At 38.4% G+C, this 121,134-nt stretch overlaps 3 protein-coding genes across 6 annotated transcripts; all 3 read left to right on the top strand.

The window, feature by feature from the left end:
• The first annotated feature begins 7,067 nt into the window (after window positions 1-7,067).
• Window positions 7,068-12,100, top strand: LOC104589777 (uncharacterized). 3 transcript variants are annotated; one of them, XM_088889282.1, is made up of 6 exons: window positions 7,068-7,406; window positions 7,572-7,689; window positions 8,051-8,168; window positions 8,273-8,330; window positions 8,458-8,663; window positions 11,443-12,100. In XM_088889282.1, the coding sequence occupies exons 3-6, from the start codon at window positions 8,105-8,107 to the stop codon at window positions 11,475-11,477; spliced, it is 363 nt and encodes a 120-aa protein (XP_088745408.1). In that variant the 5' UTR covers window positions 7,068-7,406; window positions 7,572-7,689; window positions 8,051-8,104; the 3' UTR covers window positions 11,478-12,100. The 3 variants fall into 3 exon arrangements, with proteins under 3 accessions (XP_088745408.1, XP_010246524.1, XP_010246515.1); XM_010248222.3 differs by having other exon boundaries at window positions 7,068-7,689; XM_010248213.3 differs by having other exon boundaries at window positions 7,068-7,693.
• Window positions 12,101-17,273: 5,173 nt separating this feature from the next.
• On the top strand, window positions 17,274-95,356 carry LOC104589769 (alpha/beta-Hydrolases superfamily protein). 2 transcript variants are annotated; one of them, XM_010248206.3, is made up of 13 exons: window positions 17,274-17,799; window positions 18,161-18,268; window positions 18,356-18,429; window positions 18,527-18,598; window positions 18,684-18,712; window positions 26,710-26,760; window positions 29,565-29,615; window positions 43,977-44,036; window positions 44,110-44,192; window positions 67,640-67,787; window positions 92,323-92,373; window positions 93,865-93,969; window positions 94,734-95,356. In XM_010248206.3, exons 1-13 carry the CDS (start codon window positions 17,750-17,752, stop codon window positions 94,878-94,880), a joined length of 1,029 nt encoding a protein of 342 aa, XP_010246508.1. In that variant the 5' UTR covers window positions 17,274-17,749; the 3' UTR covers window positions 94,881-95,356. The 2 variants fall into 2 exon arrangements, with proteins under 2 accessions (XP_010246508.1, XP_088745888.1); XM_088889762.1 differs by lacking the exon at window positions 43,977-44,036 and having other exon boundaries at window positions 17,335-17,799; window positions 94,734-95,301.
• Window positions 95,357-98,074: 2,718 nt separating this feature from the next.
• On the top strand, window positions 98,075-99,006 carry LOC104589762 (uncharacterized). Its single transcript, XM_010248194.3, has one exon. The coding sequence runs from the start codon at window positions 98,304-98,306 to the stop codon at window positions 98,868-98,870; it is 567 nt and encodes a 188-aa protein (XP_010246496.1). The 5' UTR covers window positions 98,075-98,303; the 3' UTR covers window positions 98,871-99,006.
• The last annotated feature ends 22,128 nt before the right edge of the window (window positions 99,007-121,134 follow it).

The following is a 121,134-nucleotide window of genomic DNA, read 5'->3' as shown; positions in this document are numbered from 1 at the left end:
ATTCAATGCATTCAACTCTCTCTCATTAAATCCAACATTTAAGGTATTAACTTGCATTCACCTTCACTGAATCATATATTTAGGGCATTTTTGTTTATTCTCATCATTAAATTCTACTAATTAAATTCATATATAATAAATTAATAATTTCAATAACACAAAAACTTATACTTAAAATATACATTGAAAAAAAAGTGTTTTCATCTAGATGGTGGTAAGAAATTAAATCATTTTGGGTCAAGTGGGACAATCTATGTTGTCACGATTAAATAATAGAATTTAAAAATAGATAAAATACAAAAAATATAGAAATTAACAAATGGGAAAAATTTTAACATTATATATTTGAAATATTAAACAAGAATAAGTATGATAAATAAGAAATTATTTTATTAATGATGGAAATGGAATGTAAAATTTAAAATTAATTGGAAATAAAACTATTTTCCTTTTTTCACTCATTAAATCTCATATCTAAGGTATATTCTCTCATTAAATTCTATATTTAAGATATATTTTTCTCATCATTAAATTCTACTAATTAAATCCATAACATTAATTTTAATAGTATAAAAATAAATATTAAAAAAAAGAATTTAAAAACAAAACCATTTTATTCCCTCCCAGTGGTGTGGGTAAGCAATTTTACCATATGGGGTCAAATAGGTTAATATATATTATCATAATTAAATAAATTAAATATATAATACAAATAAAAATAAAAAGAATTGGGCATATCTCTAATATTGCATATCCAATATACTAAACAAAGACAAGTATGAAATGTAAGAAATGTTCTTATTAATGTGGAAAATAGAATGCCAAATTTAAAATCAACCTATAAATGAAATGATGCCATAGTCAAATAGTAAAATTTTTAAAAATAAAAAAAAAAGAATCACAAAAATTAAAAAATAAAGAAACGTTTGGGCACATATCTAATGTTATATATTTATAAAAATAAAAAATTGGGTCCATATCTAATATTGTATATTCATTATATTGAACAAAAATAAGTATTATACATAAGAAATAATTTTATCAGTGATGAAAATGTAATACAAAATTTAATATCAACATAGAAATCAAACTATTTTTCATTTTGAGTGGTGGGTTAGTAGTTTTGATCAAATGGATTAGTCAATGATATGATAGCTAAATAGTAAATCTTTAAAAAAAAGTACAAGTAATCAAAAGAATATATATTAATTATGTCAAACAAAAATTAAGTATGATAAGTATAAATTATTTTTATAATGTATATGGAATATACTACTTAAAACTAATCCAAAAACAAAAGGTATTTTCTTATTTAGATGGTGGGTCAATGGTCCAACTTTTCAAAGAAACTCATGATGTCATAATTGAATAATAAATATTTAAAAATGATTAAACACAAAAAATGAAAAAGTGTAGAATTTTGTCGAAAATATTTGGAAACATTTCTAATGTTCTATATTCATCATATTAAATAAGCATAATTGTTAAAATAAAAAATATTTTTTATTTATGATAGAAATGGAATAGAAAGAGTTAATAATCATAATCATAATCATAATAATAATAATAATAATAATAATAATAATAATAATAATAATAAAATAATAATAATAATAAATAATAACAATAACAATAACAATAACAATAACAATAACAATAACAATAACAATAACAATAACAATAACAATAACAATAACAATAACAATTAACAATAACAATAACAATAACAATAACAATAACAAAAATAATAATAAGTGTTATTATAATTTAAATTTCCCATGTGCAATGCATGTGCACATTTACAACAAGCATTTAAGTTTAGTTTTAATCATATTGTTACTTTTGTTAATTTTCAATTATTACTAGTAGAATAAGATAAACAGATAGATATTAAGGCACATATGGTAATGGCTTAACTGAATTGCTTTTTAGTGAATAAGCAATTTCAATGCAAGTTTCGCCTAAAAGATAAATTAATAAATAGTTCAATTTAGTGGAAATTATCATCAAGTTGTTGAATAGCATTTTAATTGTTAGGTTGAGTAATACACCTTTACATTAAATATTTCATTATCTAACTATTTTATGCACCAAAATACAAAGCAATAAGTAGTTCAGTTCAGCCACTTCAGTCACTATCAAAGGGCCCCATGTGGTTAGAATTCACTGTCTAGATTTTTTTAGGTCTATGCTGAGGTGGATGGAACATGAAGGCTCCTTTGCCTAATAATTTTTGAGTTATTATCTAAATCATTCTTTCTCTTTTATCCATTTCTCTTTAAATTATTTTAACTTTTCAAAACCAAAAAAGATCCCCAGTAGAGAATTTTTGTTAGCTCACACTTTTCTTTCCATCAGGCAATCATAAGTAACCATTAACAGAAGTTGTCTAGTTAGGGCATATTAATTGTTTTTAATGATCAAATTTACTAATATCCTCTTTTAAATGAACCCTTAAAAAAAGAAAATAAATAAAATATACAAATAATATTTCTTATTTCATCCTCCAATCTAATATGGTGTTTGGTTTTGAGGCTATTTATTTGAAAAGTAGAGCCAATTCATCTCTGCCACATAGGTATTTATTCCAAAATGCTATTTAATAAAACGTTTATTAGATAAATGTTTGTCTTAATTTGTGGGAGCCAACTGTTTGAGAAAATGCCGTCATTTTTAATATTTCCCCTAAGACCTAGCCATTTATTTAAATCTCAACTTATGTGATGTCGATGCTTAAAAGAGTCTAATGTCACCTAATGGTCAAATAATAATAATAAACATTTATCATTTTTTATACAAAAGATTTCTTCAATAAATGACTACACTACCAATCAACCCCCCAATATATCAAATCCATATTTTTTTTTATAAATCAAAAAAATTGTGTTACACAAGATAAAGATAACTTGTCCCAAAAATCACAAAAGCAAATAAAAGTAAGAGGCGGTGGCACTCCTGAAACACTAGGGGTGTTCACGGGTTGGGTCGGGTCAGTTTGAGTCATTTTCATCAACCGACCCGACCTAGTCGATTTACTTATTGACTAAACTGAAACCGACTGACCCTGAAGCAAAACCGACCCAAACATGAAAAGTCGGTTTATCAGTTTAGTCGGTTTATATATATATATATGTATATTTTAAACTAAAATATCTATTTATATTTAAGTTTGTTTATTTTTAGTTTTTATGCAAAATTAAAATATATGTTTAAATCAATTAGTTTTTTATGCAAAACTGATTTTTTTGTCAATATATATTTAAATTTATACAAAACCAAATTAAATATTGTACCATTGTATTATATTTGTATTGGTTTTACGTTTTTAAACCATTTTTTTAAAATTCAAACAAACACAAATAAAATATATCAACCTTTAACATATAGGGTAAGGACTAATTAATAATTACTTAAACAGTTAAATATATGGGATTAGTTTGGTTCAATTTGGTTTCGATTTTCATGAAACTAAACCGAATTGTTGGTTTATTTTTTCATACAAAAACGAAACCGATTGGTGGCTTTAAAAAACCGACCAACTCGGATTGGGTCGGGCCGGTTTGGTCGATTTGACATTTAATTAACGCGATCACCCCTATGAAGCACTCAACAAAAATCCATTGAGAACATGTAGAATCCCAAGCCCCCTTTTTTTTTTGTCTGAAAATCTCAAGCCCATTTGGACTAAAAGATAAAACCCCAAGTCTCATGAGGAGCGATTACAAAAAGGAAATCTCAAATGGAGGGCTAGTATAGCAGCTTTTGTCATGGCACATAAACAAACTCAAATGAATGGGTAATATAGTAAATCTTCAAAGAAAAGCCGTTCATCTACCAAATCACGGCACATGAAACGTTGATAGATGACTAAAATATACACGTGGGCTACAGATGTATTCTTTGTAAGTGCAATGCAATTGGATTGAGTGAAGCAAATATCCAAGCTCGAATCAGGATGTATCCCAACAATGGACATTGGTCAACAAAATAAGTAAAGGAAACTACCTAGTTCCCATATCGTGCACTCCACAAGGTGACGGTCAAGAGAGCAAATCAGCCCCCACAAGATTGTTCCTCCACAACGTCCCACAGTACATCCCTGCCGTGTATTGTAAACACCTCCCGATCCGCTGTGGGACGTCGTGGGGGACAATCTGGTGGGGGTTGATTTGAATTCGACAATCAATGATATATTGATTGAAGCTTATAATATAAACATAATACCGAAATCCGAGATACCCTTTTTCTCGTTTTTTTTTAGTTTGCACGGTTGGTGGATAGCTAGGGTTATTATTCACAAATTTTTTAAACAAGGTGGGCACATTTCCTGTGAAAAAAAATATAATAACAAGAGATACTCTATTTCTAATGATAAAACTAAAAATGTATTAGGGGTAGTTTCGTCTTTTAAAATCAGACAATTTGACCCATAAATGGTGGATAAGGGTCTTCTTCTTAATAAAGAAATAGGATTTTCACAAATTAATACCATTGAGATGGTAAATCCATGCTGTTGCAGACAATCAGACGTGGTTGTTAAAAGATTCCAGCATTGGTGGTGGTTAAGGGGGAACCATGCTGTTGCCGACACTACCTGCCAGACAGTGGTTGGGCTGGTTGGGCTCTGATCCAACCCTATTTGCCCAACTTCAAAACAAGTAACGTTGCGTTTGGGTCATTGGGTTGGGTTGAAAAATGTCAACCGACTTAAAATATTATGTTATTGTATTTTGTTTTTTTTTTATTAAAATATGGTTATTTTTGAATTTGGTGGCAAAAGCCATAATATGAACTACTACTTTTAAATATATTTTATTCTCTCTTATTAAGTCCTAATTTAGTTAAGGCATTAATTCTTATTTCCTCTCACTTTTTCTTGCCCTTACTTTTGAATTTGGTGTGATATAGAAGGATAGAAAATATAATTTGAACCCCTACTTCTACATCATTTAGTTTTCTCTCATTCCTATAGTCAAGTAGTTAACTCCTATTCTTTTTCCTTATATACCTTTGAGGCTTTTTCCTCACTAATAAATTCTATTAATTAAATTTATATCTAATAATTTTAATAACACAAAAGTTATATGTTTAAACCTTGCGTATAGCCCCACTTTCCTCCGTCTATGAATTCTACAAATCTTGTGTATATTCCCTCCACTTCAAAAAAAAAAAAAAATCTTGAAAGCATTCATTGTTGTAGGTAGGCCAATAAGTGTCTATAATGCACTCTACAAAATAATGTCTGATGTTGCGCGATCTGGTGCTCCCTGTTGGTGGATAATTCAGATGCTAGGTTGGTGAGATTGCTTGATTGAGCTGCAAATAAATAATTAGGGCACTCTTATGCTTAAATTAGCGAAGAGAGTTTGTAAGTTGGAAAGCAAGAGAGCTAGTGTGACTAGGATGCCTTTATATAGGTGCAGGTTGTCGTGGGCTTCACGCTGCATGCTCGAGATCACTGGGGGTACATGGCTCATCGGCCCACCTTGCTCAGAAGCGGTTTCCACGTAAAGCGATAGAGCTCACTCATCTGGTTGCCTTCGAAACAGGTAGGGCAGGGGGTCAACTCCACCGATGGGGTGATGTGATTCTGGAGGATTCAAAGATGATAGCCCACTTGTGATAGGGGTCGGCTACAACATCCTATAGGTCGCCAATTGTGCTTTAGCTAGGTCGGCAGAGAGAGGTCACCCCTCATGTCGAGGTCCCTAGCTCAATCCTGCAATGGGTGACTTGATCCTGTGAAGGCTGACCTAGTCCTACGATGGCCGACCTGGCTTTGGGCCGAGGTGCCTACAGACCAGACATTGTCTATGTGGTGTTGAGGTGTTAAGCAACATTTAGGATCACCATGTGTCTCAATGTCAATGGAGGGCCAAATTTCCCCTCATCAATGTCCAAATGTTTAGTTCCCAAAATGCAAAAAAGAACATGGTGGATTATGCTAAAAATTGATATGCCTAGCACTTATGATAGGATGAGAAGGGATTTTATTATTCATATGTACAAGGGATGGGATTTCATGAGAAGTGGTGTCAAATGATCGAATTTTGTTTAGAAACACCAACATTCTCTATTAAACTAAATGGCACCTCAAAGGGTTATTTCCAAGTGCAAAATGGGCTTAGACAAGGGGACCATTGTCCTCTTATCTATTCCTCATTGGAATGCATGCCCTCTCAAGCATATTTTATAAGGCTGAATAGAAGAAGGAATTGTAGGGTTTCAACTTTCAAATTATGTAGGGAAGGAACTCCAATCACACATCTTCTTTTTACAGATATAGTCATGTGTAAAGTTGAACCAAATCAAATAAGAAAAGTCAAGGAGACTTTGAAACAATTTGATGACCTATCTGGAGAAAAAATAAACCTTGCCAAATCAGGTGCCCAATTTAGTAAGTGTGTCCTTTGAAGAAAGAAAAAGTTTATGCTCCACATGTTGCAAATAAAACAATTGAAGAGTTAAGAAATATACTTAGGAGCCTACTTATGTTTTCAAGGCAAAATTTTTGTTCCACATCAGGAACTAATTGACAAAATAAACTCAAAGTTTGGCCTCTTGGAAAGCAAAACTCTTATCTCATGCTGGGAAAACTACACTTGTAAAATCAGTTGTACAAGCTATTCCCACCTATGCCATGTCCACCTCCTTTCTCTCAACCAATATAGTGAGCCAAATAGAAAAGAAAACTCAAAGAAAATTTTGGTGGGAGGGATTGACACATGGTGCCTCACACCGACTTCACAGGCACATCCCACTTTGATTGTGAGGCACCCTGTGTGAGGAGCAGATTCCAATTCCATGGAGTTTAATGAAGTCGTGTTTACAAAACAAGTTTGGAGATTGCTTATGAAAACAAGTGGTCTCTGGTCTCAAGTTATTAAAGAGATAAATAAAAATTGAATCCTTGTTTCACCTAAGGCCATGTTTGTTCATTTTTCGTGAAGTAAAGGGGGGAAAGTTTGAATTATGTGGGACTCACGGCAAATTTAATTTTCCCGGGTAAACGGTACCCTTGTGACACTCGGGTAAATTGGTTTCCCGAGTGGAGGAGGAGGGTAAGTAGACAAAAAAAGAAAATCTAAAAATTGCCCCCCAGAACATATAAGGTTGAGAGTGTCTCTTCGACTTTTTCCCAGAAATCACCTCTTGGCTCTGCGTTTCTCCTCTCGCACCTCTAGGTTCTGCGTTTCTCCTCCTCCACTCCGTTCTGCTTCTCCAAAAATCACCGCTGCGTTTCTCCTCTTCCACTCCATCATCTTGCTGCTGTTGATTCTCTCAGTTGCTACTCAGCTCGATCTAGTCATTGTTCCTGCTCCATCGTTGATTTTCCTCCATTCTTGCTGCTTCATCCTCCTCCACTCTGTTGCTGGCACTATTGATCCTCTAGAATGCTATTTTGGGTTTGAGATTTAATCTATTTTTCATTTCCGGAAATTCTTTTTTTTTGTGTTTGTTTCTAATGCCTGTTCTTTCCGGAAATTCTTCTCTAAGATCTTTTTGAGTTCTTATTCTTCGAGTTTATTCTCCAAGTAAGGAATTAGATTTGGGTGTTTCATTGGTTTTAGGTGCTAAGGATCTCCCAGTTATCGCCAGAACAGCGGGGAGATTCGTCGGCAAAGCAATTGGGTATATTCAATTGGCTTGTGGACAGTTCGAAAATGTTTTGCAACAGTCTCAAGATAGGCAGGTATTTCTTCTCTGATCTTTTTCCATTTCTGGGTTGAACCCTCTTCCTTCCAAACAAGTGAAATTATTTGTTTGTATCTCTTATAATGCACAGTTATATTGAACTCTTTAAACTAATTTGGATTGATATTAGAAGAAATAATGTAATCCAATTTCTCATAATTAATGGTTCTTTATTTAATATTTACCTGGCTTGTACTTTATGTCTCTCAATTTCATTACTCTGCCACTGTCCTGGTTTTGGCATTGCACTATCTATCTAGTTCAGATAAGAAAGCTCTAAGATCATTTTGGATCTGATCATATTTCTCGGTACTAAGGAGATGTTGATTCTAAATTATGTTTTCTTGACATTCAGGTGCACAAAGAACATCAAGAAGCAATTCGTCATGAAATACGGAGCATATCCGTCATGAATCCTAGTCCAATGACTCGTAGGCTGATGGATAATCCAGAGACATCACCTTCTAGTAATGGTATTATAAAATGTTTTTTCCCTTGTCTTTTTCTTCTTATATGTATTTTATTGCATTGTTTCCTTTTATGAGTTTTGAATTGGCTATATTTTCTTTGGTGCTAGGCATTAGTGTGCTTGAGAAGCTTGATGAGAAGACAACTCAACTAATGCCATCCAAAAGGTTCTGCTTATCATATTGGAGTTTTTTTCAATGAATGCTTATCAAACTTATGATTATCATTGAAACTAGGATTTTGCAAGTGTTTTTTCCCAAGTATCTTGATGTATTTATCTACATCCTTCACTAGGACTATACTTCAACAACTTCAAGGTTCAGCTGATTTGCACAGTCAAGCCACTACATATGCAAGATTGGCTGAATCTAGAGCTTTGAAGGCCAAGATGAAGGTTGGTTCATTGAAAGACAATAGAAATCTAGAGGAGCTTAATGATGAAGCTTTCACTGTTCTTCCTGTTTCTGCAGAAAGCACAAGGTTACTGCCAGATCGCAAGGGTAATGGTCCATCAAGTTTCATTTAATAGTCAAGCCTATTAGTTACTCCACGTTACTCCCAAGGTGTAGAAAATTCAAATGGACATTGCAAAATCCCTCTTAAAGAACACAAATTTCCCTAACAGAGGACCATCGCCACTTTTGCTACCACTGATCCTTGTGACCCAAAATAAACTTCAACAACCCCCACCCAATACCCAACTAGTGATGCTTGGACATGGACACAAGAGTTGGAACTCAATATCAGTAATCTGACTTGGAAAGATGAAAAATGGATTCACAGACACACCTAAAATTGGAAATTTCTCTTAAAAAATTGTCTTGTGAATTCTATCATCATATACTTATAGAAGTTTTCATAAGTAAATTAAAGTTTATTTTTGTTACCTACAGATATTCTATAAGAAAAGATGGAACCGACTGTGTATATTAGATGTTCATTTATGTTAACTAAACAAGGAGAAAGAAGAAAAGCATTTGTATAAGTGTTCTCCCACCCATTAGAATCTATGGTGTCAGTATTTGACTTGAGTCCAACATAGACACTTCATCTGTTTAAGAGAGTCCATCTAACACTGTACTCAGCCACTTCCAAAACTAACATAATCTCTGCTTGTGAGACCGTCTTCCCCTATGACCCATTCCTTTTCCCCTTTGTCTTGTTGGTAACCTTCAAAACCCCCTTTTGTTTTCTACTCTTGTCTTATTTTCTTTGTTGAACCATTGATAACATCTAGTGGATCATATTCTACTCTTTCCTCAGTATTCCCTAAAAGTTTCTTCCTTACCTAAAGGTCCCAAACCAGTACTGTTCAAAGCCATCAGACCAACTTCCCAAGGCTCCAGCCAAGCATCATTATGCCCCCTCTATAATTTAAAATCCATTTCTCTCCATTACTATAATATGCTTGGACAAGATGAAGTTGTTGTGGTGGGAAAGAACCTACCCTGAACCCAGAAACCTATTCTAATAAGACTCAAACATCACGCTTTGCCCATTTTCTCAGTGCCTTCGATGTTTGAAACCAAATTTCTTATCTGAAGGTTTTCTTCATCTTCTTTCCCTTCTTCTTTGGAACTGCCCCAAAAACTCCCAGCTTTAATCTAGCAAAAACTTTTGAAACTTGCACTGTTCGATTAGTTTTCTGCCCCTCTTTACTGCATTAGGAATTCTCTCCTTGGTTAAAAAAGCGTCCCTATCTGCGTTGATCCTTTCTAATTCAAAAATCGCATTCTTTACTATTATGACTCCATTTGTTTCACTGTGAAGTACAAAAGATCTTCCAATCTGTAAAATTTCAGTTAACATTTGGCTTTTGTATGATCAAAACCTTGTTTTATGTCCCTTATACATAGAAATGAATACAACCTCAACTACTCAACTCAACTAAGCCTTGCCCCATCTATATGGTATCAACTACATGATGCCCGTTCTGTCATTCCATGCTGTTTAGTAACATATTCATTGTTAAATTATGAACCTTCATCCTCAGACCATTTCTCACCAGTTCAACCTATATACTTTTTGGCCTACCCTTAGCTCATCTAAGCCCTTCAACTTGCAATAGATCATATCTCCTCACTGATGAACTTGTGCATATTTTGAGGATAACCTCTTCTTTTATGTTTAGGCTTGGATTATGTAGATATAATAATTTGTTATCCTTTTTGTCCAACAATGGCTTCCATGTACATGAAATGAAATGTGCTATTCAACTAGGTAAAATATCTGAACTCTTTTCTATTCACAAAAAATCTAGGTAATTCAAGGTCCACTGTGGAATTGTGTAGCATATGTATTAATTACAAATCAAAAGATTCAAAATCTGTGTGCAACACTCTATCTAGTTGGCTGGCTTCTTGGCCTTTTTTTTGTTGGGAGGGGGAGGGGTGGTTAGGACAAGTTGGCTTTCGAGAAAATGGATTAATGGATAGCTGATGGTTTAATTTATTGTTGGCCATACCTTTATCTTTCGATTATTCTCTTTAAAATGAAAGCTTGGCTTATAGAAGTTCATGGCTGCCCTTAGTTCATTGCAACTTCATTCTAATATTTATTATTGACTACCCAAAATAAGTTCTAATCTTTATTATTGATTCCAGAGCCCAACATTAATATAGTACAACATGAATGATGTGATTTCTGTCGTGCAATCAGTTACAGAGACCCATGGAATTTAGGGTTGGAGAAGTAGTTAATATTAATCACATGGGTATGTTCAATCATATTCACATAATACAGCATATGCTGTACTTTGTATATGCATGTATGGTTTTTGTCATGCAAAGCTTTCTATAATCTATTATATGTGAAACATAATAAATTTTTTCTATTGCTTTTGATTCATTTCTTGTTCAAAGACATTAGTTCTGTTTATATGATTTGTTCTATTAATTGGGATTTGTCTAGTTATATCTTCTTATTTTAGATGGAATATTCTCAACAGTTTTTGACATAGGGTGCAAATTAGGTTGCCAGATTTATACCTGACTCGGTCACTCAGGTTCAGACCCATTCAAAATTTAACAAATGCTCAACCCACTTGACCCAAGTTACACCCCAATTAGTATGTTTTTTGTATTTCATTCCAAAAATGAAAGAAAGAAACCACAAATCCAATATTGATATATTTACCTTGTATATACCATGTTCTGGTTGAAGCAATTGAAAATTCTAAATTTGATTGCATCTAAGTTCTGAAGTGATTTGGCCTTCAAAAAAAAAAAATTTCTGAAGTGATTTGTACTAACAAGTTCTTCCTAACGTGCTTTATGCTAGGTGGGAATGTTACAGCGCTTCAAGACTTTGAGTGATGCTGTTAAAGCCTCTTGCTAGGTGGCATATCTCACCTGCAAGTAATTTGATAGTCACCTTGTTATGCATGGGAAAGCTCATAGGGAAAGAGAGAGGAGTTACATGAGTTAGAGTCAATGAGAATGGTGATATGGAAGCAAAAGTTGAACCTAGTAGCCGATTAGCTCAACTCTCTTTTTTATTACAAGGATGAATTTTTGTTTCTTAGAAGCTTGGTTGTCAAATGTTTCTTACAAGGATGAATAATCAGGGCACTTTTTTGGTTGTCAAGTGTTTTAGGCTCTTTTTTGGTTGCTGTTTGTGGACCCTGTAGAGCTATTTCAGGCTCTTTTATCTTCACAGTTTGATGATGGTTCAAGGAAGCTGTTTGATCAAGAAGTCCAGAAGCTCCCTTAGTCTTAGTTTCAGTTTTAGTTTTTTCTGTTTTGGTTGTTTTCTTTGTGCTTGTTTTCTTCTCTTAATCTAAAAAAAAAAAAGAAAAAACTGGAATGTATTTCCGTTTTGAAAGTAGAGGGCAATGAGTGCCTTTTTCAAGAAGACTATTTTGTATATCTCTTGAGACGGTTGTAGTTTATCAGCTTTGGAAATTAAATAGTTGCTCGTGAAACCAAAGTGAAATCAATTTTTTTGCTTCTTATTTATTAATTTATATTTTGAAAGTACCATTCTTTACTTCTAATACTTCTATGGGTAGTTTGGTATTTGATGACTAAGACAAAAATTTTGCAGTTGCAATATAAGATCCCCTTCTTAATGGTTGATGCAATGAAAGGGTAAAATTGAAAAGAAATGAAAAAAATAACAACTTACCCAGGAAAATGGGTGTTGCAAAAGAACATGAGAAAGTAAGGGATTTCATTTACCTGGATAAATCAAACAAAAAACGAAGATGGGTAAGTGCATTTACCCAAGTAAATGTGTTTTCGAAAAAAGAAGATGGCCTAAAAACGAAACCGTATGCATGATTCCATTTGGTGGAAGAATGTGGTGAAGATAATGGAACAAATAAAAGGCTGCCTACTCTGGCAAGTGAAGGATGGTAGCTGATGGAGGATGATTTGACCTGACCTACTGAGACGATGACATGTGGATTTGACTCAGCATGAGCAACAACTCAGTATCATGGCCTGACCACAACTAAGTAACGAGCCTGTAGAGCAGCTCGTTACGTCATAGTTCGCTATAGGGGGAGCTCGCAACAACACGAGCTCCAGGTCCCCCGAGCTATTGGAAAGGGAATACTCCAAGATTGTTTTAGCTCGCGAGCTAGGGAAACCAGTTCGCTCTAGCACCTGGGCAGAAGAACTGCCCCGAAGACCGACCTTGATGAGGGTCACCTCGAAATACCCCTAAGAGCTTGCTACAAAAGTAGCTCGCAGCGTGACAGGGTAGCTTGTGACTAAGCAACGTGACGCTCTCAAGAAGCTTCTATCTGACAAGACCGTACTCGTCAGACTGCACCACGTCTCTCGACTGACGGCGCAGTCCCTGCCCATTTGACAGTTTGCACCCACATCTCTCGACAGATGGTGGCGTGCCTGTCCCTTCAAGACGTGTCACTCATCCAAGCGGGTAGTACATTGTAACGATCACCTGCACAGCCCTGGTAGGTAACGGCTGCGACAAGAGCCTAGTGGCGGTTACGCCCGATTTGACAAGAACACCCCTATAAAAGCCCTTTAATCAAAAGGGAGAGGACATTCTCTCGAATTAGATCTGAACTTGAATTCTTACTTGTTCACGAGCTAATCTTGAGACACAGTGATCCAACGCGACCTACACTCTTAGCCTTTTATACTCTTTTCTTCCTCCCCAGTGTTCTAACTTAAGCTTCGGAGTATTCTCGCCGGGCAAATCCCTCGGGAATCCTTCACCTTCGTCTTCTCAGGTGTCGTCCGTTGCCAGCAAGGAGCCAGTCAGCAGGCAGCTAGGAGTGCCCGAATTGTGCTGCATCATTTGGCGTCGTCTGTGGGAAATGCTTCTAAAAGCCTTCCTCTAAGCTTTCACAGTTTCTCTTCTAAAAAAAAGCTCAGCATTCATGGCTTCTTCCAGCAATGCCAGACGTGGCACCAGCCAGAACGCTTCTGGGGAGAAGCCCCAGTTTCCTACTGTCTGTATTGGGGCTAAATGGTGTAAGTGGATAATGGGTTGTGTCCGGAATTGTCATTACTTAGTGCTAGTGAATGGGACAATGGTAGATTTCTTTCCAGCCAGTAGGGGTATAAGACAAGGAGACCCCCTTTCTCCTTTCTTGTTCATTCTAATTGTGGAGGTTTTAGAGAAATTGATTCACAGAGCAGATTCTAGGGGGCTCATTAGAGGTTGGAGAGTTGGGAGGGCAGAAACCCCTCTTACTCACCTGCAGTTTGCTGACGACACGATTCTGTTTTGTGAAGACGGTAATGTGAGCTTTATTAGGAATTTGAAGTCGGTGATACAACTGTTTGAGCAAATATCCAACTTGAAAGTTAACCTTGGGAAAAGTTGTGTTGTGGGGGTGAATGTGGAGGAGGGAGAGATCAGGGAGAGTGCTAAAGTATTGGGGTGTGAAGTCTCGGGTTGGCCTTTGAACTACTTAGGGTTACCTTTAGGGGATAATCCCATGAGAGAGAGCTTTTGGAACCCGGTGGTGAAAATGTTCGAAAAATGATTGGTGTCATGGAAAAAGAACTACCTCTTTCTTGGTGGGAGAATTATTCTTATTAAGGCCACGTTTGCTAATTTACCTATCTTTTTCCTGTCGGTGTTTAAAATCCCGGTGAAAGTTGCTAATAGATTGGAGAAGTTAATGAGGGATTTCCTATGAGAACCGGGAGAGGAAAAGATGGATCATAGAGTGAGCTGGGAGATAGTTTGTAGGAGTAAGACATGTGGTGGCTTGGGGCTTGGGAATGTTAGGAGAAGGAATATGACTCTGTTGGGAAAGTGGTTGTGGAGATTCCTCTTGGAGAAGGAGAAGGAGAAGCTTTGGGCTAGAATAGTGGCAAGTCTTCATGGGCTGGAGCACAATGGATGGGATGCTGGAATCAGAGTTAGGACCACAAGCAATTCTCCTTGGAAAGCCATTCATGACCTGCTACCAGTTTTCTCCCCTAATATCAGGTATGATTTGAATTCCGGTAACTCCATAAAATTTTGGGAACAAACCTGGGTGGGGAATGCCCTTCTAAAGGATAAGTTTCCTTCTTTGTATGCTCTTTCTAATTTGAAAAATGAGTCAATCTCGTCCTTCACCACCCCGTCCTCTTCCACTTCTCTTCCACTTCTGGGATTGGGTGGAACTTGGGTCTAAGAAGGGATTTGAGGGACTCAGACTTTGACAATATTTTGAGCCTTATTGCACTTCTTGATAACGTTGTCTTAGACCCTACTAGAGCGGATTTTAGAATTTGGACACCTACCCCCAACGACATCTTTTCTTGTGCTTATTTCTTCAAAGTCTTAAGTCATCCCACCAGTCCTACCTTCCCCCTTTTCCTATTGATGAGGTTTGATGTAGAGCAATACCTCCTAGGGTTGGTAGTTTTTGTTGGGAAGCCTATCTGGAAAGAATCAACACTGGTGATCTATTCCAAAAGAAGAGACCCGATACTTGTTTGTCACCTTAGTGGTGTGTTATTTGTAAAGCGGATGGGGAGACTGGTTTTCACTTACTAGTGTTTTGCCATTTTGTGAGGTCAATTTGGGAATGGGCTTTGTCCCTATTTGGATGTAGTTGGAATCCTCCATCAGACTTGCAGGGCCCTTTTTCCCCTTCTTTTTTCAGGTGGCGGATAAAAAGGGGAAGGACAATGTGGAGAGGACTAAGGGCTGCAGTATGTTGGACACTTTGGGAAGAAAAAAACTCCAGGATATTTTCAAAAGCTCAGAGAGGAGTAGCAGATTTGAGGGCTATCATTCATATTAGGGCGGTACAGTGGCTGAAATCTTTAGAGCTTTTCACAGATTACACTGTGGATGACATGCTGAGGAAGTGGGGTGAAATTGCAAATTGCACACAGACCAAGTCAGTAATGAGTGTGGCTTGGACCCCTCCACCTGGTGGATTCGTGAAACTAAACTTTGATGGGTGTAGCAAGGGAAATCCGAGACAATCGGGGATTGGGGGTGTTTTTAGGGATGAAAATTGGGTCATTTCTGCCATGTTCTCAGGCCCAATTGGAGTGGGTGACTCCCTTAGAGCTAAGATATTTGCAATTATGGAAGAAGTCCAAAAAGCTAAGGAGTTGAACATCAGGAAACTCTTAATTGAAGGGGATTCAGAGGTGGTGATAGGGTGGCTGATTAAAGATCACAGTGGCTTATGGAAGTACAATAATGAGAGGAGGAAATTCAAGTGGCTGGTGCAGGAGATGAAAGTTAAGATATGTTGGATTAAAAGATCGGCTAATTCCCTAGCTGACGGTTTAGCTAAACAAGGGGCAGAAAGGGATTCACTGTTTTGGGCTAAGCTGTAACTATAGTGTGTTTTCTTTCTTTTTTTTCCTTTTCTTGAGGTTCTTTGTTGCTCTTGGAAGATAAGCATGTTTGTTTTCATATTGTAAATCTTCTATTGATGAATTAATGAAAGTGTTATTGATCAAAAAAAAAAAAAAAGGAAGAGGAGGGTTTGAAGGTTGTAGTGTCGACGGCGACAATGATGGTGATGGCGGCAACAATAGCGGTGATGGTGAAAAACGGGAGTAGATATGAGATTTCTCAGTTTGATCTCACTCTTTCTCTCTCGCAGATCTGTCATCTAAAGTCTAAAGTCTAAACTTCTCTTCCATATCTCTAAATGTAAGATCTCTCTCTCTCTCACACATTTTTCTCAGAATTTCATTAGAACTCAGATCTAAGAGTCTTTGGATCGAACGGTTTCACTATATTATTGAAGGAACTAACCATTACTTTTGCAAAAGGTAGAAGAATTCTTACCACATCTGTTACCCAATCTAAAATGGTCTCTGATCGAGGGACTGAAGAAAGGCTAAAAGTGTACACATCAACTCAATGTTTTTTTTTTTTTTTTTGTGATTCGATATGATTGTAAGACAAGGAAGGTTGGTGGGAAACAAAATATTATATATATGTATGTATAAATATTATTCAGTTGTTTTAAATATTATATATATGTATGTATGTGGATTTAGCCATTGCCTTAAATATTATATATATGTATATATATATATAATTAATCATATAAATAGGAAGACTAATACTGCTGCCAATGCCCTCGCTTACAATGCTTGCAATTATAATGTTATATCTAGTAGGGACCTTAGCTAATACTTATTTCGCTTTTTGTAAAGCAAATCTTTATGGTTTCGTGTTTGCCCCCACTAAACACGGGCACGGGGACGAACTGGAAATTTGGTGGGGAATAGGAACATTTTGTGGATGGGGATGGAAAAGCTCTATCCACTGAATTCACATTAACACCTCACATGCACATCTCACATGTATTGGGAACATCTTTCATAATTGCCATTAAGATTTCCAATACACGATTGGGATATACTGTAGGTTGGGATTGTTGTTAGAGGGTATGTGGAATTTAATCAATTTGAGAAATTTATTTAACCATTTTTTTCTTACCTATTGTATATCGTATATGAAGATAGAAGATTCCAAAATAACGGTTCATGTAAAAAACTAAACCTTCGCATATGTAAGGTGTAACCTATCCACATAACATTACAGCTAGACCTGTTCACGGGCGGTTTCAATTTTACACTGTCTTAAGTTTGGAGTTATACATGGGGAACATTTCATCTTCTTATATATTATTATTATGCACAGAGATGCTCCAATGCACTGAGGTAGTGTTTTGTGGGTAGGCGTAGATAGAAGTGTTCAATACAACTGAGTCTCAGACGAGGCCTACAGTGAGCATTGGTGTGTTCAAATGTGATAGATTGTTCAGCCGGGTGTGTATAATTTTGTCCCCAGCCCATTCGCACTTGTTATATGGGTAGACCGGTAGAGAAGTGGGAACAACGTTTGTGTAGCGGATTCGGAGTGACCTGATGGTCTCCTAATCTACAATGCACTGGTGTGTTCAAATGTGATAGGTTGTTCAGCCAGGTGTGTATAATTTTGTCTCCAGCCCATTCGCAGTTATTATAGGTGGACCGGTAGAGAAGTGGGAACAATGTTTGTGTAGCGGATTCGGAGTGACCTGATGGTCTCCTAATCTACACTGCCAATCCCTAAACCTTTTTGTTGGTTGGTGGGCCGTTCTAGAAGGCAGTTATGAATCAAGTCAAAATACATCCATCCGTCTGACCTTATGCTAGTGGTGTCTCGCTTGCTCTCGTCCTCGATCTCCTGCAGTTCCAGGTAAGCCCACAAAATAAAAACTCGTCTTCGTTTCAGAGATAAATCCCAGTTGCGTTACCCGATTTTCTGGTTTCTCGTTTCTCGATTTAAGTTCAAGCAATATCTCCTTTACTCCTTTCTCTCTCTGATGTCTGTGCCCATCATTTGATTTGGAGAATGAGTAGAAGATGTTGGTTAGAGAAATGGGTATTTTAATTTTGAGTAGAATTTCAAGCCTAATCTTCATAAACTTGCATGGAAATTCGATTAGGAGTATTACAATCTGCATTGTTGCCACGAAGTAGGCACAAACAATGCTGAGTTGAATTTTTGATTCTGCTCATTACTGATTTCTCTTATCATCTTTGAATTATGTTGGAAGTTTAAGGACAAAGTATAGGCTAAAGAGTATAAGTAGTCAGATGGGTAGTGAGAATTTACTTCCAGAAAAGAGAAAACAAGCCACTCTTCGTCTGTGCAATGTGTCCAGGTGTGTCTAATTTTCACTTTGTATATTAATGCACTCAGTGAACTACTGAATACTGATGGATCTATAATTATATATATATTTTTGCAGTCATATGACTGAATTACTTGAGTTGCGAGCGGAAGATCCTTTGATCAACATTTTGCTTATCCCAGGAAATCCAGGTCCTGCGGTAAACTTGTGCAGAAATGTGTATATGTATCTGTGGATGATAACTTGCCTTTAAATTTCTGTCTCTCAGTTGTTGAATGGTTATTACAGGTATTATATCTTTTTACAAGGACTTCGTGGAAGCAGTTTATGAGCTTCTTGGAGGAAAGGCATCAATAACAGGCAAGAAATGGAGCAATCTATTGGGTACTAATTGGAGCTGTGATTTCTATATACTAACCACTCACGCCTATGTTTTCATGTTCAGCAATTGGGCATATATCTCAAACAAGAAAGGTGCTTATACATTGCTGTTAACCTGAGGTTAATTAAAGTAGTGCAATGATTTACTAGTGATTTGGACATAAGATATCTTATGTGCTTGTGCATCTGTGAGACTGTGACATTGTGCAAGGATGCATCTGATCATTAGTTTAACTTTAAACTACAACGTGTAGGATTAGCTACCATTTTGATGGCTGGGTATCTGATTATGAAATCTGAATAATGTATTATGGTTTCCAGCTATGATGCCCAGATATGGATGTTGTCGTGTACATTTTGTTTGGGAGAGAAAGTAAAGTATAATTTCATTGAAAAACCAAAACAAGTATAACAAGCTGTTATACAAAAAACGGGGGATATTGTCGTTTACATGGATATGGGAAATGGGGATATGACTCCATTTCTTAAGATTCCTAACATGGACACAGGATTAAGTGTCTTGTTTAATATGCTTATAGAATGCTTTTATGTCTAGTTTTGAAGCTAAGTGTAATTTCTCAATGCTTATATCTTGTTAAATTTAATTTAACTTCTAACCAATATAGATTTTTTATAGTATGATTTGTTAAAATATTCCAATTTACATATTTTAAAATGATTGATGTTATAATACGAGTAAAAAAAGTTGATAAAAATCAATAAAACAGTATTTGATGCTATAAAGTTTACTCAGTGCCTCTTTAGTATCTGAAACTAGTATGCCGGCCATGTGCTAGTATCTGGGTATCATGGGTTGCAAGTCCCTGGGCTACCTTGAATTCCTCCAATTTATACCTCAATAAGATTGATAATTGGGCTTGGTCTGGGTAGGATGTTTCTTCACACAAGAAGACTCTGGTCCGCCAAACTATTTTCTCCTAAACAAAGACTTTTTAATAATTTATAATTTTATACCTTCTTGAAATTCTGGTTAGGCACTGTGATTCACCTAATCTTTATTGGTTGAGTTAGAAAAATAGAAAAAAAGGAGGACTCAGAAAAGATAGTGGAAACTGAAGTCCGAGTAAGCAAATTGTTGGGGCTATCTGTTTTAGGAGTGGAAGATTTTTCAAGAAAAATGTTTTGGGATTTAGAGTAGAAGTTTCTAATGAGTGAGGAAAGTTCCAATTTGGAATTTTTGATTAGTAGAGAGCTATTATTAGGTTTGTGCATGGATGGTGTAGGTAGCAAGCTTTGGGTCCTTTGAGGGGTTGGGTTTTGACAGCAAGAGTGTCATGATGTTTAAGGGCTTAGAAAAAGGAAAGATTAATGCTTTAGTTTGGGCTGCAGTATTGGACAGATGTTTTTGACCAAGGATAACTTGGTTTAGGAGGGGGGCACAGCTTCCTGACTTGAATTGTAATTTGTGTGGACAGATGACGGAAGATGTTGACCACCTTTTCGTTCACTGTCTGTTTGTCTCTTGGATTTGGTGTCACTTCCTTGAAGCTGTGGGAGTGGGTTCGACCATGCCTAGATCGGTCAAGAGATTTTGTGGTGCTGGAGCCTCCCAGGTTTGAGTAAAAGAGGGAAGTGGTTTGGCACTCCATTCCAGTGGCTGTGGTTGGGGCAGTGTGGGCAGAGAGAAACAGAAGGCAGTTTAGAAATTCTAGAAAGGAAAGAGTGTGAGCAGTTTAGAAACGATGGTATAGGGAGCAAGGTTTGGGTCCTTTTGTGGGGTTTGAGTTTTGACAGCACAAGTGTCATGATGTTTAAGGTCTAAGAAAAAGGAAAGAGTTTTATCATATGTATTCAAAAGGGTTTGAAGGGTTGTGGTGTTATGGGTTTTAAGTTCTTATCCCTTGTTGTGGGTGATATATTGTCTCCTTTTTTTTGTACCTTCTCTTGTTTCAATATAATTTTCCTTTTTATTTATTATCAAAAAATATTGTATTCCATTTTTGTTAGTAAAAATTTTTAGTCAACATATTCATGTTTGGTGACTTGTTTGAGTTGTATTTTTTTTGGATATCATTTTTCTGTATGCTCCATAGAAACACACACATAGATGTGCATGCATGTGTGATTTTAAATTTGACTGAAACTTCTCCATTTCATTGGTATCTAACAGAAATCCTTCTTGTACATCCTGTTACACGCTCTTCCTTAAAAATCTTTTTATTCCTCTCTTTCCATATTTCCTAGAAGACTGCAAAAGGAATACAGCTCCAAAAAATTTTAGCGTTTTTGCTTCTTTGTAAGTTAGGCCAGCATGCAAAGATTTCACTTGGTGAACCCAATGACCAAATGTCTTTGTCGAAGAGATGGAAGTAGAAGCCCAAAATAAAGAAAGAGAACTTGCAGCCATGGAAAAGGTGAAACACCTCGTCTTTCAACTGACAGAGAGCACAGCTGCTTGCTAGATGAGTACCTCTCTGTATGATATGATTTTGCATCAGGATGCTGTCTAAAGACACCAGCCAAGCAAAAGCATTTACTCTTGGAGGGACTGGGTTTTCCCAAACACCTTTGATCTCTGACCTTTCTATCTGATTTCTCACAAGAGCTTTGTAGAAGGATTTCACTGTAAATCTTCCATTTCTGCACTCTTTCCACCACCTCTCATCGGGCCCTTCAACATTGATCTCTGCTTCTTGTAATCTTGACAGAAACTGTATGCATTCTTCCACCTTTCTATCCAGCAAAGGCCTCCTGAACTTTGGAGCCCAAACCGCCAAACCCTGCCTGATTTATAACATTGTGCTATGACAATGTTCTTTTCACTTAGATTATAAAGTCTTGGACATATCTCACTGAGTTTCCCAACTCCCAACCAATCATCCTCCCAAAACCTAATGGGGTTACCCAAACCCATCCTCCATCTTATCAAGTTGACCATCAAATAATGAAATTTCATAATGCCCTTCCAAACCCCCACACCATAAGATGAAACCACCTCCCTCGAATCCCACCCAAAGTTAATAACCCCAAATTTGCTCTCCACTACCCTTCTCTCTCAGACTCAAATCTCCACCCCCTCTTTCCCAATAATGCCTTGTTCATCACCCTCACCTTTCTAATGCCCAACTGCCCATCCTTATTTACCCTGCAAACCCAGTCCCATTTAACAAGATGGAACTTTTTAACTTCTGAATTGAAATTCCATAAAAAACTCCTTCTGAATCCTCTCAATCTCATCTGCAACTATAGCTGGAACCTTGATAATTGAAAGATAATAAATAGGTGGATTGGAAAGCACACACTATAAGGCTAATTCTTCCTCCCAAAGATAAAATACCTCCCTTTTCCACCTTTCTAGCTTCTGATCTATACTATCTATCATTGGTTTCCAGGTTGAGAAAGTTGAAGCTTTTGTGCCAATGGGAAGTCCCAGATAAGTAAATGGAAATTCTCCCACCAAACAGCCTAGTGTCTTTGCACATTCTTCAAGGCATATATTGGATATGTTCCCCACTCCTATCATCACACTTTTCTTCAAATTGATTTTCAATCAAGCTAGAAATTCAAAACCCTTTCAATATTGCCCTTAGATTCAGAACTGCTCCACTAAAGCATCCATGAAAACCAAAGTGTCAGCGGCATACTGTAGATGTATGATTTTCAGGTCCCCTCTTCCCATCTTAAAACCCGAAAGCATACCTGCTTCCACTCCTCTCCCAAAGAATAACCCCAACACCTCAACCACCAAAACAAACACCATTGGTGACTGTGGATCTCCCTGTCTTATCCCACTTGTAGATGTGAATTATTCTGTAGAGACCCCATTAACCAACACTGAGAAAGAGACTGAAGACACGCATGCAAAAATCCAGCTCCTCCACTTCTCCCCAAAACCCATCCTTGTAAGCACTTTGTCAGAAAACCCCACTCAACATGATCATATGCCTTCTCCATATCAATTTAACAAACCACTCCTTCCACCTCACTTTTAATTCTAGAATCAATACACTCACTTGCAATCAGTATCCCGTCCAAAATTTGTCTGCCTTATACAAAATCCATTTGCATAGGACCCACCACCAAATGCGGCACCTTCATCAGCCTTGTCAATAAAACCTTCACAATTATTTTGTAAGGGCTTGAAATTGGACTTATTGGTCTAAAATTTCACTCTACACGCCTCGAGGAATGAAAAAAAAACAAAAAAAAAAACATTGGCTTAATTTAATATGCTTCATGTTTTCTAAAACCATCAAAACAATGGATTCAAAACTAACAAAGAGTCATGAACCATGTCCAAGTATTCAGTTACATAGAAACTGAAACTAATCCATGGAACCAAAATGAAACAACACAACAGAACCCATCAAATAGTAATCGAACAAGCAATACAACACACTAATAAACAACAATCAGGAGAAAAAAAAACCCTAAACAGATCTGAGACGAGCACATTGGGAAATACCACATAACTGGAACAAATCCATGGGAAAAACTCCACATCTGGAACAACACATGTCCCTGTCCAGATCTGGAGTGCCAATGTTAAACCAGAGGACAATAGTAGCAGATCTGGAACACAGGTCTTGTGTTTCAGCTCGTCGGCGAGGAAAAACTAGTCCAGCTGACCATGTTGGAGGGGCGATTCAATGGGTTGTGGAAGGAGAAGAAATCAACAAAATGAGATAAAAATGATACCAAAATAGAAGCAAAACGCGAGAGGATTTTGGATCTGTACTTATCGTTGCACGAAACTGCCAGAAACGTCGCCGGAGAACTAACTGTTGGAGGGTGGATAGTCAGAAGATGAAGACCCGAGTCTGGTGCTCTGACAGGCTCAATGAAATTTTCCAACTTGAAACCCAATATTTTCTCTTCTCAGCGAGGTCTCACTGTTTTGGTGCGACTCCACGGTTTAACTATTGAGAACCCGTGTCCCTCTCATTTCTTAGTGTTTCTTGCAAAACAAACACTAGAAAGATGGAATATTCCACCAAAATGCTTCCCATCCCTTCCCTTTCTCGGAAACCAAACACACCATTAGATGATTTGGTTTCCTTCTTCTTCCTCCTCTTCTCAACATCCAACTTTATATCTTTTTTTTTTTTTTTGAGAAAATTTAACCAGAATTTATTAAGAAAAAGAGGGGGAACAAGGGGAGATATACAAAGCAGGGGGAGAACCCCTACAAGTTACAAAGGAGGTAGCTTGTCGCTATACAAATGCTCCAAGTACACACCAAATTTATCTAGGCCATCTGCAGTATGATTGTGTTCCCTAGGAATCCAAACTAAATTAACATTCAAACAATCCAAAGAATCCCAAGCTTCAGTCAGATAATGATTCAGTCTCCAAGGGCCCCCCTCTTTGTCTCTTTACCATTTTATCGTATTTTCTGAATCACCTGCAATGATCAAATTCTTAATTCCCGAATTTTTTATTATCCTGATTCCGGTGAGAGCAGCCATCACTTCATCCTTTGTGGAGTCAGCCCAGCCGATTGGACCACTAAAAGTCCAGCATTGCCCCTTCCGTCCCTTACTGTACCTCCAATACCAGCAAGACCAGGATTACCTAAGGCACAACCGTCAAAATTAAGGGTTATCACTCCTTCACTGATGGGTACGGGATGCCTCAAGGATGTTTTCTGGGGATGAGGGAGAAACAGAAAGGGGTGAACATCTCTGATAAGATCACTGAAAGTCCTTTGAACAGAGCTGAATTCACCATCCAAAGAAGGATGCAAAGGTAGGTAATATCTGAGATTAATTCATTTATCAAAAAAAAAAAATCTGAGATTAATTCCTCCAAGGTTCTGCTTTTATTGTCAAAGAGGCAATTGTTTCTTTCACCCCAAACACCCCACAACACTGCATGTAGCACTGATTGCCAAAGGACTTTACCCCTTTTGCTTAGCCCTGTTCCTTGCCATTGATTCATTGTGTCCATAATGTGTTTTGGAAAAGCCCAGCTATAACCTGCCACTTTTAAGAAGTGGGACCATATCCTTTGGGTGAAATTGTAGTGAAGAAGGATGTGATCTACAGATTCACCCTCGCTGAGGCATAAAATACAAACATGAGGAGATATGGAGCGTCTTCCCGAAAGTTTTTTCTGTAGGAGATCACAAGTATTAACTTTCTGGAGACAAGCTTCCCAAACAAGAAGCAAATTCTTGAAGGGATGTGGCTACACCAGATTTTCTTCAAAGCTTTTAATTTCTGAAGAAGCCTGAAACCAGTCCACCCCTCTACTTTGCAGTCTTCCTCTCCCCTGTTATCACTCTTTGTCTTCTCTCCCTCCCACCTCCTTCCTGTTCCTTTCTCTAATTCTTCCAACATCATTGTTCTTACCCCACAAGTTGGATCCTCACCTTCAATCACTATGCTGACTTCATAAACTTCTCCGGGAAAGGACAAGTCCAACTTCACAGGTATAGTTTTCACATTCTCTGTCTCCACTAAGATTCTTGCAAAGCGGAGGTCATCCCATCTCTTGTTTTGAAAATCATACATTTAAACTTTCCACAGGCTTCTCTGATGGCTTTGAAAGTTTGGATGCACCATGCATGTAATGGTATCCCAAAAACATTAATCCAAATAAAACTTCTCCCTTCAGTATTCCTCACTTGCCCCACCATGGATACCATTTCCCCAACCTCAGTTCTAGGTATCTATATTTTCCTATCTCTTCTCCCTTTAGAATTTCTTCTATCTCTTCTTTTCTTTTGAACATAAATAAAAATAACCCAGCATACAACTTTCTAACCCACTAGAAACCTTTTCCTCCATTCAAACCACGCCCCTGCTTCCACATCTTTTTGGTTCGGGTCTGAATCGAGGAATCTCTTGACTAAGCAAGTTTCAAGCATGGCTAATCTACTTCTGATCTTTCCTACATCCTTCATGACACCCCTGACACCGCCATTCGGAAGAGGTGATGGAGACAACTTTTGCTTCACAACCACCCCCTGCTTAGAATGAACTAGATTGGCTATAACATATTCCAATCACACCTCATTTTGAAGGATATTTGATTTGGTTACGTAAAATAATATTAAGCTCTTTATTATTTGTCAATGTCCACTTCTGCTAGAAAGTTAAAGGATAAAGTAAAATGTTAGGGAATGACGAAAGGTGATTATTCTCTAGGTAGATTTGGTTGCTTAACTTGTATGCTATATTCCTATCTATTTACCCAGTTTCATTACCCATATACCTTGTCTATTTAAGTCTCTTTATCTACTCTCAAATAACAGCATTATCAAAAGTTAGTGACCATCCTAGATCCTTAAAGTCTTATATGCAGCTGTTGAAATGATGGGTCCAATTTAATAGCTGGTTGGTTTAATGCTAATGCTACAGATGCCTTATCCATTAAAGGTTATACTACAGGTCCCCAATCTAATATCTGGTAAGTTAATGTGAGATAGTTTGCTCATCGGAGCACCCTTTGTTTGCTTACATGTGTTGTCAGCTTAGGGGCTGTTAGGTAACAGATGAAGTGGTTGAACTGAAAAGCTTAGTGTTTTGTCTTTTAAAGAATTAGTTTTTATGGGGTTTTGGTCTCCTACATGGATGAAGCTGTAGTTGGGCAGATTTCTATACCCTTGAATACTTTATTGTTTAGTTCTTTTATCCACTAAAAGACAAAGCAATAAGTCATTCAGTTCAGCAATTTCAGCTGTTATCAAACAGCCCTTAGTCACACTATGTGCTAGTGAAATGTGGTTATCTTTAGGCATTATTAGGTCTGAAGAGTATGTGGAGATTTATGGCTTTGATCGTTGAGGTTTCTGGTTTCTTTCAAGAAAAGTTAGTGCTATTCTTGAAGGATACTTTTATGGATTATTTATAATGCACATTTGCACATAATCTTGCCTTTTGCAATAATTGGCTTAGGTGAAAATATGTACTTGTCCAAGAATACATGGATGTTTTCCCCTTGTTTTCCCCCATTGTTCTTTCTTCTTCTCCTAGTTCTAACTTCTCATCATTTATATTCAGATTTAGAAAAAAAGAGTATCTTTTCCTTTTGGTCTTTTCTATGCCTTGTTATCACTTTTTTTATTTCATTTAAATACATTACATCCATATCTTTCTAATATAAAGTTTTTCTCTACTTGCCAGAATTGGGAGGGTGGAAGGTTGTTCTCATTAAATGAGCAAATCAATCACAAGGTATTCTTTATTTTGGGTAATGAACAAAAGTGAGAAAATATAACCATACTTGGACATACAATGGTGGACTTTGGCATATTGTTGTCTAGGAAGGAAAGAGAGAACCTCACTTGCATTTAAATATATGAACTTTTTGTTCATCCTCTTTTATTACTTCTGGGACATACTCTCCTGTTGCTTAGGTAGTAATGTTTTTATTTATCTATGTATTGTATTGGGCATGGATTCATCTCTTTGTTAGGTAGATTTTAAGAATGTACTTCTGTATTGAGATTTGCTTATCCAGTGTGTATGGAGCAATTTCTATGGTTTGCTTAGAGGGAGCCCAAGGAAGATGCTCACACTCAGGGGATTGTTATTCCATGAAGTAATATCCATGTGCTTGGCTCAAAGGATTGGTTATTTTCTTGGGGCATAAATCTTGTCCTCTATAGCCTTCTTACACTCAGGTATAGACATGACCTCTACATAGTTATGAGGGACAAGTAGAACACATGTTAAAGGCAAAGCTACTAAAAGATAGGGCTGTCAGTGGGTCGGGCCCAGGTGGAACTGGAATCAACCTGACAAGAACTACTAAGGACTCGGAACTGAACAAGCAGGTTCTAGGGCAGATTTATGTGATCTGATACCATGAAGTTATTTTGCCCTAGGCTGGTATAAGAAGATGAGAAGTGAAGAAGAGAGGTGCAGCAACTTGGTTCTGTCTACCCTAACGTACTATTTAAACAAGAGATTACAAATGATGCACAAAACTGCCCCCCCTCCCCATTAGTAGGTAGAAATCCTAGGACCATTAAGCCCCAAATAAGAAGAAATAACAGAGAAAATGAACATTACAGCCCAACCCAAATTACGTATGTGACACAACAGTAGGATACATAGTCAAAAACCCACAAAGGAAAAGGAGATATACTAGGGTAAAGAGGATTAGGGCCCATTTGGTTGATATCCCAGAGCCCATTTCTGTCTCATTCTTGCCAAGATTAGGCAAGAATGGGCCAAGATGATGTTTGATATAGCTATCTATTTAATGGAATAGGCTTGTTTTCTTGTTATTAATTTGATGAAAAAAAGATATAGTTATCTATTCAGTTTCTATCCAGTAAAGGGCAAGAATTTAAGCCCATTTCTTGCCCAAGTGTGGCATGCCCCAAAGTCCTGCACTTGGGCAAGAGCTGGTTTCATTATTGGAAGAAATGTGGTGACATGTCCCTCATATTTGGGAATAATGTTTTAAAACGTGGAGGCGTGATGCGAGGCGTTCCACTACCCAGAGGCGTGAGGCGTAGTTCAGAACGCAAGAGGCGTAAGCCTCCTTAAGAGGAGGGGGGTTAGGAGGAGGATGAAGAGGAAGGGGGGGACCTCATTTCTTTCTTTATTTTTAATAAAAATCTTTTATATTAAGAAGAATAAAGATGCATAACATTAGTTGAAAGGGGGGGGTCTTGTCGAAGCGGAGGGGGGGGTCTGGGGGGCGAAGCCCCCCAACCGAAGGGGCAGGGGGCAAACCACTTTCTTTCCCCTTATCTTTTCTTCCCTTCCCTTTCCTTTTCTTTTCTTTCCTTTTCTCTCTTTTTTTTTTCTTCTCTTTCTTTTTCTTTCCCTTCCCTTCCCTTCCATTTCTTTTCCTTTTCTTTTTCTTCCTTTTTCTTTTTTTTTTTTGTCTTTTTATATAAGATGTGCATGAGGCGCATGAGGCATATTTCTCTAGCACGCCTCATGAAAAAAGTGCACGAGGCATACACCTCAGAGGTGTCAGCTCCTCTGGCATATGCCTCAGAGCGTTTTGGGAGTGCCTCGCTTGGAGGCACGCCTCCCACGCCTTTTAAATTGGGAATGCCTATTCAGTCTAATAAAGAGGAAACATTGGATAGCAGATCTCCATCTCCATGTGGGACCCACTGGTTATTTTTATAAAAATTTCTCATGTATGCTCAAATTTGAAAGAAATGTGGTGACATGCCCCACATATGTGGGGCCAACCAAATCTTTTATAAAAATTTCTCATATGTGATCAAATTTGGAAGAAATGTGGTGACATGTCTCACATATGCGGAGCCCACAGATTCTTATGTAGGGCCCACCAATTATGTTCAAATTTTGAACCAAATGCATTTCTCAAAATTTTTTTATTCTAATAAGAATTTTTGTTTCTTGTTAAATTGAACCAAACAACATTTTTTATTTCTTCCAAACTGTTTTGTTCCATCCTATTTCTTGTTAGAATCAAATTCTGTTTCCAGTAAGAAATGACAGGGCATGGCAGAACTTGGCAATGAACCAAACAGGCCCTTAGAAGAGGACTTGAAGTGTAGTACCCTGGATAGCATATGGTTGATAAGGAATGCAGCATGTAATACACCTTACTCCTAGCAACAAACTTAAGTTACTTGCATCAAGAGTCCATTCTGTTGAGGGGTGTATGTACAAGGTATTTGATGAGTTACCTCTTTTTCATGAGAAAGGAGTTTAGGCTTCTCTCAAAGCACTCTCATACATTATTTGAGCAGAAAACATTCACTTTTCCACCTAATTGAGTAGCATTCACTTGGTAAAACTGTTGAATAATATGAAGGGAATGCTAATGATGTAGTTTATGTAAAAAGTGTCATCCATGCTATTTAATTAGAAGTCACTAATCACTTTATTGAAATATAAATGGGGCATGATTTACTGTTTATGTTTTTCCTCATATTTCTTATATTTTATCTTCTCATTGAGGATCCTAAGTTAATAAGTTTGTGTTCAATTGATTTACTTTATATTTAGTGCAAATTATAAGCTAAATCTCAACATTGCAGGTTGACTTCATCAAGAATGAGCTTCAATACGCGGAAATTCCTCTATTATTGGTAGGAATATTTCTGTTTACTGCAATTTTCTTATGGTATTTGGTATGACTTTTCTCATTGTTCCTTATTCCAACTGCTATGCTAGAATATTTTGATATTTATCAACTTGGATAGCTCTTGAGTGTGAGCATGTATGCTGTAGTGGAGAAAGTCTTTGGAGTATTTGTTTGGTTGCCTCCAATGTTCAAAGTATCAAGATGCTTGAGTTTGACAATTTACAGATAGACACATTAACATCATCATTACTACTTCAATGCATTAAACCAACCTCTACCTCCAAGCATTTCACATATTGGTGACCCTGAAAACTGATATGTATTTTTTTGACAAGTAAAATCAAAATTCCTTGAAAAAATAAAAAGTACATCCCAGATAGGTATTAAGACAACACCTAACAACAGAAACAGAACAAAAAGAGATCCAATCTAAATCTCCATCACATGTATTTGAAACCCCACCACCTCCAAAATCTATCTTCTAGAAATTTCTCCCAGAGGATGAGACACCACCTTCAATGAACAAGGCCAACACTATAGCAGATTGCCTATGACCCACCTATAATGCCCAGCTTCCACTCCTTGTCTTCAGAGGTTCTTCAATTCCATATTACCATCACTCTTCTACCATCTCGAAAATCTACTAACTAATACATATCATACGATATGCTTGGATCATGGTTCACAATATCGGTGATATATCTCCAAAATATCACCATTTGCTAGGCAGCAATACAAAATTTCCTGAGAATCTTTTGTTTCTCAAATATCCTTGATATTTTGCCAACATGTCAGCGATATTTCAGATTTGATTGATAGACTAGATATTTAAAATTTTAGAATATTATTAAAAATTTTCAATATTTCATTAAAACCATCATATTTTTTTAAACATATTTTCCTAAAAGAACCAATGGGGAATTGGTGATTAGATAATTGGCTTACTACTTTTGATATGATTCACTTGCTAAGTCACTATAATTCAAAAGAAAAAGAAAAAATGCATATACTTCCAAATTGTATTCTCAATCTAATCAATATATAATAAGAATAAAGACAAAAGTTAAAATGGCAAATAATTGACATATATAAAGAAGAGAAGATGGTTAAAGACCAAAAGGGAGACACAGAAAGATACCTATTAGAGTCTCTTAATTTTTCCTATTTGATTTATATATTCTTTGCTATGGCTTTGATCCTTAAATGTGCAATTATATTTCTTCTAATGATCTCTTGAAGGTTTATTAACTAATTCTATGTTTCTAGAAAACTTTATTGAATTTTTTAGATTTTTTTGAAGGTAAAAATAAAATTTTATTAAAAGAAAGAGTAGAAAGCCTTATGTGCTGATTCGGCCAAGCTTCTTGTGAAAGGAAAAGGAGAAAGTTGGGGGTTTCAGCAATAGACAGAGGAAAGGGAAGAAAAGGAGAAGAAGGTCAACTAGGATAGTGATACATAACCCTAGTCGCCAGCCCCTCATTCTATTTATAATTAACTTAAATATGAGATATTACAAAGATGCCCTTAGTAGGGCGGCAACTCAAACTAAGTACTTACAATTCTTTTAAAAATAAAAACTAATGGGCCCAAGGCCCAACAACTTCTTAATTTAAAAGAAAACAAACTAAACATAAATCGGCCCACTTAACACTCCCCCTCAAGTTGGGAATAGATGTCACACATTCCCAACTTGCGTAGATCATGTTCCAGCTTATTCTTCGCAACACCTTTTGTGAGAACATCAGCAAGCTGCAGATCATGTTCCAACTAGGATAGTGATACATAACCCTAGTCGCCAGCCCCTCATTCTATTTATAATTAACTTAAATATGAGATATTACAAAGATGCCCTTAGTAGGGCGGCAACTCAAACTAAGTACTTACAATTCTTTTAAAAATAAAAACTAATGGGCCCAAGGCCCAACAACTTCTTAATTTAAAAGAAAACAAACTAAACATAAATCGGCCCACTTAACACTCCCCCTCAAGTTGGGAATAGATGCCACACATTCCCAATTTGCGTAGATCATGTTCCAGCTTATTCTTCGCAACACCTTTTGTGAGAACATCAGCAAGCTGCAGATCAGAAGAAATGTATGGAAGACAAACTTCTCCAGAAGTTACCCTTTCTCTGATAAAATGTCTATCTACTTCAATGTGCTTAGTTCGGTCATGCTGGACTGGATTATGGGCAATATTGATTGCTGCCTAGTTATCGCAGTATAGCATCATAGGTTCTTCTGCCTGTACACCGATTTCTTCTAATAGAGAACGGATCCAGAGAAGTTCTGAAACTCCATGTGCCATGGCCCTATATTCCGCTTCTGCACTTGATCTTGCCACAACTGTTTGTTTTTTACTCTTCCATGAGACTAGGTTACCCCCAACTAGGGTGCACACTCCTGAAGTTGATCTTCTGTCATCAAGGCATCCTGCCCAATCTGCATCTGTATAGGTTTCTAGCTTCAGCTGTCCATGATCAGTAAACAATATGCCTCTGCCTGGATGTCCCTTCAAATAAGCAAGGATCCTGTCAACTGCCTTCCAGTGCTGGTCTCGTGGAGCATGCATGTATTGACTCACTACACTTACTGCATAAGAGATGTCCGGTCTTGTCATACACAAGTATAGTAGCCGACCCATAAGTCTTTGGTATCTCTCAAGGTCCTTTACTGGTTCACCTTCTGATGCACTGATTCTATGGTTCTGATTAATGGGGGTGCTAGCTGCCTTTGTTTCAAGCTTCCCTGTCTCTTGGAGAAGGTCCAAGACATACTAAGAAGTATCTTAGTTCTCCAAGATCCTTAATTTCAAATTCTTTATGCAAACCTCTTTAGACTATCAATCTCACTCAGATCGTTCCCAGTGACAACAATGTCATCCACATAAACAATTAGGATTGACACCAAAGATCCCTTTCGCTTCACAAACAAGGTGTGATCAGAATGAGTTTATGCGTAGCTAAAAACAATCAGGGCTTTTCTGAATCTGTCAAACCATGCTCTGGGAGATTGTTTGAAGCCATATAGTGACTTCTTCAGCTTGCATACCTTTCCCTTTTCAGCATTATCATAAAAACCATCTAGAAGATCCATATACACCTCTTCTTGCAGATCCCCATTTAGGAAAGCATTCTTTACATCCAGTTGAAACAAGGGCCAAGAGTATGAGGCAGCAAGAGAAAGGAGTATCCGAACAGAGGTCATCTTTGCAACTGGCGCAAATGTCTCTAGATAATTAATGCCATAGGTCTGTGTGTACCTTTTTGCAACAAGTCTTGCCTTGTACCTCTCTATACTTCTATCTGCCTTATACTTTACTGTGTAAACCCATCTGCATCCAACTGTCTCCTTGCCTTCTGGTAGGTCCACAATCTCCCATGTCTGATTCTTAATCAAAGCCTCCATCTCTTCCTGCATAGCTGTCTTCCACTCAGGTTTGGAGAGAGCCTCACTAACACCCTTGGGTATAGACACTGAATCAAGAGAAGAGAGAAAAGCACGGTAGGAAGGAGAAAGTCCACTGTAGGATAGGTACTGTGAGATACAATGAGCAGTGCACTTTCTCTTCCCTTTTCTAAGAGCAATAGGGAGATCAAGGTTATTTGTAACAGTGTCAGTAGGATCAATGGGAACTGAAATAGTAGTGGGATCAAGAGGAATACCTGAATCCGTATAAGCCGAATCTGGAGTCTCCAAGGGATCGACAGGAAGTGGTGTGAGTTCTGTTGTAGTGGAATCAACCGCCTTATGGAGTCTCTGCCGTGAGTAATGCTGTGAAATGGAAAGCAAAGGAGGTGGCAAGGTGGGTGACATCGGGTGGTTGTCAAGCATAGGAGTAGACACAGTGACTGGAACTGGGAGAGGGATAGACTGCTGACTTACTTCCTCAAAACATTCCTTTTGAGAAGGATCCTTTCAGAAGTAGTACGTAGATTCAGAAAAGGTAACATCCATAGTAACATACCGGTTCCCAGAGACTGGATCATAGCAGCGGTACCCTTTCTGATTCTTTGCATATCCAAGGAAAACACATTTCTTTGCCTTGGGATCAAGTTTCGAACAGTAAGGGCCAAGAATATGCGCAAAGCAGACACATCCAAACACCCTTAGAGGAATATGAAACATCTCCCCCTGAGGAAAAAGAAGGCTGAATGGAGTGCTGAATCCGAGTACACGAGAAGGCACCCTGTTAATCAGATATATTGCCATGAGAACTGCATCACCCCAAAAACGAACCGGAACTGTGGCTGTGATCATCATGCTTCTTGCCGTCTCAACGATGTGTCTGTTCTTCCTCTCTGCAACACCATTCTGCTGTGGACTATAGGAGCAACTGCTCTGATGGACAACACCATACTCCAACAGATATGAGGTAAGATGTCTCTCAAAATATTCCCTAGCATTGTCAGATCTGAACATCTTTATTCTCGTCCCAAATTGTGTTAGTACCATTTGGTGGAATTGCCTCACCAAGGATGGTACTTCATCGCGTGATTTCATCAGGTAAATCCAGGAATATCGAGAGAAATCATCCACAAATAGGAGAAAATAGCGATAGCCGCCCATAGAGGGAACATGATAAGGACCCCACACATCCGAATGAATAACATCAAAGGGAGAAGAACATAACATCTTTTATTACTAGGTTTAAAAGAGTGTCTACAATGCTTTCCAAGTTCACAACCCTCACACTTCAAACTTGACAAACTCAAACAGTTTTGGAAACAAACAACTCAAAGAAGAAAAGGATAAATGACCCAAACGGTTGTGCCAAAGCATAATCTGACCCACAGATTTTGTCTCACTGTCTCTACAAACATGATGGCTTTGGTGAAGAGGAGGAGCATCCAGGAGGTAGATTCCATTCACTTCACGACCACTCCCAATCGTCCTCTTTGAATCCAGATCGTGCAAAATACAGCGTCCAGGAGAAAAAATTACTGAGTAGTTCAGATTTTTAGTCAAACTACTAACAGATAACAAATTAGTGCTCAATCTAGGAACATGGAGGACATATGGTAAACAAATAGAATCATTAATCTTGACAGATCCCTTCCCAGCAATAGTAACATGGGATCCATCAGCTGTGGAGACCCTATCTCTACCAGAACAGAGCTGATAAGAGGAGAAAATAGTGGAACAATGGGTCATATGTTCTGAGGCTCCAGAGTCTATAATCCAATGAGACCTCTCCTTACCTGAAGCAGAAACATAGTTTGCAGTGACATGTGAACTACCTGTGTGGGCAAAGGAGGTAGAGTGAGCTCCACCTATGCTACCTGTACCTTGTTGTCCGCCTACGGCTGAACTGGAACTAGCTGTATCCCTCTGATTCAGAAGTAACCCAAACCTCTCAAGCTCGGCCCTTACTGCAACACCTGCAACGGACTCCAAAGTATCTCTTGTATGCTTAGGCTCCACTTGTGCTACCGGAGTATCACCAGTAACTGCCATGTGCGCATTTCCTTTCTTATTCTTCAATCTGGTCGGCACAAGATGTGGGTGAAGCTTTCAACAAGTATCTCTTGTATGCTTAGGCTTCTTACAGTAGTCATAGACCAAGTCCCTTTTGTCTTCCTTTTTGTTTTCATTGCCATTCTGTTTAGATTTCACAACACTTACCATAGCAGACTGATCAGAACTGAGATTTTTCATCATTACATCCCTCCTGCACTCCTCTCTTGACACAAAGGCATATGCTTGGGAGAGAGTGACACTGTCCCTAGAAAGAAGATGCTGTCGTGCAATGTCATACTCAGGGTTAAGGCCAACAAGGAATTCAAACACCCTATACTTCTCTAAATGTCTTTGATAGGTAGCTGCATCCTTGGTGGTTTCCCAAGCAAAGGTCTCTAGATGGTTGATCTCCTGCCAAGGGTCTTAAGGACTGAAAAATAGGCTGCAACAGATCTATCTCCCTGCCTTGTGGCAATAATTTGATTTCTTAGTTAATAAGCCCTAGCAACATTCTCCCTTTGTGAATAGGTTTCTGCAACCCCATCCCATATCTCCTTAGTAGTGTTTGCCCATAAAAAAAATTTACTTATATGTGGCAACATAGAATTACACAACCATGTCATTACCATATAATTTTCCTACACCCATCGAGAGTTGCCAGTTTCGGGTTTCACCTCTTCACCAATAATATACCCCAATTTTTCACAAGCCCCAATGGCCATCTTTGCAGATTGGGACCATTCCAAGTAGTTTGTACCATCCAACTTAATTGTAGTAATGGTCCCAGCTCCAAAGGGGTCTCCAACACCTCCTCCCACTGGTCCCATTTCATTCCCGGGCTTATATTCAACTCTGTGTCCCTCCATGTTTCTCAAAAGAAGTACAGAAAACAACCAAAAAATGCAGCAAGAACAAACAAAATACCTTCTAGAACCAACGACACTCCTTTGGTGTCCTGGACTTTCTTCCCACGAAAGATTCATTTTCTGTGGGATGTGAGAAGAGAGAGAAAAAGCAACCGCCCTCTCTGGAAGCCTCCAAACCACATGGAACTTGAATCGCCCCTTACAAAAAACCCAAAGGAACCCTAAAAAATTAGGGCGCCACTACCTAGGTCAAAATTGAAGAGTCCAACAAAACTGGGCTTACCTGAGAGCTTTGATCAGCCTCTTAAATCTCCATGCAGTCGGCCGATCTAGGGCTGCAGGAGTGAATCTCTTCAAGAACCTTCAACCTGCTCTGATACCAAGTAGAAAGCCTTATGTGCTGATTTGGCCAAGCTTCTTGTGAAAGGAAAAGGAGAAAGTTGGGGGTTTCAGCAATAAACAGAGGAAAGGGAAGAAAAGGAGAAGAAGGTCAACTAGGATAGTGATACATAACCCTAGCCGCCAGCCCCTCATTCTATTTATAATTAACTTAAATATGAGATATTACAAAGATGCCCTTAGTAGGGCGGCAACTCAAACTAAGTACTTACAAATCTTTTAAAAATAAAAACTAATGGGCCCAAGGCCCAACAACTTCTTAATTTAAAAGAAAACAAACTAAACATAAGTCGGCCCATTCAACAGAAAGAAAACATACTACCTGATAGGTGATAAGGTATCACTACATACAACCTGATAGGTGATAAGGTATCACCACATACATCAACAAAAAAACTACAAAAAGCATTCAACATAATTTTTCCACATTACAAAATTGAAACCTCAGAACTTCCCCAAGCTTATCCCCATGATTCTCCCTTGTGATTTGTCCAAATTCTGGTAATATTAACACCCAATTTGCAACAGATTTGCTGACAGCCTCCACAATTTTATCCAAACTCTGCAATTTATCTTAAAAAAGTCTTCTGTTTCTTTCCTTCTATACATTCAAGCAGATTGCAAATGGAATGCAGCTCCAAATCACCTTTGCTTTCTTGCTTCCTCTTATCTTTGGCCACGAAGAAAAGATCTCAGCAGTAGAAGCTGGATGAAAGTATCTTACTCTGAACATGGCAGCAAACAACCTCCACAAGAAGCCAGAGATCTTGCATGAGAAAAATAAATGGCTAACATTTTCTTCTTGCTCTTTGCACAGGAAGCACAAATTAGCCATATTGAAACCCCTAGATTTAAGATGATCCACAGTCAAGATACTATCCATGGCCACAAGCCACGCAAATGCTTCAACCCTGGGAGGGACTGGATTTCCCCACACACCAACAGCATGACTTGAATATGAAAGATCCCTACAAAGAGAAATATAACAAGACTTTGCAGTAAACTTCCCATTTGAGCATTCCTTCCACCATAGTTCATCCCTTGACTGGACTGAACTTTCACCTCCTCCAATTTCTCCAATACTGTAATACATTCTTCAACCTCTCTATCCAACAAAGGTCTTCTGAAGTTTGGGCACCAAACCAGTTGATGCCCCCTCCTTTCATAACAATGACTGACAGATACTTAAGATTCAGCCAGCCTATACAGCCTTGGACATAGCTTGCTCAATTTGCCTACCCCACCTCAATCATCATCCCAAAATCTGTTTCTTGCTCTATCTCCTACTAAAAAGCTTGTCATATTTTTGAATTCCTCGCTGAACTTCATGGTCCCTTTCCATATACTCACCCCATAAGAAGCCCTCACCTCCCTTGACTCCCACCCAAACCTCACCACCCCATATTTCCCCACCACCACCCTTCTCCAAAGTGAATTTTCCTCCCTCCTCAAACCAAGCCTCCATAACCACTTCCCCACCAAATCCTTTATTGAAAACCTTCGTTCTTCTAAACCCCAAACCTCCCCTCTCCTATGGCCTGCATACTTTCACCCAATTTACCAGGTGAAACTTCTTACCCCCTCCTTCCCCTCCCACACCCTTCCATAAGAAATCCCTCTGAAGCTTCTCCACTCTTTCAGCCACCCGTGATGGCATCTTCAGTAAGGACATGTAATAAGTTGGTAAGTTTGAGAGAACACTTCTAATTATAGTTATTCTTCCACTAAATAAAGATATTTAGCTTTCCAACCATTCAATCTTTTTTCAATCCTCTTCACAATTGGATTCTAAACCACACTTGAGTTTGAAGCTCCTCCGATCAGAAGCCCCAGATAAGTAAATGGAAGCACCCCCATTCTTCATTCAAAGGCTTCAGCACATTCTACTAATACTTTCCTTCCACCTTCCCCAATTCCAATCATCACACTCTTGGACAGATTCACCTTAGATCTGTTAACAGTTCAAAGTTGGCCAGAATTTCTCTCAAATTTAAAACCTGCTCGACTGAGGCATCTAGGAAATCAAAGTATCATCTACATACTGCACATGAGAGGTACAAGGACCATCTCTACCCACCTTGAAACCTTCTATCAGACACAACTCAACACTTTTCTCCAACAGCATATTCAGCATCTCCATAACCAATACAAAAGCATGGGAGAAATTGGATTTCCCTGTCTCAACCCCCTTGAAGCTTGAAAAATTTCGTAGAAGAATTGAGAAGAAAACTGATACACAAGCAAACATCCAGCTTCTCCACTTCTCTCCAGATCCCGTTAACCTTTGAATTTCTTCTAAAAATCCCCATTCTACATGGTCATAGGCCTTCTCAATGTCTATCTTACAAATCAAACCTGCTCTTTCACTCCTCAGCCTAGGATCAATACATTCATTTGCCACTAGAACTCCATTCAAAATCTGTCTACATTCCACAAAAGCCATCTGGGTTTCTCCCACTACCTCATGCAGCACTTTTTCTGAGCCTCTTTGATAATACCTTGGCTGATAATTTGTAAGGACTACTGATTAAGCTTATTGGTCTGAAATTCTTCAACTCCATAGCATCCTCCTCCTCTGAAACCTGAGATGAAAAAGTGGCATTAGCCATTTTCTCCAACCTTCTCTCCCTATGGAACTCCTTAAACATCAGGTCAAACCAAGGTTTCAGAAACCAACCCGGAAATGGAACCGTTCTAAGTACCGGTTTCCGGGTCAGCGGTTCGACCATCTGGGTCAAACGGTCCGGACGGTTTGTATATTAGGGTTAGGCAAATATTTTATATGAAAGAACTGGAGTGGAGAAGAGATGTCGGCTGAGAAAGAAAAAAGAAAGAAGAAAAAGAAAGTAAGAAAGGAAGGAAGGAGAAAGGAAAAAAAGAAAAGAAGAGAAAGGAAAGGAAGGAGGAGGGAAGAAGAACGAAGAGGGGGAGGATGGTTCGATGTCACCGACGACGACAATGGTGAAGTGGCGGCAACAGTAGATCTGAATTCTCAGATCTGAGATCTGAGATCTGAGATCTGAGTTCTCAGATTTGAGATCTGAGATCTGAGATCTGAGTTCTCGGATCTCAGATCCGAGATTCTCTGCAGTCTGCAACTTCTTCTTCTTCTCTCTCTCTCTTCTTCTTCCACAGATCTCAGACACGAAACACGAACTCAGATCTGAGTTCGTGTGTTTCTCTCCTGCATCTTTATACTGTGAACCGCTGTCCGGGTCAAATGAGTTGACGGTCGCCCGCCCAGGTCAGCGGTTTTCTAACAAAATCAATGGTTTTTGACCCAAGAACGGGTTAGGGGTGAAACGGAACCGGTTGCTTGGACGTTTTCCGGGCCGAACGGTTCGACCATCCGGGTCAACAACGGTTCAAAAACATTGGGTCAAACTCTCCTTTCAATATATTCCAACAAGCCTTAATTAATAAAAGAAAAATTAAAGCCATCTGGACCTGGGGCCTTATCCCCACTTATATGTTTTAAAGCCTCCTTAATTTCCTCCTTAAATCCTTTTTTGTTGGGAGAAAAGCCATCTACAACCTTATTTATGAAAATTGGCATATTTGTGGAGATTCTAAGACTGATGTATAGTTTTATTATAGTCCCTTTTGTACTTGTAATCTATACTCCATTCGGATACAGTTTCAAGATCATTTAGAGTTTTGATCAACCCAAGATAACCTTTTTTTCTCTAAGAAAGATGCCTATCTGGTGAGTTCTTTTTATTTTATTTTATTTTTGATTTCTTCCAATCAGCTGTTTTTTTTCAGTTTTGTATTCTAATGTGTGTGTTGCCCAGGCCTACTTTAGATATTCCATTGATTAGTTTGAAGATTTACTTCGGTTTAGAAGGCTTTGATCCCTTCTCTAGTTTGGCAGGACTTTGATCTTCCATATTTGGACCGGCAGTCCTAAAACCTAGTTGTTTGGATTACTATTTTCGAGAATTGCATTTTATTTGGTTATTGTTCTGGACTAGAACTTGTTAACCTAGATAACCTAGATGGCTGATAAGGTTGATGTCATACCTGTGAAGTTTGATGGAACTAACTACAATATGTGCAAGTTCCATTTTGATTTCTTTGTTGAGGGAAAGGGTCTGTTATTTGAATGGCACAATTACTAAGCCAGATGAAGCTAAATCAAAGGCATTTTACCAATGGAAACTTGATAATGAAAAATTGGTTTCTTGGATTGTAAGTTCCATCGAAACTCATATTTCTGTACCCATGAGAAGGATGAGAACTGCTTTTGATATGTATGCTTATTTGAAGGTTTGTTACCAGTCTAACTTGTCTAGGCAGTGCCAAGTTGAATATGAAATATTTGCATATTGTCAAGGAGATAGGAAAATACGGGAATATTATGCCGGATTTCTGGATTTGTGGACTGAATACGAGCTAGTACATATTGACCCTTCCAATCCTCATGAATATCTCGTGTATCTTTAGAAACACTTTGAGAAACATAAGGTGAATCAGTTTCTTATGAGACGTACACCTGAATATGAGATAATCAGGTCTAACATCTCGAGCCGGGGAATCCTTCCAGACTTGGATTCAGTGATGGGGGAACTCCTAAGAGAGGAGACCCAACTTTTAATTGCTATGGGAATTGAAGGGAAATTGACAGATTCTGGGGCTGATACAACTTTTGTTGCACATGGGAATAGGAAGCCAGCCACTAAGGACTTTTCAAAAATTCAATGTTTTGAGTGCAAAGGGTTTGTTCACATTGATTCTTATTGCAAGAAGAAAAATATGTGCACTTACTATAAACAACTTGGTCAGATTATTCCTAATTGTCTTGTTCGACCAGCTAAGGGTGCTGAAAAGAAGAATCAGCCACATGCATATCAAGTTATTGAGGGCTAAACTTTTAACATGACTATTACCAAGAGTGATTCCTCTGTTAAAGGTGAATCATCTGTATCTATGGATGAAGAAAAGATTTGAAAATTAGTACCCTCTGCTTTTTTTGCTATTTGCTTGTCTAGTAAGTCCTTTTGCTTATTGTTCTTCAGCCTCACATGGTTGGAATATTGATTCTAGTGCCACCAATCATATGACCAGATCCTATCCCAATCGCCCAATTCACCTTACAGAAACCCATGATAAATACATAGTTATTGCTAATGGTAAAAGCTAAGCATCACTGGTAGTAATGACCTTTCTTTGAAACTTTCACCCACTATGTCCTTCCCTCTTTCAAAGACCTTCCTCCTTGTTCCTAATCTTACTACCATTTTAATTTCTGTTTGCCAACTTGTTGATGAAGGAAATGCTCTCACTTTTCTCATAATGGTTGTTTAATCAAAGACTGACACACTGGAAAGGTGAAAGGGAAGGAGTGTTTCCCAGAGCATTAGAATCAACTCTTCTGTGCTGACGCCTGAAAAAACATGGAGCAGCATATAAGGGAGTAGACGAGGGTACAAGAGCTAGCAATGGGATAAACGGAGTAAGGACGGGAGGAGGAACATGACACTCAAGGATAGGATGCTCATCCCCAAAATACTCCCCCTAAGAAGCAGCATGTGAGAAGAAAGGAGTGGACTTGGAGAAGGTAACATACCTAATCCTTAACACTAGATCATAGTAACAACACCCCTTCTAGTTTTGAGCATACCCAAGGAAAACACACTTCTTGGCTTTAGGATCAAGTTTAGAACAGTAAGGACCAAGACACCAAGTATGTGAACAAAACAAGTACATATTGGGACATTCCTTAAACCATTCCCCCTTCTTAGATTACATCATTTTATAATTTTGCCCAAAATAGAAGAGGCCTGCTATCTCCTTGTTTTGCAAGCACATCTTCCATCCCATTAGCAGTCCTCCTTACCCAACTGAAAGCTGCGTTGTATCTTTTTGCTAGAGCATCAATTTCCCTAAAAGCTTGTTTGTATTTCCAAGGGAATGAATTGACTTTCTTTGTCCAAGCAATGACTAATTGTGGATCTCCTTCAATTTCCAGTTCCCTGATTTCAAGTTGTGCAGCAAGTCAGCTTGAAGCCTTGAACTGAATCTCCAAAGCCAATTGGACCTGAATACAAGGCCACTACCTCTCCTAGGTTATTTCTGAATACACCCGCTATGCCAGCTCTTCCTGGGTTGCCCATTGAGCTGCCATCAAATCAAAGTTCAATTTCAAACTATTTGATGTAGGACAAGCTCAGTTCTAGTCCTTAGAGAATGTTGAATGGTCTTCTTGATCAGAGTTTTATGGCTGTTGATGGCTGTAATGGATTCTTGAAGGAGTAAAAGAGAAAATAGCGAGAGAAAGAAGAGAGAAAATACCTGGAATCACTCACAGGGTGCCTAGAATCACTCTAGGGCATGGGAATCACTCACCATAGCTAGCATAAGCTGACGAATACCCAATATAATTCATTGGCTTTGTATAAAACGTCCATACATATTTATGGACTCTAAACTCATAATAATCCTAGGAGTCAAACTGTTAGCCTCATAATAGTCTTAGGAGTCAAAACTGTTAGACTCAATAATTCTAGTAGGACTCAAACTAAGCTGTCATATCCTATTTCAATTCAAAGAAGACTGAAAGAACTCTAACCCTACTTATGCAATGACTAAAATTTTAAACATAAACAAATTATAACTAGACAAATTAAACCCTATCAATGGGCCCCACAGAAAATATCCATGGTCTTTACCTAGTGTGCTGTCCTAACTGTTATGACTTCAGATAGTTCCTCCTTAGATTTACTCTTCTCACTGAAGATTCTTTAATTTCTTTCTTCCCAAATGGTCCATACCACCGCTGCTCTTACCGTCCACAAAATCCTTCCTCTCTTTTTCTGTTGCCTCAGGAAATTGGAGTTGAATAACTCTACCACATCTTGCGGGGGAGTCCATCTGCAACCAAAAGGAGAGCAAACAAATTCCCAAATACAAGATACAAAGGAACAAGAGAGCAATAAATGAGGGAGAGTCTCACCACTCTCCTTGCACAGGAAACACATATGAGGATATAGGCACCTATTTGGCCTTTTTTATAGCAAGTCGCAGGTATTGATCTTTCCAAGAAACACTTCCCAGCAAAGAGCTTGTACTTTAGGAGGGATAGGTTTGCACCTGATTTCTTTTATCAGGCAGTTTACCCCCTAGGTTTAGTTAGGATAAGAATGTTAAAGAAAGAAGCACACATGAAACAACCATCAGGCAAAGGAGTCCAAACTCTAATATCTGAAACATTTTGGTCCAAAAAGACATTTTCCAGTATTGTAAGTAGGAGAATTAGGGACTCACATTCGCCTCCTCTCTTGATATTTATACTTAACTAGAAATGATACGATGATAATACAGCCCTTAATAGGGCGGCTATAACTAAAGGGACCACACTTAAAGAAATAAAAGAACAAGCTACTAATGGGCTTAGGCTTGAGAACCAAACAATTAACACAACAATAAAAGGAAATAAGAAACTGGGCCCATAAACCTCTCTGCCCATTAACAGAACTGTCAACAATACTTATTGGTTATAGGTTTATGTATTTTCTTGTCTAAATATCTTAGCAACATTTAAATGTCTTGGTAATCCTTAGTCATATTGTTACATATTTACTGTATAAAAGTTTTGGTAACTTTTTTTTCCTTATTATATTCTGTTCTCTCTATTTGAAGGTTAGCCACTCTATTGGTTCATACATCTCTCTTGAAATTTTTAGGAGACTTCCAGAGCAGGTATTACTAATTTGAAATGACAACATTGTTGTTATGTTTATAGCTTTAGTAAACTTTGCTTTCATGTTTGCAGGTTAAATATTGTATAGGGCTGTATCCATTTTTATCTTTGAACAAGGAATCTGCAAAGCAGTCTCTGATAGGGAAGATTGTAGTGTATGTTCCTTTCTTCTATATGAGTAATGGTTTTCACTCTTTTTCCTTTATCGATAAATGGTCTCCTTTTTCAACCTAATACAATATGTTTTTTCTTAGTTTGGTATACCAGTATACCTATATGGCTTTCTTCAACCTAGAAGAAAAATAGCCTTTTGAGAAGAAAGGACTGTTTAGAAAGTTGCAAAAATTCAAAAGAAAGTAGCAGAAATCAGAGTTCAAGAGGAGAGAAGAAGAAGAAGAAGGTGGCGACAACTTGGGTTCAGAGAGAGAGATTTTCGAACATAATCTCTTCTCTTACTTCCTTAATTCTATTTCATTAAGTTAAACTTTAGTAATTTACAAAGAAGCTCCTAGTTGGGCAGAAAATAAAAAAGACATAACATAAGAAAGAATAAAGCCCAGATTAAGGCCCTTTACAACAAAGAACATAAAAGATAAAAAAGGATAAACAACCTATGGGCCATTCTTCTCTACACTCGCCCTCAAGCTGAGCATAGATGTCAATCATGCCAAGCTTTCCAGTATCATGCTGAAGTTTGGCCTTGGGAATGCCCTTGGTGAGGAAATCAGCTAACTGTCCTTCAGAGGTGATGAAAGGTAGACACACTTCTCCAGAAGCCACTCTTTCTCGAATGAAGTGTCTGTCAACTTCAATATGCTTAGTTCTGTCATGTTGCACTAGGTTGTGAGCAATGTTGATGGTGACCTGATTATCACAGTATAACATCATTGGCTTATCATGCTCAATACCCAGTTCCTCCATCAAGGATCTAAGCCACAATAGTTCAGAAACTCCATGAGCCATGGCTTTGTGTTCTGCTTCGGCTGAAGATCGAGCAACAACTGATTGTTTCTTGCTTCTCCAAGAGACAATATTACCTGCCACCAAGCTACAATACCCAGAGGTAGATCTTCTGCCATCAATGTTTCCAGCCTAGTCAGCATCTGTGTAGGCTTCAAGTTTCATATGGCCATGCTTAGCAAATAGAATTCCCTTTCCAGGGGAGCCCTTCAAATAACACAGAATCCGCCCTACTGCTGCCATGTGAGTATCCCTGGGAGCATGCATGAACTGACTGATGCAACTGACAGCATATGCAATGTCTGGCCAAGTCATGCATAGATAAAGAAGTTTTCCAAGTAGTCTCTAGAAGACTCCCTTATCTTCTAACAATATTCCATCTGAAGCAGAGAGTTTATGGCTCATATCGAAAGGAGTAGCAACTGGTCTAGCACCCCTCTTCCCTGTTTCAAAGAGCAAATCAAGAACATACTTTCTTTGAGAGATAAGGATCCCATCCTTGGATCTAGCAACTTTTATACCAAGAAAGTATCTCAATTCCCCTAGATCTTTGATCTCAAACTCTGTATGAAGGAAAGATTTGAGATCATTAATCCCTGAGACATCATTACCAGTCACAACAATATTATCAACATACACAATCAGGTAAACGACCAAGGATCCTCTCCTCTTCACAAAGAGGGTATGATTAGACTGTGTCTGTACATAGCCAAAACTAACAAGGGCAGCCCTAAACCTTTCAAACCATGCTCTAGGGGACTGTTTGAGTCCATAAAGAGATTTCTTCAGCCTGCAGACCTTTCCTTTCATATCTGTTTCATACATCCCTGGAGTAAGAGACATACAGACCTCCTCATGTAACTCTCCATTCAGAAATGCATTCTTTACATCCAGTTGATAAAGTGGCCAGTCAGAGTGTGCAACCAAAGATAGTAGAACTCTCATAGAAATCATCTTGGCAATAGGGGCAAAGGTCTCCAGATAATCAATCCCATATGTCTGTGTATAGCCTTTTGCAACCAACCTAGCCTTGTACCTTTCAATGGTGCCATCAACGTGATATTTGATAGTAAAAACCCACTTACAACCTAATGGATCATTCCCTTCAGGCAAATCAACCACTTCCCAAGTGTCATTCTTGTGCAGGGCATCAATTTCTGTTCTCATAGCATTCCTCCATTTTGGAATAGTAAGAGCTTTTGACACAGACCTGGGAATTGGGTTAGAAGCAACAGAAGAAAGGTAGGCACAATATGAAGGAGAGAGCAAACTATAAGAAAGGTGTTTAGAAATGCAATGTGCAGTACACTTCCTTTTTCCTTTCCTAATAGCAATGGGGATATCAAGGTCTAGGAAGGATGGCTCCAAAGGGGCTATAACAGTACCTATTGTCTCATCTGTAACTGGAAGTGCATGAAGCTCATGTGTTGGAGGGGAAACAATCTGCTCATTTCTGGTTCTCTGCCATTGGTACAACCTGGGATTAAAAAGAGGCCGAGGAGGTAAAGGAGGAGGAATAGGAACACTTGAATGAGAGTGAAGTGATTGATCCTCCCTTGACTCATTTGAAGGAGGAAGAGACTCAACAAAAGACTCAACTGGGACAGGAAGAGGTAGAGCAAACACCTGTGACAAATCCTCCCCCTTTGGACAATGTTTCTCTAGGGAAGAACCATAAAAGGAAGAAATCTCATCAAAGGTGACATCCATTGAGACATATCGAGTGCCAGTCTTCGGATCAAAACAACAGTAACCCTTTTGTGTGGGGGAATAACCAAGGAAGATACATTTGTGGGATTTTGGTTCAAATTTATGTCTCTGGACACTTGGGATATGTACATAACAAGTGCAACCAAAGACACGAAGAGGAATAGGAAAAAGATCATTGTCCGGATGAAGAAGACTGAAGGGAGACTTAAACCCTAAAACCCTGGATGGCATACGGTTTATAAGGTAGGTAGCAGTGAGAACAACATCACCCCAAAATTTTGTAGGGACATGTGAGGCAAATAGAGTACTTCTTGCAACTTCAACAATATGTCTATTTTTTCTTTTAGCAACTCCATTCTATTATGGGGTCCTAACACAGGAGCTTTGATGAATAACCCCTAAATCAGTGAAATAGAAGGTCAGATTTTTCTCAAAATATTCTTTTGCATTGTCGGATCTGAAAAATTTAATTATGGTATCAAACTGGGTTAGGACAAATTCATGGAATTGCCTCACAAGTTTGGGAACTTCATCATGGGACTTCATAAAAATATCCAAGTGAATCGAGAAAAGTCATCAATGAACAAGATAAATTATTTGTAGCCACTCATAGAAGGTAAGTGGTAAGGCCCTCACACATCAGAGTGCACAATATTAAAAGGAGAAGAAGATCTTTTATTACTCAGAGGATAACTGTTTCTATAGTGTTTTGACAGTTCACAAGACTCACAATGAAGACTGGACAAACTAATTCCCTTAAACAGTTTTGGGAATAAATGACTTAATGCAGAAAAAGAAAGATGACCCAAACAAAAATGACATAACATGACTCGACTGATGGACTCTGTAGAAGTAGACCTAAAAGCAACTTTTCCAGGTTGTTCATGGCACTGTCCTGGAGTATCCAACAGATATATTCCATTCGCCTCACGGCCACTCCCAATCACCTTCTGAGACTCCAAATCCTAAAAAACACAGTGGGAAGGGAAGAAGGTTACACAACAGTTTAATGACTTAGTTAAGGCTATTTACAGATAACGAGTTTGTATTTAGTCTGGGTACATGAAGAGTAGAAGGAAGAACCAAGGAGTCTGTAGCCTTGATGGTTCCCTTGCCGGAAATAGGGGCAAGAGAGCCATTGGCTAGGGTGATTTTGTCACATCTAGGAAGTAAATCATATGAAACAAACAAAGTAGAAAGGCTGGTCATATGATCAGAAGCACCAAAATCAATAATCCAAGAGATCCTACGATTACCTGAAATGGTTGTATGATTGGCAGAAACCCGTATACCTGAATGAGCAAATGTGGAAGAGGTTGAATTTCTTGGAGTGTTGGAAGAAGAGGTCACACCCTCTAGGTGACTGATCATCCTCCCAAACTTCTCATATTCTGCCTTCATAGTTGCTAACTGCTCACTATTCGTCATCTCTTTAGTTTGGTATCTATCACTATCTGGACCAACAACAACATTGGCATTCCCTGCCTTTATATTATCAAACTTCTTCTAAAACCGAAGTGGTAGGAGCTCAGGATGCAATTTACAACACTTGTCTTTAGTGTGTTTTGGCTTTTTACAGTACTCACAGATAATCTCTTTCTTCCCTGAGCTACTTGGAGTCCCTGCAACCCCCTTAGGTTTCACTCCCATATTAGCAAAGTGATCATTTAGACCAGTCCCTTGGCCCTGGACAAGTCTTCTGCTTTCTTCACTACTTACCAAGGCATATGCTTGAGACAGTGAGACACTATCCTTGGATAAAATATTTTGCTTTGTAATGTCGTATTCTGGATTTAACCCTGTCAAGAACTCAAACACCCTGTTTCTCTCAACCAGTTTTCTGTAGGTCTCAGTATCCTTAGTGGTGTCCCAGGCTACAACTTCTGTTAAATCTATTTCTTGCCATAAAGACTTCAATGTTGAGAAGTATACAACTAATGGTTTCTCCCCCTGTCTCAAATTCTTCACATCACTTCTCAACTTGTAAACCTTGGCTACATTTAATTTTTGGGAATATGTTTCAGCAACACTATCCCAAATTTCCTTTGCTGAATTCATTCACAAATAGTGTTGACTAATCTGTGGTTGCATTAAGTTCACAAGCCATCCAATAACAATATAATTTTCTTGCATCCACTTTTCATATGATGGATCATCTTCCAGAGGAGCCTTTTTGCTCCTGGAGATAAAACCCCATTTGCCTCTACTACAAATATGAATTTTTACTGATTGTGACCCAAGCCAGATAATTAGTTCCATCTAGCTTGACTGTGGTCACAGCCAGTAGAGAGTCTACAGAGGCTCTCGGAACTTGTCCTGATTCAGCAACATGCTTGTTTTCAAAGTCTGAGGAGTTCATCTTCTTAAATACTTCAAAAAAGACTTCAAACAATTTCGAATAACAACAAATGAAGATAGAACAAAAATTGTGTTGTGAGCCAACCTCTATGCAGCTGTACCGATAACCTGCATCACACCCGAAAGCTGGGAGAAACAAAGAAAACTCAGCCGCTCCTTGTAGACTCACAGAACACCAATCCACTTGATTCGATCTTCAAGAAGAAGAATGAGTAGGCCTTCAGCCATTGAGCACCCATGTCAAACTTCCTATGGGGCCCACAATTAGATTTCTCTAGAAAATTAGGGTTTTGGGCAACACACTTGAATCTGTCAAGAGGATGACAAAACCAGTCCCCTTCTCTCCAGAAACCACTAACAATTGGGCTGAAATAGGTTTCTTTAACTATTCATTCTCCATACACACTGTGTCTGGGAAAAAAAGGTGAAAAAAAGGGAAAAAAACGAGCCTGCTCTGATACCAAGAAGAAAAACAGCCTTTTGAGAAGAAATGACTGTTTAGAAAGTTGCAAAAATTCAAAAGAAAGTAGCAGAAATCAGAGTTCAAGAGGAGAGAAGAAGGAGAAGAAGGTGGCGACAACTTGGGTTCATAATCTCTTCTCTTACTTCCTTAATTCTATTTCATTAAGTTAAACTTTAGTAATATACAGAGAAGCCCCTAGTTGGGCAGAAAATTAAAAAGACAACATAAGAAAGAATAAAGCCCAGATTAAGGCCCATTATTGCAAAGAACATAAAAGATAAAAAAGGATAAACAGCCTATGGGCCATTCGGCCCATCTTCTCTACAAACCTAATACAAGTTCTTTTGGATTTTTTAATATGGTAGTCAACCAGGCCCCATGATCATTTCTATTAAAAGGGTCTTAAATCCTTGGTACCTCTGACAATAATCTCTCCTTTTCTAGATTTCTATTCTCTCTATATGTTAGACAAGTTATAAGCAGGTGGGAAGACTATCTTTATAGGAAGAAAAGTAATACTTTGATCTAGCCACTTCAATTCCCAAGGAACACTTTAGATGCCCTGAATCCTTGGCTTAGAACTTCTCCTGTAAGAATTGCTTCAATTCACCAACACCTAGTGTATCACTTTCTGTAATAATAATGTCATTACAATATAATGCTAAGAGAATTTTACCTAAGGGAGAATCCCTATTGAATATAGAATGATCAACTGCATTGACACATAGCTTTCAAGGCCTCTAGGCGATTTTGGCCGACACTGTGGTGCCTTCTTAGAAATCATCCATTTAGATGTATGTGGTCCATTAAATGTGAAAACTAATAGAGCAATGGTGTTATGGACACACCGCCCGGCAACGTGCACCACGCACCGCCTGGCAGCACGCAACACGCACCGCCCGACATCGCGCAGCACGCACCGCCCGGCAGCGCGCAACACGCACTGCACGGCAGCAGCACGCACCGCACGGCAGCAGCACGCACTGCACGACAGCAGCACACACCTCACGACAGCAGCACTGCGAGACGCACGCACCGCCCTACAGCAGTAGTAGGGCGGGGCCCACATGATATCTCATCAGGGTGGGCCCACACTTATCTTACCACATCAGCTCTGCCCGCCAACTCGTTGCCAGCTACACCATTCCTCATCCCTTATCCTTATCCTTATCTTATCTTAAGTAAGAGTTATGTTACCTATAGGAGTAGGTAATTAGGAGTTTGAGTTTAATTAGGAATTTCCTTCTGTAATCTCCTATTTAAAGAGCCACGAATTGAAATAAAGGGATTTGGTTTCCCAGTCAAGAAAGAGAGTGAGGAGAGTTCGGGTGGTCTCTTGGACAAATCACCCATTAGGAGAGTTCGGGTGATCTCTTGGACAAATCACCCACACAATTGCCACAATAGGGTCTGTACGCAAGGGCAAGGGCAAGGGCAAGGGCAAGGGAAGACAAGAGTCTCTCCCGGTGGACCGACCCGTGACGAGATCCTACGCGCGGGCCCATAACATTCTGGGCCCGTGGCAGAATACCAACGCCAGTTCCAAACCCTTCTCGCCAGAGCAACCTCGGTTCGCGCAGATCAGCAAGTCGACATGTTCACCGCGGGGCTAGCAGAACCCCTAAGGGTGGACATGGAGGTGCAACACCCTCCCAACCTGGTCACAACCATGAACCTAGCACGCGCCTTCGAACGCAAACTACAGCTCAACCACGGGACCGTCAGTATAGGGCGGCCTCCATCAGCATGGGCATCCTCGGAACCAGTCGGAGTGACTCCATACTCAGCAGCCAACCAAGAACGGAAGCCACAGACAAGCACCAATCCCAGATCGGCATCCGGTGCAGGGAGCAGCGTCGTTACACCCCCTATTAAGCACTTGTCCAGGGCTGAGATGGCAAAACGCAGGGCGAGGGGGCAATGTTTTAATTGCGATGAACTCTACTCAGCAGGGCATAGGTGCAAGAGACTTTTCTGTCTCCTGGTGAAACAAGAGGAAGATGAGGATGAACCCCCTCCATGGGAACCCGATCCAGGAGGGCAAAGCCATCTAGGATTCCTTTGATGGTGTTTTCGACACTCAATTCGAGCTTGAGGACAAGCTTGTAGTCCAGGAGGGGTGTGATATTATGGACACACCGCCCGGCAGCGTGCAGCACGCACAATAGCATGCACCGCCCGGCAAACGCACCGCACGGCAGCAGCACTAGGCAGCAGCACGCACCGCACGACAGCAGCATGCACCTCACGGCAGCAGCACTACGAGACGCGCGCACCGCCTGACAGCAGCAGTAGGGCGGGGCCCACATGACAGATCATCAGGGCGGGCCCACACTTATCTTACAAAATCAGCTCTGCCCGCCAACTCGCCGCCAGCTACACCATTCCTCATCCCTTATCCTTATCCTTATCTTAAGTAAGAGTTATGTTACCATTAGGAGTAGGTAATTAGGAGTTTGAGTTCAAGTTGGAGTTTGAGTTTAATTAGGAATTTCCTTCTGTAATCTCCTATTTAAGGAGCCACGAATTGAAATAAAGGGATTCAATTTCCCAGTCACGAAAGAGAGTGAGGAGAGTTCGGGTGGTCTCTTGGACAAATCACCCATTAGGAGAGTTCGGGTGATCTCTTGGACAAATCACCCACACGATTGCCACAATAGGGTTTGTACGCAAGGGCAAGGGCAAGGGAAGACAGGAGTCTCTCCCGGTGAACCGACCCATGATGAGATCCTACGCGCGGGCCCATAACAAATGGTGTATTTTATGAATAATTCAGCCATTTTAGGCATGGTTACTTTTATTTAATTAAAAAGAAATCTGAAGTCCTAGAGAAACTTAAAGAGTACAAAATTAGAAGTCAAAACTTAATTATGAAAAAAATAAGATTCTAAGAAGTGATAGAGGAGGATGAGAAAAGGCAAGAAAAAAGGAAGAAAAAGGAGGGAGATAAGTAAAAAGAGAGAGAGAGGTCTTGTACAAAAGAAAGCAAAAGGAGAGAGAGAAAAGGGGTCTTGAGGAAGAAGATACGAACCAACCTCTTCTCCCCCATTGACCTGAACTGATATTCATTGTATTAGAAATTTTAAAGTTACAAAAATGCCCCTGTTAAGTGATTCTTAACAGGGGAAATACAAGGTTATATTGAAAGACAAATATACCCCTCATGGGCATACATTTCAACACTCCCCCTCGAGTGGGAGCATATATATTATAAAGCTCCAGCTTGTTAAAAATATAATCCATTCTAGTACGACACAAGCTCTTGGTAAACAAATATGCTATCTGATCTTCAACTTGACATAAGGAGTAACAATCTCACCATTTGTCACCTTTTCTCTTACAAATTGACAATCAACTTCTAAATGCTTGGTCCTCTCATGAAAGACTGGATTGGAAACAGTATGAATAGCAGCTTGATTACAGCAAAACAACTTGACAGGTTCCCCTATCGGAATGCCTATGCTCTATACTCACAAGTATAGATGTTTCAGCCTTATCAACTCACAAGTGGTATGGGCCATTGCTCTATACTCAGCCTTAACACTACTGGAAATTGCACTCTGCACTCTGCTTTTTATATTTGCACACAAAAAGGTACATTACCTTGTAGTAGACCTCCTATCCATTGTGGAACCTGTGCATTCTGCATTAGAATATCCTTCTAGGGCTAGCTCTCCCCCTTTCTTGTACACCTTTCAGATATCTCAACACTCTTAGAACACCTTCCCAGTGGGTGATTGTGGGATTCTGCATGAACAGACTCAAAACTCCGACACTGAAGGAAATATCAAGATGGGTGATTGTAAGATAGACCAATTTTCCAACTAATCTTCTGTACCGTACAGGATGGCTGAATGGCCCCCCTTGACTATTAGCTATTTTCACATTAGGATCCATAGGGGTCTCAAATGGTTTAGCCCCTAGTAGACCCATCTCATCCAACAAATCCAAGAAATACTTCAAGGATCCTAAATCCTTGGTTTGGAAGTATTGTTGCAAAAACTGTTTTAAATCATTAATCCCACCAACATCACTGCTAATAATGACTATGTCATCAACATACACCGTCAAGACGATCTTCCCAGATGTAGTATCCCTACTGAAAATGGAATTATCAACTCTACACTACTTGGAGACCAAACTCCTGCACTACATTGTTGAATCTACCAAACCATGCCTGTGGTGACTGCTTTAGCCCATAAATGGCCTTGTGTAACTTACAAACCTTTCCAGCCTCCCCTTGAGCAACATATCCAGGAGGTTGCTCCATGTACACCTCCTCCTGAAGGTTACCATTAAGAAAAGCATTCTTGACATTAAGTTAGTACAAGGGCCAGTCAAAGTTGATGGCAAGAGAAATAATAACTAGCACAGATGACAACTTAGCCGCTGGGGAGAAAGTCTTAGTGTAATCAACACTGTAAGTCTAGGTATAGCCTTGGCTACCAAGCAAGCTTTAAGCCTCTCAATGCTACCATCTTCTTTGTGTTTGATTGTATACACCCATCAACAACCAACTGCTTGTTTGCTAGGAGGTAAGAGGGTAAGGTCCCATGTGTGGTTAGACTGGAGAGCATGAAATTCATCATCTATTGCTTTCTTCAAATTAGGTATGGCAAAGGCTTCTGGAACAAACCTAGGAACAAAGGTAGAAGACAAAAGAGACACATTTCTGGTAGGCAACAGATAAGTGAACAAGAGAGCAATAACGAGAGATGGGGTGGTCAGTACAAGCATGCTTACCTTACGTAATGCAATGGGAAGATCAAGTTCAGATGCTGGTGGAAGGTCGGAAGTTAGAGTTTGAGCTGGCATAGAATTTGATGTAAGCTCCCAAGTATGTCTAATGTACTACACTATGAATTGATGGTCGAATAGGCTCTTTGAGAGTGGGAAGGGGAATAAACACATCATAGAGGCAGACGAGAGAGGAATAGAGGGAGAGGGTTCCCGTCCAGAAAAATAAGGAAGACTCTCAAAGAAGGTGACATCAAAAGGGAACATGATAGAAAACGGAGAATCACCAGCAATGACAAATGTAGGCATGCAATTAATCAAGAAGCATGAAGTGAGAACATCACTCCGGTAGGTTTTAGGAACAAACATTTAGAGTAATAATGCATGAGCTGTCTCAATAATGTGTAATTTCTTTTGTTCCGATACACCATTTTGCTGTGGAGTGTTGGAACATGATGATTGATGTATAATACCATGAGTGTCAAAATAAGCTTGAAATGAACTATGAAAGTACTCTTTTGCATTCCAACATTAATACAAACACTAAACTGATTGCGAATTCCAGCATGAAAGGAAAGAAAAAGAGATAAACAATTCTGAATGTTCTTTCATTAAATATGTCCATGTCATTCATGAATGATCATCAATAAAGGTTAGAAAATATCGAAATCCATTGTGCGATGACACATGACTAGGACCCCAAACATCTGAGTGAACAAGATCAAAAGGACTTATGACTCTATTATCTTCCTGGGGAACAAAAGTAACTCTGTGATATGATTCACAATCCAATTGAGACACTGATGCCAAATTAGGAACTAACTTCTTCGAAATATGAAGTGAAGGATGACCCAAACGGAAACGCCACTGGTGAGGAGTAAAGGATGAGTGAAGAGCTCTTGGCGGGCCATTAACATCTAGGTAGTATAGTCCTCCAACTTCACGACGTCCACTAATCATCTTCCTCGTCGTAAGATCTTGAAAAACACAATAGGAAGGAAAGAAAGTGACTGAACAGTTTAATGACTTTGTGAATTTACTTACAGACAAGAGAGTAAAAGGAAACTTTAGAATGTAAAAGGCAAGGTTAGGACTAATATCAGATCCAAGGGAAATATTACCAGTACCATTAATAGGAGAAGAAATGCCATTAGCTAGGGTAGTGGAAGGAGGAGTCAAGGACTCAAAAAGATCCGAAGATCTAGTCATATGATCTGAAGCTCTAGAATCAATTGTCCATGGTGAATGGCTAGAATTGGAAACTAAGCAAGCTGTACCTGACTTAGCAAGAGTGGCAGTGGATTTGGAAGGCACAGAATAAGCTAGACAAAGTCTCTCATATCCCTCACGAGTGATGGAAACCAATTCATTACTCTTACCAACTCCTGTGGCAGACAACTCACCAGTTGAGTCATTAATTCCATAATCATCCTCAACCATGACATGATTGGTCCATGAAGATGGTGGACCATGCAAGTCATAACAGAAAGATACAGTGTGTCCCTCATGACTACAATGTCTGCACTCTCTAACTGTACCACGGCCACCACTGTTTCTTCCACTATTTCTTCCTTCCTTACTTCCACCACAACCACCCCTAAAACTGCAGTTGGCACCTCTAATTGCACTTCTTCCCCCAACACCTCTGCCACTACCACCTTTGCTCGCTACTAAAGGAAACCTCTCTAAAGTAGTGGAATGATCATTATGGGTTGACATATCCTCTGGATATGAGAAAACACCTCTGTTACAAGAAAGCTAGCTTCAAGCTTGGTTTTGATCCTCCCATATTTTGAGCAAAGTTAACAGTGCAGATTTGGTGGAAGATTTCTTTGAAATTCTTGAGATTCAACCTTGAAATGTAAACTTGTTTCTTAGTGGTTAATGGTGTGGTGTGTTATCTTGATACCCAATCAGATTGTACTTCTCTTTTTTATTTTAATAAATTTCTTCTCTACTACTTCCCAAGATTTGAGCCCTCACAGGTTCAAACTCAGACCTCAATCCTGACAAGAATCTGGCAACATCTAAATGCTCCTGTTTAGCTTGTTGTATTCAAATCAGGGGAAAGAGGTTGATAAGCATTCAACTTGTTCCATAGACCTTTTATGGTAGCATAATATTCTTCGACACTTTTATCACCCTGTTGAAGAGAGACGTAATCCTAGTAAAGTAGGTAAATCCTTGTTACATTGTCCTGCCCTGAATACAACTGTTGGACTTGCTCCTAGATTTCCTTAGTGGTTTCCAAAAACATTACGTTGACACTAATATTGTTTTCCATACTATTCTATAAGGCATTCATAATCTGAGCATTTTCTTGCACCCAGTCATTGTACCCTTCAGACTCACTCTTGGGTTGATCTTCCTTGACATATTTCAACTTCCCTCTTGCAATTAAGGAAAGTTCCACAGATTAACCCATGGTACATAATTAGTACCAATTAGCTTGACAGTAGTTAACTGGGTGTTCATAAAGTCCGATTGCACTATTATACAAGACTTGGAGTTGCTATTGGAAGCAGCAATAAGTAGAATGAGACACCAACCAGCCAGGAAAAACAACTACACACACCAACCACAAGACGAAACACTCACTACAGAAATTTTAAGACCAACAAGGTTAATACAGTACCTTGCTACAGTGTTTTCAGCCCTAGAATCCAACAGAAGGCTCACACAAATACTTGCACGGTCCCAAAAAGCTCCACACACCATAGACAATAAATTTCCACACCACACCACAACACATCAAACTACACACCACAAATTGTCAAGAAAAAAAAAGGCTGCACTTAGTAAACATACCTGTACTCACGTCTAGGGCTGCAACAAAGAAGTGTTTAGTACACCATCACCAGCACCTTAAACTGACCAACTTAAGGCATTAAAGCCTCTTTTCCTAAGGGGCGACCAGTCCTTTTAGCTCCTTATCTCGAAGTGAGAGAGTTCTCAACTTCTAGGGCGCAAAAACAAGGTGTGAATAGTGACAGTCGAGTTCACAGCTCTGATACCATGTCACAGCACGAGAAAAGGCAAGAAAAAGGAGGGAGAAAAGGGATCTTGAGGAAGAAGATATGAACCGGCCTCTTCTCCCCCTTCGACCTGAACAGATGCTCTTCCTCTCCTAAAATGTACGTTAAACCCTTTCTCATCAAGGAGGGGTACGTACATATAGTAACTTACGTATAATCTTAGGGCATACACCACATTAGTGAAAGTAAGAGTAGTATCATTGTCAATCACATTTTAAACATTCCCACAACAAGTATATCACAATAAGAGTTATTTCTCATAAATTTTGTGTTCTCCAGCTCTAATTTCTTTCATCTTAGTAAATACTTCTCTTTTCTTGCAAATATATTAAGAACCAGAATCAATATACTGGTAGTAGAAATCTGCTGAATTAAAAAATATAAAAGAAAAGTAGTTTCTTGAAGAGAGAAGGAAGAGAGAAGGAGAAGAAGAGAAGAAGAGAAGTTGGAAAGAAAAGAGAGCAATAATTTGGCCGCCCCCTTCACTTATTATTTATACTAAAATAATAGAACAGTACAAAGACAACTATGCCTTTATAGGGTGGCAAAACATAAAACAACATATATAACACTCAAAAACATAATAAAATTTGGACTCACATAACTACTGTGGTCCCCACCTCCTATCTAACAACTAACATAAAACATCTACTCAGAAAAACATCATAAAAGTAATTAATCTTCAACACTCCCCGTCAAGTTGGGAGTAAATGCCACACATTCCCAACTTGCGTAGATCATGCTCAAGTTTGTTCTTTTCCACCCCTTTAGTGAGAACATCAGCCAGCTGCAACTCTGAAGAGACATAAGGCAAACAAACTTCTCCAGTTGTTACCTTTTCTCTTATAAAGTGTCTATCAACTTCAATGTGTTTTGTCCTATCATGTTGAATTGGATTGTGGGCAATATTGATTGCAGCCTGATTGTCACAGTATAACATCATAGGTTCCTCTTCTTTCACCCCAATCTCACTCAAAAGAGATCTAACCCAAAGAAGTTCTGAGACACCATGAGCCATGGATCTATACTCAGCCTCTGCACTTGACCTTGCCACAACCGCTTACTTCTTACTCTTCCAGGAGATCAAGTTTCCACCTACAAAGGTACACACTCCAGATGTAGACCTCCTGTCATCTAAGCATCCTGCCCAATCTGCATTTGTATAGGATTCTAGCTTCAGATTCTCATGATTTGAGAAAAGAATGCCTCTGCTAGGGTGCTTTTTCAGATATGCAAGTATTCTCTCAATAATTTCCCAGTGCTGAACCCGAGGTGCATGCATGTATTGACTCACAACACTGATAGCATAAGAAATATCTGGTCATGCCATACACAAATACAACAGTCGGCCCACCATTCTTTGATATCTCCCCACATCCTTTACCAACTTACCTTCCACACCATTAATTCTGTGATTTGGATCAATAGGAGTGTCTGCTGGTGTGGTCCCCAGCTTTCCAGTCTCTCGTAGTAGGTCAAGTACATACTTTCTCTGTGAAATGAACATCCCATGCTTGGATCTTGCAACTTCAATCCCTAAGAAGTATTTGAGCTCACCAAGATCTTTGATCTCAAATTCTTGCTGCAATGATTTTTTGAGATCATCAATCTCCTCTAGATCATTTCCTGTTACCACTATATCATCCATATACACAATCAGAATTGACACTGAAGCATCTCTCCTCTTCACAAAGAGTCTGTGATCAGACTGTGTGTGTGTGTGTGTATCCAAAACGGATGAGTGCTCCTCTGAACCTGTCAAACCAAGCCCTATGTGACTTTCAGTCCATACAAAGATTTTCTTAGTCTGCACACCTTTCCTTTACAACATTTTCATAAAAGCCTGTTGGAATGTCCATATATACCTCCTCCTGTAAATCACCATTGAGGAAAGCATTTTTGACATCAAGTTGAAACAAGGGCCATGAATAGGTGGCTGTTAGAGATAAAAGGATACGAACTGAACTCATCTTAGCAACTTTTGCAAAGCTTTCCAGATAATCAACACCATAGGTCTGAGTATACCCTTTTGCTACCAACCTTGCCTTGTACCTCTTTATCTTGCCATCGACCTTATACTTCATTGTGAATACCCATCTGCATCTGACTGTCTCCTTGTCTGGAGGGAGATAAACTATTTCCCAAGTTTGGTTTTTGATCAATGCATCAATCTTATCTTACATGGCTGTTTTCCATTCAAAGTTTGGAGAGAGCCTCAGTAACATTCTTGGGTATAGACACAGAATCCATGGAAGAAAGAAAAGCACGGTAGGACTAACAGAGAGTGGTGTGGGTTGAGGATGTGTGGAGTCAACCATCATCTACCAGCGCTGATATTTCTATGAGGCTGCCCGTAGTGGCTCAGATAAAAACTGGAGGTGCAGGTGCTGGTTGAACTGATGTAGATGCTGGCTGAACTGATGGAGGCACCACAGAAACAGGAAGAGGAACAAATTGTGTGTTTTCCTCCCCAAAACTCTCCCCCTGAGGAGAACCACTCGAGAAGAAGAATGTGGATTCAAAGAAGGTAACATCCATAGTGACAAATCTGCTCCTCGACACTGGGTCGCAACAGCAATACCCCTTTTGGTTTTGAGCATACCTAAGAAAAACACATTTCTTGGCCTTGGGATCCAATTTCTTGCGATGAGGGCCAAGAATGTGAACAAAAGAAACACAACCAAAAACCCTCAGAGGTATATGAAATATCTTTCCATTTGGAAAAAGAAGGCTAAATGGCACCTTAAACCCCAAAGTTCGTGAAGGAACACGGTTAATCAAATGCACGACTGTAAGAACTGCATCTCCCCAGAACTGCACAGGAACTAAAGCACACACCATAAGACTCCTTGCCACCTCCACAATGTGTCTGTTTTTCCTCTCAGCAATTCCATTCTGTTGTGGTGTATATGCACAACTGCTCTGATGAACTACACCATGTTCTAAGAGATACGTGGTCAGGTCCTTCTCAAAGTACTCTCTGGCATTATCTGATCTAAAAGCCTTAGTTCTCACTCCAAATTGTGTGAGAACCATCTGGTGGAACTGTCGTACCAAGTTAGGAACCTCATCACGTGATCTCATCAAATATATCCAAGAATATCGTGTATAATCATCCACAAACAAGAGAAAGTAATAGAATCCTCCCATGGAAGGGATATGATATGGCCCCCATACATCAGTGCGAACAATATTAAAAGCAGAAGTACTTCTTTTATTACTTGGTTTAAAAGACTGTCTACAATGCTTTCCTAACTGACAACTCTCACACTCCAAAGTAGATAACTAAACAGACTCAAACAACTTTGGGAAAAGAAATTTCAAAGAACTAAAAGAAAGATGTCCCAAGTGATTGTGCCAAAGCATAATCTGATTCACTGAATCTGACCCACTACTACTGTTGTTGCTAACATGATGGCCTTGATGTCTCGGAATCTCATCCAGAAGGTAGACTCCATTCACCTCACGACCACTCCCAATCATCTTCTTTGACTCCAGATCCTACAAAACACAATTACCAGGAAGAAAGGTCACGGAACAATTTAAATTTTTTGTCAAAGAACTAATAGATAGTAGGTTGGTATGAAGTCTAGGGACATGTAAAACAGAAGACAGAGTTATATCATTAGTCACTCTAACTGTCCCCTTCCCAGCAATGGGCATATGTGAACCATCTGCTGTAGAGACTCTGTCTTTACCAGAGCACAACTGATAGGGGCATTAGTCATATGCTTAGATTCTCTTGAGTCTATAATCCAGGGAGGTCCCTCCTTACCTGAAGTGGATGCAAGATTTGTAGTTGCATATGAACTACCTGTATGTGCAAAGGAAGTGGTGTATCTAGCTCCTGTATTCTGCTGTCCAAACCTCTCCAATTCTGTTCTCACTACTGCTACTGCAATGGATTCCCAATCAGTTTGGGAGAGAGGGGCTGAAGAGTCTCTTTTAGTGGCTACATTTGCATTTCCCTTCTTATTTCTTATCCGAGCAAGCATAAGATTTGGATGAAGCTTCCAACAAGTGTCCCTAGTATGCTTAGGCTTCTTGCAATGATCACACACCAAGTCCTTATCTTCCCTTCTAGTCTCACTACTCCCCCTGTCTCCATTTGACTTAGGTTTTATTGTACCAACCATAGCTGACTGGTCAATCCCAGGCTGTCTCAACATTACATTCCTCCTACTCTCCTCTACAGAGACAAAGGCATAGGCCTGAGAGAGTGTCACACCCTCCCTAGAAAGGATATGCTGCCTAGCAATGTCAAATTCAGGGTTCATCCCTACCAAGAACTCAAAAACCCTATTCCTCTCTACTAGTCTGTGATAAGTTGCTGCATCATTTACACTTTCCCATACCACGGTTTCTAAGTGATCTATTTCCTGCCATAGGGTTTTTAGCATGGAGAAATACACAACAAGAGGTTTTTCTCCTTGTTTCATACTTATCACCTGATTTCTTAACTGATAGGCTTTGGCTTCATTTTGCTTTTGAGAGTAGGTTTTAGTCACTCCATCCCAAATCTCCTTAGCAGTATTAGCCCATAGGAAATTTTTTGCAATATGAGGTAACATAGAATTACACAGCCAGGACATTACCATGTAATTCTCCTGCACCCATTGGGAAGAGTCTATATCAGGTTTCTTCTCATCCCCAGTGAGATACCCTAATTTTCCACGGGCACCAATAGCCATCTTAGCTGATTGTGCCCACTCCAAATAATTTGTACCATTAAGTTTTACTGTAGTAATGATCCCAGACCCAAAAATATCACTACTACCACCAACACCCAGTGCAACTGCACCAATAGATTTCATCTCGGTATTCCAACACTCCATTTTACTTCAAACAGTTCAACAGTAAGAAAAAAATAGATTGGAGACCTTCAAAAAATAATTTAATATCACACACACAGAAACCAACCCTTTCGGAAGAAGAAGACCCTAGCTGGAGGGAAATCTCTCTCCTCCCCACGCCTCCCAACAGAGAGAAAAGTGAATCGATCTCTTCGGGAGGCCCATAAAATTCCAGAAACCAAACCGCCCTCTTCAGAAAATCAAAAGAAAACTAACAATACCTAAGCGCCCAAGATCAGATCAAAAACAAAGAGTTCAACTTTTCTGGGACTCTTCCCCGTACTCCAGTTCTTCCTGATTTTGATGCCGAACAGTAGATCACCTTCCTGATGACTAGATCCCACCAAAAACTCCAAGAACTAGGCAATCTATAGCAGATCGATCAGCCCTCTACTACTTCATGTAGTCGGCTGACCTAGGGCTGCATGAGAATGCTTCAAGAAACCCTAGCCGAAGCTCTGATACCAAGTAGAAATCTGCTGAATTAAAAAATATAAAAGAAAAGTAGTTTCTTGAAGAGAGAAGGAAGAGAGAAGGAGAAGAAGAGAAGTTGGAAAGAAAAGAGAGCAATAATCTAGCCGCCTCCTTCACTTATTATTTATGCTAAAACAATAGAACAATACAAAGACAACTATGTCCTTATAGTGCGGCAAAACATAAAACAGCATATATAACACTCAAAAACATAATAAAATTTAGACTCATATAACTACTGTGGTCCCCACCTCCTATCTAACAACTAACATAAAACATCTACTCAGAAAAACATCATAAAACTAATTAATCTTCAACACTAATTCATGGAATCACCATCAGCAAGCAAGGATTCAGAAACAACACAATTTCTTCCTGAATTATTATAATCTTTGTTATTGTAAATTTTATTATTCTTTAGTTTAGGGCAATTGAATTTGGTTTGTCTAGGCTTACCACATTCATGAGTCATAACAATTTCCCTACCTTTTAAAATTCCTTGTGAACTTAGTTTCTTGTTTTTTGAGTTTTTTCCTTTGGTTTGAAATTTTTGTTTTTTAGCTTTTCTTGTTCATTAGATGTTTTAGCTAAGATAGAACTCACAACTATAGGATTACTTAAAATTTTCTTATTCCTTCTTTAATCTACCAATCCTAAGAGTGTAGGCAAAATTTTCATATCAATTGCTACAAGTTTAAAGTGATAACTACTGGTTGCCATGATCTGGAAAGCTATGTAAGATTTTAGAGACCTGAATTTTCTCTAGAATAGGGTTGTTTGTAGCAAAGTTTTTGAACCACTGTTGACCCGGATGGTCGGACTGTTCGGCCCGGGAACCGTCCAGGCAACCGGTTCTGTTTTACCCCAAACCCGGAATCTGGTAAAAAACCGTTGAAAAAGTCAACAAACCGTTGATTTGGGCGGTCGAACCATCGACCCGTCGACCTGTTCAATGGTTTTTGACCGTTTTTTAGTTATTTTTATTTTTTTTAAATTTTGCTGTCAGAATGGGCCGTCTGTTCGAACTGGACGGTTGGACTGTCGACCCGGAAACCGGTGGCCAGAACGGTTCTGTTTCCGGGTCGTTTTTTAAAACGTTGGTTTGTAGCAGGCAATTCCTTTGTATTTTGTTCATTTTATTAATGTGATCAGTTTTAGTTTCTCCCTCTTTCATTGTTCATGTATAATGTTTTTCATTTAATATTTGTACCAAGGTCAGTGTGGACACCTCCTCTTGAAGGTTTTCTGAAATTAAACTTTGATGGGAGCAGTCAAGGCAATCCAGGTCCTTTGGGAATTGGAGGAGTCATAAGGAACACAGAAGGGGTCATACTAACACTTTATTCAGGACCGGTGGGGATTGGACTCTTTAAAGGCTGAACTGTTTGCAGTGTTACAAGGTGTTCAGATTGTCAAAGACTTGAACTTGGAGAACCTGATAATTGAAGGGGACTCCAAGGTGGTGGTAGGTTGGTTGAGAGATCCGGACTCAGTGATTTGGTGTTGTAGAAATGAAATGAAGAAGTTTCAGTGGTTAACACAGAAAATGAATCTAAGTATACAATGATTTGGTGTAATTCTGTACTAGTTCTGTTCTAACAGTGAGGCTGCATCTCATGCCTCCCTGTGGGATGCTTGTAACGATGCATATCTTTATGATTTTCAATGAATTTTAATGATCTTCTACTTATCAAAAATTACTTAACAGTTTCAAATACATTTTTATCATTTTTATAATCCTCAAAAATAACATCTACATCTGGTTCTATAAATTCTAGGAAACTGGTTTTAGCTTTCTTGTTGATTTTCTCTCACTTTTGAAATTTATGTACTATAGTTAGCGGAGAATCATTGGTTGTATAGTAGGAATAGGTTTTGTCTAAAATAAAATCAACAATTTCCTTTTCCAGAATACCTCTAATTCTACATTTCCACATTGGTTAATTAGTTCCATTCATTTGTCAGTTTTACTTGATTCTTGAGACAAAGCAAATGATGCTGTAATACTGAAAACAGTTAATTGAAACTAAAATAAGATAATGTTAGAGTTTAGCTTCTCAGATGTCTTAGAGAATCACTTCAATAGATCTAGAACTTCACATCAATGCTTATGATTGCCCAAAGCTGTCTTTGTTGGATGTTTCAAACTTGAAAGGGCATCCAACAACTGATTTTACTCTCAAACATGTAAAAATAGGGAAATAATCAATTATTTAATGTATATTAGACTTGACAAAACAAAGATTAAAAGATAAAATGAGTAAATTGAGTAGGCAATACCTGGTTTTTGCCTAGATGTGGTTCGGATACTATGACAAATCACGTTATGCATGAAGAACTCTCAAAAGTTCTTTGTCTTGGTCTTCTAGTTGTGTAAATCACATCTCATTCCTCAGATTTGAACCAAAAAACACAAATCCCTAATTTTTACTTACGGTTTTACAAGAAACACACTAAAATTGATCCATATTTTAGAGATTTTTAACTTTAATCACCTAAAATACAAAACCGGCAACAAATCTAGCTTTTCTCTTTTGATTATCGATAAACAAAACTCGATTAGTGGTGTAAGATTAGGGTCTTTGTACAACACTTTAAATCCATTTATAGAAGGACATTATGTAGGAGATGTTAGGTGCGAGGCTTGGATTGATCTAACCAAGATTAGGTCGGTGGAGTTTTTAGAAAGGGGGTTTGAGTTGGAAGAAATAAAACATGTGGTCTTTGCAGTGGATAGGGTTAAAGCCCTTGGACCAAATGATTTCACAATGGCTTTCTATCAAGACTGTTTGGATATAGCAAAAGATGATCTACTAGAATTGTTTAATTAATTTTTTGATAGAGGGATCATCAATCTAGGAATGAACTCTACTTTCATAACCTTGGTGCCCCAAAATCCAAAAGTCTGCCACCTAAGAGATTTTAGGCCTATTAGCCTAGTTACTAGTGTTTATAAAATTAGAGCTAAGGTCTTATCTATAAGACTCAAGAAAGTTCTCCCCTCCATCACCATACAATTTTAAGGAGCCTTTGTGCAAGATTGGCAAATTACTGATAAGATCCCAATAACAAACGAATGCATGGAATTTATGAGGAAATCGGGCAGAGGTGGTTTGGCGTGCAAGTTAGACATTGAGGAAGCATATGATTTAGTGGATTGGGCTTTTCTCTCCTAGAGGTTATAACAATGATTTAAAAGGCACACCTAGGTGCACAGGCGAGGCACATTTCAAGGTATGCACCTTGCTTAGGCCCTAGGTCAACACTTTCAAAAGGTGTGTGTTTGGTGCATCTTATGCTTCAGCCCAGGAATGTGCCTTTTCAAAATTTGTGCATTTTGCTCTTTTTTAGGCATAGTGGATGGGCCTGGGGCTTCTCCCCCAGACCCTTGATCAAGTCCCTTGAGGCAAGCCCAAACATGTCCATGTTAGGGGGCTCTAAGAACCCCCTATTTGCTAATGTTATTCATTCATTTATCATAATAAAAGATATTATAAAAGACAATTAAAATTATAAAATCATTTTTTGTAGGGAACTAGGGATTGAGAATTTAAGACCCTAACATATTTATCAAAAAAAAAAAAAAAGAACTTAAGACCCTAACATGAGCTTGTTTGGGCTTGCCTCAAGGAGCTTGGTACAAAGGTGGCCCATAGAATCAGGAATGAAAATATTTAACATCACATTAGCTATTTGAAGTAATGTTATTGGAAAAAAAAAATAAAGAGATTGAAAGTTTGCATGCTTGTATATGTTTTAAATGTTTGATTTTATTTTTAATTTTTCATTTTGAATGTATTTTACATGTTATGTTTATGCATTTTAATTTGAGATAATAGTCGTTTTTAAAATAAGTTTATATTTTTAATTAATATTATGTTTTATATTTTATTTTATAGTTGTTTTTGACTTTTTTGCATTTTTTGCATTTTTGTGCTTTGCTTTGAAAAGGCACATGCTTTTCCCTGTGCGTCAGGTGCAAAATGCCCTAGTGCTGTTTTTGCACTTTGTGCTTTTAAAACACGGGATTATAGGGAGTTGCAGTTTTGGTAGTGGTGTAAATGGATCTTAAGTTGTCTGTCCTTGTGCCACTACTCAATCCTAGTCAATGAGGCGACTGGAGATTTTTTTTTTCAACTTTAAGGGGTCTTAGATAGGTAGACCCTCTACTCTCTCGTCTTCACCCTAATAGCTGATGTTTCAAGTAGTCTACTCACAAGAGATGATAGTTTGCAGTTAATTAAAGGGGAGGTGGATTGGTAGGAATATGGTGTTAGTCATCCACCTCCAATTTGCTGATGACATTATAGTTTTTTTCCGAGGGGGATGACATGCAGCAGGTTCAGAACTTGAGATATGTGGTGGAGCTGTTTAAAAGAATATCTAACTTGAAGTTCAATTTGGAGAAGAGTTTTTTGACAGGAGTTACTGTAGAGGACTCATATTTAGTTGATTGTGCTAAGGTATTTAGGTTGTTCCTCTTTTCTACTCCTTTTTATTGAGGTGTAGACACATAGAGACTAACACCAAATCATGCATTTACTTACCAGGGCCTGGGATTGTGATGAGTAATGAGTTATAGGTTGGCTGTACATCTGCTGACTTCATCTTTATGGCTGTCGATGTCAGCAGTGTCTAAAGAAGCATGTCAGCACAGGATGATTGTGAGGGGAGCTTTTATACGGTTATACCAACCAGTGACACTATCTTGTGATAATGGTGTTTATGTGAGGAATTGGCATGAATGGGATGAGAATCTGTCTTGGATATCATGCCTTAATACAAGAATATTAAAATTACAAAAATAACCCTTAATATGTGCTTCTCAATTAATCTAACTACATAAAATGCTCTTATGCATGTCTGATTATCTCAAAAGTTAATTTTATTTTTCTGTTGGTTGCAGATGTATCAAATCATTTTTGATAAACACTTACCGTCTATCTTTTTATTTCTCGCAAGATTCCTATCAATAAGGAATTCATAAAGCTTAGTAACTTTTTGGTTTTCAGTTCCCAGATCTTTTCTTTTCTTGTAAGCTCCACTGCAGCAGTGTTTGGCTTGTTTCCAAGCTGGGCTTCTAGATTTTTAGTGAGAAGATCTATTGGGAAGTCTTGGTCTGCGACAGCAGTTGAGGCTGGCTGCAATTACCTTCTTCAGGTAAAACTCTTATCTGGTACACATAGTTGTGGCTAATCTATAATATGCTATTCTGATATGCTTAAGGTATGATATGACAGAAGTTTTCAGATTCAATAAGCTACTTGTAAGTTCTCATGCTTCTTTTCCTTTTCTCACATTTCAATAGTATTTGTCTTATTAATGGTTTATAAGTTTATCTGTTCTTTCTTTCCTTTCCTCTTCTGCGATTGTGGTTGGAAGCTAGAAACAGGCTGCAGTTCATCCAGTTGATCCATGTATGAAGCTCTGATACCATGTCATCCTAGGTGACTGTTACTCCTGGGGTTCCATAAATGAGTTCCCCCACTTCTGAAAGGTGTACTTTATTAAGAGAGAAATAGCTATTTGCAATTACAAAAATACCCTTATTATTTTACATAATATACTAGGCTACAATAGTCCTATCCTATTATAATAGGGCAAGAGAAAATAAAACTAGAATACCAGCATTATGTATAAGTCTGTCTACTGGGAGAACCACCTTGTTCCTGACAAGTGTCCTGCATGAAGACAAAGATGGTACTGAGTACCCAAGTTGGGCCTCTTTTTTTGAGATCCAAAAAAAAGAACTAGGATGTGTGTAGATGCAAGAATAAGAAGTGGACAAGCGGGGATAATTTGCAAAGTTGATATGGAGAAGGCGTATGATCATGTAGAATTTGTGTTTTTTTTGGAAGAAGTGATGAGAAGAATTTTGGAGAAAAGTGGAGTTGGATGTCTGCATGCATTTCATCAGTTTCATACTTGGTATTGTTAATGGAGCGTCTCCTAAGTTCTTTGATTCTTCCATAGGTTTGAGACAAGGAGATCCTTTTCGTTTTGGTGGTGGAGGTACTTAGCAAATTGATTAACAAAGGGATGGAGGCTGGGTTGTTGAACGGCTTTAGGGTTGGAAGAGAAGCAGTTGACACATTAATTTTAGTTGATGCATCAGTTCAACATGTTCTAAGGGTAAGGGCAATTTTGAAGATTTTTGAGATGCTGTTTGGTTTGAAGATTTATTTGAGTAAGAGCGTGATGATTAGTGTAGGGGGTATTGAGAAGGAGGTTTGGAAGGTTGTGCAGTGGCCATGGGTTGCTTGATAGGAGAGTTTCCTTTTACTTGGGGTTACCAATTGGGGCCAAAGCTAGGTGGAAGGTGTAAGAATAGTTCAGTCAAACTGTTTTCAGAGATAGAGAAGAGAGAAAGAGAGAGGGAGAAGAAGAAGAATAAGAGAGGAGAAAGGAGTGTCGAACTGAGAAGTCAAAGAGACTCTCCCAGCCGACCATACATTTATATATCAAAATCAGTGTACAAAGACAACTATGCCCCTACTAAGTATGGGACATGTAATTAACATAATACTAAAACGGAAAAGACTGAAATACCCTTCCTTAGCTGACTCTAACACTCCCCTCAAGCTGGAGAATATATATCATATTAGTCCCAGCTTGTTACATATATAGCTCACTCTTCTCGAATTCAACCCTTTTGTGAACAGATCTGTCCACTGATCACCTGTTCTCACATGCTCTGTGCTTATGACACCATTGAGGACTTTTTCCCTTACAAATTGGCAATCTACCTCTATGTACTTAGTTCTCTCATAAAAGACTGGATTGGATGAGATGTGAGTTGCAGCTTGGTTGTCATAGTATAGCTTCATGGGTTTTCTTATTGAGAACCCAATTTCCTGCAAAAGATTTTTCAACCACACTAGTTCACATGTAGTGTGTGCCATGGCCCTGTATTATGCTTTTGCACTGTTCCTTGCTACAATAGTCTGCTTCTTGCTCTTCCATGTCACTAGATTTCCTCCAAGAAAGGTGCAATAACCTATAGTGGATCTCCTGTCCAATATTGGGCTTTCTCAATCTGCATCTGTATAGCCAATTATTTCAAGACCACCTCCTAGATTGTACAGTAACCCACGACCTGGAGCCCCCTTCAAATACCAAACAATTCTAAGAACTGCATCCCAATGGGGAACTCAAGGGCTTTGCATAAATTGGCTTTGTGATAGTTAGGTAATTCAGTTTTCCCGCTAGCCTTGTATACCTTCCCAGATTACCAAATAACTCACTTATATCACTGCCCAACTTCACATTCGGTTCCATGGGAGTTTTGGTTGGTTTTGCACCTAATAGTCCTGTTTCTTCCAATAGGTCAAGAACATATTTCCTCTGACATAGGTTTATGCCTTGCTTCGGTATAGCAACTTCTATACCCAAGAAATACTTCAAATTCCCAAGATCTTTTGTCTGAAAGTGATCTTGAAGAAAGGCCTTTAGTCTATCAATCCCAAGTCTATCACTACCATTGATGACTATGCCATCCTCAGAAAGTACTAGCAATATCTTCCCAGCTTCAGAGTCATAGCTAAATACTAATGGTCAACTTGACATTGTTTCATTCCGAACTCCTTCACTACTTCACTAAATTTTCCAAACCAAGCACGGGAGACTGTTTGAGCTCGTAGATTGCCTTCTTGAGCTTACACACCTTACCATCCTCCCCTGAGCAACAAACCTTGGTGGTTGCTCCATGTACACTTCCTTTAGAAGATCAACATGGAGGAAGGCATTTTTAATATCAAGCTGAAACAAAGGCCAATCATGCATGACTGCTAAGAAAAGCAACACACGTATTGAGCCAATCTTAGCAACAGGAGAAAAGGTTTCCACATAATCTACACCCTAAAGTTGAGATACCCTTTGGCAATTAAACGGATTTTCAGCCGTTCCATTCTCCCATCTGGTAGATATTTAATAACATACACCCATTTACAACCAACAACATGCTTACCTGGGGGAAGATTGGTGAGTTCCCACGTATGATTGTGATGAAGGGCAGAGAGTTCCTCTTCCATAGCTTTACGCCACCTTGGCGAGGTAAGAGCCTCTTGAACATCCTTAGGTGTAGACACAAAGGATAACAGAGAAACAAACTCGCGATGGGAAGCGGAAAGGTGAGAGATAGAAACATAATTGGATATGGGGTGCAAAGTGCAACTACATTTACCTTTCCATAATGCAATAGGAAGGTTAAGGTCAGAAGGCAACTCGGGTGTGGAAGAACCTAGATCTGCAAACGAAGTAGAAGTTGGAGGAGGTGCTGGTCTCTGTTGGTGAGTATACACTTGACGGATTGGTGGCCTTTCAGTAAGTTCCTGCATTGGGGAAGGTGGAGACTCAGTCACAACGGGAACAACAGGAATGGGATTATCAATTGGAAGAGGAAGAGGAACCTCTTTGGGAGGAGAAATATCAGGACCTGAGAAGTACGACACAAACTCAAAGAATGTAACATCAGGATAGACAAAGGATTTTTGAGTAATAGGATTATAGCATTTATACCCTTTCTGAGTCCTTGAGTAGCCAAGAAAGATACACTTAATGGAGCGTGCATCCAACTTGTCTAGAACAGGACCAAGATTCTGAACAAAGCACACACACTTGAAGATCTTGGGAGTTAAGGGATATGGATACAAAGTGGGAAACAAAATAGAGAACGGAGAACGACCATCAAGAATGAATGAGGGCATTCGATTAATGAGAAAACAAGCAGTAAGTATTGCATCACTCCAGAAACGTTTAGGAACATTCATATGATGAAGAAGAGACCGAGTTGTTTCAAGTAGATGTCGGTTCTTCCTCTCAGCCACTCCATTTTGTCGAGGAGTGTTTGCATAGGATGTTTGATGAATAATGCCATGTTGTTCCAAATACTACTGAAATGAAGTAAGAAAATACTCTCTGCCATTGTTTGAACGAAGAATTTTAATTGAAACACCAAATTGTGTACACACTTTAGCATGAAACTTATGGAAAATGGAAAATAATTCATTTCTTTCTTTCATTAAATAAATCCATGTCATTCTTGAACAATCATCAACAAAAATAACAAAATACCTGTAACCATTACAAGACTCAATTCTAATTGGACCCCAAATGTTTGAATGAACCAAATCAAAAGGACTCAACATGCGATTATCAACTCTAGGATTGAAGGAAACCCTATGGTGTTTCCCATACTGACACGACTCACACTGCAAAGAAGATAGACAACTCAATGATAGAACAAGTAACTTGAGAGCTTTAAGAGATGGATGGATGAGTCTACAATGCCAATGGAGAGGAGTCAAAGAAATTTGAAGAGCAACTGTAGAACCACCACCGTCAAGGTAATACAACCCACCAGCTTCATGCCCTCCACCAACCTTCCTCCCCGTCTTGAGATCTTGAAAAACACAAGAAGAAGGGTAAAACATGATAGAACAATTGAGGGATTTGGTTAGTCGACTAACAAATATAAGATTAAAAGGAAACTTGGGTACATATAAAACAAAAGACAAAGAAAGAGACGCTTTGTCAACATTACCAACACCGTAAATGGGGTGGTAGAACTGTAAAATCCCTATTCGATTCTAGGTTAAAGTAGAGAAGAAGAGAAGAAGGTGGAGAAGAAGGGTTCAGCCAGATTAGGAAAAATCAGTCCACCTCTAGCCAACCCACTTGTATTTATCTCCAATAACATAGTTACAAGAAAGACCATATTGTCCCTCATAAGTGATGGAACACATAACTTAAACTTAAATAAAATAGACCTTTCACTCTCAAATAAATAAACCCAAATGACCAAAATACCTCTGATTTGTGTATTCTAACACTCCCCCTCAAGCTAGAGAGTATATGTCATATAGTCCTAGTTTGTCACAAATATAATCTACTCTGCCCCAAGATAATCCCTTTGTAAAGAGATCTGCCCACTGATTTCCTGAGCTCACATGAGATGTGGTTATCACTCCACTTATCACTTTCCCTCTCACAAAGTGACAATCGACCTCAATATGCTTGGTTCTCTCATGGAAGACTGGGTTGGAAGAGATGTGAACAACAACCTGGTTATCACAGTATAGTCTCATGGGTTTGTCAACCGAGAACCCCATCTCTTGTAGAGGTTCTTCAACCATACTAGTTCACATGTGGTATGAGCCATAGCTCTGTACTCAGCTTCTGCATTACTTCTTACCACCACTGTTTCTTGCTCTTCCAAGTTACAAGATTGCCACCAAGGAAGGTACAATATCCTGTAGTTGATCTCCTGTCTGATATAGAACCAACCCAATCAACATCTGTATACCCTACTATTTCAAGAGTCCCTCCACTTTGGTATAGCAAACCATGACCTGGAGCACCCTTCAGGTACCTAACAATCCTTAGAACTGCTTCCCAATGAGGAATCCGAGGATGTTGCATAAACTGACTCACCATACTCACAACAAATGATATATCTGGTCGGGTAATAGTCAGATAATTCAACTTTCCCACCAACCTCCTGTATCTTCCAGGATCATCAAACTCTTCACCTGCATCAACACTCAACTTGACATTAAGTTCCATAGGAGTCTTTGCTGGTTTAACACCTAACAGCCCTGTTTCTTTAAGTAGGTCAAGAACATATTTTCTGACATAAGTTAATTCCATGCCTTGACCTTGCAACTTCTATTCCCAGGAAGTACTTCAGCTTACCCAAATCTTTCGTATTGAAGTGGTCCTGTAGGAATTTCTTCAACCTGTCAATCCTGTTACAGTCACTCCTAGTTATGACAATATCATCCACATACACCACTAGCAAGATTTTCCCATCTTTTGAGTCATGGCTGAACACAGAATGGTCTACCTGACACTGTTTCATCCCAAAGTCTTTCACTATTTCACTGAACCTGCCAAACCATGCGCGTGGAGATTGTTTCAGTCCATAAATTGCTTTTTTGAGTCTACAAACCTTACCATCCTCCCCCTGAGCAACAAACCTTGGCGGTTGCTCCACATACACTTCCTCAATGAGATCACCATGTGGGAAAGCATTTTTGATGTCAAGTTGCACAAAAGGCCAATCATACATAGCAGCTAATGAAATCAACACCCGAACTGAACCAATTTTAGCAATAGGAGAAAATGTCTCCATATAGTCCACACCATACAACTGAGAATAGCCCTTGGCCACTAACCTGGCCTTCAATCGCTCCACACTGACATCTGGAAGATACTTCACTGTGTAGACCCACTTACACCCAACAGCATGCTTACCGGGAGGAAGAGCAGTGAGTTCCCACGTGTGATTGGGTTGTAGAGCAGAGAGTTCCTCTTCCATGGCTTGCCGCCACCCTGGGGAGGTAAGGGCTTCCTGGACAGTCTTGGGAATGGAAACAGATGATAGCAATGATATAAAGTTGCGATGAGAAGCAGAAAGGTGAGCAGCTAAAACATAGTATGAAATAGGATGAGAAGTACAAGTGCATTTACCTTTCCGCAGGGCAATAGGAAGATCGAGGTCTAAGGGAGAAGAAGCAATGACAGGATCTGTCGACGAGAGCTGAATTGGAGGGGTCGGTGCTCTTCTGTGAGTATACACTTGTTTGATTGGTGGCCTCTCAGTAGTAACTGGCATGGGAGGTGAATCTACAACTGGAATGGGAACCACGGGAAGGGGATCCGGAACAGGGACGAGAAGAGGAACTATGGAGGAAGGAGAAGAAACCACAATATCTGAGATAAAAGGAACTTAGGGTTATAGCACACAAATGACATCGGAGCACACAAGTGACTTATGGAAGTTAGGGTTATAACACTTATACCCTTTTTGAGTCCTTGAGTAGCCAAGGAAGATACACTTAGTAGCTCGTGCATCTAACTTGTCTAAACCAGGCCCCAAGTTTTGAACAAAACAAACACATCCAAAGACTCTTGGGGTGAGAGGAAACGGAGACAAGGTGGGAAACAACACCGAGAAGGGGGATTGACTTCCAAGGATGGACATGGGCATCCGATTGATGAGAAAGCAGGATGTGAGGACGACATCACTCCAAAAATGCTTTGGGACATTCATATTCAGCATCAAAGACCGAGCAGTTTCAAGGAGATGTCGATTTTTCCGTTCAGCTACACCGTTCTGTTGTGGGGTGTAGGCACAAGAAGTTTGATGAATTATCCCATGGTGCTCCAAGTATTGCTGAAATGGTATTGAGGTGTACTCTTTGGCATTATCGGAGCGAAGAATTTTAATATGAACACCAAATTGGGTACGTATTTCAGCATAAAATTTTTGAAAAATAGAAAACAATTCACTGCGATCTTTCATAAGATAAATCCATGTCATCCTTGAAAAGTCATCAACAAAAATTACAAAATACTTATAGCCATTGTATGACATCACTTTGATCGGATCCTAGATGAACTAAAGAAAAAGGACTCGAGACACGATTATCAACTCTTGGACTAAAAGAGACTCTATGATGTTTCCCAAGCTAACATGACTCACAATCCAATGATGAAACTCAAGGAAGGAACCAGCAACTTCAGAGCCTTGAGAGAAGGATGACCAAGTTTGCAGTGCCATTGAAGAGGAGTAAGAGACGATTGAAAAGCTACTGGAGGGCCACCACCATCAAGGTAATACAATCCACCTGCCTCATGCCCTCCACCAATTTTCATCCCCATCTTGAGATCCTGAAACACACAAGAAGAGGGAAAAGATTATGGAACAATTAAGTGACTTGGTTAATCTACTAACAGACATAAGATTAAAAGGGAACTTGGGAACATATAAAACAGATGATAAAGAGAAGAAAATACATTAGGAGTCCCAGACATATGGCCCAAGGCTCCGGAGTCAATGGTCCAGTGTGAGGGCTTGGAAGCCAAGCAAGCCATACCTGAATGGGCAAGGGTAGCTGTGTTCTGCTGAGATGTCTGAAGGAACTGCTCATATATTGCACGAGGTACACTCACCATCTCCTTCTCAGAAGCACCAGTAGATGTGGAGGGGATCGGGTCAGTATGCTGACTATCAGTAATTGTACCACTACCCTTAGTCACAGCATGGTTAGTCCAAGTGTTGGGTGGACCATGTAAATCATAGCAGAAATTAACCATGTGCCCCTCTAATCCACAGTGTGTACACTTCCTAGGGGCATTACCTCTTCCTTTACCACGACCTCCCCCTGAGTCCCGACCTCCACTTCGGCCGCCAGCACGGTTAAACATGGGACCACCATAGTTACCTGGAAGTCCACGACCACCACCACCACCACCACCACCTCTATTTCCACGACCTCCCCCTCTAGTCACCAAGAAACCAGATCTGTTTGAGAGAGAAGAATGTTCTATAAACTCAATAGATGTCCTCCTAAGACAGGCAAAAACATCTTCAAGTGAGGGAAGAGCAGACCCCCCCCCCCCCAGTATTTGTGCTCGGACAGGTTCATATTCAGCCTTCAAACCCACTAGAAACCTTGTCACATCAAGTTGCTCACGTTGTTGTTGCTGAACCTGAACATCCTGTGTCAGAGGATGATACACATTGAACTCATTTCGGATATTCCTCAGACTTGCATAGTATTCCTCCAAGCTTTGACTGCCTTGCTTCAGATTAAAGTACTCTTGGTACAACTGATACACCTTAGTTGTATTGTCTTGTCCGGAGTACAATTTCTTAGCATGATCCCAGATTTCTTTAGCTGTATCTAGGAACATAAAGTTCACACTAATTTTTGGTTCCATGCTATTCCATAGCCATGTCATTATTTGTGCATCTTTCTGTTCCCAGTCACTAAACCCCGGAGAATCAGAGGAGGGTTTCTCCTCTCTCACATGTTTTACCTTTTTCTTGGCCTTTAAAAGCACCTCCACAGATTTTGCCCACGACACGTAATTCTCACCATTCAACTTAATAGATGTCATTTGAACATTTAGGTAATTTGGAAAAATCATAACGCCTGTTTTATTGTCATTCCCATCTCCAATCGATGCCATGTTAACTAATTCACCTTCAAATATTCAGCACAACCTCACGCACTTCCACAAAACTTATCTCACTTTCAGCACCACCAATTTCTTCAAATACACATTGCACATCAAATACAAAAGCTGAAATCACTCAGTCATTAAATCAAACACAGAAATCAGTATAAACACCACCACACGACACAAGGTTTCACTTTCAACTATTTAGAAGCATCCACACACCATTCAACACAGTACAACCACCACCACACCACTGCTGTCGTGAACTTCAGCAGTCGAAAAACCCTACTTTCAGCACACATATGAGGTAAAAACAGAGGAGAACAAGGCTGATATGCATACTAGTCACTTCAAACCTCTACAAAAAAATATTTTGAACCAAAACACAACATTTACAGTCCACTATTTGGGAAAAAAACAGAACTGTTCATACCTGTCCACAAACAACCCTCTTCGTATCACAGAATAGAGGGCATCTAGTACACAACCTCAACGACCACCACCACAGTAACTGGAGGCATACTCACCTCCAAAACCACAAAACGACTACTCCTTTTTGGCCTCTTGTCGAGCTTCCACTCAGGCTAGAAGAAAATCGAAGAAAGCTGAAATGGTTGGCGGCGAACCTAGGAAGAAGACAAATAGTGAGGAAAGAAAAAAAAAAGGAAAAGAGAACTAGGTTTTATTGCTCTGGTACCATGTAAAATCCCTATTTGATTCTAGGTTAAAGTAGAGAAGAAGAAGAGAAGAAGAGAAGAAGAAGGAGGAGAAGGGTTCGGCCAGATTAGGAAAAATCAGTCCACCTCTAGCCGACCCACTTGTATTTATCTCCAATAACATAGTTACAAGAAAGACCATATTGTCCCTCATAAGTGATGGGACACATAACTTAAACATAAATAAAATAGACCTTTCACTCTCAAATAGATAAACCCAAATGACCAAAATACCCCTGATTTGTGTATTCTAACAAGAACCATTGGCTAGGGTAACATTATGTGATGTGGAAGTCGGAGAAAGAGAGGAAACACACATGGAGTCTCGGTCATGTGATCAGAGGCTCCAAAGTCGATTATCCAAGGGGAAGGTTTTGATGCTAGGCAAGCCATACCTGAATGAGCAAGGGTGGTAGTATTCTGATGTGAAGTAGCTTAAGGAATCTCTCATACTCATCTCTTGGAATACTCATAATCTCCTTCCTAGAAGTAGTTGTGACTGTAGAAGGTGTTGGATCTTCTGGCTGATTCTCACTAGCTTCACTACCACCAACAACTGCATGATTAGCCCATGTGGAGGGTGGTCCATGCAAATCATAACAAAAGTTAATTGTGTGTCCATCTCTTCCACAATGTGTACACTTCCTAGTAGAACTTCCTCTTCCTCTGCCACAACCTCCCCTTGAATCACGACCTCCACTATTGCTACGACCAAACACAGGGTTACCACGGCCTCCCCTAACTGTACGGCCACCTCCTCTGTTCCCATAAGCTCCTCCTCGAGTCCCAACAAGTGCTGATCTGTCAGGAGGTATAGTACTCTCTGTTGGACTAAGAGAGATCCTACGGAGATGGGCAAACACTTCCTCTAGAGTAGGGAGGGCAGATCCACCTAATATCTGTGCTCTGACAGGTTCATACTCTAATTTCAGCTCCACCAAGAACCGGTAACATCTAGTTGTTCCCTTTGTTGTTGCTGAATTTTGACATCTGGAGTTAAGGGATGATAGACACTAAGTTTATTCCGAAGATTTCTCATGTTGGCATAATATTCTTCAAGGGTTTGGTTTCCTTACTACAAACTGAAGTACTCCTGATAAAGCTGATAAACTCTTGTAGTGTTGTCTTGTCCAGAATAGAGTTTCTTGGCGTGCTCCCAGATATCCTTTCCTATGTCTAAGAACATGAAGTTAACACTGATTTTAGGCTTCATACTGTTCCACAACCACATCATGATTTGAGCATCCTCCTACTCCCAATCACTGAACCCCAGAGATTCAGCAATAGGTCTCTCCTCCTGTACATGTTTCACTTTCTTCTTAGCCCTAAGAAACACTTCCACTGACTTAGCCCATGGCACATAGTTTTCACCGTTGAGTTTGATGGGTGTCATCTGCACACTTAAAAAATCAGAGGAGATCATCACACTTGATTTCTGGTCACCACTAACATCCCCCATCAACGCCATTTCAACCTACGAAGCTGATTCTGCCCATCCAAAAAAATAAAAAAATCAGTCCCAAACACTTCAACTATTGTTCTTTGAATACTGCACCAACACACTCATCCAATCCCCATGAATCTGCCCTAGCATACATTCGGCCACTTCTGTGAATAAACAATTTCATAACCACCAAAAAAATCCCTCTTGAAACTGCTCATTAGAGGGTTCAGACCACCAGAACTACAACCACTCGACCACCAAGGCTGTCACGCATGGTGACAGCAGTCCAGAAAATTTTCACTAGGGCTGTTGCACTCCCCCTTCACCTGTAACTAAGCCACCATAACCCTACGACGCCTGAATAGGTTGCCACAGATTTCTGGGGATTGCCGCAACTTTCTCCCCCACTTATGCCAGATTGTGCAGACCAGAAAAAAATAAATAAAAAAAAGGAAGAGGGTGGAAAGAGGAGTTGATCGAATGAAGCTGTAGTCTTCCTCTCTCCTTTTTAGCGGCGCTCTGATACCATGTAAGAATAGTTCAGTCGAACTGTTTTCAGAGATAGAGAAGACAGAAAGAGAGAGGGAGAAGAAGAAGAAGAAGAAGAAGAAGAGAGGAGAAAGGAGTGTCGAACTGAGAAGTCAAAGAGACTCTCCCAGCCAACCATACATTTATATATCAAAATCAGTGTACACAGACAACTATGCCCCTAATTAAGTACGGGACATGTAATTAACATAATACTTAAACAGAAAAGACTGAAGTACCCTTCCTTAGCCGACTCTAACAGAAGGGAAGGGACCTCTCATTGGAGGAAGAATCACTCTAATCAAGAGTGTTATCTAATCTCCCAGTCTATTATTAATCATTGTTGAAGGTTTCGGATAAGTGGCAGAAGAAATTGAAAGGTTTGTCGAGGTAGATGGGATAAGGTGTGTAGGGCTAAGAAGGATGAGGTTTTAGGGTTTAGAAGGGTGAATATGTTTAATCAGCCTTTGTTGGGGAAATGATTTTGGAGATTTGGGTTGGAAAGGGAGGCTTTGTGAGGAGTATAATTGCTTGCAAGTATGAGTGGTTAACTTCGGGTGGGATCCTAAAGGGGTATTTTATTCATATGGGGTGAGTGTGTGGAAGGAAATAATGAAGTTTCAATCTTTATTGTTGCCTTTTCTCCTTGCTGAGTGGGGGATGGGTCAAGCATTTGATTTTGGGAGAACGAATGGTTGGAAGCGTTTGGGTGGTTGGTGGCAATGGACAGAATTCTTTCCCAGGAACAATTAAATTGGAGAAGGTAACTACATGGCAAGTAAATGTGTCCTTTGCAAATAAGATGTTGAAAGCATTATGCATCTTCTCAAAGAACTATTCAACCTAAAAGCTTAAGCTGTTAAGTGAGGTCCTTGAATAGGTTTTATTCTCTAACATGTCTCCTCACACGAAAGCCCATTGGGCTTGAAGTGTGAACAAGCACAGGCCCACCCATACCTTGTGCTGAAACTTAATTAATTATAATGGGGGTAATGAGGATTGAACACTAGACCACTTGGTCAAAGTGGCTCTGATACCATCTCAAAGAACCATTCAACCTAAAAGCTTAAGCTGTTAAGTGAGGTCCTTGAATAGGTTTTATTCTCTAACACATCTTTTGATGGCATGTGAATTCATCAGTTTTATTTGGGACTTCTTTTTCCAGTTGTTTGGTGAAAGCTGAAATGTTGCAGTCGAAGTAGTAGAAGAGAGGAGACCAAGAGGTGTTGAGAATGTCGAACTGAATAACCTAGTCGACAGTACTATTATTTATATTAGATTATAGTACAATGTTACAGGAAATGTCTGGAATGCCCCTGATTAGTGATGGGACATCCAGACTACTTAAAATAGCAAATAAACTTAGGCCCATTAACATAGGCCCAGTACATAACAACTTAAACACAAATACAGACTAATAAGAACACTTATCAGCCGAACCATCAATACATAAAACCCCTCAACCTAACACTCCCCCTCAAGCTAAGCATGGATGTCAATCATGTTTAGCTTGCCAAGAAGGTCCCCGAATTTTGCTGCAGCCAACCCTTTAGTCAGTACATCTGCAATTTGCATCTCAGATGGAGTATAAGGAATGTAGAGTTCTCCCGAGACTATTCTCTCTCTAACAAAATGTCGATCAATCTCAATATGTTTTGTCCTGTCATGTTGCACAGGGTTATTTGCAATGTTGATGGCCTCCTTGTTGTCACAATACAGTCTGAGAGGACCCTCAACTTTAATGCCAAGCTCATTTAGAAGAGTCCTGAGCCATAGGAGTTTAGCAACCCCGCGAGGCATAGCTCGATATTCAGCTTCCACACTTGATCTAGCAAGAACATTCTACTTCTTACTGCGCCATGTAACTAGGTTCCCTCCCACAAATGTACAATAACTTGAAGTTGATTTTCTGTCCCCAACAGAATCGGCCCAATCTGCATCAGTATAAGCTTCAATTTCAATTCTATTGTTTTTTCTGAATAGAATTCCCTTTCCTGGGCAAGTCTTCAAGTACCTGAGAATCCTTTCAACTGCTTTCATATGAGGGATCTTTGGAGAGTGCATGAATTGACTGACAAATGCACCACATAAGCAATATCTGGTCGAGTGAGAGATAAATATATCGGCTTCCCTACCAATTTTTGGTATCTCTCTCTATCACAATAGTCCTCCCCTACTGATTCCTGTAGGCCATGATTCTGTTCTATTGGAGTATCTGTTGGTCTACACCCTATCATGCCTGTCTCCTCTAGGAGGTCAAGAACATACTTCCGCTGACATATGTAGATCCCCTCTCTTGAACTAGCAACTTCAATCCCGAGAAAATATCTCAAATGGCCCAAGTTTTTGATCTCAAATTCAGAGGCTAAAAACCCCTTCAGTCTTTGGATCTCTTCCAAGTCATTCCCAGTAATCACCATATCATCCACATAAACAATGAGTGTTGTAAGTTTATTATCCTGTCTCCTTATGAATAAGGTATGGTCTGCACCACTCTGAGTGTACCCAACTTTCTTCATGGCCCCACAAAGCCTCTCAAACCATGCACAAGGAGACTGTTTTAAACCATATAATGCTTTACTCATTTCACACACCTTTCTATCAAAGTCATAGCTTGGTGGAGGTTCCATAAATACCTCTTCATGAAGGTCACCATTTAGGAAGGCATTCTTCACATCCAGCTGATGAAGTTCCCATGAAAAATTTGCTGCTAATGACAATAGAACCCGAATTGTGTTGAGCTTTGCTACTGGGGCAAAGGTTTCTTTGTAGTCAATCCCTTCTTCCTGTGTAAACCCCTTTGCCACAAGCCTGGCCTTGTACCTTTCAATGGACCCGTCCTCCCTATGCTTTATAGTAAACACCCACTTGCACCCAACAGTGCTCTTCCCCTCTGGCAGATCCACTAATTCCCAAGTTCTTGCTTTCATTAGGGCTTTCATTTCTTCATTCATAGCTTCTTTCCACCTTGGATCAGACACGGCCTCTGAGTACCTAGAAGGAACATGAACAGAGGAAAGAGCAGACACAAAGGAGTGATAGGCTGGAGTAAATGTGAGTAAGAAACAAAATCAGCAATGGGATGCAGAGTGGTACAAGAACGGATAGGCTTACGGAGAGCAATAGGAAGATCCAAATTAGAAGTATGAGTGTTGGAATTACCTTGGATTGCAGAGACAGATTGATCCGAGTCCAACTGGTTGCTGTCATGAGTTTGAGGGCCCTTTTTCTTTCTGTTGTAGGTGATTTGTATCTCTTTCTGTTGCCTACTGGAGTCTTTAGGGACATCTGCAGTATCAGGAGAGGTAACCGGCACAGCGGGAGCCTCACTAGGTTGACCCGGGATGCCACAACTAGGAGTAGAAGAAGAGGATGGAAGGCCCGGGGCAGATAGGGGAACAAAAAAAGAGGGAGAATGAGAATCCTCTTCTATCCCACTAGTCTCTCCCTGAAGAGGATTCTGAGAAGACTGAAAATAGGGTTGAGACTCAAAAAAGACCACATCTCTGGTGACATACTTTCTCTTGGAGACAGGATCATAACACTTGTAACCCTTTTGCGTAGGAGAATACCCTAAAAATATTCCTTTCGTAGCCCGATGATCCAACTTGGTCTTCTTTGGATCCTTCACATGTATGAAACATATACAGCCAAAGACCCGTGGAGGAAGAGGAAAGTCTGGAAGAGTAGGACACAGAACAGAGAAAGGGGTTTTCATACCCAACACCTTAGATGGCATCCGATTTATCAGATATGATGCAGTAAGTACAGCTTGAGACCAATATTGCTTGGGAACCTTGTGCTGGAATAGTAAGGCTCGAGCTGTCTCCGATAGATGTCTATTCTTGCGCTCAACAACCCCATTTTGCTGAGGGCTATAAGCATAGGATGATTGATGTAACATGCCAGCATCTTCCATGAATAAGTTCAAGGATTTTTCAAAATATTCAGCAGTCTTATTTGACCGGAATTGCTTAATCTTCTTATCAAATTGTGTTTCAATCATTTTGCAAAATGCCATAGTTATCCATGGCACTTCAACTCGTCCTTTTAACAGGTAGATCCATGTGCATCGAGAGTAGTGGTCAATAAAACTGATAAAGTAACGAAAGCCATCAATAGAAACAATAGGTGAAGGGCCCCAAACATCAGAATGTACCAAATCAAAAGGAGCTCGAATTTCATTACTGGAAATTGGATAAACAGTTCTACATTGTTTTGACATTTGACATACTTCACAGACTAAACTCTGACTTGAAATGCCCTTAAACAATTCGGGAAACAACATTTCTAATGAAGAGAAAGGTAAATGGCCTAGCCTAGCATGCCACAGATGCAACCTAGCTATTGACTCCACACTCTCCGGACTACTAGCAGCAAATGCTTGTAAGGCTGAACGGATGTCTGCATCAAAATAGTAGAGGCCTCCATACTCATGACCGCTCCCAATCGTTCTCCTCGTCAATCTGTCCTGAAAGACACAATGAGTAGGAAAAAAGTTTATACTACAGTTCAAATTTTTGGTAAGTTTTGAAACAGACAAAAGATTTGAGGTGAGACTGGGAACATGTAGGACTGATTTAAGAGAGAGGTCCTTGCTTAGGTCAACCACCCCTTTTCCAGAGATGGTGGAGAAAGACCCATCAGCAACTCTCATCTTATCCTGACCAGACAACAATTGATATGAAGAGAGCAAGGACATATGTGTCATGTGGTCAGTTGCACCGGAATCAATAACCCAAGAAGTAGAGTCAATAGAACTAGTTGCACTAAAGGCAAAGACTATACCTGATCTGGCAAGAGAGGAGGAAGCAAAAGAATTACTCCTTAGACGGGCTAAAGCCCGACTAAGGACCTCTACCTCACTAGCAGTGAAGCCCTAGGCACCGGTTCCAGAGGAATCAGCAACCTGCCCCATGGGAGAAGAAGTCACTGTTGGTATACTCTGTGAGTTGTCACCATTGTTACTAGTGACAAGGTTCCCACTTGCCGCATGACCCTTCTGTTGCTTCTTGTCCTTTCTCAATGCAGCTGGCTTTAGGTGTGGATACAGGACCCAACACTTTTCTTTCACATGTTTCTCACCCCCACAATGAGTGCACTTAAGATGCTTCTTTTCTGGATGTCTGTTTCCCTTAGTAGAAATCAGGGCTGAATGGTCTCCAAGTTGTTCAGCTGGTTGAATCTGAGAGTCAACTTGCATCTCCTTTCTCCTCACTTCTTCATTCCTTACCAGATAATAAACATGGTGTAACTCGGGAGTTCATCTCTTCCTAGAATTTGTGACCATATGCCCTCATACACTGGGTCCAGGCCAGCCAAGAACTTAAAGGCTCTGCTCTCTTCAACCTGCTTATCATGTCTCTCCTTGTCCCTGGCATTTTCCCAGTCCAAAATCAAGTGATGGTCAAGTTCTTCCCAAAGTCCTTCCAGAGTTGCAAAGTATGTTGCAACTGTCATATCCCCTTGCCTTAAGGCAGCAATGTCTTGATTCAATCTGTAGATTTTAGCATTATTTTTCCTCTGTCCATAGGTTTTAGACACTTTTTCCCAAATCTTGGCTGCTGTGGGAAAGTGTTGAACAGTCCTGGCAACTCGTGGAGTCATAGAGGCAAGCAACCAGGACATAACTGTGGCATTCTCCTTGCGCCACACTGCATACTCCGTACTGCCAACTTCAGGTTCCTTCTTATTCCCATCTAAGTAGCCTGTGAGATCACGGGAAGTAATAAAAAGCATTGCAGAAACTGACCACTCCCTGAAGTTGTATTCATCCAGCAGCACACTTGTAATCTGCAAGCTGTGCAGATTCGGGTTTTCCAGGTTTGAAGACCTCCCACCAGGTCTGTTATCTCTAGAAGAGACCTCTCCTGATACTGAAGACATCTTGGCTGCAGACACTGTGTAGACAACACTGTTGAGACTAGCCGAAGTGATAACAGTGCTGAAAAGAGACTAGTTGCAGTATTGAAGAAGGTTCTGATAGCCCAGAACACTGTTTCAGACTTGCCGAGACTGACACAGCTCTGAAGTAGTTCAGTAACAGCAGCAAATTGGGTGTACTGTGAGCTGGAAACCGACCTGAAACTGAGGGCTCACACCACTGCACTATGCAGACTTCTCTTGGGCTTCGATTACTGCAACTGTAGAGGGTGTTCCTCCCCCTACGTCCAATACTAGGACTGCAGAAATCAGTTCTCAAACTAGGTCTGTCCTATACAGACCTCTCTTAGCAGCCGAATAGCTACTAACTACTAGAAACAGTCTAGTAGGACATCAACTTCTGGGTCTTCTTCCCTTGCGCCCTACAACCAAGGGAAACCCTAGGTTCGAACCTTGTAGTGTTCTCTTGCAACCCTAGGGTTTCACCGCAGCAACCAAGATAAAACAAAGAAAGAAAGACAGCAAGTGAGAAGAGATGGCGTCGGCTGCAACCAGGAAAGTGCTCAATGCTCTGATACCATGAAAGCTGAAATGTTGCAGTCGAAGTAGTAGAAGAGAAAAGGAGACCAAGAGGTGCTGAGAATGTCGAACTGAATAACCCAGTTGACAGTACTTTATTTATATTAGATTATAGTACAATGTTACAGGAAATGTCTGGAATGCCCCTGATTAGTGATGGGACACCCAGACTACTTAAAACAGCAAATAAACTTAGGCCCATTAACACAGGCCCAGTACATAACAACTTAAACACAAATACAGACTAATAAGAACAATTATCAGCCGAACCATCAATACATAAAACCCCTCAACCTAACATTTGGTAAGGAGCTTTGGTCACCTCAAGTGCCTATAGAAATCTTTGACATGTGGCCATCACTCAAGGGCAGCAAGAAGAAAAGATCTTTTGGAGTTGCATTCCATTTGTAGTCTGTTGGGAAGTATGGAAAGAAAGGAAGAGGTGGATATTTGATGAGAAACATTAGTCTTGGGAGAAGTTATGCAGGATGGTAGGTGCAAAACTCGATTGGGTTCTGTTGCTTCTGCATTTTCAAGGAACCAAAAGAGAAGAGTTTGGAGTCGATTTTTGGAAGACATTAGAGCTGTAGTAACAGTTCTTCTCTTATTGTTCTTGGCATAATTCTTGCTTTTGTTTTCAGATTTGTATTTCTTTTACACTGGGTGATGCCTTATCACCTGATCACCTTTGTAATCCTTTTATTTTAATGAAAATTTATTTTTTTATTAATCTTCAAAAAAAGCTTTGTGAAAATATTTGAAAATATTTAGACATTATAAACCATGATTACTACTGGCTAGTAAATGTGTAGTAAAGAAATTAGCACTGAAAATTCAGTACTTAATGAAAGCAGATGAGACCAACTTGATCAAGACATAGGAGTCTTGCCATACTCTAAGGGATACATCTCTGTTGTGAGAATGAACAACATGGGCTTGGGCCTCTTTTAGATCTTTGTTATGTTATTTTTTCTCTTGTTGGGTTTAATGGACCTGGGCTTAAGTTGTAACTCTTTCTATGTCTACTAATGGGGGGAGGGGGGCAATCTTGTCGTTTCATGTAATATGTAAGCCCTACTTTAAATACTAGTTTTGGGCTGGTTAGAAGGTTGAGCCGCTCCATTCTTCAAATTCTTCTCTCTTCTTTCTCAGTTCTTTCACTTTTCTTCTTGAATCTGATTGCAAACATGGTATCAGAGCAATAATCTATTCTTATTCTTCTTGCATACTTCTGTATTTCCATTTATTTTCTCTTAAGTGTTTCTGTTTTCTCTTTTTTTCGGAACAACAAGAAGAAACCTTAGTGCTGGTCGTGGTTATCTGAGACTGTTCCTAGGGTTTATTTTTTCCTTGGGAGAATCTCCAAGGAAGCCTAAAATATTTTCTGTTATGCCCAATTAGGGCAAGGAGCTTTGTAGTAGTCGTTTGGACTACTAGAGAGACCTGTTTCTTAGGTTTAGACACTGGATTGCAAAGGAAGGCAATCTTGTAGATTTGTGTGGACTCTTGGCAGTGTTTTTTCCTTGAGTTCAAGCAAAAGGATCTGCTGTTAGGGATTCCAGGACCATTGATAGTGTTATTCATCTTGGGAACCTTATGATACAAATTACTAATGTGAAATTAGATGAATACAACTATGGGGGAGGGGTCATTTCAGCAAGATTGTCCATGGTTAGTCATGCACTGCAAGGATACATTGATGGGAAGGTCAAGGAACAGAAAGAGGAACCAAGTTATAGGACTTGGTGTAGAGAAAATGCAACCATAATGTCGTGGTTGCTTTCTTCTATGACACCCAAAATTGCAAGGACTGCTCAGAACTATACTACAATAGCCCATAAGATTTGGAACAAATTGTATAACATTTATTGTCAATTGAAGAACATTGCAAGGATTTACAGGCTGAACCAAGACATTTCAGCTTTGACTCAAGGGAACATGAGTGTTGCAACTACTTTGCTACACTAGAAGGCTTGTGGAAAAGCTTGACCATCATTTGATCCTTGAATGGGACAGCACAAAAGACAAAGAAAAACATGACAAACAGATTGAAGAAAGGAGAATATTGAAGTTCTTGACTGGTGTAGATCATTCAACATTAGAGCATAACTTTTAGGAAGAGATGAATTTCCAAACCTGCATCATGTTTTTTACCTGATTAGGAACGAGGAAATGAGGAGAAAAAAGATGGGAATTGGTGTTTCCTTTCAGCCTAGTGAGTAATCTGCCTTGGTTTCTAACATATCAAAGGGAGGAAAAGGGGTGGATAAGAAGAATTTGAAATTGTCCCATGTGGGGGTGAGAGGCACACTAATGATACTTGCTAGATTTTTCATCCACAGTTAAAACCAACAGATTTAAGGAAGGACAAAAAGCCACATAAAAGTCCTAACATTAGTTCAGACATGTTGCAAGCTCTAATGTTGTAAACAGTGTTCCTAAGAGTACTCACACAAATTCTTTGCTCTTGGGACAGACCACTCCTACAAGTAGCTTCCCAAAGTTAACAGCTCAAGAGGTAGACATCCTTGAAACATTCATCCATTACTTCATCCTCATTTGTAAAGACAAGTATCTCTTCTGCTCTCAGTGCTATTCACTCCTCGTCCAACTCTTGGGTCATCGACTTAGGAGCTTTTGAGAGTTGACAAACTCATCTTCTTTGTTTACATCATATTATCTAACTTTCGGACAAGACATGGTAAAGATTGTTTATGGTTTTATTTCCATTTTTTCTAGAAAGGGAGACATTGAGCTTGGAATAGGACTTCTACTAAAATCAACCTTGCAAAATTTCTGATGGTTCTATTCTTTTTTCCAAAGTAACCAAGACCTTAGGTTGTGTTGTGACATTTTTTTCCCACTCGTATTTTGCAAGATCAACTGACGAGGCAAATGATTGGGAGTGGTTGTGAACTTAGTGGCCGTACTACCTTAATGAAGCTTTAGGTTCAGTTCTTAAGGCAACTACTAGTGGTAGAAATGACAATAAGTAGTTCATCAGTCTATCTTTGGCATGCTAGATTGGGTCATTTGCCTTTTCTTTTATTGAAAATTTTGTTATTAGAGTTATTTAAAGTTGTTTCCATTGAATTTTTGTTTTGTTATGTGTCAATTGTCAAACATCGTAAGGAAAACTAATCAAGTTCTATTAGTAATGTCACTGCTCATTTTGACTTAATTCATTCCGATGCTTAGGGTCCTTCATTCATTGTCTCCATGGATGGTTATTGCTATTTTATTAGCTTCATTGATCACTTCTCATGGTGCGCCTGGATTTATCTCATGAAAGAACATGATAAGGCTTCTTGGATCACCATGATATTTTGCAAGGTAGTTGAAACTCAATTTGGAAAAAAAGTAAAACTGATTTGATAACACACCTGAATATTTCAAGAGTACTCTGAACTTGTTCCTAGAAGATGAAGGGACTTTGGATTAGTCTTCTTGCACTTACACTCCACAACAGAATGGAATTGTAGAGATGAAGAATAGACATCTTTTGGAGACAGCTCGTGCTCTCTTATTCCAGCACAAGGCTCCCATGAAGTATTGGTCTCATGCAGTACTTACTACATCATACTTGATAAATAGGATGTCATCCAAGGTGCTTGGGATGAAAACCCCTTCTCTATCCTTTGTTCTAACGTTCCTGAGTTTTTGTTGCCATTGAAAGTCTTTTGTGTCTGTTTTATTGATGTTAAGGACCAAGTTAGACCAAAAAATTATTTGTGGGGTCTTCTTAGGCTATTCTCCTATAGAAAGGGATACAAATGTTTTGATCCCCTTACTAGGAGGAAATTTTTCACCAAGGATGTCATCTTTTGCAAGTCACAGTCCTACTTTGACACCCCCCCCAAAATCCGTTTCACAAGGAGAGCATTGAGGGAGAAGAGAATTCATTTGGGGTTAACCCTTTTGTCTTTATTTCTCTTACACCTACTCCATCTTCTGATGGTCCTTGTCTTACCACACCTGTCACTGGTGATGCTTCTCTTGTTGTTGCTGCTCCGACTCCTTTTGTTGGTGCTCCTACTCTACAAGTTGACAACACACATGAGAGGGAGCTACATATTTGTTTAAGAGGAGGAGAGGTCTATTAGTTGATGACTGCAACCAGTTGGATGCCTTAGAATACAATAAAGGTACTATTCCTCCCTCTTCTGATCTGGATCTCCTTGATTGTCTTGCGAAAGCCTATTTGTCTATCTTCATCATAGTTTTCAAGCCTATTTGTAAAGTATTGTGCTGATGGCTTAGTAGAGGGATACAAAGACAGGCTTATAGCCAAGGGGTTCACACAGAAAGAGGGCATAGACTACATGGAGACCTTTGTCCCAATTGCCAAGTTGAATACTGTATCGGTGCTGCTTTCCTTGGCTGCAAAATTCACCTGGGAGTAATGTTAATTGGATGTCAAGAATACATTCCTGGATAGAGATTTGCAAGAAGTCTACATGGATCCTCCACCAGGGTATGGTATAAGTGGAAGAGTGTGTAAGCTGAAGAGAGCTCTATATGGGCTTAAACAATCCCTTATAGCCTGCTTGGTTTGAGAGATTATGTAGGGCAATGAAGACTGTAGGATACCAACAAAGCAATGCTGACCACACATTGTTCTACAAGAGAAATGGAGAAAAGCTAACAAGCTAACACTGTTGATTGTGTGTGTTGATGATATTGTAGCGATAGGAAATGATTTAAGGGAAATTCAAAAACAAAAACATTTCTCGGCCTCAGAGTTTGAGATAAAGGATCTAAGACCTCTAAGGTATTTCTTGGGAATAGAGCTAACTAGGTCTAGCAAGGGGACTTACATTTTCTAGAGGAAGTACACTTTGGATTTGTTAAAGGAGATGGGGAAATTGGGAAGTTGATTTGCTGACACTTCTATAGAGCAAAATCATGGGTTACAAGGTGATGAGGAATTATACCTAGACAAGGAAAGGTATCAATAGCTTGTGGATAAACTTCTCTCTCTATCACGTACTAGGTTTGATATTATTTATGCTGTACATGTGGTAAGCCAGTTTATGCATGCTCCTTAGGTGTCCCACATGAAAGTAGTTGAAACAATCTTGAGAAGTGATAGAAGTTATACATTTGGTATTGTACTATGGTTGCTAGATCAAGTGTTAAGGCAGAGTACTGAGATATGGCTCATGGTGTTGCTGAATTGCTTTGGCTTTGGATTCTTCTGAATGAGTTGGGGATTATGGTGAGTGGTCCTTTTAAGTTGTATTGTGACAACCAAGCAGAAATTAATATTGCTAAAATCCAATTCAACATGATAGGACCAAACATATTGAAATTAATAGACACTTTGTGAGAGAGGATTGTTATTGGGGATCCTTGCATTCCCTATATGCCTTCTTCAAGACAACTAGCTGATGTTTTTTTACCAAGGGGCTTACTAGAATGAGATTTGGTGAATTGTTGTGCAAGTTGGGCATATAGATATCTATGCTCAGCTTGAGGGGGAGCATTGTGGGAATTAATGATATGGTCTTGGGCCTCTTTTATATCTCTGTTATGTTATTTTTTTCTCTTATTGGGTTTAATGGGCCTAGGCTTAAGTTGTAACTCCTTATTGCTGTCTACTAGTGGGGGCAGTCTTGTCTTTTCATGTAATATGTAAACTCTACTTTAAATACTAGTTTTGGGCTGGTTAGAAGGTTGAGCCACCCCATTCTTCAAACTCTTCTCTTTCTTCTTTCTCAGTTCTTTCACTTTTCTTCTTCAATCTGATTGCAAACAATCTAAATATGAAGGCTATTTAATAACTTAAACAGGCTTCAAATATATATGCCAGCAAATTCTGATTTTTTTAATTATTTCCTTTTAGTTGATATTCAGCTACTTTTTTGTCTTTGGTTACCCTAACCTTACTGCCATCTGGTAGTCTGTTGTAAACCCTTTAAATCCCTCATTGTGCTATCCAATTTCTGCCCTAGATAGAGTCAGCTTGATATTAGCTTTATCTTTAAATTTCTAATCTGATATCAACCCAATTAATAATAGCCTTCTTGAATTTATTGAATTCCTGGCCAACCAGCCTAATTTTCAGCACTTAAAGTCCTTCTGTCTCATTACTCAATCATCAACAGCATTCATGTGGGAAATAGTGACAAGAAATATTTATTTAGTCTCCCTTAGGATAGCTTGTTTCAATTGCAATAGACCCTTATTCTACCAATTCATCCTAGAATTACCTTGTTTGTCATAAGCTTTGATGAATGTGAAAGTGACTTATCATTCTTTAAACAATGCTTTTCAACTTCTTGTCATTGACTAAAAAAAGGAAGAAATTAAAACAAAATGTAAGTTAGGGAACAATCATAATGGCTAATAGCCTAATACTAACACTTTAAAAAGTTTCTTATCTCCAAATCCATACTTTCGTTTCCTTTCCTAATAATACCATAGTTCTAGATCATGTGTGTGGTCTCAACAAGGTAGTTACTCATATAGATGGTAATAATTTTGTAGTACTTTTTTTTGTTATTGGTGACAGAATGCTATGTTATATTCATAAGTTTACCATATTAATTTTATAGCATATTTTCTTGATCAACAGTACCATGTCATGCGGAACGTCCTCTTTATGGCAATGACAGAGTTTGATAAGGTAAATTTATCACTTGTTTATATTGTGATATTGTGAAAGATGAACAATCATTTATGAAATACTTCCAATTGTTTAACTTACCAAAGAAGATACATAAAGTACAAGGTACAACAGGGACTATACTAATAAGATACATCAAGTTACATAATCTCCACAGAGAGAGAATAGATTCTTTCTAACTGCCACCCCTTCTATTTTATTTATATGTGGATGTACAATCAGCAAACTGCCCTTAATTAAACAATACAAAGAATGACTAATGATTCCCTGTCAATAATATAAGATTCTAACAAAGACCCTAAGCCATCAATAAATCTAATTTTGTATTTGATCTTTGTTTAGTTTCATCAATTGATACTATGTCAACCTCCTCCTTAATAGGTTTAGTCAACTGATCTATGACTAGTGCAAATAAAGGAGGGCTATGTTCTAAATGTTGAAGTTCTATTATAGCCAGAAACTCCGTCTCTCCTACAGGTGTTCTAGCATTGGTTGTTGCACCCTCATTATGTCCTTGATCAGTCAGATACCTATTTGGCACTCCTTTTCCAAGATATGCTATACACGTCCTTTTAAATCCTACTATAATACCATATTTAAAATTTAGTAGGACCCTAAAACTGGTTAACAGGGATAAAGAAAATAAGAGTTACTTTTTATCTCATCTAACTACCTTGAATATACCAGTATAATGAACTTTTTACAGTAAAAAATTTGTCCTTGATGAATATGATATGGTGTATAATATGCATACAGTAACACCACATAGAAACAATGAAAATAATTCTCTTTTCTCCACATTTCCTTCTTTTTCATTATCCTTGAAATATAGTTGTGAACCTATAGTGTTTGAAAAACATGTCTGAATCACTAAGTTGGCTCACCTTAATCAGTTTTTTAAGCAGATTTGACAAGTTATTGTCCTGCTTTTTGTAACATGATATGAATCAAATAAGTTGTTTTAAGATTTTTGAAATTCTTAAATAATAGTTTATTCAAAAACAATTGGCAAATGCAAAAAAACAAGTAACTAAAGTTAGTTTTCCCCTGTTGTGGTAGTTTGCTGTCTTTTGTTTTCTTGGGTAATTTTCTTTTTTCTTTGTTAGCAATCTGGTTTTAGTATCTTATTTCTATGTTTCTTTTGTTTGTTATCATGTATGTGATTGTAAGTGAAGTTCATGCAATTCTCTCTATGGTATAGGCTAAAACTTGGATCTTGGGATATAGGATGTATACATTTAGGGCCCATCATTTACCACCCATTCCATGTTTCAGGCATCAGAGACCACTATGAATGTTTACCACCTAGTAGATGATCCAACATTCTTTTCAATTTCTGCTGCCCTTTATATTACATTATGTAGTGACTGCATGAATTTCTTCATTTGGACTGACAAGAGTCTGCAAATCAAACTGTAACTAGTTCCATTTTAAACATTTGATAAACCAAAAACCTCAACTTTGTGCTGACCATGGCCACTGAAAATGTAGCTTTCAGAAGCACCGGATTGGAGGTTCATAAGAGGAAAATGGGATCAAATTGCCTTTCTGTTTGGTCATGATGATCACTGGGGTCCATTGTCAATGTCTGAAGAGGTAGGTCCTATATTTCAGTCAACTTCTTGTGTACAGAGATGGGATTTATGAAGTTGAAAAGGTTGTTAGGGTGTTACTTTATTTGCTTTCTTGTTTGCATTTGCATGGTTGAGTAGAAGATATGGTTGCATCTTGGTTTCTTTCTCAAGGAGGGTCTACAATGTTGTTAAACATCCAGGGACTATGATGTAATTCTGTGAGTGTAGGGCCATATGCAATTCTTGAATTGTTATGTCTTCGACTTATTTAAGCCAACATATTGGTTATTTTATACCCTTTTGGGAGGGATGAAGCACAGGCTTCTGAAAATATAAACCACACACACACACACACGAACTTTCCAATGGGTTACATTCTTTTAGATAAATAAGTATCTCATATTTTATCAACTAGTTGGATGAATGTTGGGTTACTGAATAAATATTGGTAATCTGAACATGGTGGAAGTTATATTTTCAATATATATGACAGCTAAAGTATGGTCTTGGGGTTATTATAATTTATTTGACTATTTGCAATAACTGCAATAAATTTTCATTTTTCTTGTGAATGTAATAGAAAAATTTTATATTATATAAATTCTATTCGTTAGAGCACTATTAAATTTTGACTTGTGCACCACAGCGTAGGTAAATTTGATCAAGTCCTGAGCACAAGCTTTAACAACATATAGCTGTGTCAAGCCAAGTTCATCTTCTGTTATTTCCTTTTGTTTCACGGTCTTCATTTTGAGTGTTCCGCTCATTTTTCAATTGCATTTGCAGATTACTAAGCAGGTCCCAGACGTAGCTTTAACAATAGAACGGGAAGGCCACACTCATGCTTTCTGTTGCAGTGAGGCTGGATCATTATGGGTTGCTTATCATGTAGTAAGCTTAATAAATCGTCAAATTCTAATTGCAAGCCAGTAAGGTTAGATTCCTGGCATATGACCAGAAGAGAGATTTCTTTCATTAGCATAAGATGCTATATCTAGTAATTGGTCATGTGACTCGTGCCTAATTCCTTTGGTGTCATGACGCATGCAAATACCATGGACACATTTCTGTGATGCTGTTGATGCGGAGATCTTTGGTGGACAGGACTCATAGAAGGCATATTTCAGTAGCTTACAATTAGTTTACTATTGCTCTAGGGCATGCATGCACCACTTCGTAATTAGGGGTGACCATTGAAAATCTTGAAATTGAAAAGAAAACACCTAATGACTAATGTCAAAGAAAAAAAAGGGGAGTTTGTATTTCTTATCTGGAACAGAAAAATGTGACTTTATTGTTCTGAAATCTTGACATACACCCATATGCAAAACATGACAGCCCAAGGTTTACCATATACCAGTCTTATGTGGCAAATTTACCATTTGTTTATATATCTTTCATTATTCTCCTGTTATCATGTATTACGTAGTTATGATAGTGGCCATGGAAATTCAAGTATATTGTTGCCATGTTTATCAGGTCAACCAAAACTGCTTTCATTTTCAATTTCTGGGTGTACCACCCTCTGTATTTTTTTATTTAGGAAAGATAATATGGTACACCTTAGCAATACTGTACTTGGTACTTCTTCCCCCATATGTAGCTCTAGATTACCTATTCTCATTAATCTAAACCACACAATTAGTGCATCACCTGCATCCGCTATAATCCAAAATTTGTACCATTTGATTGGTCATGAGTCATGACTGTTTCTGTTCAATCCGTGTGCACTCCTGTTTTTTCCTCTATTTTTTTCCTGGACAACAGTTCATGGACTAACGGCTCCTAAGAGTCTGAAAACTGATTTAAGGGGTCTGAATTGGAGGCTTCATTGACTGTTTGTCGAGCTGTCGGTGGAGGCTGGGCAAGAATACATTATGTATGAAACATGATGGTGAAAAGGCAATTAGCAGAAAGCCAGAAACATTTTGTTCTTGGGGGGAGTTTCTTTTCTTTCAAGTATCAAGAAACAAGAAAGAACAGAGTTGCTTAATTATGATTATTTGATTATTGGAACAGTAGAGTTTACATTGGATGGCATCAGTAATGGTGATAATAACTAAAATATTCTCCCAAATTAGAAAGTTTAAAAAGAAAAATCCAACAATGCCAGCAGACAGACAATATATATCACTGCCAGAAGATTGGTGGGGCCGTGGGGGCACTGGACTGTATTGTCCCGTGACTCACAATTTCTGGCCCATCTTATGTTGTGAACCAAAGCAATCACTTAATAAAGACACTAATATCTACTAAACAATTCGCCCTCTGTACTGGAAAACTGTGTGGTGGAATGTATGATCTCGGGCTTATGCTTAGTTTAATAATACAAGATTTTCCGGTGTTTAATATCTCCAGCTTATATGTACTTAATATAGAACTCGGGCTAATTTAGTTTAATTACTTGATGAGTCAACACTCAGCCTTTGATTCGATTTGCCTCATTTGAAAGACACAGGAATCTTCTAAATGGTTTATTAGCAAACCCCTAATGATGCTGAGGGTCTGAGACCAAGAAAAAACAAGTTTAAGCAACGCTTGGTTTGAGTTTGAGCTACATTGACTTTTTACAGTCTTACTGCATCAAATCTTTTCATTTTTTTTCTCAGGTTTTTTCTGTAATAAGTCTCTGGCGAGTTTAGATTTGAACTACACTGCCAAACATCACCTAACAAACGAAAACCCAGACAAATCTATCCCAAATTCATTCGTTGGTAACATCTAATTATTCATTTTGCCAATCCGAGTTGGGCAGCAAGTTGTTGCTTGTTTGTATCTTTCCTTCTCTTTGTTGTTGGAAAAGGGGAATGTTGATGTTGATTTTTTTGTCCTCAAACGATGGGTTCTGGCCTTCTGGGTATTTTTTCAAACAATACAAGTTTTGGTTTTTCTCAAAGCAATTGAGGATTGAGAGCTGGTAAAAAAAAAATTAAGGCTATGATTCCAAATTGTACTTAATATGACATTATTTTGATTCTCATCAGATATGTTGTCTTGTTAGAGTACTGTGGTTGTCCCTATCCGAGATGTTTGAAAAGTTGTCTTTGGATTTCAAATTTAACAGAAGGGTTTCTCGGACAAGTTGCCAAGTAAAGTGATTTTTGGACATCTAGAGAATCTTAAGGAAAGCCTAAGTTAGCTGCAGCCCAAGAGGGCTCCACATGCTTTGCCAAATCACTCTCTCCTAAATATTGTAAGTTTCTAGCAATACATGTTTCATAAGAAATGTGTTCTTTTCTGCTCATTTCCCCAAAAGCAAATTGAGATTTTGAACCTTCACAACTTGTTCTTCCAAATTCCAATACTGGAAACACAAACGACATTCATTCAATAATGATACATGGCCAATCCTAAGGGTCGTCCCTCTTGAGCCTGAGGAATGACTTTGGCTCATTGGCTGTTTGGGAAAAAAAGCCTGGGTTGTTTGTGAGCTTCCTGTATATGACACGTTACTCCATTCAGTTGCTTGCTTGTCTTTTTGGCCAAAAGATTATTGATTGGAAAATCAATTTTACTTCACACCCATGAGAAATTGATAACGTGTCATGCATGGGAAGCTTCCAAACAGCCGAAGTTTTCCTCCAATCTGATGATCATGAACCATTGCACCCACAAAAGTCCATCCATGTGGCCTGGCCCAAAAAAGTAGAGTAGGGATGGAAGACGGAAGGAGGGGGGGGGGGTGGTTAGATGAGCTTCTTTTTCAAATTCTTTCAAGTGGTTCCATCAGAAGGAACAGAAGAGGGAGATTGTTGGGTAAATAGAAGGACCTAGGTGTGGGATCTCTGTCAATCCCTCCCTCCAAGTGCCAGGGCTCCAGGGCCGTGGTGCTCATACATCACAGCAAGGATATGGATGAGGATTGACCAGCAACCCAGAAAACCCATTTCCCCAGACGTGCCGAAATAAACTTGCAAGTAAAAGAAGGAATAAAGGAAGGGAGAATAGTCAAAGATAATATGAATGGCTCAGGTGTGAAATCTGGGTCCCAGATGCCAAATCTAGCGGCGAGTTTTTTGCTGCTCAGATCCCAAGATCATTCTGATGTATGAAATCTCAAAAATTTTCCCTAACTTCTACGAAAATAGTTAAGATTAGATTACTCAATATAAAACTATAATAAACGCTTGTCAGGATGGCCCGTCCTATGTGACCCTCACATGCTCAATTTATGTAGTAGCCTCAGCCTCGGTCAATAGCCCCCATAAAATCTTCCTTACACTCAACGGCAGAAGGGCGAGAGAAGGACTCAAGTCCCTAACCAGCAGACTGATTCGCTTCTCGTCTCAACAACTCTCTCTGTCTCTCTGTTTCTCCCTGCCTGTCTCCCCTCCAGGCACTGGCTGGCGCTGTACGATGTCTTCTTCACACAGAAAAGGCCTCAGCCGGAACACAGTTGCAGTGGACGTAAGTTGTGGGTGTCGAAGGCCAAAGCTCTCCGATATATTCAGCCCCAGAACAAAGAGCAAGGCTTCAGCATACCACAAGTCCGATCTCTATGGCTCCTCCTCGAGCTCCTGGGATAGAGGTGGCTTCTCGGTCGACGAAGACGACACGACCACTACATTCTCTCCCAACATGGACACGTCTCCAACCCATTCTGAGGAAGAAGAATATGATCTGAAGAACTCAAAGATGGTTACTGGGTTCGGGAGAATTGGCGAGAGCGTGGCTGTGGTGAAGGATTCCAATGACCCATATCTTGATTTCCGGCGTTCCATGCTTCAAATGATCTTAGAGAACGAAATTTACGCCCGGGAGGATCTTCGGGACCTCCTCGACTGCTTCCTGCAGCTGAATTCTCCCTACCACCATGAGATCATCGTCAGAGCCTTCACAGAGATCTGGAACGGGTTCCTGGCTGTGAGAGCAGGTGCAAGCGCAATGAAGCCGGTGGCTCGACGGATGTCACGTGAGTTCTAGGTGTAACACGTGGGAAGTCACGTGAGATGATGGGTGCACAGGTAGAAATGAGAAATCCCATTAGATATGCTGAGATTTGGTCAGGTCAGAAAAGAGAAAAAAAACCAGGCAGACTGGTGGATTTTGGGAAGTAAGTGGGCATGGTGGGAAAGCAAAGACATTGGGATTTGAATAGAATAATGGTGATGATGATGCTAAGTAGTGAAAGGGTAGGGACATGGGTTTAATGAGTTTTAATGGAAGCAGTGATAGTTTTCTGTGACCTTCTGTACATTTTCCAAATTCCAACAATTAACATTTACTGCATTATTTTGTATTCCTACGCATCTTGACGATATATGAGATTTTAGCTACCATTTACTGTTCTTTTGTTTAATGCCTTTGCTGCATTTATCATGATGACCTTTGAGACTTTGGATCACAAAGATCTCTTTCTCTCTGCACTATATAGATTTGATGGGTTGTCATTTCTAGAGATTATAGCCTTTCTGGTCTGACAAAATTTAATGTGCATTTGATGAGTTTACTTTGATTTAGAAGACAAGTTAATTACTAAAGAAGTGTGACTTTGGGAGAAGTTTGTGAATCCCAGTAGTCATTTATGGGTTTGTGTTGATGGTGGGGAGTTAAATTAATGAGAGTTTTCATCTTGGGTGATGTGAGGTCAAGCTTTTAGTAAAGAGAGGAGTGAAAAGCTTTATCCATACAATTGAATCCTGTTGCATCATTGCAGTCTGTTCAGTGTCATATCTAGGTCATCAAATCATCAATCTTGGAGTGGGATTTGTTTGCAAATACAAGCGAATCCTCCTTGCCATGCATGATATAACTTTGGGGAAGTGAAGCAGAAATTAACCTCTTGCCATTATATCAAAAAGTTCCAACTTTGAATATAGGCTTGTTTGGCATCCTGACTAAACACCTGTTCATGGGTTTAAGTTGCGGGTCGGGTCCATTCAAAATTTGCTCAATCTCATGAACAATCTGATTCTTATTTTATCTGCCCTAGATTTTGCCTATTAGTGGGATTTATTGTTGACAAGAAAAAAATGTAACTTTTTTTATAAATAGTTTGTGGTCTATATTTGCATGTTTAAAAAACTAGAAGTGCATTCTAGATGCTGCTAATAGTTAAAAAGTAGACGTGTGAGTTCACATCTCGGCCCCACAGCATATTCTTGACCGTGTATTCGAAACATCTCTCGATCAGAATGATATTATCAGTCCTGATGATATCATCATCCAGAGATATGCTCTGGGGAGTTGTGGGGCAGCTACTTGTGGGGGCGGAGATGCGATCTGCGTCATAATTTGCCCTTGTACGTTGTATTGAAATAATAAGCCACATCATTATAATTATATAAATCAGGCAAAAGTTGTGTTTGTTTATTCTTCTTTATGCAAAAATGGCAATGTAACGGTATATTTATTTGACGTTTTCAGGAGGGAAAAACTTTGGCTAAGAGCCTAAGACACCCAACTATGTATAAACTAATGTACGATGCGGGAAGAGCCCTTGATAGCCCTGCTGTCTTTTATCATTATATATTTTTATTAAATAAATTTAAATAAAAAGGTTAATTATATTTCAATAATGAAGTGGTAAATAATAATAATAATAATAATAATAATAATAATAATAATGATGATTCTATACCAGAAAAATTTGTAACCAGTCAAGGTATCATAAAAGTGATGATCAATCAGGTGGTTATTTAACAAATTCATAGGAGATACATAAGATGTGTATTTATTCCTATTGGCATAAGATTGGATGGAATAATAAGTAAAGATGCCAATTAGCCTGTTGGTAAAGTCTCAAGCTGATTGTAGTGGAGATCTGCATTAAGTCTCATCTTCACTGAATTCACATCTGCACCCACAGAAAATGTCTCACAACATCATGTATTAGGAACATCTTTCACTGATAACATCGGGAGATGTTCCCATGCCAGTGCACGCTGAGATAGGCATGTGGGGCGCATATGTGATCTCATCTTCACCCGGTTTGGGGACGGATAACCCTGTTTATGTAATCAGCTATACACAACAAATAAAGAATTGGATGGTTATGTTTTTTTATTTTATTAGTTTTGTTATTCATCAGTTTTTTTTTTCCTTTTTTATTTTTTTTTCTTCCTTCGTTCAGGTGATGAGAATTGGGTCTTATGAATGATGGATCCAAATTGGTCAATCTCAAGAAAGCGATACCATATTTATCTCATGTCGCGTTCAGCTGAGAAGAATGGTAGTTAAGACAATCCATGTGGGACAAACTATAATTTTTAATTATAAAACCCAAATAATTTTAGTTGTTATATATGATGACTATATGATAAGAAAAAAATTGTAAGGTTTTAAAAATCAGAACCAACGCGAAACGGTTTTAGTTATTGATTTTTGGGTTAAATGGTCTGACCATTATTTGAACAGACAGCCTGTCCTGATAAAAAATTTTAAAAATAAAAAAATATATATAATTAAAATAAAAAATGGCAAAAACCATTATCCAGGTTGATGGGTTGTCAGTTCAATCACCCAGATCAATGGGTTGATGACCAAATCAACGGCTTTTGACCCAGGAATGGTTTTAAGATTAAATGGAACCGATTGTTTGACTGATTTTTGAGTCAACCGGTCAGACCATCCAATCTGGTCAACATAGGGATGCCCCGCCCCAACCCCAATTATATATATATCAAAACATATTTAAAATATTATTTATAATTAAAAAAATATTTATTTTTCAAAAAAATACTATTATCTAAAAACTTTCGAGGATTTGGGTCCCTGCGGGGAATTCATCCCCATCGGAGATCAGGGATGAACAATAAATTTTATCTCCGACAGAGATCAAAGACAGGGATGGGATTAATTTTAGAATCAGAATCAGAGACAGAGAATATGATCCCCGCCCCAAACCCGCACCGTTGTTATTCCTATTCAAAACCATGCGCTCTCTCTCTCTCTCCATCTTAATGCTCTATTCTAGGATCATAAAACAACTACTACACGCAGCGACAATCCCAACTTGCCCTCAGCTTCTCTGATCCTTGTTTCACAAGGAAGAATAATTTCACCTTGCTGTCACATTACTTCATGCTTTTAAAAGCCAAAGGTTTCTGACTTGTGTTTTACCAGACTACCAGCAACCTCATTGTCTCTCTATCAACCTTTTTGTTGTAATTCGATCAGCCACCAAATGAATCCTATCATGACTTCAAACGAATTCAAAGTTGCTTTTATTCTTTTTGGTAACTGAAGGAAAGACTTCAAAGTAGCTTTTGATTGACACAAAGGTCTCCCTTTTAGTCCCACACTTGTTTTCTTGGCTAGTGGGGAACATCTTTACTCTTTCGCTCTGTCTACGAGACCTCGACCTGTGGTCTTTGTTTGCTTAATGGAAATCTACGTTGGCAAATATATGTATCAGTACATGGAAAGGATTCATTAGTTAGCTGGTTAAATAGCTAGGTAGGGAGATTCCTTTTAGACAATTACCCTAGTTTTATCGTACAGATGTGTATATCTTGCATTCGATTTAGACCATCCATCCTGATCAGAAGAATATATTAATTTTAAGATTTAGGGTTTAGGATTTAACCATAGGGATCGATCAGATACATTCGTCTGATCATGGAGGGAGCAAGACAAATAAAGCTTTCTCAAATAGGGAACCTACTAGATTGGGCACATATTGTATTGTAATTAATGTCAGTAATTAAAGGTTTTAATTTCTTTGAGTTCACATTAGGCATGCCTCACAGCACATCCCAATCATATATTGAGAACATCTCCCAATAATAAATACGTTGAAATATTCCTAATGCATGATGAGATGTGTATGTGGTGCACTGATATGATCTCAACTTCTTTAATATGAAACATTTCTATTTCTATGTAAGAGTGGGCGCTTTTTTAAGACCCGAAGTTTACTACAGGAAGAGGGGTGATCGCCTTACATTTTATTAATTAATCACTATCAAAAGAGAGGAAGGTAATTACAGATTTACGTACAGATAAGAACGTAGCCCTTATTGCCTCAAAACCCAGATGTAAAGGGCATAACCTCACCAATTCTAAGTCCACCCAAAACAAAATTCAGAAGAGTACGTAAAAAACAAGCATACAGAAGGACCACTTACACAACACCAAGGAGAAACCTCCAGTAGCCTTCACACAACAAAATCATCAGCTCACGGGGATGCCTTGAGTTGAATTGCAAGTAAAGAAGCTCTTCTGATCAATATCTCAGAGTCGGTACATCGGTTTCCGTCTCTAAAAATATGAATAAATTTAATGCTCATATTCAACAGGATATATAGCTGATTTCTCAATAAGAATATTCATCAAACTCTTATTTTAACTTTCAATCTCAACCTCCAAAAACCCAAGAGAAAGACACAGCAACCTAATGCCGACACAAATGGCAAGAAATTCCTCCTAGATCAGGAAGTCATGGCCATAGTAATTACGATTATTTATTAAGATACCACCCCCACCACATTCACCCTGATTATTTCTACATGCTCCACCCAGCCACATTCAACTTGATCGTAAACTCCCTAATTACAAGAGTGGGCCATATTTTTCATTCATGGCAAGGTACGTACCCCAGGTTGAAATTTTTCCATAAATAAAGGTAAGGAGAGGAATTTTCCAAGATGATCCAAGATTATTCCACGTGGCAATTTATTTAAAAACCCAAAAGGGCCCCACATATTGGTCTTTGGTGCCATCTATTCATGATGTTCAGTATATGAAAGCTTGCTAAGTGTCCATGTATAATGCGCTCTTTTTTGTGGCAACTTTTATATTACAAAATTAAAATGATTTTAAACTTCTAAGATTTGGGTGGGGCAAGGTCATAAGGAGAGAATAATTAAAGCTGATTTGGATTGAAGGATTGATTGCCCACATAATTAGCTAGTCAGGACGGTCTCACACATGTTGGGCAGTTTGGAGCAACCAGATAGTCCTCACAACTAAAAGGAACAGAGTTGGTTGCATAGAGAAGTTCACGACTATGGATCTGCCACCCATGCTACCCACAAGACACTATAGCGTAAACATCTCTTCATGTAAAACTCACTACTTGCTCAATTAAGGAATTAATTATATATAATTCATGAGTTTGGATCTCCTACCACGGGTATTGAAAGGCTTTGGGGCCAGGTAAAAAGACCCATGCCTTAAAGCAAGCTGGTCAGAATTCCCAAGTAAATAAATGGAGACCAATGTTTTCGAACTGCCCTTGATTTGGCCTGGATAGTTGGACCGTTTGATCTGAGAATTATTCAAGTAATCAATTCTGTTTTATTCCAAATTTGGTCCTTGGCCAAAAATCATTGAATTGGTCAATAATTCATTGACCCGGGTGATTGAATTATCAATCAATTTAACATTTTTTGGTCATTTTTATTTTAATTTTTTATCAGAACAAGCCATTAAACATCGACCTAGAAACTGATGGTCATAACAGTTTTGATTCCGGGTTGTTTTTTAAAACTACTAGACTTGGCGAATTCGTGTATAGGCAATCAAAACACACTAATGAGATCAACTTTAGGTAAGCTTCTTTTCTTCCTCTTGTTATTTTTTGTCAACAAAACTATGAAACAAAAGCCGTACTACTTCCTCTTCTTCTTCCTACAAATTGAGAAAAGGGTACTTGTTCCCTTTGGAAAACAAGTGTTGGTCGGTGAGAAGCTTAGGCCTACCTTTTAGGTGTTTGATTCAATTTCTAAAAAGAACTAATATAGTTCAATCTGTAACAATTTTTGAAGCAAGCATTAAATTAAATGGTTAAATGGTGGATTAGCATTTTTTTAGGACATTAGTTTGCCCTTTGAGAAAAAAGAAAAAATGAAAAGAAAACTAGGATTCCAGACCATACAAGTTTTTTTTAGGTCAGTTTCTGTCTTTTTCCAATTGCCTACAAAAAGATTTCTATTAGGGGTAGTGCAATTTAGGTTGGCCTGAATTAGCATTTTACACTACTTCGGGGCGGAATTCATTTAAATTTTGACAAAAGCACAACCGAAGCCCATCGAAGTTGCATTCCTACTTTCTAACTTTTTTTCTTTGACCAACTTATATGTAATTATGTATGACCAATTACTATGAATTAAATATTTTAGTTCTAGTTTTGAGTATTTAATAGCAATTTAATAGTATTTCTTTTGATCACAATATTGTTTTCTTTGTTAAAAGAGTAACCCTATTGGGGCTTTTTAGACATTTTCATGATCTACCAAATGAGCCATAATGGATCAAATTATGTGATTTTTAATTTTCTTCATGCATTTTCCATTATTATTTTGAGGTTTAAGCCTTAAAACACACTGAGGTTTATGTGTCGCTTCTTCAAAACCCAGCAGCCTCACCTCCATTTTAGCATTTTATAACTTTGTTGCTACCTACAATACGCTACCCACTTAGCTTCCAGCATGATTTAATTTATACCCCACGTCTCCACTCTCCAGTAGTGCAATCTCATCAATGACAACATATAATAAATACAAAACATGCTTCAGATGTGAGGCGGTAAATCATGTTGGAAGCTGTGTAGATAGCATTTTGTGGTATCAGTCTCTTTCATGTATCATGTGCAAGAAGCTTTCTACATAACCAATTATGAATAGACACGCTAAAACCCATTCATACATGAAATATTGGCATATTCACTCATAATTATATTAGAAAAGTATGAACAGGCCCAATGTAGATTTTTTATTTTCGCTGTAGAGTTATTATTATTTAAAATGGCAATAACTCATATTTTATGCATCAACGCTCGTCTGTGAATTGACATCAATTTCGACCTGGCACTTATCCCAACAGTATTTTCGGTTTATAAATTCTGACCTTGAGCTGAACCGTCTTTCTCCTTAATTATATTCATTCATGGCGGACTTGGGTTTGGATTTTGCCAAATTTTGAATGAGATCCGGCCCATAAACAGATCTGCTCATGATCATCAGTTTTGTGGTAGATTACACAGTATGACGAGCTGCAGATCTAAACTCTTGGTGGACTAATATTACTCCAGCAGATAGGATACCTTCTGAGGCCTAAATCACTTATGTGGACACTCTTTCTTTCACTAGTCCTTTGAGGTATTTAGGTTTCACTAGTTAATTTTTGGGCTTATAAATTCTTCCCTTCTTGTGAGATGTAGGTATATTTGGTCAGCCCTCTAAATCCTGACATGTGGCATCGGTTAGGGGCATTCTCAATAGATGACAGTTTCCTAAGAGCATTTGGGTAATTCCCGCCCTTAGTGATTGTGGAGCACTTAATGCGAGCGCACGTCATGGGCGCATTTACTCCTAAGCCACTAACATGGGGTCATGGTCGGTTGATGTCTCTTTGAGTCCTCCTATGTGATTGTGATATAGGGACGGTTACATGTCATGCATTACTCTTCACCTGGGTGACTCCTGGGGGTGCAAATTGATCAGACCATGATCCAATCCTATTTGGTCAAATTCAGATCATCCTCGATTGGATCTTCGGATCGATTAGATCCTATGATCCAATTAGAAGTTAGATTGGATTTAGGTCACCCCTTATCTGATTCGAGAAGATCCGGTCCAATGCGTTATATATTTATAAATATATATAATGCACACATATATGTTATTTATTTATTTATAAATATAATATTTATATTGTATTTTTATAAATTTGTTATATTATTTATTTTTTATAAAAAATGTACAATAATTAAAAAATACTTGTATTTTTTGTTTTTTCTTTATTTAAATTGGTATATTTTATTTTTTTCTTTTAATAATTTATTAATTTTTAAAGAAAACAAGTCGGATCAAATCAAATCCCAAGATCCAATAGGATTCAAATTCAAATCAAGTCATATCAAATCCAATTAGATCGGATCTGACATGAATAGTATAGGGTTAGATTCAAACAAGACTGATCCATTTACATTTCTAGCGACTCCCACTTTAAAAGGGACACTACAGCTAGAGGTACACACATACTTTAGCCATCACTTACACTCTTATGGTAACATTTGCTTCCTTTGATCTATTAGCTAATTTGATCGTTGGAGTCCTCACCCCTGGAAACACGCCCAGGGCCTTTGACGTCTTTTCATTCCTAGAAGGCGAGACCCGCAGTCCAAGACCTTGGAAATTGCTCTGCTGCCCTCGGCTCCAAATTTGGCAGCATCACATACAATGACGAATCACACGTAAATAATTTTTAACCTTATGCTCCAAAACTGTATTACTTGGAACAAATCTGTTCAAGGTTGCTGTACAAGTTACTTAATCTAGGGGCTGTTTGGTACTGTTAGCATTTCAAGTATAAATATACCTGTAAAATTAGCACCACATAGCTGGTTTAACTTTAATTAGTGGTCCATTGTTTTGAGTTATAACAGTCATAAAGCACTTCGCATGGAAATTCCCGATTTGGGTTGCTCTATTTATTGTTCAAATAAGCATCCCTTTAAAATGCATATGTGAAAGTCTGTAAAGTCTAATCATTCTAGCTGAAATAATCCTCACGTGTTATGTAATAAGACACATCTTTCACCAATTTACATTGATCAACCCAAAATGTTTTATGTAGAACAATAACGGTACAGGGGTGTTTCAAGAAACATCAATTTGATATTTCTTATTCTAGAAAACAAAGTCCCAACACCCTGACCGGTGTGGTACTGATTAGGGGTGTCAATAGGCTGGTTTTGGTTTTAGATTAGACCTGGTCTAAACCAAAATCAATTTGGATGGATTAGATAGATCAACAAGACATTGAATTGGACCAGTCTAGACTTAATGGTCCAAAGTATTTATTGGATTGGATTGGGCCTGGTCTATCTGTAATGAATTTATATTGGATTGGGTTGGATTGACCCAATATTTAGTCCATTGATAGAAGATAAGAATATAGGTGTCAATGGATCAGGTTTGGATTAGAATTAATCTAAATTAAAACAAATTTGAACAGATTGAACAGTCTAGACATTAAATTGGACCAATCCAAAATATTCATTGGATTGGATTAGACCTGGTCCCTTTGTAATGGAATCACATTGGACCGGATCAGATTAGACTAAATCCAGTCCAATTGACACCCCTAATACTGACATGGATTGAAAACAGAAGCTTCTCACCAAACAGGAATCAATTACAAATGGTGATATTTGTGTATTAAGTATAAAGAGTGTTAATTCAACTCAAAACGTCGCAGGTTGAAACACCAATTAATGCATGGTAGTAAACACAACCCTAGTTTTCAGTGCTTGATGGCCTTCTAATAACCTGTCTATGGGCAATTGGGAGTTGGGACGTATCACCTAACCAAGAAAATAGAGCAAATAATTCTTGACACTTCTCTATGTGATGGGTCCTACCTCTTCATCAATTCAAGGAGAATATGTGGTTGCCACAATTGTTTGATGAAGACCATACAGTAAAGAAAGGTTCATGTGTCGAAAATTCTGTGTTTCTGCTTCTGCACTGGTGCATGCATGAAAGTGCCAAGAGAACAAAGACTCCATGAACAGACATTTGTGTCCAAGACATTTGGATGATTTGATTGTGTCAATATAAAAGGCCTTGATTCACGTGGAAAGAAAGCTAGTGACAACCCTGAAAAAAGGGAGAGAAGAGAACAAATAGAAAAGCAAATCATGCAATTGTTTGCACCACAATGAAGACAAGAAGCTCTCAAATGTATTTAGTTTTGTCCCTTGAATGGTTACTTCAACCCACAATGAAGACAAGAAGTTCTAGATACCTTTAAAACTGATTCCTGGGGTTTATCTCTACTTTTTTTTTCTGTTTAAATAAATCCAGCTGAGACATATATAAACTTCTCTCCAAACGTTTAGACATGTTAATTTGTTTAGAGAAATCAATGTTAATTACGATCCTTGTTAACTGATCACCACAGGAGCACAAGTAAAGATATTTGGATGCATAATTTGTTGGTTCTCTTATTAATCATGATAATTTTATATAAAATAGCAAACCTCCATTCTTTCACTTAACTAATTTGTCTGTAAATGAACTAAAATCCTAACTAACCATACCTAGTTAATAGGGTTTTGTCTTAAACTTCTTTCACCAAGAGTTTAATGTTGGATTTTATCCTAAAAATTGATCAGTTAATTATATATATATATATATATATATATATATATATATAATAATTAATCATATATTTGGTCTACTATGGAGGCATGCATAATTGCTTCTTGAAGGCAGAATTGCAAACTGAATCAAATGACCCATTTTAATTCTAGCCATTTGGCTGGTTTATAATTTTCTCTATGTTCAAAAAGATTCTGCGCATTGTGATGTACTGGGAAATTTCTTATGAAGTGCCTCCTTTGTGAAATGCTCGACTTGAAACTGGGTTTATTTGACAAATTTGTTCTTGAAAAGGAACTTCAACTTAAAATTTCGCTCTGCTAAAAGTGACAAAACTATATATTGAGCTAGATTATGTTACTTTCCACCAATGTGTAAACCTAAAAAGGTTAAAAAAAAAGGTTTAACCCAAAGAAAATTGAGAGCTTTGAAATAAGTTTGTTGCTTTTTTTCCTTTGAAGAACTTGGGGTCTTTTTGGTTTGTGGGAATAGGGGTATGGAATCAGAATAATAGCTCATTTTGATTCCAGCATTTGGTTGGGTGGAATGGCCGTGCTGGCCTCCCCTTTGAGAATGAGGATCTCATTTCAGCCCACTTAAAAAAGACAAATGAATTAACCCCCATCCCCTAAACCTTATTTCTCTTTACCCATGTCGACCTTCATTGGAGTAGTGCATATCTTATGGATTCCAATTCCAACTGTGAACTAAATTAATGGACCCTTAAATGTTCTCTAGCTTTGATTCATTTAGCATACTTTTTGTATACTACAGTTAAGCTTTTTGTGGCCACCAATACAACATGTGGAATTCTTTAAATAGATGTGTTATTTAATACCTACAATATTCTACAAAGGTTGTGTCAGGTTGACAGCCAGCATTTAAAACTTTTGCCAAGCTCCGATGATCATAGACTATCCTAATGGAGCCTTTACGGTAGAGAAGACGCAACTTCCATCCCCCTGCCATATACTTTTGTTTATTATGTAAAACAAGCATCATTCTCCTATTCTTATATATAACATTTGTGAATACTTCTTTTCCCTAGCTCTTTGAACGCAAGTGATTACCTCAAGAAGGTGTGAATAGTTTGTTTTAAGGTGGCATTCTTTTTCTAGATTTTGATTCTCAAGAAGGTGGGGAAAGTTAGTTAATGGGATTTTGATTTTCATTGACCAAGATTCTCATATTCTTTTTTCAGATTTATGTGGGGATTAGGGAAAGTTTATTTTTCTGGGTAGTAAGTGATACTTATCTATTACATGGATAAATAACTTTTCCACCTAGGGGAAAGTTGTCAATACTTGAATAGGACAAACATCCCCTTTAGTAATGGATTTTTATGGCTAAAATGGTCTGATCATTGCCTTATTTACATGGGAAATAAAAGAATATGGGTAAATGCACCTACCCGAATAAGTAACTTACCGAAAAGCAAACGGGGCCTAAAAAACTCCTCCACCCCAACAAGAAGAGAGAAAAAGCATTATAGAGATGCACAAGGGCAGCCATCCTTTGACCAATTTGGGGGAAATGAATGCAACAACTTTTAAAGACTCAATCTTGAGAGGCATTGACTCAAAACATCATGCACAATAAGGTGGCTTATTGGTTAAAATGTCATCTATTTTTAACCTTTTGTCAATAGAAGATATCATGAAAGCACTGCATCCTTATTTCATGAACCAACAACTTGGTATCCTATTGGTGTACTGGCACAGTTTGGAAACAAACCAAATTCAAGGAAACTTCAAAGAAAAGAGAAAAAGTCAAAATAAACAGGAGGAGGAATAATTAAGAGAACATCAACCAAAATTGTCATAGCTTTGCCCTAACTACTCTTTATATAGGCTTATACCCTTATGATTCCTATAAGAAAATTTCCTAATCTGTGAGAACATTCCTTCATAGAATCCTATTAAAATTCATAAAAATAAAGTCCTAATTGAATACAAATTCGAAAACCATGATATAACGCTAACTTGGTAATTACAAACTAAGATAGAAGTTTTGCGTTGACACTAACTTAATAAATTCGAACAACGATAAATAGAAATTCTATGTTGATGTTAACTTGGTAAATGTTTACTTGATTGGATCAGTAACATCATCTTCCCCCCCCCCCCCCCCCCCCCTATATGTACTAAAATGGCTCTTTAAGAACCAATTTTGTAAATGTTTACTTAGTAGGTCTGAATCCAATACTACATCATGCACCCTTCAGAATATAGAAGAAAGTTGAACTTTGATAGATACATTACAGGAAACCCTACCCAAGCGAGCTTTTAGAAGCTATGAGACAATTGTAGCATTATATTCTAAATCTAAACCCATATTGGTTATGACAATCTAGTCAAAGCAGAATTTTTAGCTATCCTTCAATGGGTTGAGATTATGGGAAGAACTCTTACGAATCGGTGAAAGCATTCCAGAGTTAAAAAAAAAAAAACAATAGTAAAAGGTCATGGCAATATAGACACATCGTACGAGAAGTTATGAACTCTAGTGAGGGTGGTGAGAGCTAGCTTCATGGGGATTCAAAGATCATGTAATTGCATGTTACATGTTTCAGAAAAATAAGGAGTCAACAGCACAATTGTATTTGAGGTTCATCCTTGGGGAAGTTGAAGCTAAGGTTGGATTTGGTTTGAAAGAAAAAGTAGGGAAAAGAAAGGAAAGGTAGGAAAACTTATACAAAGTTTTCCTTCCTTTTCCTACCTTTTTCTTTCCAAACAAACACAGCCTAATGTGAAACAAAGATAAAAAAGCGCAATGGGATAATGGATGCATTCATTATATTAATAAAGTACTAGAGTTATTGGGAAAATAAAGTACTAGAGTTTCAAAGAAAGTAGTATTAAATGAATCTCATCAATTTTCCTTTTTCTTGTCTAATTTTTCATGGTGATATTTTAGGAGAATTCATTATTTGGTGTAATGGTAAAATCTTGGGCTGTCAAGCATGGAACATGAGTGACCGTGACCACCTTGTAAAAAAGAATGCCAATGGTTCCAGTCCACCCTTGAGAGGACCCCAAATAGCTAGGACCAACATTGGATAATGATCATTTTTATGATGATATTTCAGGATTAGATAAGATATGTGGATATCCACAGACTAGTTTAAAGTTTGAGTGTTTAAAATATTTTTTGTATTGATGTATCCAAGTGTATCTAGATGCACTGATACGAATATGATATAACAGATATCATATTGATATTTTAATTCTTATTTTGAATCTTTGATTCAAACAAAAGAAATATGTTAAATAAAAAATAAAAAAAAAAAAAATTAAAAGTTTTGGATCAATAAGCAAGGGAACAAGGCATAGTTCACAATTGCCCACTAAGGGTACACAAAACAAGGGCCCAGCTGGTAAGTGGTGCGCATGAGAAAACACTTAAAACAAGACCTACCAAATTAAGTGGCATGGTCTCATCCTGCCAGTCAATATGGCATTTGCTCTGTCGAAATCATGTGCTCATTCCACAAGGAGCCTGAAGCGAAGTTGCATCAACTAATAACTGCACCAGTAGGCGTACGAAAAGATAAACAAAATTTTTATATATCATAAAAATTGATTTAGTGGGTACGACATCAAACGTTTAATATAAAAGTGAAGTGCACACTTGAAATTTAAAACACTCCAAAAATCCTCCAATTAACTACTTGTACACACACACAGGCCCGAATCCAATGTGAGTTCAATCTGTTAATTGATTTATCTCAAACTGGGCTTGGACCGGCCAACTCAATCTTTGGGTTATGCCCGGTTTGGGCCTTTGATCCAGGTTTTAAGGTTGGGCCTTGATTGGCTTAAATATTCAAGTTTTGTTTTTATTCTTTTATGGGCCAAACCATAATGCACAATTATCACTTTTTTGTATGTCATTTTTACTTTTCTTTTACATCTTAAATCATGAATTTGTGACTATGAAGTAATAATACAGTTAAACTATACTTAGATCCAGATCTGAATCAATCACATGAATGTTTTATTTAATTTTTATTGGTTCATCTTTCACAATGTACATGTTTATACGTATAACAAGATGTATTTATCATCATGTTCAATCAGTTATGTCTTTTGTTGCATATGCAGGAAATAATAATATTTTTAATCTAGTTTGTCTGTGACATCATCACATGAACAAAACGAAATAAACTCTTCTCTTGCTCAACACAAAAACCAAGATTGCAGTATTTCATTTTCATCTACTTCGCTAGTTCGGCAATGGAGGAATTGTATATAGAAACCAATTGGTATATTATTTCAGTTTAAGTAGCCACTGTCTGGAGCAGGAATCTTCAGACAGAGAGCCAGGTCATCCATATTTTAGAAAATACAACTATATTTAGTTTTTTTATCTTCTGGGAAGAGAATGAAAATATAAATATGTACAGTGTAAATACAAGGTTTAAAAATACCGTTTACACTGAATATAATTCGTATTTATGCTCCTCCTAAATGTCGGGGTAATTGATGAAATAGAATGGAAAATGTATGTGGAGCTTATAATTGCAGAAAGTAGGAAGATTACTTTGAGTTCACATCTGCATCCCATAGAGCACGTCCCATAAATGCCCCACATGTAGATCTCAGCGTGCATTGGGAACATCTCCATCTCCTATATTTGTCATTGGGAGATGTTCTCAATACACGGTTGGGATGGTACTGTCGGGCACAGATGTAAATTCGATTGTTTTGCCTAATAGGGTAAAATAGAATCCTGGATTTGATGGTGAAATAGGTGAGGGTACATGGTTGATGGATTGATAGGTTAAACACTTTCCCAATCCATAGAATGCCCTATCTATTGACAGTTTGGATTAGCTCATACTAACCTTTCTTTCTTTTTCCTCTTTTTAGCAAATTCTCTAAAACCTTCTTTAATTTTATTGACAAAGTATAAAACTTTCCCCAACTCCAAAGAACTCCTAACAAATAGCAAATGAAAAATGCAAAATTAGTATTCTACCCACCATCCATTATGTGTGTATCAAAATACTCTTTGAGTAATGGTTATTTTGCAAATGACCAAAATGCCATCGATTAGGTGATCCTTGGAGAGTTGGAGCCAGAATATCCAAAAATTGGATGGTTGGATGAAGCTTTAGACATTGTCAGTATAGTCAGGGGAGATTTTAGGTAATTTTCCCTTTTCTAAGAAACTAATGATTCAGTGTTTAGTGGAAAAATATGGTTAGTCGAGATTATTGATTATTGGGTGGGCTTTGGTCTTTAATGGGCCAAACCCTGGTCAAAATTTATATGCCATTCAGACCTGCATTGGGTCTGGGCCAATTCCAAGGCATTTAACAAAACGGGCAAAATAGGGCTTAACAAGCCTTTTGGCCCATTCCTGGATCCCAACCAATGTTGTCAAATGTCAATCCTAAAATTGGTCAAAATGGATGAAGCAGACCCTTTGCTACTAAACTCGATCTGGATGTATCTAAGAGAACATTTTCAAGAGCACCGGCAGAGCTTTCGAGTTCTTTGCCACAAACAGTGAAGGAAGTCAAAATCTCAGAGATCTGTTTAAAGTAATTAATCTAAAATCTGGCATGAATATGATGGATATGGTAATATTCACATGTGAATACTAAAGAATGGAATTACAATTGTAGGCATACTCTGTCTGACCTACATTTCACACAGTAGGGGTGAAACAATTTCTATTTGTCCAAATTTATATTTTGATTCAAATTCAATCTGTTTAGAGTTGGACAAAAATGAATCCACCCCTCTCCAATCCAAAATGATCCAATTCAGTTTGATTTATATATTAATTAAGGGTCCGTTGGATTCGTAGTCGAAATTGGAATCAGAATCGAAATCGAAATTCACCGGAATCGGAATCAGATGGGAACTGAAATCAGAAGGAATAGGATTTCATTCCCTAGGAAGGGGCAGGGAATGACCATTCTTTCAAATGGGGGAATGTCATTCCAGCAGGAATGGGAATGGGATTCCGATTCCATCCAATCAAACAGTTGAAACCGGAATAGCCCATTCCGATTCTGATTCCGGACTCCTATTCCCATGAACCAAACGGGGCCTAAATATACTTAAAACTTATACTAGACATCTAATACACACAAATATGCGTATAGGGTGTTTCAGGTGAATGAAAAACTTTTTTTTCTGTTTAAGCTATATTTGGTTGCAATACAAATAAATTTGCACTGATGCAAAACCATGACAGTGCAAATGATTTGAGTGTAAATTCTGACCTATTTTGTTTTAAATTTTAGCTTATTTTGTTTGGTTGAAGTACAAATAAAGTTAATGAGGACATGAATCAGAATAAAGCAAAATCGAAAGCAAAATTAAATGAGAACTTGCATTTTTTACATTTGCATTTCCATGCATTTATACTAATACAAATAAATTGTATTGCAACCAAACACAGCCTTACTTTCATATTGGAGTGCAAATTGAGTTGAATTGGATTGGAATTTGTTAAATTTTCAATGAACACAAGCCCAATATAATTGAAATCATTCTAGTTGGACAACCCAACTTGCAACCCACTTGGAGTCGAGCCCAAATCTCCTACCCGCAAACTCTTTCTGCATCTCTACCCATAGGACATTGCAGGCATGCATTGGGATTTGGGAATAGTTCCCTGATAGTCATGGATTTACAATACACAGCATTAGTACTTGTGGGTAGGGATGTGGGAAAAGTTTGTAGATAGGAGAACCGGAGTGCTCAGATCTGGGCTCATTCAGCCCTACGTGTGCACACATACATACTAATGCGGAATTTATTATATTATTGTGAGATAAAGTATGATACTCCTAAAACACCATGCTTTGTCCTTTGTTCATTGTATGTGCTAATGCCAAAGCTACTTAACCCTTGATTAATCTTGAGCATGTTTTAAGAAAAGGAATAAAGAAATTAAACCAACATGGAGGGGAGGGGTATCGATTGGACCAGATTTGGTCCAATCTGATTCAGTCTAATATGAATCCATTGTAGATGGATCAGGTCCAATCCAATATGATTAATATTTTGGATCAGTCCAATTCAATGTTCGGGCCGATTAATTTGTTCAAATTGATTTTACTTTAAATTAATTCCAATCCAAACCTAGTCCATTGACACCTGTTTCCTTATCTTCTATTAATGAACTGGATATTTAGTTCAATCTGGCTCAATCTAACATAAATCCATTATGGAGGGATCAGGTCCAATCCAATCTAATAAATACTTTAAACTACTAAGTCTAAACTGGTCCAATTCAATCTGTTTTATTGGTCTATTGAATTCATTCAAATTGATTTTGATGTGGACCGACTCCAACCCAAAACAGGTCTTTTGACACCCCTACCTGAACTTAACCCAACTTAATATCATCAGATAATGGTCGACGTTTGGTTGGGTGATGATTAGGTTGGGGGTTCAATAACTGGGGTTAGCCGTCTAAACCCAAATATAAATTTCACCAACAATCAAGTCAAAACACAGCGATTCATGTTAAATCAACAAAAATCATTTTCTTGTTATAGTGTACAAACTGCCTAGAAGAAGTCTAGCGTCTAGGAATTCAATCTCGTGTACCTATCCTCCTTTTCAACTATGATCCTAATAAGCTTCTTTTGCAGAACAATTCTGGGTTGTGTTCAGATTGGGACCTTCCCATGTCAGCCTCAGTTTTCCTTGGGGTTTATCCCACTTTTCTTTTTCATCAAAAATCCGATCAATTCACCCATGATTTGTTCTGTTGCGGTACTCGTTTGGGAAGGCTTTCCCATGGCAGCTTTTGGCTTGATGAGGTCGGATCCACTCAAAACTGTTTATATATATATATATATATATATGCAATGTTTGCAAGGTGAAATACCTGGAAAGCCCCAATTGCTCTGCTGTCCTCCCGCGCTCAAAAAAACGGCTTTCCACTGAAGCGCAGCTTAACGGAAGATGGACCATTAGGCTTGTATTTTTAGATTTAGAAGTGTTTCGACTAAGCTTTTAAAGTATCGATACATGCCATATTGAATTAATATCATATGAAATGTAAAATATCATTGTTTAGACTTTAGATTAATAATGTTTTAAAAGTGATTTTTACTAAATGTTCAAAACACTTTTTTTGGCTCAATTTTATTTATTTTTTTACAGTGCAAGCTTAAAAGTAAAAAACTTATCCAAAATTCAAATTGCCAAGTCCTGAAGGGTCAAAGGTAGGTAAGATGGGAACCTGCATTTTTAAAATGGACTGGAACCTTGATTGTTCATGACCCATTCAACTTATTACTTTGCTATAAAAAAACAAGAAAATAATGCAGTTCGTTCAAATTTTGAATTATCTTTTGAATCTATGAGTTAAAACAAGGTTCTAAATATCAATACGTTTGATATATCGGTAGGGGTGTATCGAGCAGTATCGGTACTTTTTAGTACCAATACAAATACAGTAGAAGCATTTAATGCAAAGCCCACACTAAGATTGAGAAATTGAAGAGCTTCAAAATTTACAACTACTAAAATTTGATCTCAAATCCACAAAGTTATCTTGGGAATGAAAAATTTAATTAATTGGTCGTTACTAACATCTACTACCAAGCCAAGACATAGTAGACCCCAATTGTATTCTTTCACCTACATCGGTTTCCTAAAAAATAAATCAGCAATAGAGAAGAAAAAGAAAAAGGAATTTGACTGCAGATGAAAGTAGGTAAGTAATTTCTCTGTATTTGATAAACAAATGAATAGTTTATAGCTGATTACACGTGTGCTGTAAAAGGGTTTATTGCAAAGAGCATTTGTTCAAATAAAATATTTATGAGTGGAAAACAAAGACAGTGGGAGGCAACTAAATTCTAGCCCAAAACCCTGTTTGATATAGCCAAATGGTTATAGTTTTTATGGATGCAAATCGGGCTGGGCTAGGCTGGGCTGTGGTCAACCCTAGCCCAATCCAATCCAAAGTTGTTGAATAATGAACCCTCGACCCTAACCTAACTCACCTATCAAAAATAAAACCCTAATTTAACTCAATTTGACCTTCAACCCTAATCCAACTCATCCCTGACCCACTTTTTCAATTTCTTTTATTTATGTATAGAAAACAAAGATAGTCGGAGGCAACTAAAGTCTAGCCCAAAACCCTATTTGGTAATTGGTATAGCTAAACGACTATAGTTTTAACCTTTTAAGGCTGCAAATCGGGCTGGGCTAGGCTGGGTTGTGGTCATCCCTAGCCCAATCCAATCCAAGTTGTTGAATAATGAGTTCCCAACCCTATCTAACTCAACCTTACTTTCAACCCTAATCTAACTCATCCCTGACCCAATTTCTCAATTTCTTTTTGCCTTTGTTCCCACTTTTTGGTCTGGGGATTGGCTTCAGTATTAGTATATTCTGACAAATGACCACATCCTCTACACTGGAGAACTGTTTGTTTAATATTTAAGAGTTAAAAACATTATCAGCATATAATATTGTCAGCGTTTATTCAGTAACTAGCTTCCTTTTGTTATGGAAGGGAATTAGTAAAAGCAATTTCTTAATTATTTGATCTTACACACACTCAAAAAAAAACATGATTTCATGTTTCTCAATTCCTATTTGTACTACTTGATCAGAATTAGTTTTCTTAATTAACTTGATATACATGTGTTTGGAAGAAAGAAAGGGATTCCTGGATAGGGGTGTCAACTGACTTTATTATTATTATTATTATTATTATTATTAAAACTTTATAACTAATAAATTTGTTTATTATATACACGTATAAGTTAGAAATTAATTAAAATTTCAAAACTTTTTAAAATTTTTGTCATTTAAAGCACAATAATATAGATATAGATTAAATTAAAATCCAATGCGAAGATAACATATCAGCGAATGTAGCCTAACCCTATCCGACTACAGCCCTACTCCAGGATATTAAATGTTATTTTTTTAGGAGATATAGGGATATATAGGACTCATAGCCTCATGGCAACTTTTTATTTGACTGAGAATTTTTGGGGTGGGACCCACATCAGCACACATAAAAGGTGTTAGGCCAATATGCATGATTTTGTTTTTGAAAACAAAAAAACAACTGCCACATCAAAAAAACAGTTGACATGTCAGTTATTTTTCCTTTTCCTTAAAAGAAAACGAAATCATATGCATATTGACAAACAGCCCCTTGATTTTTGTTTTGAAAAATAAAAATATTTAAACCAACTTTTATTAATAGACGTGATCATTGAAGAAAAAGCCCTCCCATACTCCCATCTCAAGCAGTGACACCTTCGCCTTAATTTTTTTTTTTCTTGAAGAACATTGAATTCCTACGAAATTTTGATAAGAACGATCTAGACACCACTTTTTTTCTTTTTATTCTTAATGGCTTACAACAAAACAAATTACATGGGATTTGAGTTTTAACTAGGCTCTGTTTGGGAAGGCTGCAAATACAAATATGTTCGGTGCAAATACATATGCTGTCATTTTTCATGAACTGTGCATATTTGTGTATTCACTGAATGACTGAACGTATTTGTATCTGCATGAACTGTGATATTTGTGCTACGTTCAATTTGGGAAGAATGAATGCAAATACAAGGTTTAGAAATATCACATGCAACGTTTTGCCCTGAACATATTTGTAATTACACTCTTCCCAAGGAGCCTTACGCTTAATTTGGAAAGAGTATAAATACAAATATGTAGAGTGCAAAACCTTGTATTTTGTATGTATTTGTACTGTAAATATTTGTATTTATAGTCTTCCCAAACTGAGCCTCAAGCTGTGTTTGGAAAGGATACAAATAAGTGTGAATGCAATTATGTAGAGTGTAAAATTATCCATATAAATTGAAAAGTTCGGCTAGTTTTGTACTGACAAATTTACCTTCTTACCAAACAGACTTTTGGCTAATGGATGTGCACATGAATTCCAATATAAAGCATATGCCTTTTTTTATCAAAAGACCACTTGAATGCAAATTTACTTCTTTTTTATTGGTGTACTTTTATATCTTATTATCAATGAAAATATGCATTGAAAAATTTATTTTCTGTCATTTGTCAATGCATAAACGTAATGTTACCAAACATTAGTAAAAATGAACCAAAGTGCAAATTTACCCTAAACAAGGATTTACACTCCATTTGCATCGTTTCCAAATATGTAGGTTGGGGGCCTCTTGTAAAAATAAACCAGTGACTTGTTTGAATAGTCTCTCTCAAAAACAAGGAGACTTATATATTGACTATGAGAAGCTGAGAAAGAGAAATGTACTCAATCGATCAAATTAAGGTGATTGGTTAGATTGTAGAGAGATGTTCTAATCTCCTTTATGGAAAGGATATCGTATGGGAAATAGGTATCCTGTGATCAGGAGTGCACCATCTTACTTTTCTAATCGATCGTTCCATGTGATTATTGACCAGGCAGTAGTACTGTTTGATCTTCGGGTGTACCAATGTTTTAAAAAGTAAAAGTTATATTAGACTAAACCGGCCGGTTGAACCAAGAAGCCTGGAGTTGATGACCCAGCTCAGTTCAATGAGAACTATGCCAGAAGAATTGCCTGGTTTTGAAGTTGAACCAATCAGTTAAACCACGAAAATTAATCAAGAACTGAACCCCTTAATTTCCAACTCAATACGGGAAAAATGGGCCACCAAATTGAGAATCGGAAAATCCGAAAATGGGCTTGACAATTAAGGTTTTCAATGTCAGAGATTCCAAAATTTTTGTTTATTTCAAAAGAAAAATAATCCTTCTAATGGCTCAAATATGCTCAATACTGAGAAGTATCATAACCCAAAAAAAAAAAAAAATCAAATTTTGGGGACGGAAATTCGATTTAAATTTGTAAAGAGTATAAACAAACTGAAATTTCAAAAATGATGAAGGGTGATTTGGCCCGACCTCCTAACTAGGTGACACATGTACGTGACTCAGCATACACGACAGCTCGGCATAGGCAGACCGGTACGTGGACATGACTCGACGCAGGTGACAGCTCAGCAGGTATCAGCTCGCGGCAGAGCGAGCTCGAGTACGCCGATGTCCCGAGCTGCACTCCGAGTTAAGTTCATCTCAGTTCGCGAACTAGAACAACAAGTTCACTCCAGGCCCAAGCAAGTGGGCCACCTCGAAGACAACTCGTCTCAGGC

The sequence above is a fragment of the Nelumbo nucifera genome, chromosome 6 (genome assembly GCF_055504915.1).
Source record: "Nelumbo nucifera cultivar China Antique chromosome 6, China Antique-T2T, whole genome shotgun sequence".
Taxonomy (NCBI): Eukaryota; Viridiplantae; Streptophyta; class Magnoliopsida; order Proteales; family Nelumbonaceae; genus Nelumbo; species Nelumbo nucifera.
The sequence above is the reverse complement of the archived record's forward strand: the minus strand, read 5'-3'. Positions and strand labels throughout refer to the sequence as shown.

What these genes read in the sequence shown, in the direction of transcription:
- LOC104589762 (XM_010248194.3), top strand. Translation starts at nt 98,304, where the DNA reads ATGTCTTCTTCACACAGAAAAGGCCTCAGCCGGAACACAGTTGCAGTG.
- LOC104589769 (XM_010248206.3), top strand. Translation starts at nt 17,750, where the DNA reads ATGCTAGTGGTGTCTCGCTTGCTCTCGTCCTCGATCTCCTGCAGTTCC. An exon ending in ATGAGCAAATCAATCACAAG is followed by an intron (nt 26,761 to 29,564) that starts GTATTCTTTATT and finishes TCAACATTGCAG; the next exon opens with GTTGACTTCATCAAGAATGA. An exon ending in CGGAAATTCCTCTATTATTG is followed by an intron (nt 29,616 to 43,976) that starts GTAGGAATATTT and finishes CTCTATTTGAAG; the next exon opens with GTTAGCCACTCTATTGGTTC.
- LOC104589777 (XM_088889282.1), top strand. Translation starts at nt 8,105, where the DNA reads ATGAATCCTAGTCCAATGACTCGTAGGCTGATGGATAATCCAGAGACA. An exon ending in GACATCACCTTCTAGTAATG is followed by an intron (nt 8,169 to 8,272) that starts GTATTATAAAAT and finishes CTTTGGTGCTAG; the next exon opens with GCATTAGTGTGCTTGAGAAG. An exon ending in GTTACTGCCAGATCGCAAGG is followed by an intron (nt 8,664 to 11,442) that starts GTAATGGTCCAT and finishes GCTTTATGCTAG; the next exon opens with GTGGGAATGTTACAGCGCTT.